The sequence below is a fragment of the Phyllobates terribilis genome, unplaced genomic scaffold (assembly GCF_046119375.1).
Source record: "Phyllobates terribilis strain yellow unplaced genomic scaffold, ASM4611937v1 Scaffold_180__1_contigs__length_3869351, whole genome shotgun sequence".
In the NCBI taxonomy this organism is placed as follows: Eukaryota; Metazoa; Chordata; class Amphibia; order Anura; family Dendrobatidae; genus Phyllobates; species Phyllobates terribilis.
The window spans coordinates 3,690,123-3,834,301 of record NW_027362940.1 but is presented as its reverse complement, the minus strand read 5'-3'; positions in this window follow the sequence as shown (position 1 = coordinate 3,834,301).

Genomic DNA, 144,179 nt, shown 5'->3' with positions numbered 1-144,179 from the left:
CTTGCAGTGCCCCTTACAAGAGCCATGCAGTACAGCATATTACAAACATTATTCCCATTAATGGGGAGTGGGTCTCCCATAGTATTTGCTTATGCCTTCCAAGAAAAAGCAGCCAAAAATTAAGAGGAAATGAAATGCCCGTTCGAAGAGTCGTGGAGGTTAGAGTTAATTAAAAACAACATATCAATGCCCCTTGGAAGAGTTGTGGAGTTCAGAGTGGTTTAACAAGACACTTTTAATGCCCCTCAAAAGAGATGTGGAGGTCCCAGTAGCTTAACAAGACGGTTTTAATGCCCCTCAGAAAAGTGGTGGAGGTCACAGTAGCTTAAGAAGACGCTTTTAATGCCCCTCAGAAGAAACGTGGAGATCCTAGTAGCTTAACAAGATGGTTTTAATGCCCCTTGGAAAAGTGGTGGAGGTCGCAGTAGCTTAACAAGACGGTTTGAATGATCCTTGGAAGAGACGTGGAGGTCACAGTACCTTAACAAGACGGTTTGAATGCCCCTTGGAAGAGACGTGGAGGTCGCAGTAGCTTAACAAGACGCTATTAATGCCCCTCAGAAGAGACGTGGAGGTCCCAGCAGCTTAACAAGACGGTTTTAATGCTCCTCAGAAAAGTGGTGGAGGTCCCAGTAGCTTAACAAGATGATTTTAATGCCCCTCAGAAACGTGGTAGAGGTCCCAGTAGCTTAACAAGACTGTTTGAATGCTCCTTGGAAGAGACGTGGAGGTCCCAGTAGCTTAACTGGCCGGTTTAAATGCCCCTCGGAAAAGTGGTGGAGGTCACAGTAGCTTAACAAGACACTATTAATGCCCCTCAGAAGAGAAGTGGAGGTCCCAGCAGCTTAACAAGACAGTTTGAATGCCCCTTGGAAGAGACGAGGAGGTCCCAGTAGCTTAACAAGACGGTTTTAATGCTCCTCGGAAAAGTGGTGGAGGTCACAGTAGCTTAACAAGACGCTTTTAATGCCCCTCGGAAGAGACGTGGAGGTCCAAGTAGCTTAACAAGACAGTTTGAATGCCCCTTGGAAAAGACGTGGAGGTCCCAGTAGCTTAACAAGACGGTTTGAATGCCCCTTGGAAAAGACGTGGAGGTCCCAGTAGCTTAACAAGATGGTTTGAATGACCCTCGGAAGAGACGTGGAGGTCCCAGTATCTTAGCAAGGTGGTTTTAATGCCCCTCGAAAAAGTGGTGGAGGTCACAGTAGCTTAACAAGACGCTTTTAATGTCCCTCAGAAGAGACGTGGAGGTCCCAGTAGCTTAACAAGACGGTTTGAATGCCCCTTGGAAGAGACGTGGAGGTCCCAGTAGCTTAACAAGACGGTTTTCATGCTCCTCAGAAAAGTGGTGGAGGTCCCAGTAGCTTAACAAGATGCTTTTAATGCCCATCGGAAAAGTGGTGGAGGTCCCAGAAGCTTAACAAGACGGTTTTAATGCCCCTTGGAAAAGTGGTGGAGGTCGCAGTAGCTTAACAAGACGGTTTGAATGCCCCTTGGAAGAGACGTGGAGGTCCCAGTAGCTTAACAAGACGGTTTGAATGCCCCTCGGAAGAGACGTGGAGGTCCCAGTAGCTTAACAAGACGGTTTTATTGCCCCTTGAAAAAGTGGTGGAGGTCACAGCAGCTTAACAAGACACTTTTAGTGCCCCTCAGATAAGTGGTGGAGGTCCCAGTAGCTTAACAAGACGGTTTGAATGCCCCTTGGAAGAGACGTGGAGGTCCCAATAGCTTAACAAGATGGTTTTAATGCCCCTCGGAAAAGTTGTGGAGGTCACAGTAGCTTAACAAGATGCTTTTAATGCCTATCAGAAGAGACGTGGAGGTCCCAGTAGCTTAACAAGATGGTTTGAATGCCCCTTGGAATAGACGTGGAGGTCCCAGTAGCTTAACAAGACGGTTTGAATGCCCCTTGGAAGAGACGTGGAGGTCCCAGTAGCTTAACAAGATGGTTTTAATGCTTCTCGGAAAAGTGGTGGAGGTCCCAGTAGCTTAATAAGACGCTTTTACTGCCCCTCGAAAAAGTGGTGGTCGCAGTAGCTTAACAAGACGGTTTGAATGCCCCTTGGTGGAGACGTGGGGGTCCCAGTAGCTTAACAAGACGGTTTGAATGCCCCTTGGAAGAGACGTGGAGGTCCCAGTAGCTTAACAAGATGGTTTTAATGCCCCTCGGAAAAGTGGTGGAGGTCACAGTAGCTTAACAAGTCGCTTTTAATGCCCCTTGGAAGAGACGTGGAGGTCCCAGTAGCTTAACAAGACGGTTTTAATGCTTCTCAGAAAAGTGCTGGAGGTCCCAGTAGCTTAATAAGACGCTTTTACTGCCCCTCGAAAAAGTGGCGGAGGTCGCAGTAGCTTAACAAGACGGTTTGAATGCCCCTTGGTAGAGACGTGGAGGTCGCAGTAGCTTAACAAAACGGTTTGAATGCCCCTTGGAAGAGACGTGGAGGTCCCAGTAGCTTAACAAGACAGTTTGAATGCCCCTCGGAAGAGACGTGGAGGTCCCAGTAGCTTAACAAGACGGTTTTATTGCCCCTCGAAAAAGTGGTGGAGGTCACAGCAGCTTAACAAGAAGCTTTTAATGCCCCTCAGATAAGTGGTGGAGGTCCCAGTAGCTTAACAAGACGGTTTGAATGCCCCTTGGAAGAGACGTGGAGACGTGACATGCTAATGGTAAAGGTGTGCTCCGGTGGCATGCTAACGGGAATAGTTGTGCTGCGATGTCATGCTAACGGGAATAGGTGTGCCCGGTGGCATACTAACGGGAAAAGGTGTGCTACGGTGGCATGCTAGCGGGAAATGGTGTGCTTCGGGGGCATGATAATGAGAAAAGGGGTACTCCATTGGCACCACAATGGTAAAGGGACTTGGAAATGTCACATATGAAGTCATACTCGCATAGTGTCTGTTGTTGCAGGGATCAAAAGAGCGACCCGGTGGAACAAGATGTGGACACTGTGCGGCAGATGGTGGTTTAAGGACAGCAAACAGCAAAATAAGACCAAGTAACAGCAAGAAAACAATCCAAGAATTACAGCAGCAGACAAGTAAGTGAGTGTGATTCTTTTAAACGGTGATGTATGATCAGATGAAGTGGAATGCAGTAAGTTTAGAAATATGATTAACATGTTAATAAAGTGTCTGAAATGTATGAGCGAGAAAGAGAAAAAGGTGGATTGTTACAGGGGGACAGCTGAGAGTAGGGAGTTGCAGAGAAAGTCCTTGTGACAGGTTTAGGATGTATACGGCTGTTTATTGTCTCCTCCACATACAAAGGCAGGAGATGAGACTATCAAACTATCGAACTTGGAGTTGTCAGTAATGTTGGAGGAGAAATTAATAAAGGAAGTAAAATGGGAAAGAAAATAAGGGGTTATATGTTTGCCTGGTCAGAGGGATGTTTGCCTGGTCAGGGGGATGTTTGCCTGGTCAGGGGGATGTTTGTCTGGTCAGGGGGATGTTTGTCTGGTCAGGGGGATGTTTGCCTGGTCAGGGGGATGTTTGCCTGGTCAGGGGGATGTTTGCCTGGTCAGGGGGATGTTTGTCTGGTCAGGGGGATGTTTGTCTGGTCAGGGGGATGTTTGTCTGGTCAGAGGGATGTTTGCTTCACGTTGGGGAAGAGGGAAAGGACTGAATGATCCGGCACCTGTACTATCCACAGGATGGTCAGCTAGTGACGCCATAGGGAAAGAGCTGACCTAGTGTCACTATCAATCATCAGAGTCTGCAGTACAACTGATTAGGGGTCCAGCAGGGGGGCGCTGATGACACAGGTGGACCTTGAGCGGTTTTCTGGTTGCCGACGCTGCACCTAGAGGGTTTTCTTCATGTAATTATCCTCCTCACATTGCAGACTTGTGAACTTTATAAATATTCTTCATTTGCTTATTTTCTTCCTTCTCTCCCAAACACGTTGCTGAAGTGCTGTCTCACCCCCACTGCCCCCATCCAGAAGCTTCTTGTAGCTGCTGTTCAGCGAGATTTGTCCTCTATATACCAGCAGTCTGTGTATGGGCCTGTCCCTGTCTGATCCTCTCTGCTCTCCACCCCTGCACTCAGACATGGGAAACCCTGTACTCGGATTACTTCACATCTTGGTGAACAACAGCTGAAAGGACCCTATAAAGGAGCCTGTACCAGGCAGGTGACAGCGGTGCAGCATTGTGCTTGTGGGGGCAATCGGGCGGAGGAGTCAGAAATTGGGGAATACTTGGGTGCTCTCTGGACGGACAATATTAGTGCTGCAGTAATTTCCCACAAGTTTTTGCACAGAGCGGCCACTAATATAGAATAAAGTAAAACAATTGTGCTCTGTAAATAATGGCTGTGCTTTGCTACAAATGCTTCATGTTTGCAGGAGGTTTTTTTTTCTTTAATAAATTTTATTTAGTTTATAATTGATTTTTTCTCTTTCTGCTAGATATCAGGACATGATAGAGGCCGTACGGGACTGGTATAAGAAGTTCTTGGCTGAGAAGGAAAGAAGCTTCATTCCTCCATGAGCTGCAGTTCTTTGTGTCCAGTCGGGAGCTCTATTAGTAAGTAGATTTTATCACCGGCGCAGACATTTCCGGGAAGGTTCCAATTGGCCGAATACAAGACGTTCATTAAACTCTTCATTTGAAATAAACGTCTGGTTATCATCCACAATACTTAATACCGATCACTTGTCACAAATTTGTATATTTTTTACCTGTTATAAAATGCTGCTGATCCCTTGAATCTTTTCTTTTTTTTTTGTCATTTTAGACAAAACATTACATATTTCTGACAAGTCCCAGGTCTTTTCACACCACTCGTTTTGCAGGTTCTTTAATACTACAGCACTTACGTTATTGGGGTCATTTTTGTGCAGTTTGCAGTTACATGATTTTTTATACATGTTTTTTTTTAGGTTTGTCTTGTTATTACATCACATTCATCTTTTTGCTCTCTTGCTTTCCTGGACTGAAGGAAACATATCTCCAAGTCACTCTGAGCTGCCGGCAGGAGAGATGGACCCTCAGGAGCCTCCTAGTCTTCAGAATCCACATGAAGGAGAAGTCCAAGAACAAGAAAGGCCTCCGACAGCAGAGCAACCTGTCCGCCAAAAAGTCCCAGAAGAAGAAGCGATGGTCCCGCAGCTCATCTGTGTTTTTCCTAAATGTGGATTATACTTTTACTGATTGTAATTTTCTTGGTCGATACCAGATAAAGTTTTGGATGACAACTGTCTGGACTTGTGTCTTATTTTACATTTCTCCTTTTTTCTTCTTGCTTCCCCTCCTGTGAGATCTGGCTTAGGTGATAAAAGCCTTTCTCTATCCGGCATTTTTTCAGCAGGCTGGAGAAAGACTTTCTGGATGATAACTTGCCTTAGTCTCAGATGCCCATACACTAGTTAGCTTTAGACCGGACGCTTGTCCACACAACACATCCCGACTCCCCCATATACATGAATGTGGTTATATGTGTGGGGGAGATGGCCCCATACACAGCACATGGTCGGCTGCTCCAGCAAAAATCCTTGGGTTTGACCTACCTTCCTGTAATATATATGGGGGGCCATTAGTTGGATGTTTGCAGGACCCCTCTTTGTCCGACAGCTTCCCTCCCCCAAACATAGCAAGCAGTGTACATACAAGCTCCCTTCCCGCACATACAGCATATATAGCATATAAAGAAAAAACCTAGAAGTCTGAACTGAAACATAAATTGATGTGCATGCAAAATGTAAATGCATGTTCACACAAGGCCACTAGACAAAGAAAAACCAAAGACAAGCAAAATACCCAAGTAACCGGAAGTGAATGGGTAAATCGCAAAGTGCAAAAATAATAAATAATGAAGGGTATTTAGTTAACATAATTTTGATAAAAATAATGCAAAAGCTATACCGCCACATCACGGCAACCCTTATGGGACAGTCCTAACTCTAATATTAAAACCTTACCATTTGTCAAGTGACGTACATATGGATAAGGGCAGAGAGACTGACCCCCTAGTAGAAGCATAGACCTGAGGCAGAATAAACATTTCAGCTCAGACAAAGGGCGGCCACACCCTTATATGTACTAAAGCACACTGAACTACAAAGAAAAAACCTAGAAGTCTGAACTGAAACATAAATTGATGTGCATGCAAAATGTAAATGTATGTTCACACAAGGCCACTAGACAAAGAAAAACCAAAGACAAGCAAAATACCCAAGTAACCGGAAGTGAATGGGTAAATCGCAAAGTGCAAAAATAATAAATAATGAAGGGTATTTAGTAGTGAAGAGCGAGCACTAAAATGCTCGGGGGCTCGAAGCTCGGGCCGAGCTCGCCATGATACTCGGTTGCTCGACCTGAGCCACGAGCCCAATGTTAGTCAATGGGAGACCCGAGAATTTTCGCGGCGGCATCCCCGGCTGTCTGTTAAAAGCCTAACAAGTGCCCAAAACGATAGTGACAGTGCTAAAATGACATGGGGACAGCATGGGGATCGCCCCAGGAAGCATTTCTGACCCCCAGGTCACTGCTGTCAACAACGTGGTCAGAGGTATTAAGCCACTTTTAAGGGCTCACAATAAAACGTTCAAAAACTAAACTGAAACTGCTTTCAGTTAAGGAAGTTCCTTTCCAGGGTAAAGACTTGTGTATAAGGTAAAATAAATAACAAAAAAAAAATACTCCTCCACACCTTGGGCTATGTTCACAAGTTGCATTTTTTATGCGTTTTTGCACTTTTGTATTGCTTCAACCGTGACAAATGCATTCACCGGGAAATGTCATTTTAACATTTTACAACCTTATCTGGCCATGTGCTGTGTGACACATGCATACAGTGCTGAAAAGACATGGGGACAGCATGGGGAAGACCCCTGGAAGCATCTCTGACTCCCCGGTCACTGCCTAAAAGTGTGCCCATCAGAAGTCATCCTTGAAGCATCAGAAGATGCAGACTTGCAATTATCCCCGTGCAAGTTCTTGTCCCAGGGCAGGGTTCAATTGTACCTCTCCCATTCCTTGCAATGCAAGCGCAAATATGCAGCCAACCACCCACCCACCCCCAGGCTGCAATACCATACTGCTTGCTTGCACTTGAAATTGGGCCTTTTAGGCATGTGGAGGCGGAATCTGGCCACCATGTCATGGCAGCGTTGGCGGCCTGGTATCCATACTCAGTCCCCAGCCGCCCGGCGGCGGGGTGTCCACACTCGGTCCCCAACCGCCAGGGGGCGGCCGGGTGTCCATACTCGGTCCCCAGCCGCCTGGGGGCAGCCGGGAGTACATAAACGGCCCCCAGCCGCCCCTATTTCTCCTTGAAACATCCCCCCACACACTTTTCTTAGCCCGGCCTGCTTTAGGGCAGCATTGGACGAGCCCACCAGAGAACCAGACTCCTCCGGTGGGCCCTGGCTTCTCCATCAGAGGAGTTGAGAGTGACAAGGTGAGGACCATGATGATGATGATACAAGTTAGCATCTGCTTTGTTTTCTTGGAATGCAAGCAAAGTGTGCAGCCTGCCATCCACCCACCCACCGCCAGGCTGCAATACCATACTGCTTGCTTGCTTGCACTTGAAATTGGACCTTTTTAGGCACGTGGAGGCGGAATCTGACAACCGCGTCAAGGCAGCATTGGCGGCCTGTAATCCATACTCAGTCCCCAGCCGCCCGGCTGCCAGGTGTCCACACTCGGTCCCCAGCCGCCTGGGGGCAGCCGGGTGTCCATAAACGGTCCCCAGTCGCCCCTATTTCTCCTTGGAACATGCCCCCACACACTTTTCTTAGCCTGGCCTGCTTTAGGGCAGCATTGGACGAGCCCACCAGAGAACCAGACTCCTCCGGTGGGCCCTGGCTTCTCCATCAGGGGAGTTGAGAGTGACAAGGTGAGGACCATGATGATAATGATACAAGTTAGCATCTGCTTTGTTTTGTTGGAATGCAAGCGCATGTATGTAGTAGCGGCTAGGCCTGAGGTTGTCAGCGTTTTCGCGCATATCCTACCTCCTCCGAGGATTGCTGGATGTTTTCCTGCTACTATCCCAGTTCTATGACTCCCGTTAAAACAAAGCTTCAGGTGATGAATGATGGATGAGGTGGTGGCAAAGGAGAAAGAGCAGGAGGAACAGGGACCATTCACATCAATATCAGGCCAGTCAACCACATATGTCTTGTAGGATATGTTTCTGTAACAAAAGGAGCAGTTTGGCTACACAGTTATAGGGCATACAGTGAGTGCAATGCCTACCAAAAATTTCGAGGCACTCCAATGTACCTTGGAAATGACATGGAGGTCAGAGGGCCTTAACTAAACCGTTTTTTTCCATTTATAGCAACTGGGTCTCCTGTACACTGTTGGCCTAAGCAGTGAATGGAAGGCTTTCCAAAAATTATGAGGAACTGCAATGCCCCTTGAAACAGACATGGATTACAGCGTACTAAAAACCTTCTACCCTCTATTGGGGAGTGGGTCTCCCTTAGTTTTCGCCTTTGCATTGAAAAGCAAAAGCTGACTAAAATTAGGAGGAAATTGTTAGAACCTTGCTGTTAGGTTTTTTTTCCTTTGCTGGTCACATGACCTTGTTGGCCTATTTAATCCTGCTCCGCCCTTCTGGCTTTGCTGGACTTCATTGTATATCTACTTTCTAGCTAGCCTGTGCTCTGTGTCTTGCTCTGTTAGTTTGCTTGGTTTACTGACCTCTATGTTCTTTATATTTTGTTTGTTCGTCTGTCTGCTACTATTTCTGTTAGGAGGTGTCCCATATTCCTCCCAGTCCTTAGTACTTGTAGGGATTCCTCCCCCACATCTATAGGTCTTCGTACAGACTAGCTTAGGACTTTAGCAGGTCTGATCGCAGGATCAGGTTCCCTGTTACATCGTAGGGATTCAGCTGAGTTATATCGTAGGGACAGATCTCCTCTCTTTCCTTAGCTCTGGTAGCAGAACATAACAGTAAGTCCAGCCAGCAAATTCTCTAAGGAAAGATTTTTCTGTTCCATCATGGTGTCGGTTCAGGATTTGGCTCATCGCCTGCAGGGACTCTCTCTGGAAGTGACCGAGCTCCGTCAGCACGTGAGTAACTGTTCTGGAGCACATTTCTTGGAGCCTAAGGTATGTTTGCCGGATTTATTTTTTGGTGAACATCGAGAATTTTTTTCATTTAAAAATGCTTGCTTATTGTATTTTCGTTTGAGACCCAAGTCCTCTGGGGATGAATCCCAGCGCATAGGGTTCATAATGTCACTTTTGCGCAAAGAGCCTCAGGAGTGGGCCTTTTCTTTGCAACCTAGTGATACATGCTTCAGATCAGTGGATAGTTTTTTTTCTGCTTTAGGACTATTATTATGATCCTGACCGTGTGGCATCAGCTGAGACTGAGTTGAGACGTTTAAAACAAGGATCAGGTAATGTCGAAAAATATTGTACACATTTTCGTCGTTGGTCCACTCAAACAGGGTGGAACGATTCTGCTCTGAAAAGTCTATTTCTTGCTGGGCTCAGTGAAAGGGTTAAAGACCTGCTAATTGCTTATCCTACACCTGAGGATTTGCAACAGGCTATGCAATTAGCTATACGGGTGGATAGAAGACTGCGTGCTAGGGTTAATGAGAGCAAATCCTCTGCTATGTCAGTTTCTGGTTATGATAATGTGTGTACTAACAGTGGTGAACCGATGGAGATTGGATCGGTGGCACCTCGCTCTCAAGAAAAAGACCGTCGTTTTTCGAAAGGCTTGTGTTTCTATTGCGGAAAATCTGGTCATTTGATTAAAGGCTGTGAGCTTCGTATGAAGAAAGAAAAAAAAATGGTCAGTCATGCCCGTATTGCCTGTTTAAATTCCAAGGGTGTATTTTTAGCTGCTTCCACGATTGCTCAGGAAAAATTAATGGAATTTCGGGTGTTTGTTGATTGCGGGTCTACACTGAATGTAATTGATGGGGGATTCGTGGAAAAACTCAATTTAAAACCTGAACCTTTATCATCCCCCATTGCTGTGGTTTCTGTGGATGGCTCCCCTTTGAAGAATATTACTCTCAAGGTCTGTGAATTTCCTCTCACTATTAATGGTGTTCACCATGAGAAATTGGATTTGGTAGTGTTGAATAACTTGCCTTCTCCAGTAATATTGGGATTGCCCTGGTTAAAATTTCACAATCCTGTACTGGATTGGTCTACCAGTGAAATTAAATCCTGGAGCCATAAATGTTATGACAAGTGTTGTAACGGGCGTATTGCAGCTTTGGATAGGGGAGAATTGCCTGTTCCTATTCAGGATTTTTGGAGAGTTTTTTCTGAGAAGGAATCGCAGGTTTTGCCTCCCCATAGAGACTATGATTGTTCTATTGAATTTGTCCCTGGAGCGACTCTTCCTAAAAGTCGTTTATTTAACCTTACTATTCCTGAGAGGAAGGCTTTGGAGGAATACATACAGACAAGTTTGGCCGCCGGTCACATTAGGCCCTCTAAGTCTCCTGTGGCGGTTGGATTTTTTTTTGTAAAAAAAAAGGACGGCGGTTTACGTCCTTGTCTGGATTTTCGTGAGATTAACAAAATTACGGTACGCAATCCTTACCCACTGCCATTGATTCCTGATCTGTTTAACCAGTTATTGGGGGCCAAGTGGTTCTCTAAAATTGACCTTAAGGGGGCATACAATCTGTTGCGCATGAAGGAGGGTGATGAATGGAAGACTGCTTTTAACACTCCTGTGGGTCATTTTGAGAATCTGGTTATGCCTTTTGGTCTTACTAATGCTCCTGCATTTTTTCAGAATCTGATTAATGACATCCTTAGACCTTTGATCGGTAAAAATGTGGTTGTGTATTTGGATGACATTTTGATTTATTCGCCAGATCTGGAGTCTCATTGGCGGAGCGTGCGTGAGGTATTACAGTTATTAATGGACAATTCGCTTTTTGCTAAGCTGGAGAAATGTGAGTTCGCTGTACAGAGAATTAGTTTTTTGGGCTACATTATCTCCAGCAAAGGTTTTGAGATGGATCCGGTTAAGGTTCAGGCTGTGCAGGAATGGCCTAGGCCTATTGGTTTGAAATCGATACAGAGGTTTTTGGGTTTCGCCAATTACTATAGAAAATTCATAAAAAATTTTTCTAGTATTGTCAAACCTCTGACTGATCTCACCAGGAAAGGTGCTGATGCAGTTCAGTGGTCTTCTGAGGCCATTGAAGCTTTTGTGTATCTCAAGGAGAGGTTCACCTCTGCTCCCATCCTTATGCAGCCTGATGTTACTAGGCCGTTTTTGGTTGAGGTTGATGCTTCCTCTGTGGGGGTTGGCGCAGTATTGTCTCAGGATAACGGGGATGGATTACATCCCTGTGCCTTTTTTTCAAAAAAATTTTCGGAGACTGAATTGAATTACGATATTGGTAATCGGGAATTATTGGCTATTAAACTCGCATTTGAACACTGGCGCCACTTCTTGGAAGGTGCGGAATTTCCCATTCAGGTTCTTACGGATCATAAAAATCTGATATATCTTGACGCTGCCAAGCGCCTGAATGATCGTCAGGCTAGGTGGGCACTGTTTTTCTCGCGGTTTAATTTCTCCGTTACTTACATCCCTGGTACTAAGAATGTTAAGGCGGATGCCTTGTCTCGCAGTTTTTCTCCCATAGTCGGTGCTGAGAAAGAGGAAAACATTTTACAAGAAGGTGTTGTGATAGCTGCTTTAGACTCCGTTTTGGAAGATGAGATTCTTAAAGCTCAGGAGAATGCCCCATCTAACACTCCTCATGGGAGGTTGTTTGTGCCTGGGACCTTTAGGAGAGATTTGTTTGTTGAGTGTCACGAATCTCGGTTGGCAGGTCATCCCGGAATCTCTGAGACCAAGAGACTGGTGGGTCGCAGTTTTTGGTGGCCTGGATGGCAGAAGGAAGTCATTAAGTGGGTACGCCAATGTACTGTATGTGCTAGATCTAAGTCCTCACATACTCCTGCTGCGGGGTTGCTTTGTCCTTTGGAGGTCCCCAGTGCTCCTTGGACACATTTGGCTATGGACTTTATAACTGACCTTCCCCCCTCTGAGGGTTTTACTGTCATCTGGGTGGTCGTGGACCGTTTTAGTAAGATGTGTCACTTGGTTCCCTTCATCAAACTGCCCTGCGCTAAAACTCTCGCTAAGGTCTTTGTCAAGGAAATTGTCAGACTTCATGGCGTTCCTACTGACATTGTTTCTGATAGGGGTCCTCAGTTCGTGGCTCGTTTTTGGCGTGCCTTTTGTGACAGGTTGGGAATTCATTTGTCGTTTTCGTCCGGATATCATCCTGAATCTAATGGCCAGACAGAAAGGAAAAACCAGGATGTTGAGCAGTTCTTGCGTTGTTTTGTGGCAGACAATCAAGAGGGGTGGTCTGAGTTTCTGCCACTTGCCGAATTTGCTCTGAACAATCATACATCTTCTTCTGCTGGTTGTTCGCCTTTTTTTTGTTGTTCTGGGAGACATCCGTCGTTTGGGTCGTTCTCCAAGTTGGGATCTGCCGTGCCTGAGGAGGAGAATTTTTCCGGTGATTTGGAAAGAGTTTGGACGGATGTGCGTGGTAATCTTCAGGAGGCCAACAGAAAATCTAAAGACTACTTTGATAGGAAACGACAGGAGGTTTTGTTCGCTGTTGGTGACATGGTTTGGTTGTCCTCTAGGAATCTGCGGTTGAGGATTCCTTCTAAGAAATTGGGTCCCAAGTTTGTAGGGCCCTTTAAGGTGCTTCAGGTTGTCAACCAATCTGCTGTTAGGTTGGAGGTTCCTACCTCCTGGAGAATTAATCCGGTCTTTCATGTCTCTCTGTTAAAAAAAGCTGTTGTGTCGGATGGTGACGCCTCTGCCTCTGTTCCTCCGGTGGTGGAGGACGGGGAATATGAAATTTCTCGCATCCTTGACTCTAGACGGTATAGAGGTAGTTTGCAGTATCTTGTGGCCTGGAAAGGTTTCGGACCCGAGGATAACTCTTGGGTGAGGTCAGATGATGTTTCCGCGTCCAGACTTATCAGAGCGTTTCACAGGAGATTTCCTGATAAGCCTGGTCCTAGGGGATCCGGAGGATCCTCTTAGAAGGGGGGGTACTGTTAGAACCTTGCTGTTAGGTTTTTTTTCCTTTGCTGGTCACATGACCTTGTTGGCCTATTTAATCCTGCTCCGCCCTTCTGGCTTTGCTGGACTTCATTGTATATCTACTTTCTAGCTAGCCTGTGCTCTGTGTCTTGCTCTGTTAGTTTGCTTGGTTTACTGACCTCTATGTTCTTTATATTTTGTTTGTTCGTCTGTCTGCTACTATTTCTGTTAGGAGGTGTCCCATATTCCTCCCAGTCCTTAGTACTTGTAGGGATTCCTCCCCCACATCTATAGGTCTTCGTACAGACTAGCTTAGGACTTTAGCAGGTCTGATCGCAGGATCAGGTTCCCTGTTACATCGTAGGGATTCAGCTGAGTTATATCGTAGGGACAGATCTCCTCTCTTTCCTTAGCTCTGGTAGCAGAACATAACAGAAATGCAATGTCCGTTGGAAGAGTCGTGGAGGTAAGAGGTAATTAAAAACAACATTTCAATGCCCCTAGGAAGAGCTGTGGAGTTCAGAGTGGCTTAAGAAGACTTTTGATGTCCCTTTGAACAGACGTGGAGGTCACAGTAGCTTAACAAGATGGTTTTAATGCCCCTCGGAAAAGACGTGGAGGTCCCAATAGCTTAACCAAACGATTTGAATGCCCCTTCCAAGAGCCATACAGTACAGCATAGTACAAACATTATTCCCATTATTGGGGAGTGGGTCTCCCATAGTATTTGCTTATGCCTTCCAAGCAAAAGCTGCCAAAAATTAGGACGGAGGAACTAGCAATGCCCATTACACGAGCCATGCAGTACAGCATATTACAAACATTATTCCCATTATTGGGAATGTGTCTCCCATAGTCTTTCCTTATGCCTTCCAAGCAAAAGCTGCCAAAAATTAGGACGGAGGAACTTGCAATGCCCCTTACAAGAGCCATGCAGTACAGCATATTACAAACATTATTCCCATTATTGGGGAGTGGGTCTCCCATAGTCTTTGCTTATGCCTTCCAAGCAAAAGATGCCAAAAATTAGGACGGAGGAACTTGCAGTGCCCCTTACAAGAGCCATGCAGTACAGCATATTACAAACATTATATTAAGAGGAAATGCAATGCCCGTTCGAAGAGTCGTGGAGGTTAGAGTTAATTAAAAACAACATATCAATGCCCCTTGGAAGAGCTGTGGAGTTCAGAGTGGTTTAACAAGACACTTTTAATGCCCCTCAAAAGAGATGTGGAGGTCCCAGTAGCTTAACAAGACGGTGTTAATACCCCTTGGTAAAGTGGTGGAGGTCCCAGTAGCTTAACAAGACGGTTTTAATGCCCCTCGGAAAAGTGGTGGAGGTCACAGTAGCTTAAGAAAAAGCTTTTAATGCCCCTCAGAAGAAAAGTGGAGATCCCAGTAGCTTAACAAGACGGTTTTAATGCCCCTTGGAAAAGTGGTGGCGGTCACAGTAGCTCAACAAGACGCTATTAATGCCCCTCAGAAGAGACGTGGAGGTCCCAGTAGCTTAACAAGACGGTTTGAATGCCCCTTGGAAGAGACGTGGAGGTCCCAGTAGCTTAACAAGACGGTTTTAATGCTCCTCAGAAAAGTGGTGGAGGTCCCAGTAGCTTAACAAGACGGTTTTAATGCCCCTCGGAAAAGTGGTGGAGGTCACAGTAGCTTAACAAGACGCTTTTAATGCCCCTCAGAAGAGACGTGGAGGTCCAAGTAGCTTAACAAGACGGTTTGAATGCCCCTCGGAAGAGATGTGGAGGTCCCAGTATCTTAACAAGACGGTTTTAATGCCCCTCGGAAAAGTGGTGGAGGTCACAGTAGCTTAACAAGATGCTTTTAATGCCCCTCAGAAGAGACGTGGAGGTCCCAGTAGCTTAACAAGACGGTTTGAATGCCCCTTGGAAGAGACGTGGAGGTCCCAGTAGCTTAACAAGATGGTTTAAATGCTCCTCAGAAAAGTGGTGGAGGTCCCAGTAGCTTAACAAGATGCTTTCAATGCCCCTCGGAAAAGTGGTGGAGGTCCCAGTAGCTTAACAAGACGGTTTTAATGCCCCTTGGAAAAGTGGTGGAGGTTGCAGTAGCTTAACAAGATGGTTTGAATGCCCCTTGGAAGAGACGTGGAGGTCCCAGTAGCTTAACAAGACGGTTTGAATGCCCCTCGGAAGAGACGTGGAGGTCCCAGTAGCTTAACAAGACGGTTTTAATGCCCCTCGAAAAAGTGGTGGAGGTCACAGTAGCTTAACAAGACGCTTTTAATGCCCCGCAGATAAGTGGTGGAGGTCCCATTAGCTTAACAAGACGGTTTGAATGCCCCTTGGAAGAGACATGGAGGTCCCAGTAGCTTAACAAGACGGTTTTAATGCCCCTCGGAAAAGTGGTAGAGGTCACAGTAGCTTAATAAGACGCTTTTAATGCCTCTCAGAAGAGACGTGGAGGTCCCAGTAGCTTAACAAGATGGTTTGAATGCCCCTTGGAAGAGACGTGGAGGTCCCAGGAGCTTAACAAGACGGCTTGAATGCCCCTTGGAAGAGACGTGGAGGTCCCAGTAGCTTAACAAGACGGTTTTAATGCTTCTCGGAAAAGTGGTGGAGGACCCAGTAGCTTAATAAGATGCTTTTACTGCCCCTTGAAAAAGTGGTGGAGGTCGCAGTAGCTTAACAAGACGGTTTGAATGCCCCTTGGTAGAGACGTGGAGGTCCCAATAGCTTAACCAGACGATTTGAATGCCCCTTCCAAGAGCCATACAGTACAGCATAGTACAAACATTATTCCCATTATTGGGGAGTGGGTCTCCCATAGTATTTGCTTATGCCTTCCAAGCAAAAGCTGCCAAAAATTAGGACGGAGGAACTAGCAATGCCCATTACACGAGCCATGCAGTACAGCATATTACAAACATTATTCCCATTATTGGGAATGTGTCTCCCATAGTCTTTCCTTATGCCTTTCAAGCAAAAGCTGCCAAAAATTAGGACGGAGGAACTTGCAATGCCCCTTACAAGAGCCATGCAGTACAGCATATTACAAACATTATTCCCATTATTGGGGAGTGGGTCTCCCATAGTCTTTGCTTATGCCGTCCAAGCAAAAGATGCCAAAAATTAGGACGGAGGAACTTGCAGTGCCCCTTACAAGAGCCATGCAGTACAGCATATTACAAACATTATATTAAGAGGAAATGCAATGCCCGTTCGAAGAGTCGTGGAGGTTAGAGTTAATTAAAAACAACATATCAATGCCCCTTGGAAGAGCTGTGGAGTTCAGAGTGGTTTAACAAGACACTTTTAATGCCCCTCAAAAGAGATGTGGAGGTCCCAGTAGCTTAACAAGACGGTGTTAATACCCCTTGGTAAAGTGGTGGAGGTCCCAGTAGCTTAACAAGACGGTTTTAATGCCCCTCGGAAAAGTGGTGGAGGTCACAGTAGCTTAAGAAAAAGCTTTTAATGCCCCTCAGAAGAAAAGTGGAGATCCCAGTAGCTTAACAAGACGGTTTTAATGCCCCTTGGAAAAGTGGTGGCGGTCACAGTAGCTCAACAAGACGCTATTAATGCCCCTCAGAAGAGACGTGGAGGTCCCAGTAGCTTAACAAGACGGTTTGAATGCCCCTTGGAAGAGACGTGGAGGTCCCAGTAGCTTAACAAGACGGTTTTAATGCTCCTCAGAAAAGTGGTGGAGGTCCCAGTAGCTTAACAAGACGGTTTTAATGCCCCTCGGAAAAGTGGTGGAGGTCACAGTAGCTTAACAAGACGCTTTTAATGCCCCTCAGAAGAGACGTGGAGGTCCAAGTAGCTTAACAAGACGGTTTGAATGCCCCTCGGAAGAGATGTGGAGGTCCCAGTATCTTAACAAGACGGTTTTAATGCCCCTCGGAAAAGTGGTGGAGGTCACAGTAGCTTAACAAGACGCTTTTAATGCCCCTCAGAAGAGACGTGGAGGTCCCAGTAGCTTAACAAGACGGTTTGAATGCCCCTTGGAAGAGACGTGGAGGTCCCAGTAGCTTAACAAGATGGTTTAAATGCTCCTCAGAAAAGTGGTGGAGGTCCCAGTAGCTTAACAAGATGCTTTCAATGCCCCTCGGAAAAGTGGTGGAGGTCCCAGTAGCTTAACAAGACGGTTTTAATGCCCCTTGGAAAAGTGGTGGAGGTTGCAGTAGCTTAACAAGATGGTTTGAATGCCCCTTGGAAGAGACGTGGAGGTCCCAGTAGCTTAACAAGACGGTTTGAATGCCCCTCGGAAGAGACGTGGAGGTCCCAGTAGCTTAACAAGACGGTTTTAATGCCCCTCGAAAAAGTGGTGGAGGTCACAGTAGCTTAACAAGACGCTTTTAATGCCCCGCAGATAAGTGGTGGAGGTCCCATTAGCTTAACAAGACGGTTTGAATGCCCCTTGGAAGAGACATGGAGGTCCCAGTAGCTTAACAAGACGGTTTTAATGCCCCTCGGAAAAGTGGTAGAGGTCACAGTAGCTTAATAAGACGCTTTTAATGCCTCTCAGAAGAGACGTGGAGGTCCCAGTAGCTTAACAAGATGGTTTGAATGCCCCTTGGAAGAGACGTGGAGGTCCCAGGAGCTTAACAAGACGGCTTGAATGCCCCTTGGAAGAGACGTGGAGGTCCCAGTAGCTTAACAAGACGGTTTTAATGCTTCTCGGAAAAGTGGTGGAGGACCCAGTAGCTTAATAAGATGCTTTTACTGCCCCTTGAAAAAGTGGTGGAGGTCGCAGTAGCTTAACAAGACGGTTTGAATGCCCCTTGGTAGAGACGTGGAGGTCCCAATAGCTTAACCAGACGATTTGAATGCCCCTTCCAAGAGCCATACAGTACAGCATAGTACAAACATTATTCCCATTATTGGGGAGTGGGTCTCCCATAGTATTTGCTTATGCCTTCCAAGCAAAAGCTGCCAAAAATTAGGACGGAGGAACTAGCAATGCCCATTACACGAGCCATGCAGTACAGCATATTACAAACATTATTCCCATTATTGGGAATGTGTCTCCCATAGTCTTTCCTTATGCCTTTCAAGCAAAAGCTGCCAAAAATTAGGACGGAGGAACTTGCAATGCCCCTTACAAGAGCCATGCAGTACAGCATATTACAAACATTATTCCCATTATTGGGGAGTGGGTCTCCCATAGTCTTTGCTTATGCCGTCCAAGCAAAAGATGCCAAAAATTAGGACGGAGGAACTTGCAGTGCCCCTTACAAGAGCCATGCAGTACAGCATATTACAAACATTATATTAAGAGGAAATGCAATGCCCGTTCGAAGAGTCGTGGAGGTTAGAGTTAATTAAAAACAACATATCAATGCCCCTTGGAAGAGCTGTGGAGTTCAGAGTGGTTTAACAAGACACTTTTAATGCCCCTCAAAAGAGATGTGGAGGTCCCAGTAGCTTAACAAGACGGTGTTAATACCCCTTGGTAAAGTGGTGGAGGTCCCAGTAGCTTAACAAGACGGTTTTAATGCCCCTCGGAAAAGTGGTGGAGGTCACAGTAGCTTAAGAAAAAGCTTTTAATGCCCCTCAGAAGAAAAGTGGAGATCCCAGTAGCTTAACAAGACGGTTTTAATGCCCCTTGGAAAAGTGGTGGCGGTCACAGTAGCTCAACAAGACGCTATTAATGCCCCTCAGAAGAGACGTGGAGGTCCCAGTAGCTTAACAAGACGGTTTGAATGCCCCTTGGAAGAGACGTGGAGGTCCCAGTAGCTTAACAAGACGGTTTTAATGCTCCTCAGAAAAGTGGTGGAGGTCCCAGTAGCTTAACAAGACGGTTTTAATGCCCCTCGGAAAAGTGGTGGAGGTCACAGTAGCTTAACAAGACGCTTTTAATGCCCCTCAGAAGAGACGTGGAGGTCCAAGTAGCTTAACAAGACGGTTTGAATGCCCCTCGGAAGAGATGTGGAGGTCCCAGTATCTTAACAAGACGGTTTTAATGCCCCTCGGAAAAGTGGTGGAGGTCACAGTAGCTTAACAAGACGCTTTTAATGCCCCTCAGAAGAGACGTGGAGGTCCCAGTAGCTTAACAAGACGGTTTGAATGCCCCTTGGAAGAGACGTGGAGGTCCCAGTAGCTTAACAAGATGGTTTAAATGCTCCTCAGAAAAGTGGTGGAGGTCCCAGTAGCTTAACAAGATGCTTTCAATGCCCCTCGGAAAAGTGGTGGAGGTCCCAGTAGCTTAACAAGACGGTTTTAATGCCCCTTGGAAAAGTGGTGGAGGTTGCAGTAGCTTAACAAGATGGTTTGAATGCCCCTTGGAAGAGACGTGGAGGTCCCAGTAGCTTAACAAGACGGTTTGAATGCCCCTCGGAAGAGACGTGGAGGTCCCAGTAGCTTAACAAGACGGTTTTAATGCCCCTCGAAAAAGTGGTGGAGGTCACAGTAGCTTAACAAGACGCTTTTAATGCCCCGCAGATAAGTGGTGGAGGTCCCATTAGCTTAACAAGACGGTTTGAATGCCCCTTGGAAGAGACATGGAGGTCCCAGTAGCTTAACAAGACGGTTTTAATGCCCCTCGGAAAAGTGGTAGAGGTCACAGTAGCTTAAAAAGACGCTTTTAATGCCTCTCAGAAGAGACGTGGAGGTCCCAGTAGCTTAACAAGATGGTTTGAATGCCCCTTGGAAGAGACGTGGAGGTCCCAGGAGCTTAACAAGACGGCTTGAATGCCCCTTGGAAGAGACGTGGAGGTCCCAGTAGCTTAACAAGACGGTTTTAATGCTTCTCGGAAAAGTGGTGGAGGACCCAGTAGCTTAATAAGATGCTTTTACTGCCCCTTGAAAAAGTGGTGGAGGTCGCAGTAGCTTAACAAGACGGTTTGAATGCCCCTTGGTAGAGACGTGGAGGTCCCAGTAGCTTAACAAGACGGTTTGAATGCCCCTTGGAAGAGACGTTGAGGTCCCAGTAGCTTAAAAAGACGGTTTTAATGCCCCTCGCAAAAGTGGTGGAGGTCACAGTAGCTTAACACATCGCTTTTAATGCCCCTCAGAAGAGAAGTGGAGGTCCCAGTAGCTTAACAAGACGGTTTGAATGCCCCTTGGAAGAGACGTGGAGGTCCCAGTAGCTTAACAAGACTGTTTTAATGCCCCTAGGAAAAGTGGTGGAGGTCCCAGTAGCTTAACTAGACGGTTTTAATGCCCCTTTGAAAAGTGGTGGAGGTCGCAGTAGCTTAACAAGACGGTTTGAATGCCCCTTGGAAGAGACGTTTAGGTCCCAGTAGCTTAACAAGACGGTTTGAATGCCCCTTTGAAGAGACGTGGAGGTCCCAGTAGCTTAACAAGTCGGTTTTAATGCCCCTCGCCAAAGTAGTGGAGGTCGCAGTAGCTTAGCAAGACGGTCAGAATGCCCCTTGGAAGAGACGTGGAGGTCACAGTAGCTTAACAAGATGGTTTTAATGCTCCTCGGAAAAGTGGTGGAGGTCCCAGTAGCTTAACAAGATGGTTTTAATGCTCCTCGGAAAAGTGGTGGAGGTCCCAGTAGCTTAACAAGATGCTTTTAATGCTCCTCGGAAAAGTGGTGGAGGTCCCAGTAGCTTAACATGACGCTTTGAATGCCCCTTGGAAGAGACGTGGAGGTCCCAGTAGCTTAACAAGACTGTTTGAATGCCCCTTGGAAGAGACGTGGAGGTCCCAGTAGCTTAACAAGACGGTTTGAATGCCCCTCGGAAAAGTGGTGGAGGTCACAGTAGCTTAACAAGACGCTATTAATGTCCTCAGTAGAGACGTGGAGGTCTAAGTAGCTTAACAAGACTGTTTGAATGCCCCTTGGAAGAGACGTGGAGGTCCCAGGAGCTTAACAAGACGGTTTGAATGCCCCTTGAAAGAGACGTGGAGGTCCCAGTAGCTTAATAAGACGGTTTTAATGCTTCTCGGAAATGTGGTGGAGGAGCCAGTAGCTTAATAAGACGCTTTTACTGCCCCTCGAAAAAGTGGTGGAGGTCGCAGTAGCTTAACAAGACGGTTTGAATGCCCCTTGGTAGAGACATGGAGGTCCCAGTAGCTTAACAAGACGGTTTGAATGCCCCTTGGAAGAGACGTTGAGGTCCCAGTAGATTAACAAGACTGTTTTAATGCCCCTCGGAAAAGTGGTGGAGGTCACAGTTGCTTAACACGTCGCTTTTAATGCCCCTCAGAAGTGAAGTGGAGGTCCCAGTAGCTTAACAAGATGGTTTGAATGCCCCTTGGAAGAGACGTGGAGGTCCCAGTAGCTTAACAAGACTGTTTTAATGTCCCTCGGAAAAGTGGTGGAGGTCCCAGTAGCTTAACAAGACGGTTTTAATGCCCCTTTGAATAGTGGTGGAGGTCGCAGTAGCTTAACAAGACGGTTTGAATGCCCCTTGGAAGAGACGTTTAGGTCCCAGTAGCTTAACAAGACGGTTTGAATGCCCCTTTGAAGAGACGTGGAGGTCCCAGTAGCTTAACAAGTCGGTTTTAATGCCCCTCGCCAAAGTGGTGGAGGTCGCAGTAGCTTAGCAAGACGGTCAGAATGCTCCTTGGAAGAGACGTGGAGGTCACAGTAGCTTAACAAGATGGTTTTAATGCTCCTCGGAAAAGTGGTGGAGGTCCCAGTTGCTTAACAAGATGGTTTTAATGCTCCTCGGAAAAGTGGTGGAGGTCCCAGTAGCTTAACAAGATGCTTTTAATGCCCCTCGGAAAAGTGGTGGAGGTCCCAGTAGCTTAACATGATGCTTTGAATGCCCCTTGGAAGAGATGTGGAGGTCCCAGTAGCTTAACAAGACTGTTTGAATGCCCCTTGGAAGAGACGTGGAGGTCCCAGTAGCTTAACAAGACGGTTTGAATGCCCCTCGGAAAAGTGGTGGAGGTCACAGTAGCTTAACAAGACGCTATTAATGTCCTCAGAAGAGACGTGGAGGTCTAAGTAGCTTAACAAGACTGTTTGAATGCCCCTTGGAAGAGACGTGGAGGTCCCAGTAGCCTAACAAGACGGTTTTAATGCTCCTCAGAAAAGTGGTGGAGGTCCCAATAGCTTAAAAAGATGCTTTTAATGCCCCTTGGAAAAGTGGTGGAGTTCGCAGTAGCTTAACAAGACTGTTTGAATGCCCCTTGGAAAAGTGGTGAAGGTCCCAGTAGCTTAACAAGACGGTTTGAATGCCCCTTGGAAGAGACGTGGAGGTACCAGTACCTTAAAAAGACGGTTTTAATGCCCCTCGGAAAAGTGGTGGAGGTCCCAGTAGCTTAACAAGACGCTTTTAATGCCCCTTGGAAGAGACGTGGAGGTCCCAGTAGCTTAGAAAGACGGTTTTAATGCTTCTCGGAAAAGTGGTGGAGGTCCGAGTAGCTTAATAAGACGCTTTTAATGCCCCTCGAAAAATAGGTGGAGGTCGCAGTAGCTTACCAAGACGGTTTGAATGCCCCTTGGAAGAGACGTGGATGTCCCAGTAGCTTAACAAGACAGTTTGAATTCCCCTTGGAAGAGACGTGGAGGTCCAACTAGCTTAACAAGACGTTTTTAATGCCCCTCGGAAAAGTGGTGGAGATCGCAGTAGCTTAACAAGACGGTTTGAATGCCCCTTGGAAGAGACGTGGAAGTCCCAGTAGATTAACAAGACGGTTTTAATGCTCCTCGGAAAAGTGGTGGACGTCCCAGTAGCTTAACAAGACGCTTTTAATGGCCCTCGGAAAAGTGGTGGAGGTCACAGTAGCTTAACAAGACGCTTTTCATGCTCCTCGGAATAGTGGTGGAGGTCGCAGTAGCTTAACAAGACGCTTTTAATGCCCCTTACAAGAGCCATACAGTACAGCATTTTAAATATATTATTCCCATTATTGGGGAGTGGGTCTCCCACAGTCTTTGCTTATGCCTTCCAAGCAAAAGCTGACAAAAATAAGGACTGAGGAACTTTCAATAATGGCAACACGGACCACGGTCACCCTGGTGGTATAGTGGTGGTGGAGGCTGAGGATAAGGAGAAGAACATAAAACAGCCGAAATGAGGAAGCGTATACCCATGTGTGGGTGTGAAGTGGTGCATTTGAATACACCTCCCGAAATAACACAGTGGATTTGACTTTATGTTACTCTGCTGTCATTTGGTGGTGATGAGAAGTCTGGCCCAATCCAGCTCTTGTTCATTTTGATAAGGGTCAGCTTGTCAGCATTGTCAGTTGACAGGCGAGTGCGCTTATCAGTTATAATTACCCCAGCAGCACTAAAAACACGCTCCGATAACACGCTAGCGGCAGGGCAGGCCAGGACCTCCAAGGTGTACAGAGCGATTTCATTCCAAGTGTCCAGCTTGGATACCCAATAATTAAAAGGCACAGAGGAATCACGGAGGACGCTGGTACGGTCGGCAAGGTACTCCCTCACCATCTTTTGAAACTTTCCACTCCTTGTGAGAGTACCCCGCGCCTCAGGGCCTGTAAGCTGGGCAGGTCTCAGAAAACTGTCCCAGAATGTTGACAGTGTTCCCCTGCCTCTGCTGGATTGGAGTTGCCTCTCTCTCGCTTGTACGCCTTGGTTGGTCAACGAACTGTGACCTCTGCCGCTAGTGTCTTCAGATGGAATTTTTTTTTAACAGTTCTGCAGCAAGGGCCTTCTGGTACTGCCCCATTTTTGTAGACCTCTCCACCTCAGGAATAAGAGAGTGAACGTTCTCCTTGTAGCGGGGGTCTAAAAGTGTCACCAACCAGTAATGACTGTCACCCAACATTTTGACAACGCGAGGGTCACGGTTAAGGCAGAGTAACAAAGTCAGCCATGCGCGCCAGACTGGTAACGGGCAAGACTTCCGTGTCCACACCAAGATGACGAATGACCATGCTCTCCTCCTCCTCCTCCCCCCGTCCTCAGGCCACCCACGCTGAACCGACGGTATGACAGTTGTACAGGTACTACCGCCTACAGCGCATGATACAAGCTCCTGTTCTTCCTCCTCCTCCTCTCCCTCATTGTCCCCCAATGCACGTTGGGATGAGATGAGGCTGGGCTGTGTGTAATAGACCGCTACGGCTTCTTGATCCATCTCATCATACTCTGGCTGCAATGCCTCCTCTTTAATTCTCTGCAGAGAGCATTGCAAAAGACAGACAAGTGGAATGCTGACGCTAATGATGGAGTCATCGCCACTCACCATCTTGGTGGACTCCTCAAAGTTGGTCAAGATGGTACATACAGTACAGACCAAAAGTTTGGACACACCTTCTCATTTAAAGATTTTTCTGTATTTTCATGACTATGAAAATTGTACATTCACACTGAAGGCATCAAAACTATGAATTAACACATGTGGAATTATATACTTAACAAAAAAGTGTGAAACAACTGAAAATATGTCTTATATTCTAGATTCTTCAAAGTAGCCACCTTTTGCTTTGATGACTGCTTTGCACACACTTGAGAGACTGCCATAAAGACTGAGAGGAGGGGGCATCTTTGCATGCAGTATGGACAGGGGATTGCCATGCACACACAACAGGTGACACCTGCTGACACTGGTCATGGACCCTGGGGTTCGCCCCACAAAGTCGGGTGCTTTACTGCCATGTGCCTGATCATGCTGGTGGTGGTCAGGCTGGTAGTTTTGTCACCCCTGCTGATGCTGGCATGGCAGGTGGTACAAATGGCCTTTTTGGGGTTATCAGCAGAGTCTTTAAAAAAATTCCAGACTCTGGAAGACCCACAGGTTGTACTAGCAACGTCCCTCGTGTTGGTGTTACGGGGAACTGTTGCCGGCCTTCTGTGTGCGGCCACCACACTGCTTCTTCCTGCCTGTTGGGGTACTCTGTCTCCCTCACCCGGTCTGCTGCTGGCCTTGCTCTGCATGTCCTCCTGCCACGTTGGGTCAGTTACTAGATCATCCACCACCTCCTCCTCTTCCACTTGCGCACCACGATCCTCCTCCTCACTTCTTGGCAATTGTGTTTCGTCATCGTCAACCTCTTGTGACAAATTGCCAGCGTTGACTTCCTGTGGCCGTGGCTGTTCAAATATTTGGGCATCTCTACATGGGATCTCCTCTTCCACCACTTCAAGCAGAGCAGGCGAGGGGCACAAATCTGGAAATGGACCAGTGAACAGCTCTTCAGAGTGTCCAAGTGTGGGATCAGTTGCTGTCTGACGATACTCGGCATGGTGGGAGGAAGGAGCATCAGGGTGAGGAGGAGTATGCGGTCGAGACTCACGGCTACTAAGAGTTGACCGTGTGGAAGACAGACCGGAAGTGGTGGTCTGCTATCCAATTAATAACCTGTTCACACTGATCAGTTCGCAATACTGGTGTTGTTCTGTGCTTCCCTAGTAATTCGGTCAAGAAGTGGGAGCGAGAAGATATGGCTGTTGGTTGTGGCACATTTTCACCTTGGCCACGGCCCCGTCCTCTGCATGTACCATCACCAGAACGTCCACTTCCATGTCCCTTGCCACGCGCCTTGCCCATTGTAAAGTAAGTAAAATAGCTTACACTCGCACTATCAATGGAAAAAGGGTAATAAAGTAGATTAGAACCGTGGAAGAGGAAAATCACAGTTCTATTTCTCTGGCCTACACCCGACTCTTTTAAACAATCTGAACAATCAGGGAGAAACTATTACTGTTTTTCTTTACGGAAAAAATACCAAAAGGTGAATAATAGAGATTTTTACCGTGGAATGGCAAAACCACAGTTATTGTTTACTGGGGTATACCAGAAAATTTTGAATAGATATATTTGCGGCTGAACAATGAGCGACACACTCAAACTGTTTATTTTTAGGTAAAAATGGCCCAAAAGTGGATAATACAAAGATTTGACCCGTGGAATTGCAAAACCACACTTGTATTTCTCGGGCCCACACCAGACTATTTTCAACAGATATATTTATGTCTGAAAAATCAGGGAGACACTATTAGTTTTTTTTTACGGCAAAAAATGCCAAGATCAGGATAATAGAGATTTTTACCGTGGAACAGCAAAACCACAGTTATAATTTAGTGGTGTATACTAGACTATTTTCAACAGATATATTTGTGTCTGAACAATCAGGAGACACTACTACTGTTTTTCTTTGCGGCAAAAAATGCCAAAAGCAGGATAATAGAGATTTTTTACCGTGGAACAGCAAAACCACAGTTATAATTTACTGGTGAATACCAGACTATTTTCAACAGATATATTTGTGTCTGAACAATTAGGAGACACTATTAGTTTTTTTTTTAAGGTGACACATATTACTATAACTTGCAACCATAGTGCAAAAAAAAAAAAAAACCCTAAAAAAACACAATGGGTTCAACCGTACTCAAATTGTTAACTAGGAGCAATGATTATTGTGAATAATATAATATTTTGATTGGAGATGATCCACCCTCTGGTTCCACCACTGATCCTGAGAATGAAGGAATGGGGAACCTATCAGCTTTTTTTTTCCTGCACAGCTGTGCTCCCAACCGCCCACAGTGCAAAAAAAACCCCTAAAAAAACAATAGGTATAACCGTACTCAAATTGATAATTGGGAGCAACGATTAGTGTGAAGGATATAATATTGTGATTGGCGATGTTCCATCCACTGATTCTGAGAATGAGGAAATGGGGAACCTATCAGCTTTTTTTCCTGCACAGTTGTGCTCCCACCCATTGAGCAAAAATACCCTAAAAAAAATACCCTAAAAAAATGCACGTACTCAAATTGTTAATTGTGAGCAATGATGAGTGTGAAGGGATATAATATCTTGATTGGCGATGGTCCGACCTGTGGTTCCGCCACCGATCCCAAGAATGAAGGAATTGAGAACCTGTAAGCTTTTTTTTTCCTGCACAGCTGTGCTCCCAACCACCCACCCATAGTGCAAAAAATAAAAAAAACAATAGATCCAACTGTACTCAAATTGTTAAATTGGGAGCGTGAAAAAAATAATGCATCCACTTCTTTCTAAATTAGGCTGTCAGACCCCCAAGAATGACATCCTAGTAATATGCCATGACTTATACCTCTTTAAATGTATGCAAAGGATAAACCTGGATATCCAGGTATACGTTCTATTGATTGATTTCTATAAGGGCCTATTTACACATGTAAATGTGTATCTGCTACGGACATGAATGATCGGCTGCAGCCCTTCCACTTGGCCAGTCAATGGATCCGCAAATCACAACAAGTAATTCAAGGAAATGGAAAAGTAAAAAAAAAAATTCTAGTAACATTGCATAGCGTACCGGTGATTGCGCTATTTAACTTGCCATCAGTGATTGACGGCATATAAATGGTTAAACAGCAGTGATTGACGCTCCGCTCTGGCCGCTGCTGTTACAGCAAGATGTCAGCTGTGTAGGATGGGGGCTCTGCTCCTGAGCCCACCCGAAACAGCAATCCAATGGACGGTTTCACACACCACATTATCCAGTGGTGTTTAATTTGCTTTCCTATTTAGGAAACAAAACCGTTTTAATAACGTTTTCCTTCTCTGGTATCTAGGAGCCATTTCAGCTATTTGTAAAGGGAATCTGTCAGCAGGTTTTTCTTGGCTATTCTGAGAGCAGCATGATGGGGTGAGCGCCACACTAGGAGTAGGACCACCGAGCCCAGAGCTATTGCAAGACGTGCAGACAATATATACCAGGTATGAATGAATCCAATACAACATTACTGTTACTTAGGAATTAACCTACTTGGATATAATACATCCCTTGATATGTATATACCAAAAGGTCATTATCTTGGGAATGCCTATATTGGCTTTTATTATTTGGGATTATATCCTTTTACTATGTGACCTAGGATATACTATCAGTATGCATTAGCACAATTGGAGCTACTACTATTTAGCCCTGGTGTCTCTGCAATTCAAATATTTACATTATACCTCCTCACTATTATATGGTATTACTATATATATGTGTGTGTGCTCTTTTCTTTCCCGCCATGTACCCAAATTATTATAATAAAGGTCTTTTTTAACACATTTACCCCTTGTCGGATGTACTATATATTGGTTGTTGTTGAGAGCAGCATGATGTAGAGACAAAGACCCTGATTCTAGGGACGTCTCACTTACAGGGCTGCTGGTTGTAGTTTTGATAAAAATCACACTTTTATTAGCAGAAGATTATCACTAGAGGACTAGTAAACCTGCAGCCAGGTAGTCCAACCACGCCCCCCACCACTGATTGGCAGTTTAAATACAGTGTACACAGAAAGCTGCCAATCAGTGGTGTGGGTGGGGTTATTATACAGAGCTCAGCATTCAGAGATCTGCATGAGAAAAAAAAACTGCAATTTTATCAAAATAACACCAAGCAGCCCAGTAAGTGATACATCGTTGGAATCAGGGCCTCGGATTATGCTGCTCTCAAATGGGATAGCAAAAACCTGCTGACATATTCCATTTAAAGGGGCAGCTGCTACTAAATCCAGACATGGTGCAAAATGTAAATTCTGCTGCAGATTTACTGCTGTAGATTTTTAATTCCTAAAAATCCCTGTAGATTCAGAGGATCTCAACCTTTTCAATGCAAATTATTTTCAAGACTTATTCACAGATATTATGAAATATTACAGTAGAAATAAAAAAAAAAAAAGCACAATACCTAAACTCCTTCCTTGGGAAAAATATACGGCAAGTATAAGAAAGACAAAAATTTATTCTGGAGTCATATTGAAGTCTAAATAGAATTGTAACCATACAATGTAAACAGCAGCGAATGTAAGTAGGATCCACTGGATCTATATAAGAGGAACGTTTTCCAAAGCCGATCTTCTGAGCCCACCGCTATGCTGGCTGGACCGGCATTGTGATCGTCAGCACCTGGAATATACGTCACGTTTTACTGCAGCTCATAGAACCAAATGATAAGACACAGAGCAGTGCGAGGCTTGTGACTCGCTATACACAAAATATACGACATGTTTGATGAATGGCATAAAGGAAAGCCGATGCATTCAGATGTCTCTGGGCAACTATATGTTGTGATAGATAAGTTCCTGTCAGGGTGAGGGGCAGCATCCTATCTGCTCACTCATCATGACAGGTTTACAACATGTTGACTCATGGACGTGATCAGTCAGTCAATCAATGACAGATGCACGTTCTTGATTCCGACAGGTAGGTCAGAGAAGTCCGTCTCAAACAGTTTACTTTCACCCATCTAGGATGGATGGCTGCTGACATCGTTGGCCATTATGTCCATACGCAATTATTATCCCCTAATTGTGATGTACAATACAAATTTATATTGTGGTACCGTGTTAGCCAGAAAATTTGATGGAAATAATTTTATGCCCAAAAATGGCAAAATTATTCTCGGAGTGATACCTTTATTGGCTAACCAGAAAAAAATATATATATATGCAAACTTACAGAGCACACAGGCTCCTTCTTCAGGCAGGATTACAAATGTTAAGAATTCATTTGTAATATTGCCTGAAGAAGGAGCCTCTGTGCTCTGAAAGCTTGCATATATATTTTTTTTCTGGTTAGCCAATAAAGGTATCACTCCGAGAATACTTTTGCCATTTTTGGGCATAAAAGTATTCACATAGAATTATTCACTAATTAAAACAATTTATTTTTGCTAAATAAATGTATACATTTTTAAAAATTTTATTATATACATTTTCTCAGAGAACCTCTTTAAGAAGATGATATCAGAATGGGCTATAAGACATGTCCAGCTTTGCTTAATTGTCTCACCTTACTGTCCTTGTTGAACTGAGCTCCACTTTGTTCTTGGATGATATTGTAAGGAATGAAGACGTCTAGATGATACAAATCGGGACGTCTGACTATTCTGTCTTCACCCAAGTCCAACACAAGAGATCTAGCAGAAGACTGTAAAGAGAAGACCAGCGTGGTAACAACGCTTATGTCGCTGAATGCTTCTGTACGGGAAAGAAAGTTGTAACCAACAAGTGCACAAAAATCTAAACTTTTATCTTGATACGTGGCCAACTAGAAGTTACTGTGTAGCTCCACACGTCTCATACATTAAATCTGACACGTGGAGGAACTGCTCACAGAAAATGCTGAAAAATATTTTTTAAGATTCACACTGCATTAAAAGGGGTTGTCCACCACTTTAATACTAATGGAATATCCTTAGGATAGGTCATCAATATTAAAGTGCCAGGCAACCCCTTTAAGTGAGGCACAATGAATGGTACCAGAATTTCACATAATGTAGCCTTCATTAGGCAGAAGGCCCACTCGGTTATATGAAGAAATCTGGGGTCCCCAAAAGCAAACCCAGTAATCACCAGATTCCCGTGTGGTGACTACTTAATCTGCTTTTTGGGAAGACCAGAACTGACCCCTATATTTAACCAAGTGGGTCCCCTCAAGCTACATTATCCTGTCTGATGAAGGCTACATTAGCTGAAACATTCTTAATCTTCATTATGCCTCATTTAACGCAATGTGAATCATGGACATGAGAAAAATCAAATTAAAAAATAAATACATTTAAAGCATTTTCTGTGCGATTCCTCCAAATGTCGCATTAATATAGAAAAAATAAAGAGCGGCGTGTTCTACACTATTGCAACAAGCCTCTTTCATCATTTATATCATCATTATAACATCATTTATATGCACCAGCACCATGGAATCAATGGCACTATATAATTAAATAATAATAATAATATATATATCTTCCCACCAGCTTGTTTTCCCTCTATCTCCTCTCTGGATCTATGAAGCCAGAACTGTCAAAGAAGAGGTGATGGTGGAGATGGAGGGGAAACAAGCAGGGGGGGAGGCTTATATAAATGACTGGTCCCGCCGTGAAGCACTGGGCGTCTGTGCTTGGTTTGAACAGTCGTTCTCTGCTGACAGAGTCGTTTACAGAGATCTTCTTTCCCATTCCAACAGCTTGCAAACAACCCACCATGGTATGAAAAAAAAATTAGATCATCATCATCCAGCAAATGTGTCACAGCTGCCAGCAATTGGCTACTGTGGACACATCAAAGCTGTGATGATAAAAGTTGGCAGAGGAGGACCGGTAGCACGAGGTTGGCACAGACTTTTAATAAGGGAAGACTATTGGAAATCACATGAAATACAAAAAGGTCACAATCCTAAACCACATCTGAGGGTCTCACCACTTTAGGTAAAGAGATTTCAGCCACCAGAAAACTTGGGTGTCCTACAGGAGGTTCCGCCACAATCATGTAATCTGGTTTCACGGGTGAACTGATAAAAAAAGGAAGGAAGCAGTATACTGCAAGGGTACACCATCAATTTATGATCTGTTGGGGTCGATCTCTAATATAATAAAGGGGCACTGATGCTGGTAATGAGGAACAGCCCCTTTCACAGTCATTCCCTGCACATCGGCATCATGGCCTCCACTGTGCAGCGGAACGACAGCATAGATCCAGCAAAGTGAATGGGCTTAGCTGCAGTTCTCCTGCATAGTGAATATCCGGGTAGCTGCCCCACACCAGCATATTCTTTAAAAAGGGCAGCGGGGTTACTTCCAGGCTGCAGCCCCCTTATTCTTGGAGTCCAAGAAGTTGGATATCCTATATCTTTTGTAAGATGGGATTCTAAAAAAAGTAAATGCATGCATTAAACCTCAAAGAAACCCAAACCTTTCAACTTCTGAGATTAGGGACTTGCTTGGAGTTAGCTGGGAGGGTCTGTAGGAAAAAAATAAAGAACATAAAGGCATAATAGTTAAAACAAAAACAAAAAAAAACAATGTCCACATTGTTCTTGCACCATAACAAGCCATTCTGCAGCTTCCCCCATCTGTTGGGTTTAACCCATCACCACGAGGAGTGGGGCTCCCCCATCTGTTGGGTATAACCCATGACCACGAGGAGTGGCACTCCCCCATCTGTTGGGTATAACCCATCACCACGAGGAGTGGCGCTCCCCCATCTGTTGGGTATAACCCATCACCTCAAGGAGTGAAGCTCCCCCATCTGTTGGGTGTAACCCATCACCACAAGGAGTGGAGCTCCCCCATCTGTTGGGTGCAGCCCATCACCACGAGAAGTGGCGCTCCCCCATCTGTTGGGTATAACCCATCACCACGAGGAGTGGCGCTCCCCCATCTGTTGGGTATAACCTATCACCTCAAGGAGTGGCGCTCCCCCATCTGTTGGGTATAACCCATCACCAAGAGGAGTGGAGCTCCCCCATCTGTTGGGTGTAACCCATCACCACGAGGAGTGGCGCTGCCCCATCTGTTGGGTATAACCTATCACCAGGAGGAGTGGCGCTCGTCATACTTTGTGTCCCTAGGGGAAATGTGGTATTATAAGATATCCAATCAATTGAATGACCGACTATGTACTGCATGGATGAGCGAGGAACATCAGAGAAGAAGCCGTCGATGCTCAACAGCACCCTACTCTGTCGTCTTTTACAGACTGTATGCCATAGACTTGTACCTTAGAGTTGGGACTTAACCCTATTATGAATCATCGGTTTTGATTTGGTTCTGATATTCTGTTCAAAAATGGATCCCAGGAACTTCCGATTTTTCAGCATTTTCCACTCTGAAGGGAAACCATAGATGATTAACAGGGTCGGACTGGAACTGAAACTCAGCCCTGGCATGTGAGAGGACGCAGGCCCGCCCGACGCGCGTTGAATGTGAAATATTTTCATGAATGATTTGGGTATATGTCACAATAAAAATTGCTGCAAACTGCACTTTATCATCGATAGACAAAAACTGACATAATGTAAAATATAAACTTCCCTCCAGGAAAATGTTAATTTCTTTCAACTGGAGGGACGGACATATTTGTAATATAGAGCTCCAAGTTCCCAAAAACGCTATGCTTGATAGTACCAGGAAAAGCAGGAAAAGTGAATCCTTGCAGATTTGAAGCAGTTTCATGTCTATTCTTTCAGTATTTTTGCAGCGTTTCTAAAGAAAGGGAAAAAAAAATCTCAAAAAACGCAATATCAAGGGGATTTTCCTGCCGAGCGACACGTTTTTTGTGCAGAAATGTTCTTCCCTTTCTTTTTTGTTTATATTTTGTGTTATACACTAGTGGCCAAAATTGAGGCAACACTTTCAGTTTTTCACCATCACCAATATTTAATGGAGGATTTCACTGACCTACTTACTTGTACACACGCCCTCTTCTGCCATATGTATTCTATGTTGGTTTATAGTGACCTGGGTGTGGGTTGTAAGACAGATATTGTGCGATTAAAATGCGGTTTTTATATTTTAAAGCCAGTTTGTCATCAGAAGGTAAGCAATTACATGTTTTCGTTCTCAAAGTGTGTAAGCGGTTTCAAGAGACTGGTTCGATAAAGAATAAACCAGGTAGAGAAAGGAAGAAGGCTACAAGTCCTCAGACTGATAGAAGAATTGTTAGAATCGCCCTAAATAACAGGAAATAAACGGCTGTTAACATCAACAAGGAGCTTGTCAACACCGGAGTGACAGTGTCTGATCGGACGGTTCGACGACGACTGGTAAACGCGGGGTTAAGAGCCAGAATACCAGGTAAAAAGCCATTTCTGAATGCCTCACAGCGTCAGAAACGTCTGCAGGGGCCAAAGAACATTGTAAATGGACCATTGAACAATGGAGAAATGTTATATGGAGCGATGAGACACGCATATCCATCTTTGGCAGCGACGGTGTCCGCTACGTTCGACGACGACCTGGAGAGGACTGGTTGCCAGAGGGTACAATACCCACCATGAAGCCTCCTCTGAGTGTTATGGTAGGGGGCTGCGTGTCCAGAGATGCAGGTGGTCGGCTGCAGGTAATTGAAGAAAAAGTTAATGCTGAAAAGTACATCAAGGAAGTCCTTCAGCCTAAACTCATTCCTTCGGCACGTGATGTATTTAGTGAAGGGACACCGTTTATTTTTCAGCAAGATGGAGCCCCATGTCATACAGCTAAAAAATGTCTCTCTTGGTTCAAGGACAAAAATGTCCAGCTATTGAATTGGCCAGGAAACAGCCCAGATCTCAATCCTATTGAGAATCTCTGGGCTCGGCTCAAAAGAGCGGTGTCAAAACAGCGGGCTTCACACAAGCAGGAACTCATTGCAGCCATCATCAAATCATGGCTTCATATCATCACACCATCTGATTTACACAAACTGGTAGATAGCATGCCAAGTAGATGCCAGGCAGTCATCAAGGCCGAGGGCTATCCAACTGAGTATTAACATTTAGTGTTAGATATGAAAATAGGACAAATCAATGGCTTTTCTCCCACAGTCATCTGAGTGACAATAGTGTCCAATTTGTTGACAAATGAACAAATTTCCTGCTAATATTGTGTTTCTATATGAGATTTTATTTCTACTTAAAAACTTTACTGTGAAATCAAAAACATTCATGAAATTTGTATTTGTATTGGCAAAATGCTAAAAATTCATAAATCTTTGGGGTGTTGCCTCAATTTTGGCCACTAGTGTATAGAGTTCCTCAGTATATTTATATGTTGTCCCCCATCACCTTTTTCATCTCTCCTTACAAGTATGCCTTGTATCTTAGCTAAAACATGGTAGTAAGTAGCATATGAAACCCTTTTATAATGGGCAGTGTAGAATCGCTGCATATTTCAGGGTTATGCGCTCCTGAGGACTCATTAGTGCTGCCCTCCTCAGGCGAAACCTGGTTGTGACCTTGTATAATATGGGGCTAGCCGGTCTCACCTACCAGTTTGGGTCACAAACCCTTTTTCGCTTGCTTTGATGTTTTACTCATTGTTTATTACGTTTACACCCCAAATCTCTCCTAATCCTGGAGATCAAACCTATGAAAGCAATTTATGAATGATCATAACACCTCTATGAAGGGTAATTATCATCTCCTTCATAAATATACATTTATATGTATAAATACATATGTGGTCAATGCATAGTACTGGCACATGACTTATCACTTTCCAGGACCTTACAAAGCACCAGGAACATTCATAACAAGCGGAGGAGAAGCGATTCTGGCAACTTAATAGGAAAGGATTCTTTACAGTTAGAGCAGTCAGACTGTGGAATGCCAACCACAAGATATAGTAATGGCAGATAGTATAACAGCATTTATAGAAGGGCTGGATACTTTTTTAACAAAACATGACATTGTGGGTTATAAATAATCTAGTAATAGAAAATGTATAACTTTGGAGATAGACCAAGGACATTAAAGTTAAAACTTTTTCAACCTATGTAACTATGCAAGTATGCAGAATGCACATTAGGAAAATGCTTGAAATGCAATTCCCTATAATATTATTTTACAAGTAATTTCCTCTTAATTTTCCGATTTGTAAAGTGCTAGTTATAAGCCCAATCTATGGATCTAAAAAGTGCAAAACACTCCTGAAACACTTGTACGTATGTTCTATAATCTTTATTTCTTATGGTGCCTAAGGGAAGCCGTAATGATAAGACTCCTGCTTGGTAACAAGTGCAGTTATTTGCCTCCATAATGAAAGTGAATTACCAATGATGAAAGGGTTAATACTTGGACCCTGCATCAGTAATAGCCCTTGTAGTAACCATGACAACTATTGTGAGGGCATAAACAAGTGTCATAAAGAAGATTCCATAAAAGAATGCCGCGCTGCCATGATCAGCGCCATTACTGATGATGCGCCTGAGGACCTTGAGCTTGACCACCCCACGTAATGTGCCAATGTTGGTGTAATTTGGAGGTTCTAGCAGGGAAAGGGGTTGTCTTCTTAGACACCCCGGGGGGAAGGGAAGGTAACAGAGGGGGGGTCCCCAAAACAGGATCCCCTTCTGTTACTATGTACAAAGAGCTGCTCTTCTTTGGGAGTTCATAGATGGATCCTTGACTTTAATGGGTGATAAATTGGGAGGGGGAGGGGATACTCATCCTATTAGGGGTTATCCATAATGAGCAAACCCTGTAACCAAGTACCCAACATCTTGAGAGACGGAGCTGGATCTGTAAGGGAGAAGTGGTAGATCCACCTGGGAAATCAGATCAACTAAATTCGTTCCAGCAATAAATGTGGTGACAGATATCGCAGCCAGATCTCTCCCACATCCAGTTTATCACATTAATAGTCTATATTTGTTATGTCGTTCTCTGTAAATATGTAGAAATTCTAAAACTCCGTCATATATCGGCACTAACTCTCTAAGCCCAAGGGAAGGGCAGCCCTCCAGCCATGGTTCCCTAGAGGTTTCCTCCACAGGGGGTTTTCCTCTCCTGAGAGCTGGAGGGTGACTCTTCGTGAGTCGAGGGTTGTGCCATTTTCGGTGTCATGTAAATTTAAATAAAGTTGAGAACGTTTGACACCTAATTGCAATGATTTGTGTATTTATTTTGTATGTGTCTGATTCATTTTTTTTGGGAGTCGGGGTCCATCACACATCACTGAGTCATACGTCTGGACATCTGCCGCCAGAAGTTTTGCTCCAGGGGTTGCCCCTGCTCTGGGGAGTTTGATGGAGCAGAGAAGACAAGAATTACAGAACTCATCCTCAGAATAAGGACTTCTATTACAGTACTACAAGCAGCTTCCTCGTCTCATTCACACAGTGAGTATTTTGGGCACTAATTTACATCAGTATTTGTAAGCTGAAAACCAGAGGGGAACAAACACAGTGAAAAATAGTAACTGAAACACTTTCACCTCTTCTGTTTTGGATCCACTCCTGGCGTCTGCTAACAAATACTGATGCAAAATATCGCCATGGAAGTTTCCTAAATTCTTACTGACTGATTTGACTGTTTGAGTAGCAGTCAAGCAACAGAGGTTGCAAGCGTTAAAGGAGTTTTCTGGTATCAAAAACCCCTGTCCCCCTTGCCATTTTTCTCTATCCTGAACCTGTGCTTCCTGCCCTGATCTCGGACTGTCTGACCTAGTCCTTGTCTTTGCTCTCCTGAGTCTGGTACCCTGGTACCTCCGGAATGCTGCTGCAGTCCCGGGAACTGCACTGAAGTGGTACCTGGTGTCTACCGGAGGCCCAGTCTATCCTCACCACCAGAGGTTCTAGTGGAGACCCAATAGACACCTAGTCACAACCCTCCCGTGGGGCAGTGGGTCCATATCCACCAGGGTTACACCCACATAGCAAATGTGGTACCAATATTCAAGAAGGGGATAACATCTGAGCCTGGAATTTATAGGTCGGTAAGTTTAACTTGTACTGTGGGCAACAACTTTGAGGGTTTTCTAAGAGATACTAACCTGGAGCACCTCAATAAGAATAACCTAAACATATGATTATGAGGGATCTGTCCTGCAAACTAATCTGAAAAGATTCTATGGGGAGGTAAGTTCAGGTTGGACCAGGGAAACTTAGTGGATGTTGTCTATCTGGACTTTTCAAAGGCATTTGATACGGTGCCATACAACAGGTTGGTACATAAAAATGTTCAATATATTATATGGTAAACTTGCTCCACGAAAGAACAAGTCCTTGTGTGGTCGATGGAAAAATCAAGGAAAAGATCAGTGATGCGGTCGTTACCTCTTGACAGCTCCATTTCGTACTTGTTCTCTAGTCCCTCCATGGCCACGGTGATAAAAAATTCCCTGAAAAGCTCATTATTCTAATAAAAAAAATACAAAGTAAGGAGCTGACACAAAGGAGAGCAGACAGCTCGTATGTCGGAATAAGCAATTGCAGTTACCGTAATTTTCTCAAAGACGGTGCCATTAATCACTATGTCGTACGCCGTGCAGCTGCCTCCACCTGTAGGACAAAGTGCACCAGGACTTAGATACTTTGCGGTGCCGACTCAATCCATTGACCTTAGTAGGGCTGCTATGAATAAGTGGTATAAGTTCTTAAAGGGGAATCCAAGTAGTGGACAATCCCTCTAAGTCCCAAATCTAAACCAAAAAAGTTCAAAAGTCAACAACAAGATGTCAAACTTTATTCCGCAGACTGGAAGTGGACCTACCAGAACCTGTGGAGATGGCACCTTTGACCATTGAGGATTAGTAAGTTGTAATACTTGCTATTTTAACCCCTTTAAGGATATCTCTGGACTATCCCTTTAAAAAGAGAAGCGCTGTATTAAAAAAAAACGTACCGTATATTCCGGCGTATAAGACGACCTGGTGTATAAGACGACCCCCCTACTTTCCTGTTAAAATATAGAGTTTAGGATATATTCACCGTATAAGACTACCCCTTTTCCAACGCATACCAAACCCCGCAAAAATTAAAAAAAAACAGATTTGAATTTAACATGGTCCTTTTTTAATTTAAATTCTTATGACATGCAGGTATATAGCAGGAAAACTGTCACTCATAAACATATTAAAATAGGGGGGACCCCACGTCATTTTTTTGGGGGGTCCCCCATTCTAATAGCTAGTAAAGGCTAGGTATTCAGCTGGGGGCTGATATTAGTAGCCTGGGAAGCTCCGTGGGTATTACCCCCTTCCCAGACTTCAAACATCTGCCCCAGCCGTCTGCTTAACCTCCGCTAGAGACTATAATGATGGTGGATCCCACGCCAATTTTCTTTTTAAAAAATCCTTTATTTTAACACTAAATGACAATTGAGGGGTTAATAAAGATGCAGTCCCTAAATTATTATTAATTTTGTAATTAATTTTTCCCAAAAATGTTGACGTGGGCTTCGCCATATTTTTGTGTCCAGCCAGGTACAGCAGGCAGGAACGGGCTGCCCCCAACCACCAGCTGCCTATTTGTACCTGGCCGGACACAACAATATAGGGAAGCCCTTTTTTTTTTAATTATTTCATGAAATAATTAAAAAAAAAAGACGTGGGGCTTCGCCCTATTTTTGTGTCCAGCCAGGTACAACTAGGCAGCTGGGGGCTGGAATCTGCAGCGCAGGGAGACCCAAGCTTTCTGGGCCCCCCCCGCTGCAAATTGCAGTCCGCAGCCACCCCGGAAAATGGCGCGTTCATAGAAGCGCCATCTTCTGGCGCTGTACCCAACTCATCCAGGGCCCTGGTGCGGTGGCTCACTGGGTAATAAAGGGGTTAGGGCCAGCTTGGCATTATCAGCTGGCCGTAAGCCCGAAATTCATGGGGTCACGCCAATATTAGACATGACCACCATGAATTTCTAGTAAAGTAATTAAAAAAAACACAACACCCAGAATAAAGTCCTTTAATTGAAATAAAGACACAATTTTTTAATGTTCTAAATTAAACCATACTTACCATCACGCCCATTCCAGCTGAAGCCAACGATCTCCTGCAATAAAAGTAAAATAATAAAGCAACCTCATCCTTACCTTTCCATGGTTCCCAGGACCGCTCCAGCGCTGCTACATTCACATGACAGGCTGGACCGCAGCAGAACGCTGCCGTTCAGCTTGCCATGCGGCAGACACTGAGAAGCGCAGGCATGCTTGTGCTCCTCAGTGTCTGACTGTGACGGCATCCAGATGAGCCGAGATCATGTCCAATGAACTCGGCTCACCTCATGCACGTCACTGACAGCGTGGGAAAATTCTCCTGCTCCCCGCATGCGCAGTAGAAGTTTCCCACGCTGTCAGTGACGGACGTCCAGGAGGTGAGCTGAGTTCATTGTCGGCTCATCTGGATGCCGTCACAGCCAGACACTGCAGAGCGCAAGCATGCCTGCTCTTCTCAGTGTCTGCGGGATGACAGGCTGGATGGCAGCGTTCTGCTGCGGTCCAGCCTGTCATCTCGATGTAGCAGAGCTGGACCGGTCCTGGGAGCCATGGAAAGGTAAGGATGTTGTTGCTTTATTATTTTTCTTTTATTGCAGGAGATCGTTGGCTTCAGCTGGAATGGGCGTGATGGTAAGTATGGTTTAATTTAGAACAATAAAGAATTGTGTCTTTATTTCAATTAAAGGACTTTATTCTGGGTGTTTGTGTTTTTTTTAACTTTGACTATGGGGTTAGTAATGGGGGTGTCTTATAGACGCCTCTCCATTACTAACCTGGGCTTGATGTCAGCTGGCATTATAAGCTGACATCAACCCCAACCCTATTACCCCCTGCCACCGCACCAGGGCAGCGTGGAAGAGCGAGGCTAAGTGCCAGAATTGGCGCATCCTATGGATGCGCCATTTCTGGGGCGGCTGACGGCTGGTGTTTCTAGCCTGGGAGGGGGCCAATATTCATGGCTCCCTTCCTGGGCTATTAATATCAGCCCCCAGCTGTCTGCCTAGCCTTTGCTAGCTATTAAATTAGGGGGGACCCCACGTCATTTTTTTGGGGGGTCCCCCATTTTAATAGCTAGTAAAGGCTATGTATTCAGCTAGGGGCTGATATTAGTAGCCTGGGAAGCTCCGTGGGTATTACCCCCTTCCCAGGCTTCAAACATCTGCCCCAGCCGTCTGCTTAACCTCCGCTAGAGACTAAAATTAAGGGGGATCCCACGCCAATTTTTTTAATAATAAATCCTTTATTTTAATACTAAATGACAAGTACAGTAACCAACACTATCACTGTACTTCATATATATGTGACTGACATGTTTCTATCTATCTAATCTATGTGTGAAGCTCTATTCTGTCTGTTATAAATTGTCGGGTACCGCTGCTGAATTGCCGGCCGGCTTTTTTAAAGAGACGGTGCATGAAAACACTATTATTTGTTTTAATAAATCCTTTACACTAAATGACAAGTACAGTAAGCAATACTGTCACTGTACTTCATATATATGTGACTGACATGTTTCTATCTATCTAATCTATGTGTGATTCTCTATTCTTTCTATTCTAAATTGTCGGGTGCCGGCTTATGCCGCTGCTGAATTGCCGGCTTTTCATATATTGTCACAGAAGCGATGCGAAATTCCCAGCTCCGGACACAGCGCAGCGCTTCTGTGACAAGTGAAAGCTGTCGGCACAGAAGTCCTGCGCTGTGTCCGGAGCTGGGAATACGCAGCGATGTGTCAGTTTCAGCACAGAAGCGCTGACTGTCTGGACCTACCGCCGCCGTATTTTAACTCCCTCCACCTTATATTAACTCCGACATGGCAGGGATACGGCCACGGCAGCTTATTAACACCCCCAGAGTATCCCCGCATGTCAATTTCTGAAAGTTTAAAAGCATTACCGGCGTATAAGACGACCCCAGACTAGACAGAAGATTTTTCAGTCTTCAAAAGTCGTCTTATACGCCGGAATATACGGTACTATTATCAACTTCAACGTGGGGCTCTCCAAGGCTCATGGGGACTCGATAGCCGGAGGGATCATCAGATTCCAGGATGCTGACTAACTCCTGCTCCGTCAGGTCCGGGGCCGCTGGGATCTGGTTCGACTTGCAGATGTTAATAAAGATTTTGGTATTTTTGGATGTGCGAGTTTTAATGCAGAAACCTAACACAGAAATAAAAACAAAAAGTGAACAAAAACACAATAAAATCGGCAAAAGCCAAGCAGCATTTACATGTAATCAACTGCATAAGAAATTATGTGACCCCCCACGTTGGTTGCATCATGTGACCGTTGCAGTCAATAAGACCCCACTACCCCACTGTGGTATCTGTCACATAATATGCACAAAGTAATCTGGATAATAATCAGAGGATGCCCATCTCACCCGGCTGGGGTCTGATCTCTCTGCTTTCTGGTAAGTTCGGTATTCTGCTCTCCATCTCCTGTTTGGCCTGAAATGAGGCAACAAGTGTGAATCAGTGAGTAACATGAACAGGATGGGTCTGCAAACTGATTTTTCCTGCACCAAAATAGTACAACTGTGAGGGGTCTAAAGCCAACAATACACATTAGGTAAATTTTGGAGACTGCCGCGCTCCCGGCAGCTGACGGAGGAGACATTCACCCGGTGATTGCTGGCCTCTCCAATTCATCTTCGTACCTTCATCAGCATCTGTTCATACAGCGCTTCCTCCATGTTTGTGTTCATTTCTGCAGACAGCAGCGACTTGTCAGAGGCCATTTTTTCGGTCAAAGACAGAAGCTCAGAGATCTTGTTTTATAAGAGAAAACCTGAAAAATGAAAATATGTATTAATCTTCTCCACAGACAACGACAAGGGGAGAGTGCGGGAGCCTGACAGCCGACGACATGAGGGGGTGCGGGAGCCTGACAGCCCTCGACACGAGGGGGTGCGGGAGCCTGGCAGCCCACGACAAGATGGGGTGCGGGAGCCTGGCAGCCCACGACATGAGGGGGTGCGGGAGCCTGACAGCCCACGACACGAAGGGGTGCGGGAGCCTGACAGCCCACGACACGAGGGGGTGCGGGAGCCTGACAGCCCTCGACACGAGGGGGTGCGGGAGCCTGACAGCCCACGACACGAGGGGGTGCGGGAGCCTGACAGCCCACGACACGAGGGGGTGCGGGAGCCTGGCAGCCCACGACACGAGGCGGTGCGGGAGCCTGGCAGCCCACGACACGAGGGGATGCGGGAGCCTGGCAGCCCACGACACGAGGGGGTGCGGGAGCCTGACAGCCCACAGCACGAGGGGATGCGGGAGCCTGGCAGCCCACGACACGAGGGGGTGCGGGAGCCTGACAGCCCACGACACGAGGGGGTGCGGGAGCCTGACAGCCCACGACACGAGGGGGTGCGGGAGCCTGACAGCCCACGACACGAGGGGGTGCGGGAGCCTGACAGCCCACGACACGAGGGGGTGCGAGACCCTGACAATATTGGGAGTGGGATTCTGCACACCTACAGCTAGCTACTTATTGTCCTGAATGTAGTAATCACCTTGGCACATTCCCATCTTCTTACCTGTAGTACAGACGCCAAACACCACTACTCTGACTGCAATCACCCAGCTACAGCGTCACCACGCCTCAGCAGCAGCGGAGCGTCTAGATTGGAGTTGATTTCTTGAGGGGGAGGAGCGAGTTCATGGAATCATGATGTCACCAGAAGGGGCGGGGCCTTCTCAGTCCAGTGGACACTATTCCACCTGCAGCTGCAGCAGTGCGCACATTGTGCCGGGACAGGAGGACTGGTGATGAGGAGCTCATGTTCTGCGTTGTGCTGTGAGGACTGAGGCGGGGAGAACACAATATTAATTATAATAATTTTTTTTAGGTTGTGTGCCCACTATGAGTTTTTTAAGCGTTTCCGCGGTGGCAATTCCGCTGCAGAAACGCTTAAAAACGCTTGATAGAAGGTCGGCCATGTTCCCCAATGATAATCCGCATGTGCTGTGCACATGCTGTGTAAATTTCCGCTGCGAATTATCATTGCGGAAAAATCCGCTGCACTACCAATTATTTTGCGGAAGCACGGCGCTTTCGCCGCCATTGACTTGCATTAGAACACATGGAATCCGCATCACTGGATCTGTACATGCAGAATCCATGCGCTTCAATGTGCGGATGGTACCCGGGTTTGGAGAAGAGGAGACTGTCCTCCGGACCCGGGTACCATAGAACCTGTAAAAAAAGAATAAAATAAAAAATAAATATTATACTTACCTTCTGATGGCCCCCGGTGTCTTTATCCGATGCGTCCTGGCTTGCCAGCAGCTCACGATGGTCTGAAAAGGACCTGCCGTGACGTCATTTAGTCATGTGACGGGTCACGCGACCGCTGACGTCGGCAGGCCATCAGAAGGTAATTATATATTTATTTTTTACCATTCTTTTATGGTCACACTATATAAATCCATGCCGGTTGCATGTATTTATATAGTGTGACCAAGTTGTCAAGCACTTTCCAAGTGATGCTAAAATCGCTTGGAAAGCGCTTGTCAACCCGCATGCGGAAATGCAAGTGAAGAACGCTTCACATCAGCAAGTCCCAGGAAGGAAAAAAGCATGTACAATACGCATGTACAATCCACATGCGTTTTTTCTGCCAGGGAGATGCGGAAACGCTCAAAAAAAATCCCGAGCATTTCTGCATCGTGGGCACATAGCCTTACATTAATTGTATGACTCAATATTGAGCACACGTAACCATCTATACACAGCTGGAGGCCGCACGTAGCCATCTATACACAGCAGGAGGCCGCACGTAGCCATCTATACACAGCGGGAGGCCGCACGTAGCCATCTATACACAGCGGGAGGCCGCACGTAGCCATCTATACACAGCGGGAGGCCGCACTAAGCCATCTATACACAGCGAGAGGCCGCACGTAGCCATCTATACACAGCGGGAGGCCGCACGTAGCCATCTATACACAGCGGGAGGCCGCACGTAGCCATCTATACACAGCGGGAGGCCGCACGGCGCCATCTATACACAGCGGGAGGCCACACGGCGCCACCTATACACAGCGGGAGGCCCACAGCGCCCCCCCAGAGAGAGCAGGAGGCCGCACGGCGCAATCTATACATAGCGGGAGGCCGCACAGCGCCCCCCTCACAGAGACAGCAGGAGGCCGCACGGCGCCATTTATACTCAGCAGGAGGCCGCATGGCGCCCCCGACCCCAAAGACAGCAGGAGGCCGCACGGCGCCATCTATACTCAGCAGGAGGCCGCACGGCGTCACCTATACACAGCGGGAGGCCGCACGGCACCACCTATACACAGCGGGAGGCCGCACGGCGCCACCTATACACAGCGGGAGGCCGCACGGCGCCACCTATACACAGCGGGAGGCAGCACGGCGCCACCTATACACAGCGGGAGGCCGCACGGCGCCACCTATACACAGCGGGAGGCCGCACGGCGCCACCTATGCACAGCGGGCGGCGCCACCTATACACAGCGGGAGGCCGCACGGCGCCACCTATACACAGCGGGAGGCCCCACGGCGCCACCTATAAACAGCGGAAGGCCGCACGATGCCATCTATACACAGGGGGCCGCACAATGCCATCTATACACAGCGGGAGGCCGCACGGCGCAATCTATACACAGCGGGAGGCTGCACGGCGCCATATATACACAGCGGGAGGCTGCACGGCGCCCCCCCCCAAGAGACAGCAGTAGGCCGCACGGTGCCATCTATACACAGCGGGAGGCCGCACGGCGCCCCCCCCAGAGACAGCAGGAGGCCGCACAGCGCCATCTATACACAGCGGGAGGCCGCACGGCGCCCCCCCAGAGACAGCAGGAGGCCGCACGGCGCCATCTATACTCAGCAGGAGGCCGCACGCAGTCACGCACACACAAACATATACATATACATACACGCATAAACACATTTGAAACATAAAAATACATATAAACAGACATCACACAATGACATCTGCCTGCACACACACACACATACATACATATACATACACACACACACACTCACCATCCCCCGACTCGGCTCCAGCTCTTTTCCGGTGCAGCACTGCAGGCCGGGTGCGCACTGCGTGACGACACAGCTAGGAGACACGGCCGCGCACAGGGCCGTGTCTCCTAGCAGTGACGCGGCCGGGCCAGCACAGGGAAGTTAACTGCTGCAGTGCTGGCCCGGCCGAAGAAGAAGAAGCAGCGGCTGTGTGCCGCTGCTGGGGGAGCGATCCTGGGCCCCCCCCCACTGTCTGCCGGTATGTGCCGTGGCGCCGCACATATAATGAGGACAATCTGGCCATAGACACCCCGGAGCCCCCTGGAGGTTCGGGGCCCCGGGCGGTAGCCCAGATCGTCCTCATTATAATCCGCCTATGCTTATATACATGTAACACTCACTACCCCCTATTCCTGTGTATTGCTGTAATATGTAACCTATACTCGTTATCCATCATTATAAATTAAGAAGATTTTCCACTTTATCCGATATATCCACACTCAATCAGTAGATTAGATGTCTGCTGAAGAGGCGATACGCATGAACGTCTCCACATCATCCTCCCCGACTGTGTCTATATGTGCCCCGTGACCCCCGATCAAGTGTCTCCATCACGTGCTCGCAGCATCACAGGTCACATAGTTTCCTCGTAGCGTTGGTGCGCGTTGTGTATCGCGCCACGCCTCCTCAGCACCCATTGGTTGGTGGAGACATACCTCCATCCTGATTGGCTATAGTTGGCCGTTTAACTCTTAGCTCTTTCCGAATGATGCCACCCCCTGACGAAGACAAGAAGCCGAAACATACATCGGGTGGACGCCAATCAGGAGTGGGATCTGCATCTGCTATAGCGTGAGTACAATGCACATGTGGTCACCTTTTTTAAAAATGCTTAAAGTGGATACAAATACATATCTGTCAACAGCACATATGCCCAAGTCAGTGCACTACTCTCTACAGGATTCACACCGACCTCCAAATAATAAGGGACCAGCCCTTGTGTATATACATATACAGGTGCATCTCACTAAATTAGAATATCATCAAAAAGTTACTTTATTTCAGTTCTTCAATACAAAAAAGTGAAACTCGTATAGCCATAATCATCAGCATTAACAGAAATAAACAATAACTGTTTGATGATATTCTAATTTAGTGAGAAACACCTGTATTTGTTCACATATGAGATATATAATTTATGTAGATTTATTCTTTGGAGGCACTTGCACTTTATGTAAAGTTTATGATAATTAAACAATCATATGTACAGATATATCTAGCTAATGATATGTATATATATTTTTATATACTGGATTAATTTGTGGCTTGATTCTCTGTATTATCCCTTTGCTGTTCTAATCATGATCCATTCCCACTGGTGTTAATTGTAATTCCTGTCTCGACGTCCCCTTTGCGTATAGTTTTTAATTCCCCCCTTTTTTTTGCATTTCCTCCTCTTCCACCTGGTTATCAATATAATAATTATGTGCATCACCCACATGCCTGGACTCTTCTGGTCTCTGTCTCCTTTCTGCTATACACTAGAGTGGTATACTATGTGCACAGATACATGGAGTGCCATATACTTCTCAGGAGGTGCGCAGCGTCCACCTCCTCACCGCACAGGCCCACAAGCTCCTCTCCGGCAGGAAGAAGATGCATTCAGGCGGCTCCTACCACTGCAGCAGACGGCAGTGCACAAGGATACAGGGTGCAGTGTGGATGTGTCTGCACCACTGGGATGTGGCCGACCTGCATGTATACATATGCCCCTCTGCAGGGGCGGACTGGCCCACCGGAGGATCGGGAAAACCCCCGGGTCCCGCCCCCTACCCCCCTGGGCCCTGTACAGAGAACAGAGGGCCCCCCCGGTTCGCAGCACTGCCGATATGATTAGTGATGGGCCCTCTGCCTCCTCTGCGCAGCGCGACACTGCCGGCACGTGCGCAGGAGGTCAGTCTCAGGGTGATGACGTCATTGCCCTGGGACTGCTTCCTGTGCGCGCTGTGGAGTACGGACCCTGCGTCTCTCCAGGCAGCGGCTGCAGCTCATCTCGACGCGTCAGTATGAAACGGGGAGGGGGGAGGGGTGACTGGGAGGACCCCTGGCCGAGGCTGGCAGTAAATACTACTGGACAATGGGCATGGTTCTCATCATGCCCATTGCCCAGCATGTCCTGCTGCCAGCCTCTGGTTACTGGTACTATGCCCAGCAGCATGTACTATCACCAGGGGCTGGCAGGACATAGTGGGTGGGCATGATAGTACCAAGGAGGCTGGCAGGACATACTAGGCATGAATCATGCCCAGCATGTCCTGCCAGCCACTGGTGGTACCATCATGCATGCCCATTGCCCAGCCACTGGTGGTGTGGTACTATCATGCTAGTACTAACACCAGTGGCTGGCTGGCAGGACATGCCATGTGAGCTTGAATGCTAATACCACAGAGGCTGGCAGTACATACTGGGCAATGGGCATGATAGTACCACCAGTAGACTGACTAGGCGGTCTCCAGGGCTCCGTCTCCCCTTCTCGCTGCTGTTAGGCTGGGTTAACATTGCGTTTATGCTGTGCGTTACAACGCATCCGTTGTAAATCAGTGCAGACGCAATGTACCGTAGACTTGCATAGCAAAAATAGGCATGTGTTTGAAAGTATGCATTATTTGCAACGCACAGGAAAACATGGTCGGCGGCTGGAGGCCAGCTGAGCACTTCTCTGACAACTGGGTTCTAGTGTCATTCTGTGCCTGCTCATCTCTGCCAGCAGGCATATTTGTCTGATGCCAAAGATGTAGCTGAGCTGGAGACAGAAGATCCGTGGATTACGTCAGAGCGAGGGTTTTGTTTTTTTATTAAAGATGGAGTCCCTACATGTGTTTTGTGTTTTATTTTTATTAAAAAAAAAATTCTGTGTTGTGTTTTTTCTGTTTACTAGAAATTCATGGTGGCCATGTGTAGTTTGGCGTGATGCCATGAATCGCAGGCTTAGTGCCAGCTGATAATACAAAGCTGGTATTAACTCCATTATTACCCAGCGTGCCACCCCCCACCAGGGCCGTTGGAAGAGCCAGATAAAGTGCCTGGAAATGGCGCTGCGATGAATGCGCCAATTCCAGGGGTGGCTGCAGGCTGCCATTTTCAGCGTGGGGGGCCCAGAATGCTTGGGCCTTACCATGCAGAGAATCCCAGCCCCCAGCCCCCCCGATCAAAATATGGCTGGAGCCCACGCATTTTTTTTTTATTATTATTTTTTTAAATAATTTAAAAAAAACATTGGGCTTTCCTGACTTTTGATCGCCAGTCAAGGTAAAACCAGGCAGATAAAGCAGACAGCTACGGGCTGCCACCTCTATCTGCGCTGAGAATCAAAAATTCTGCAGAGCGCTATGTCATTTTTGTTTTATTATTTATTTATTTTCACACTTCTATATGTGACAGTCCCAACAGCTAATCACAGACGCTGACACAGAGAATGGGCGTCTGTGACTGGCTGCTTGAGTAACCTGAAAGCAGCCCATACATAGTACCATACTAGAATGTATGGGCTGATTGTACATTACTCAAACAGCCAATCACAGAAGCCCATCCTCTTTGACAGCATCTGCGATTGACTGTTGGGTCTGTCACATATAAAAGTGTAAAAAGAAAATTGTAAAAATGAATTTTTGATTCTCACCGCAGATAAAGCAGACAGCTACGTACTGCCACCCCCAGCTGCCTGGCTTTACCTTGGCTGGCGATCAAAAGACAGAGAAGCCGAATATTTATTTTAAACTTAACTTTTTTTTTTCCCACCATATGTTGATCGCCAGCCAGATAAAACCAGGCAACTGGGGGCTGGGATTCGCAGCATGGTAAGGCCCAAGCGTTCTTGGCCCTCCACGCTGAAAATCGCAGCCCACAGCCTCCCTTGAAAATGGCGCATTCATCATGGCACCATTTCCAAGTGCTTTACCCGGCTCTTCCAGCGGCCCTGGTGGTGAGTGGCAACCTGGGTAATAATAGGGTTAGTACCAGGCCATCTTTGCCTTATCAGCTGGTACTAAGCCCGAAATTCATGGTTTCACGCCAAATTAGACATAGCCACCATCAATTTCTAGTAAACAGAAAAAAAAAAGACAGAATTTTTTTTTTTTATTATTAAAAATAAAACACATTTAGGGACTCCATCTTTAATAAAGAAAAATCCTCACTCCCAACGTAATCCATAGGTCTTCTCTTCATCTCTCTTAGATCTTTGCCATTAGACAAATATGTCTGCTGACAGATGAGCAGGCACAGAATGACACTGGAGCACTGTTACTATGTAGTGCAGTGCTATGTTTCTTTTTTTGTCATTTCATGCAGTGTAGAAATCTTGGGAAAAGTGTGGATTGTGCTCTGGAAGTGATCAGTTATATCTAACTAGGTTATTTTCTGCAGAAATAAGTCCTGTATAGAAGATGTGATATATCAGTCTGCAGTTAAAGAACTTCACCTAGAGACATCACTGGTGAGTATGTGTATTACCTATACACACACACACTGACACTATATACAGAGCTCCTGTGCATAATGTCACTGGTGATCACTGTATTACCTGTACACTGACACTATATACAGAGCTCCTGTGTATAATGTCACTGGTGATCCCTGTATTTCCTATACACACACACACTGACACTATATACAGAGTGTAGCGTCGGCGTCCCTGCCTCCTGCTAGGCAGGGACGCTGTTCCCCTCACCTCTCCGCTCCGAGCCCGGCGTCCTCCTCCCGCTCTGCTGACAGCGCGCGCTCCTTCCCGGCCACGGTGCTTAGGGCGCGCGCGCTCCCCCCCTCTTAAAGGGGCCGCGCGCGCCGTCCTAAGGAGTCCCCGGCCAATGGCCGGAGGACTTCACCATATATAAGGCACCTCCTCCAAAATGGAGGTGCCCGAGCAATGTTGTTGCACTGTTCACTACTCTGCTTCAGCCCTCAGGTCCCGTTTTCAGTTACCTGCCAGTTACCTGCCAGTTTCCTGCCAGTTTGCTGTCTGATTCCTGCCTGTTATCCGCTTACCTGCTTGCTAGCCTGAGGTCCGACGGTCTGCCTTCCGACATCTGTCAGTCTGTCTATGGACCAGCTTGCCCGCTCACCTGGGAGCGCTCACCTGCTACCTGTCTGCTAGCCTACCTGGAGGCTCCGCCGTCACGTGCTGTGACCACCTGCCAGTCCAGAGACTCTTGCCCGCTCACCTGGGAGCGCTCATCTGCTACCTGCCTGTTAGCCTACCTGGAGGCTCCGCCGTCACGTGCTGTGACCACCTGCCAGTCCAGAGACTCTTGCCCGCTCACCTGGGAGCGCTCATGTGCTACCTGCCTGTTAGCCTACCTGGAGGCTCCGCCGTCACGTGCTGTGACCACCTGCCAGTCCAGAGACTCTGGTCCGCTCACCTGGGAGCGCTCATGTGCTACCTGCCTGTTAACCTACCTGGAGGCTCCGCCGTCACATGCTGTGACCACCTGCTTATCCAGAGACTCTCGCCTGCTCACCTGAGAGCACACATCTGCCATCTGCCTGCTAGCCTACCTGGAGGCTCAGCCGTCACAGGTCGTACCTACCCTTTATCCAGAGACTGTCCCGGTCACTTGCCGTGACCTCCTGCCCGTTTACCCAGAGACTGTCCCGGTCACTTGCCGTGACCTCCTGCCCGTTCACCCAGAGACTGCCCCGGTCACTTGCTGTGACCTCCTGCCCGTTTACCCAGAGACTGTCCCGGTCACTTGCCGTGACCTCCTGCCCGTTTACCCAGAGACTGTCCCGGTCACCTGCTGTGACTACCTGCCTGTCTTCCCTGGTCGCCACCCGCTTCCTTACAAGGACCGCCCCCTTGTATAAGTTGCTCAGAGGTTCCGCCTCCCAGACCCGTTACACAGAGCTGTGCATAATGTCACTGGTGATCCCTGTATTAGAATCATAGAATCATAGAATAGTAGAGTTGGAAGGGACCTCCTGGGTCATCTGGTCCAACCCCCTGCTCAAAGCAGGATTCACTAAATCATCTCAGACAGATGTCTGTCCAGCCTCTGTTTGAAGACGTCCATTGAAGGGGAACTCACCACCTCTCATGGCAGCCTGTTCCACTCATTAATCACCCTAACTGTCAAAAAGTTTTTTCTAATATCTAATCTGTGTCTCCTCTCATTTAGTTTCATCCCATTGCTTCTAGTCTTTCCTTGTGCAAATGAGAACAAAGATGATCCTTCTACAATGTGACAGCCCTTGACATATTTGTAGACAGCTATTAAGTCTCCTCTCAGTCTTCTTTTTTGCAAGCTAAACATTCCCAAATCCTGCAACCGTTCCTCATAGGACATAGTTTGCAGACCAGTCACCATTCTGGTCGCTCTTCTCTGAACTTGCTCCAGTTTGTCTATGTCTTTTTTAAAATGTGGTGCCCAAAACTGTACACAGTATTCCAGATGAGGTCTGACCAAAGAGGAGTAAAGACCGATAATGACTTCACGTGATCTAGACTGTATGCTTCTGTTAATACATCCCAGAATTGTATTTGCCTTTTTTGCTGCGGCATCACACTGTTGACTCATGTTCAGTCTATGATCTATTAGTATACCTAAGTCTTTTTCACATGTACTGTTGCTTAGCTCTATTCCTCCCATTCTGTATATGCTTTTTTCATTTTTATTGCCCAGATGTAGTACTTTGCATTTTTCCCTGTTAAAAACCATTCTGTTGTTTGCTGTCCACTGCTCCAGTTTATTTAGGTCTTTTTGAATCCTCTCTCTCTCTTCTCTAGTATTAGCTATCCCTCCTAGCTTTGTGTCATCAGCAAATTTAATCAGTTTACCCTCAATTCCTTCATCTAAATCATTGATAAAGATGTTGAACAATACAGGTCCCAGGACGGAGCCCTGTGGTACCCCACTTGAGACATTCATCCAGCTGGATGTGAAGCCATTTACAACCACCCTTTGAGTCCGATCACTAAGCCAGTTATGAATCCACCTAACAGTTGCCTGGTCCATTGCATACTTGGTCATTTTTTCAATAAGGATGGTGTGAGATACTTTGTCAAATGCTTTGCTGAAGTCAAGATATACTATATCTACAGCATTTCCCTGATCCACCCAGTCAGTGATTCTGTCATAGAAGGAAATTAAGTTAGTCTGACATGACTTGTTAGTTACAAACCCATGCTGACTCTGGTTAATCACTTCATTCTTATCCATGTACTTACATACATGTTGTTTAATAATTTGTTCAAAGATCTTTCCTGGTATAGAAGTCAGACTCACCGGCCTATAGTTGCCTGAGTCCACCTTCTTCCCCTTTTTGAAGATAGGAACAACATTTGCTGTTCTCCAGTCTTCTGGGACTTCTCCTGTTCTCCAAGAATTTTCAAAGATTATGGAGAGTGGTTCTAAAATTTCTTCTACGATCTCCTTCAGTACTCTGGGGTGTAATTCATCTGGACCTGGAGACTTGAACTCATTTATGTTAGCTAAATATTCCCTCACAATCTTTCTGTTTACAGATAACTTGGATTCTTCTATTCCTTTGAAAGGACAGTGAAGATCAGTTGATGTTACATTTTCTTTCTGAGAGAAAACAGATGCAAAATAGGAATTAAAAAGTTCGGCCTTCTCAACATCCTCTCTTACCATTTCTCCATTTTCATCCTGTAAAAATCCTATAGCATCTTTGACTTTTCTTTTACTTTTGACATACCCCCAAAATTCTTTTTTATTGCTTTTGACATCTCTTGCAAGCCTTAATTCATTGTCAGCTTTAGCTAACCTGATACGTGCCCTGCAGGATCTGCAGACTGCATTATAATCTTCTTTAGATATGCCTCCCTCTTTCCATTTAATAAACATTTCTTTCTTTCTTTTTAGCATGTGTTTAAGTTCTGTGTTCATCCATCCTGGTTTCCTTAAATGCTTCCCATTCTTCCTACTTTTCGGGATTGTTAACGATTGTGCTTTGAGAATCTCATTTTTAAAAATTTCCCATCCTTCCTGGACATTTTTTCCTTAAGGACATCCAGCCATTGGATCCCTCCTATTCTCTTTCTGAGTCTCTTAAAATCTGCCTTTCTAAAATCTAACCTTGAAGTTTGAGTCTTCACATGTCTTCCTCCTCTAGTTATCCAAAATTCTATAATAGCATGATCGCTGCCTCCTAGGGTCCCAGCCACCTTTACCTCCTCAACCATTTCCTCCCTGTTTATAAGGATTAGATCCAAAGTAGCAGATCCCCTTGTTTTCTCCCCTACCTTTTGGAAGATAAAGTTGTCAGCAAGACAGGATAAGAATTTGCTTGACCTGTTAGTTTTACTTGAGAGAGATTCCCAACAAATGTCTGGATAGTTGAAATCTCCCATGACCACTACGTCATATTTTTTGGAGAACTTGGTCATTTGATACATAAAGAGTTCATCCATATCTTCAGCTTGCCCAGGTGGCCTGTAGTAAATGCCTACAATGGTGTCCTTTCCGTTGTTCTCTCCTTGTATTCTTACCCAAACAGTTTCCACAGAACTCCCAGTCTCTGAAGCTTCAGTCTCTGTGCAGATATACGCTTTTCTAACATACAATGCAACACCTCCTCCTCGTTTATCAAGTCTGTTTCTTGCAAATAAGTTGTATCCTTTTAGCCTTTTATTCCAATCATGTGTATCATCCCACCAAGTTTCAGTGATTCCAATGACATCATATTTCTTTTCCTGCATTAGTAGTTCCAATTCTCCTTGTTTGTTGCCCATGCTTTGTGCATTTGTATAAAAACATTTTAGTTTGTGATTGGTTTCTCTTCCTCCCATATTTTTATTATTTAGATTTTTTTGTCTTTGTTCTTCCTTTCCACTTCCAGTAGCAGAGATCTCAATAGTATTTGTCAGCTGAATGGCTTTTTCTGGCCTTTTGCTTCCCTTCCCACATTGTTCTAGTTTAAAGCTTTCCTGATGAGTGTAGCAAGGCGACTTCCAAATACATGTTTTCCAGTCTTCGTAAGGTGCACCCCATCTCTAGCAAGTAGTCCATCGTATAGGTAATTCATTCCGTGATCCAGAAATCCAAATCCTTGTTGACGGCACCATCGACGTAGCCAGTTGTTCACCTGTAGAATCTTATTCCACCTCATTGTTCCATGGCCATCCACTGGGAGGATGGATGAGAAGACCACCTGCGCTCCCAATTCTTTCACTTTCTTGCCTAAGTCTTCAAAGTCACTGCAGATGGTTTCCAGGTCCTTTCTTGCGGTGTCATTTGTCCCCACATGTATTAGCAGGAATGGGTAGTGATCTGTAGGTCTGAAGAGTCTTGATATCCTGTCAGACACATCTTTAATTTTTGCTCCTGGAAGACAGCACATTTCTCTTGAGGTTATGTCTGGTCTGCAGATAGCGGCCTCAGTTCCTCTTAACAGGGACTCCCCCATGACCACCACTCTCCGTTTTTTCTTCACAACATTCTTCTTTCTCCATCCAGGAGGATTCTGAGGGCTTACAAGGTTATTCATTGCTGGCAAAGTCTTATTTTGCTGTATTTCTTCATGGTTCTCCTGCGTGAGAGCCTGGTACTGGTTCCTGAGCAGTATGGGTGCTGACTGCCTCTCGATCCTCCTGCTTCTGTGGGTCACATGCTTCCATTCCTCTGTTTCCTCAGGTGCAGTTCGAATTTCTTCTCTTTCTGAATCATGAAGAGATAATTCTGCTCTGTCTAAGAACTCTTCACCTTCCTTAATGATTTTCAAGGTAGTTAACCTCTCTTCTAGATTTCGCAACTTTTTCTCCAACAGGGACACAAGCTTGCATTTCTGGCATGTGAAGTTTGGCTTTTCCACTGGCAAGTCTGTGAACATGTAGCAGGATATGCAGCTCACCAAATGGCTCCTGGACTCTTCCATGTTCTTACTGTTAATGTTCTGAAAACAGTGAAAAAAGCTTAAAAAAAAAGCTTCAAAACCGGCGCACGGTTTACCGATGTCCTCTTTTCAGCTCCAACAGCCAAAATCCAGTGTTCTTTGAGCTCGCGGAGACTCTTCACTTACCCCAAAATGCAGTGGGAATATGCAAATTATCTCCTCAGGACTCCTCCCCTGGTTTACCGATGTCCTCTTTTCAGCTCCAACAGCCAAAATCCAGTGTTCTTTGAGCTCGCGGAGACTCTTCACTTACCCCAAAATGCAGTGGGAATATGCAAATTATCTCCTGTACACTGACACCATACACAGAGCTCCTGTGTATAATGTCACTGGTGATCACTATATTACCTGTACACTGACACTATATACAGAGCTCCTGTGTATAATGTCACTGGTGATCACTATATTACCTGTACACTGACACTATATACAGAGCTCCTGTGCATAATGTCACTGGTGATCACTATATTACCTGTACACTGACACTATATACAGGGCTCCTATGCATAATGTCACTGGTGATCACTATATTACCTGTACACTGACACTATATACAGAGCTCCTATGCATAATGTCACTGGTGATCACTATATTACCTGTAAACTGACACTATATACAGAGCTCCTGTGTATAATGTCACTGGTGATCCTTGTATTTCCTGTACACTGACACTATATACAGAGCTCCTATGTATAATGTCACTGGTGATCACTGTATTACCTGTACACTGACACTATATACAGAGCTCCTGTGTATAATGTCACTGATGATCACTGTATTACCTCTACACTGACACTATACACAGAGCTCCTGTGTATAATGTCACTGATAATCTCTACATTATCTGTACACTGACTCTATATACAGAGCTCCTGTGTATAATGTCACTGATAATCTCTATATTATCTGTACACTGACTTTATATACAGAGCTTTTTTACATTTTCATTATCAGTCACTATCTGGTGCCATTATGAGCCATGGTCATGGCGTGGCGGTATTTGTCCCTTGTATGTGGTATTATTCAGACAGTCACTATGTTGTGCTAATATGTGGTCTTCTCATGGTGTGGCAGTATATATACCTTGTACTTGGTAGTATTTGATCACTATGTGGTGGTATGTGTTCTGGTCATGGTGTGGCGGTATTTCTCTCTTCTATATGGTATTATTAGTCTAGGTAAAGTGGATAGTTGTCAGTCATTTGTTTTTTCGGATATTAAGAATGGGAACATTCTTTATTTGCAATACATATTAAATACTTGGATGTTTAACCTCTCCCTGTGTTGTGACTACTACACAGCAGCAGAGATTTATTGGTTAATAAAGTTGATTCATTTTGAAAGAGTTTGTGGACTTATGTTATTCCTATATACGGTAACTGCATGGTGCTGGTGGGCCCCAAGATTGATTTTTCCTGGTGGGCCCCAGGTACTCCAGTCCGGCGCTGGTCCCAGACAGTTACCTCCTCATCTGTCCTGCTGCCGGCTGGGAGTCCTGTACAGTGCAGCATGTAGTGTGATGTGAATGCCACACTATGGAGATGCTGCTCCTACTACTGCCAAGTGAGGATCTCACCTCCCCAGTATGGTGCCCTCAGGAGCTCCCACAGGGCATCACAGGCCTTAGTATGAAGCAATTCCACAAGTCTTCTAGTATTGCTTCATACTAAGGCCTGTGATGCCCTGTGAGAGCTCCCTGAGGAGGTGAGAGCCTCACCTCATAGGGCCCCATGATCTCTATGTACGATCCCTGACTGGGCCCCATGATCTCTATGTACGCCGCTGACTGGGCCCCATGATCTCTATGTATGCCGCTGACTGGGCCCCATGATCTCTATGTACACCACTGACTGGGCCCCATGATCTCTATGTACGCCGCTGACTGGGCCCCATGATCTCTATGTACGCCGCTGACTGGGCCCCATGATCTCTATGTACTCCGCTGACTGGGCCCCATGATCTCTATGTACGCCGCTGAGGGGGCCCCATGATCTCTATGTACACCCCTAACCTGATTGGCCCCATGATCTCTATGTACGCCGCTGACTGGGCCCCATGATCTCTATGTACGATCCCTGACTGGGCCCCATAATCTCTATGTACGCCGCTGACTGGGCCCCATGATCTCTATGTACTCCGCTGACTGGGCCCCATGATCTCTATGTATGCCGCTGAGGGGGCCCCATGATCTCTATGTACACCCCTAACCTGATTGGCCCCATGATCTCTATGTACGCCGCTGACTGGGCCCCATGATCTCTATGTACGCCGCTGACTGGGCCCCATGATCTCTATGTACACCCCTAACCTGATTGGCCCCATGATTTCTGTATACTCCCCTGACTGGGCCACATGATTTCTATGTACGATCCCTGACTGGGCTCCATAAACTCTGATCTCTCATGATGTTTTTTTTTTATTAAAGATGGAGTCCCTAAATGTATTTTGTGTTTTATTTTTACTGTGTAGTGCGGCACTATGTTGCATTTTGTCATTTCATGCAGTGTAGAAATCTTGGGAAAAGTGTGGCTTGTGCTCTGGAAGTGATCAGTTATAGCTAACTATGTTATTTTCTGCAGAGATAAGTCCTGCATAGAAGATGTGATATATCGGTCTGCAAATAAAGAACTTCACCTAGAGACATCACTGGTGAGTATGTGTATTACCTATACACACACACACTGACACTATATACAGAGCTCCTGTGCATAATGTCACTGGTGATCACTGTATTACCTGTACACTGACACTATATACAGAGCTCCTGTGTATAATGTCACTGGTGATCACTGTATTACCTGTACACTATATACAGAGCTCCTGTGTATAATATCAATGGTGATCATTGCATTACCTGTACACTGACACTATATACAGAGCTTCTGTGTATAATGTCACTGGTGATGACTGTATAACCTGTACACTATATACAGAGCTCCTGTGCATAATGTCACTGGTGATCACTGTATAACCTGTACACTGACCCAATATACTGAGCTTTTTTACATTTTTATTATTTTAGCATTATTTGTCAATATGTGGTGGCATTATGTGCTTTGGTCATGACATGACGATATTTGTCCCTTCTATGTGGTATTATTCAGTCACTATGTGGTGGTAATATGTGGTCTCATGGTGTGTCAGTATTTATACCTTGTATCTGGTAGCATTTGATCACTATGTGGTGATATTATGTGCTTTGGTCATGGTGTGGCGGTATTTGTGCCTTGTATGTGGCATTATTTGGGCACTATGTGGTGGTAATATGTGATCTGGTCACGGTGTGGTGGTATTTCTGCCTTCTATCTGGTAATATTGGTCTTGGTAGAGTGGATTGTGGTTGGTCATTTGTTTTATCTGATATCAATAAGGGGAAACCTCTTTATTTCCAATAGATATTAAATACTTAGATGTTTAACCCCTCCCTGCCCTGTGACTATTACACAGCAGCAGAGGTGCAGTTACGGAGGTTCACCAGAGAAAGCAAGTTGGCATTTGGTGAGATTTTCACCTCTGTATTTATAAGACAAAACCAGGAGTGGGTGAGAAATGCATAAAACATGACCTCGGATTGCTCCACTCCTGGTTTTGTCTTATAAATACAGAGGTAAAAATCTCACCAAATAGTCAAAGTGCCACAATCTTCTGACAGTGCGGATTCCACCAATAAATAAGTGATCCCCTTCCCAACCTGTGCATCGCTGAGAACTTGTTTTCACCAATAAAAACCCTTTAATGCAAACTACAGTAATTGTACATCGCAGTTCTGGTGAGCGCACAGTGATGGGCAGGAGCCGCCAGTATAATGGGTATAACGGCTAACAGGTATTTGCAAATAGCTGAAGGGTGGGTGGGCCCCTGGAGTCAATGTCCCTGGTGGGCCCCAGACACCCCAGTCCGGCTCTGCCCCCGCCCCAGCCCGCCCCTGATTTGTCACGCACGGACCCGAAGCGACTGTGCACTGCGATACACACATCCTGTTGAAATTTCTGCTGCCGTTTACAAGCCCCAACCCCCCCTGGGCCCGGTCGCAGTGACTGTCACTGCGACCGCGGACATTACGCCCCTGGCTACGTGAATCATATGTCCTATTTTGGTGCTCCTCACCATTTGCATGGCACAGTCATGCATGCTTCTCTATCACCATAGCATGCTGCAAACAATCAGGATGGCTTCTGCTTCATCTCTATATAAAAAGATAGTATATCTGTATTTCTATGATACGTAGAGTGGATGGAAATCATACATCTTGCTAATATTTATTATATTACATTCATCTGATGCTCTGTAGTAACAATGTAAATTAAATTGGCGACTTAGTGCAGTTCTATTACTATTAGTAAATGTGGCACCTTGTGTTCCACAGAATATCTGAATATTACCTGAATATTTAATCTCAGCTAATGTTCATTTATCTCTTAAATATCATTGGTCAGATGCTGATCACATGACCAGTGGTGGTGCATGCATGATGATTCCATATGAAATGCACTGAGTGACAGTTGGAAGTGACAGTTGGAATTGACCAACAACAGTGGAGGAGATGTCGGCTAAATCTAAGCAAAGCAATAATATGGATATAAAAGAGGAGGAGATTGTGGTGAACAGAGAAAGAGTGAAGACACGAAGACCTTCCCATGACACATCTGATGATGAGAGGAAGTCTTCAGTCAACAGGACAAAACCACCAGTCCAGAAGAAAGAAGTAAAGGAGAACGTGGTGAGGAGGGAAGGAGCGAAGAGACTAAGACCTTCCCATGACACATCTGATGATGAGAGGAAGTCTTCAGTCAACAGGACAAAACAACCAGTCCAGAAGAAAGAAGAAGTGGAAGAAAAGGAGAAGGTAGAAAGTCAGAAGATGGGAGCCAAGAAGAGAGGAGCCATCTTCATCTCATCAGGGGACAAAAAGGAGAAGAAAAGAAGAAGGATTACATTAGGACAGAAACCCATGGATCTAAAGCAGAAGGCTGAAGAAGCTGAAGGAAGCAGCGGTGTTCGGCCAACCGGCTCCAAAAGCACAGTCTCTGATACCATCAAGAGGAGATTATTATTCCATCAAGTGCTTGGCCGGGGATGCTATGGAACGGTCCTGCTGGCGGAAGATTCTTCTACCCGCAAACATTTTGCTGTTAAGATCATCGGCAAAAGAGCCCTGCTTGCTGACGGTGATGAGCGTGTGATGGTGGAGCGACGGGTTTTACAGCTGGCATCTGGGAGCCCCTTCCTTGTCCACGCAGACTTTGCATTCCAGACCAAGGTACAGTATTGATTGCTCGATATTAGGAAATGTCACACGTACCACACACTGCTCTGCCTCATGGACCCCACTGATATCATCTTACATTTCAATATAGCATGTCCCAAGGTAACCGCAGACAATAAGATGAATGTGATGACTATACACATGGGATATTGTGGCCCCTACTGTAATCAATAACATTTATGGCGGGGCTTGGTACATTGGGAATCATTTATTAAAACAGCCTTTTTACTTATCCCAGCCAATCACAGAACAGCTTTTACTTTTCCAGGTCAGTTAAAACAACCTTAGCTGAGCTCTAATTGGTTAGGATGGGCAACTAGTTTTCTAGTGAGCAGATTTATTAATGAGGCCCAATGTACCCCGCTCTATAAATGATTGAAAATATTAGATGTCATCATAGAGGTCAATGAACTGTAGAAAATCACTTGCCCGGACCTCATGTGTCTAATTGGGTGACTGGTAATATTTGTATCATTTGCAGCATTCGCTGGGCATTATCTTGTGTGTAGTCATCATCGCCATGTAGTAGTCTCTAGCTCATTTCTTTCACACTGTAGAATTTTACATATTATTATCTTGCATAGACATGGGATTTCAGAATAGATTAAATGTATTTGTTATTCTTTGTTATTTCCTGGATGACATTGTATTTTGTGTATACCATGTGGGGGGACGGGACCCTGTGTACACTATATGTCAGGGCTATTGACTTTTGTGCACTTTATATACAATTTGAGAATGTGTTAATATTTTTGTATACAAGTATTATCTGTATCTTAAAGGCTTTTTTTAATTAATGTTGGGACATTTTTATGCACGTGCATCTACTTGTTTTTCATTGCCATGTTTTCTATGTATAAATATACTGGAATAAAGTACAAAATCCACTGTCTTGGAGTGAAATTTCTTCTAACCTCACCAACTAATGAAAAAGATGGTATCATATTGACCAGGGGCGAGGTGGGCCAGAGGGGCACATGCCCTCCAGGCCGGTGGCCAAGCAGCTGCTTCTTTACAGACTGCAGGGCGGCCCTGTCTCTTTCATTGTGTACATGTGCCAGCTGGGCATCTGCAGCCCAGAACAGCCGGCACAGGCCACGTTCTTATGCCTGCCGGAGAGAAGCTTCAGCCGCTGAGCAGTACGAGAGGGCAGACATCTTTGATTCTTGTAAGGCCACGACCCCACTATCAGTATTTGGTCAGTATTCGGTCAGTATTTTTTCACAGGAGTGGGAGACAAAACCAGGAGTTGGTGATAAATGCAGAATTGGTGACTTGTTTCTATTATACCTTTTCTCTGATTGTTACTGACCTGGTTTTGGCTCCCACTCCTGAGAAAATATACTGACCAAATACTGATAGTGGGGCCGGATAGTGGTCAGGACAGGAGATTTATACTTTTTGTAGAGTGTGGAAGTGGCAGGATGCTGCTCACCTCCTGACAAGTCCAGGGCCAGATCCTGAATGTTATCTATGGTCGCTCTGCTGAGGATCAGAAAGATTTATTGTAGCAGATGGACCCTTCAAGCAGGTTGGGGTCGTGCTGTCAGTGTGAGATCATCGGCTCTCGATCTGTATGAATGTTCAAATCACATCGGACCTGAGATCGAGACACTTCAGACCTTACTATACAGACCCCTGCCCCAGACTGATCCTGCACCAGCTACAGGGCCAGAGCCGGCATAACCACCCATTGCACCAGGGCAAGTGCCAAGGCCCTGGGCAAGAGGGGGGGGGGGCCCACTCACAGTTGGGGACACTGGAACGCTATTGGGCCTGTGAGTTGGGGGGGCCCGGTGTAACCCCCCCCGTGCTTTACGGTGTTTGAAATACTCACCTCTCGTCATACCCTGCTGGCCGCAGGTCCAGTCTCCTCTGCGTCTTCTGACTCTGTGACGTCTCAGTGTTGAAGAGACAGGACTTGTAGCCAGCAGGGTATGAGGAGAGGTGAGTATTTTATTTATTTTTTATGTATGGAGCCCATTCTCTATGGAGCATTATATGGGGCCCATTCTCTATGGAGCATTATATGGGGCCCATTATTCTGCATGGAGTAATATATGGGGTCAATTATGGTGTAATGAGCATTATATGGGGTTCATTATTGTGTATAGAGCATTATATGGGGCCTATTATTCTTTATGGAACATTATATGGGGTCCATTATTCAGTATGGAGCCCATTCTGTATAGAGGACTATGTGGTGCCCATAATACTGTATGGAGTACTATGTAGTGCCCATAATACTGTATGGAGGACTATGTGGTGCCCATAATACTGTATGGAGTACTATGTAGTGCCCATAATACTGTATGGAGGACTATGTGGTGTCCATAATACTGTATGAAGGACTATGTGGTGCCCATAATACTGTATGGAGGACTATAATGTACAGTCTAAAATGAAAACTTTTGAATCCCCCCTTGACACGCCCCATGCACTGTGAGGATTCGCCGGTTTCTGAGCTATTATAGAATTTACAATAGATATCACTCATGTAATGTAAGAAGTACCGTATTTTTCGGACTATAAGATGCACCAGACCATAAGATGCACCTAGGTTTTAGAGGAGGAAAATAAAAAAATAAAAATTTAAGCCAAAAATGTGTTCATGATGCACTTTTAAGGGGGTGGGGGTCTTCTGCTGACACTGGTATAGGGGTAATGTCCCCCAATTCTGACAATATCCCCCATCCTGGTATATATGCCCCCCCCTTCCTTTTATACGTGGTCCCCATCCTGGTATGCATGGAACCCCTCATCTCTATCCCGGTATGCATGGCACCCCTCATCCCTATCCCGGTATGCATGGCACCCCTCATCCCTGTCCCGATATGCATGGCACCCCTCATCTCTGTCCCGGTATGCATGGCACCCCTCATCCTTGTCCTGGTATGCATGGCTCCCCTCATCCCTGTCCCGGTATGCATGGCACCCCTCATTCCTGTCCCAGTATGCATGGCACCCCTCATCCCTGTCCCTGTATGCATGGCACCCCTCATCTCTGTCCCGATATGCATGGCACCCCTCATCCTTATCCTGGTATAGTGGTATGCATGGCACCCCTCATCGCTGTCCTGGTATGTATGGCACCTCTAATCCCCATCATGCTGCACATGGCCCCCTCAGCGTTACCCTGGTATGCATGGCACCCCTCATCCATGTCCCGGTATGCATGGCACCCCTCATCCCTGTCCCTGTATGCATGGCACCCCTCATCCCTGTCCCGGTATGCATGGCACCCCTCATCCCTGTCCCAGTATGCATGGCACCCCTCATCCCTGTCCCGGTATGCATGGCACCCCTCATCCCTGTCCCGGTATGCATGGCACCCCTCATCCTTATCCTGGTATAGTGGTATGCATGGCACCCCTCATCGCTGTCCTGGTATGTATGGCACCTCTAATCCCCATCATGCTGCACATGGCCCCCTCAGCGTTACCCTGGTATGTATGGCCCCCTCAGCGTTACCCTGGTATGTATGGCCCCCTCAGCATTACCCTGGTATGTATGGCCCCCTCAGCGTTAGCCTGGTATGTATGGCCCCCTCAGCGTTACCCTGGTATGTATTGCCCCCTCTTCCTTATCCTGGTATGCATGGTCCCCCTAATCCCCATCATGCTGCACATAAAAGAAAATAAACACTGATACTCATCTTTCTTCTCTCCTCCAGCGCCGCGTCCTGTCTGCCCGCACTGATCCCTCCATGTGAGCCTCGCATGACATCACTGCCATGCGTGGCTCACAAGGAGAGATCAGCTGCCAGAAGTCACTGCTCCCCATGCCGGGACTGTGTTCGCTGGGAGCAGTGACTTCACTCTCCTTCATAGCCGGCACACACCGTAGCCGCGCTGCGGCTCCTGCTACTGCCGGGCTATCGCGTGTGCCCGCTTATTAAAGGGCATGAATATTCACCCCCTCACCATGCCCATGGGCGTGGAGAGAGGTTGAATATTCATGCCCTTTAACAGCGGGCACAGGCGATTCTGGCAGGAGCCACAGCACGGCTACACTGTGTGCTGCTAATAAGGAGCATGAATATTCATTTTCTTTAGCAGCGGGGACAGTGTAGGCTGCAGCGGGCGGCTGCTGCCTCCTGTGCCCCGCTCCTCTACCGCTCCCCCCACACTCCACATATATATACCCCCCGGCAACATTTGGACTATAAAACGCACCCCCCATTTTCCTCCAAAATTTTGGAGGGAAAAAAGTGCGTCTTATAGTCCGAAAAATACTGTAAGTGAAATTTTTGGCATTGTACTATATCTATATTTCTCTGCCTTATCTGTGCATCATGAATTGTGGTATGTGTTAAAGGGGCCACTGAGACTCTTTTGAGCCTACGAAAACCTGGAGCCGGCCCTGTACAGGACGTCACAGATTATATCTATACTGCCATCTATACAATGTGATGTCTGGTAGTCGGTGCAGGATCAGTCCAGGGCATATATGATCTAATGTCAGTGCACAATAAAGTACATACTGTACATTGCTGACATACTGTGACTACAGACATCAGATCTTATACAGTATATATATTGCTGTATGTATATACATGTATATGACTGTAGATACCACCAAAATAAACCAATAGGTGCTTATTGATGCTAAAATAAATATTGCAAAAATTAAAAGACAATTCTACAGAGTATAACAATGGAGGACCCCAAGTCACCAACACATGAGTATCACATATATAGAGACAGTAGTGAATATATATATACTAGATGGTGGCCCGATTCAAACGCATCGGGTATTCTAGAATATGTATGCGGTACACCGGGCGCAATCAGCACAGCGGTGTTTAAATTTGGCGCCAATATCGCTTATTGGTCACGGCCGCGACCAATCAGCGAATTGTATTAGTGAGGACCGGGGAGCGGCGCTGCGGGAGATGACCGGCTGCTCGCAGTAGAAGTATCCCGACCGGTGGCGCCGCTCCCCGGTCCTCCCTTCACACACACTTGCCGTCGGGAGATCAGCGGCCCTAGCCGCTGATCTCCTGACGGTAGCCGCATGGAGGTCAGCGGCGCCGCCGGTCGGGGTACTTCGGCTGCATCGCCGCTGACCTCTGTGAAGAGCTGTGTTTAAATTTGGCGCCAATATCGCTGATTGGTCGCTGCCGACGGCCGCGAACAATCAGCGATATTGTCGCCAAGTTTAAACACCGTTGTGCTGATTGGTCTCGGCCGCCGGCCCCGACCAATCAGCGATATTGGCGCCAATTTAAACACCGCTGTGCTGATTGGCGCAGAGCAGTGTTTAGACTTGGCGCCAATATAGCTGATTGGTCGCGGCCGTCGGGCAGCGATCAATCAGCGTCGTATTAGTGTGGGCCCGGGAGCGGCGCTGCTTATGCGGGTACTTCCGCTGCTAGCAGCTGGGAGATGACCGGCTGCTCGCAGCAGAAGCATCCCGACCGGCGGCGCCGCCGCTCCCCGGTCCTCCCTTCACACTTACTGTCGGGAGATCAGCGGTCCTAGCCGCTGATCTCCCGACGGTAGCCGCATGGAGGTCAGCGGCGCTGCCGGTCAGGGTAGTTCTGCTGGTCATCTCCCGGCTGCATCGCCGCTGACCTTCGTGCGGCAGATGAGCCGCTAACGGCCGCCATCTTTTTTCTGAAATCCCGCGTCGCTGATTGGCCGCGGCCGGACCAATCAGCGACGCGGGATTTTCTAGACAGACAGACAGACGGGATAAGACAATTATATATATTAGATATATGCCTATAACATGGTTGCCAAAAATAATCCTAATGATTGCACGCATATGTAGCACAATGTGAATGTTAATCTATATATATAATCGTCTTATCCCGTCTGTCTGTGTGTCTGTCTGTCCAGGAAATCCCGCGTCGCTCATTGGTCCGCCAGCGGCCAATCAGCGCCGCGGGATTTCTGAATAAAGATGGCGGCCGTTAGCGGCTCATTTGCGGGACGGAGCTCAGCGGCGATGCAGCTGGGAGATGACCGGCGCGAGGCGCTCATCTCCCAGCCGGTACCAGCAGAAGGAACCCGACCGCCGGACCCATCTGCTGGACTGAGATGCATCCGGGAGATGAGCGGCGCGAGGCGCTCATCTCCCGGCCGGTATCAGCGGAAGGACCACCGGCGCCGCTGACCTCCATGCGGAAGGGGTCGGGATACTTCTCCTGCGAGCGCCCGCTATGTCCCGGGTTCTCGCAGCGTAAGTAGCCGCACAGGCAGCGCTGCTTCCCGGTCCTCACCAAGACGATTCGATGATTGGTCGCGGTCTTCGGACCCGACCAATCACTGATCTTAGCGCAAAACTTAAACACCACTGTGCTGATTGGTCGCCGACGCTGCCCGCGACCAATCACCGATTTGGGCGCCAAATTTAAATATCGGCCGCGACCAATCAGCACAGCGGTGTTTAAATGTGGAGCCAAGATCGGTGATTGGTCGCGGCCGATATTTAAATTTGGCGCCAAAATCGGTGATTGGTCGCGGTCAGCGTCCACGACCAATGAGCACAATAGTGTTTAACTTTGGCGCCAAAATCAGTGATTGGTCGCTGGCCAAGATAGCGACCAATCACCGATTTGTGCACCAGATTTAAATAGCGGCCGCGACCAATTGGATGTCAGCGGCGCTGCCTGTGCGGGAACTTCCGCTCCGAGAACCCGGGACATGAGCGGGCGCTCGGAGCAGAAGTATCCGGACCCGCAGCGCCGCTCCCCGGTCCTCCCTTGTCCTCCCTTCACACCCTAGCCGCTGATGTCCCCACAGTATCCGCATGGTGTTACAAAGGTCCGGACATTTGTCTTACAAATCGCTGATTGGTCGCCGACGCTGCCCGCGACCAATCACCGATTTGGGCGCCAAATTTAAATATCGGCCGCGACCAATCAGCACAGCGGTGTTTAAATGTGGAGCCAAGATCGGTGATTGGTCGCGGCCGATATTTAAATTTGGCGCCCAAATCGGTGATTGGTCGCGGTCAGCGTCCGCGACCAATCAGCACAATAGTGTTTAACTTTGGCGCCAAGATCAGTGATTGGTCGCGGGCCAAGACAGCGACCAATCACCGATTTGGGCGGCAGATCTAAATAGGGGCCGCGACCAATTGGATGTCAGCGCCGCTCCCCGGTCCTCCCTTCACACCCTAGCCGCCTGGATGTCAGCGGCGCTGCCTGTGCGGATACTTCCGCTCCGAGAACCGGGGACATGAGCGGGCGCTCGGAGCAGAAGTATCCGGACCCGCAGCGCCGCTCCCCGGTCCTCCCTTCACACCCTAGCCGCTGATGTCCCCACAGTATCCGCATGGTGTTACAAAAGTCCGGACATTTGTGTTAAAAATCACTGATTGGTCGCTGGCGCTGCCCGCGACCAATCACCGATTTGGGCGCCAAATTGAAATATCGGCCGCGACCAATCAGCACAGCGGTGTTTAAATGTGGAGCCAAGATCGGTGATTGGTCGCGGCCGATATTTAAATTTGGCGCCCAAATCGGTGATTGGTCGCGGTCAGCGTCCGCGACCAATCAGCACAATAGTGTTTAACTTTGGCGCCAAGATCAGTGATTGGTCGCGGGCCAAGACAGCGACCAATCACCGATTTGGGCGGCAGATCTAAATAGGGGCCGCGACCAATTGGATGTCAGCGCCGCTCCCCGGTCCTCCCTTCACACCCTAGCCGTCTGGATGTCAGCGGCGCTGCCTGTGCGGATACTTCCGCTCCGAGAACCGGGGACATGAGCGGGCGCTCGGACCAGAAGTATCCGGACCCGCAGCGCCGCTCCCCGGTCCTCCCTTCACACCCTAGCCGCTGATGTCCCCACAGTATCCGCATGGTGTTACAAAAGTCCGGACATTTGTGTTAAAAATCGCTGATTGGTCGCTGGCGCTGCCCGCGACCAATCACCGATTTGGGCGCCAAATTTAAATATCGGCCGCGACCAATCAGCACAGCGGTGTTTAAATGTGGAGCCAAGATCGGTGATTGGTCGCGGCCGATATTTAAATTTGGCGCCCAAATCGGTGATTGGTCGCGGTCAGCGTCCGCGACCAATCAGCACAATAGTGTTTAACTTTGGCGCCAAGATCAGTGATTGGTCGCGGGCCAAGACAGCGACCAATCACCGATTTGGGCGGCAGATCTAAATAGGGGCCGCGACCAATTGGATGTCAGCGCCGCTCCCCGGTCCTCCCTTCACACCCTAGCCGCCTGGATGTCAGCGGCGCTGCCTGTGCGGATACTTCTGCTCCGAGAACCGGGGACATGAGCGGGCGCTCGGAGCAGAAGTATCCGGACCCGCAGCGCCGCTCCCCGGTCCTCCCTTCACACCCTAGCCGCTGATGTCCCCACAGTATCCGCATGGTGTTACAAAAGTCCGGACATTTGTGTTAAAAATCGCTGATTGGTCGCTGGCGCTGCCCGCGACCAATCACCGATTTGGGCGCCAAATTTAAATATCGGCCGCGACCAATCAGCACAGCGGTGTTTAAATGTGGAGCCAAGATCGGTGATTGGTCGCGGCCGATATTTAAATTTGGCGCCCAAATCGGTGATTGGTCGCGGTCAGCGTCCGCGACCAATCAGCACAATAGTGTTTAACTTTGGCGCCAAGATCAGTGATTGGTCGCGGGCCAAGACAGCGACCAATCACCGATTTGGGCGCAGATCTAAATAGGGGCCGCGACCAATTGGATGTCAGCGCCGCTCCCCGGTCCTCCCTTCACACCCTAGCCGCCTGGATGTCAGCGGCGCTGCCTGTGCGGATACTTCCGCTCCGAGAACCGAGGACATGAGCGGGCGCTCGGAGCAGAAGTATCCGGACCCGCAGCGCCGCTCCCCGGTCCTCCCTTCACACCCTAGCCGCTGATGTCCCCACAGTATCCGCATGGTGTTACAAAAGTCCGGACATTTGTGTTAAAAATCGCTGATTGGTCGCGGGCGCTGCCCGCGACCAATCACCGATTTGGGCGCCAAATTTAAATATCGGCCGCGACCAATCAGAACAGCGGTGTTTAAATTTGGCGCCCAAATTGGCTGCCCGCGACCAATCACCGATTTTTAACACAAATGTCCGGATCTTTGTAACACCATGCGGATACTGTGGGGACATCAGCGGCTAGGGTGTGAAGGGAGGACCGGGGAGCGGCGCTGCAGGTCAGGATACTTCTGCTGCGAGCACCCGCTCATGTCCCGGGTTCTCGCAGCGGAAGCATCCGCACAGGCAGCGCCGCTGACATCCATGCGGCTAGGGTGTGAAAGGAGGACCGGGGAGCGGCGCTGACATCCAATTGGTCGCGGCCGCTATTTAAAAGTGCCGCACAAATCGGTGATTGGTCGCTGTCTTGGCCCGCGACCAATCACGGATCTTGCCGCAAAAGTTAAACACTACGGTGCTGATTGGTCGTGGACGCTATTTAAATGTGGCGCCAAAATCGGTGATTGGTCGCGCCCCACGTCGGCAACCAATCAGCACAGCGGTCTTTAAATGTGGAGCCAAGATCGGTGATTGGTCGCGGCCAATATTTAAATTTGGCGCCCAAATCGGTGATTGGTCGCGGGCAGCGCCAGCGACCAATCAGCGATCTTTAACACAAATGTCCGGACCTTTGTAACACCATGCGGATACTGTGGTGACATCAGCGGCTAGGGTGTGAAGGGAGGACCGGGGAGCGGCGCTGCGGGTCGGGATACTTCTGCTGCGAGCAGTCGCTCATGTCCCGGGTTCTCGCAGCGGAAGTACCCGCACAGGCTGCGGCGCTCCCCGGTCCTCACTAATACAATTCCGCTCCCCGCTCCTCACCAATACGATTAGCTGATTGGTCGCGTGCGGAGAGCGCGACCAATCAGTGATCTTGGCGCTAAAGTTAAACACCGCTCTGCTGATTGGTCGCGGCCGCTGCCCGCGACCAATCACCGATTTGTGCGCCACATTTAAATAGCGGCCGCGACCAATCACTGATCTTGCCGCCACATTTAAACACTGCTGTGCTAATTGGTCGCGGGCGCCAGCCGCAACCAATCAGCGACCTTGGCGCCAAATTTAAACAACGCTCTGCTGATTGGTCGCGGATGACGGACGCGTCCAATCAGCGACCTTGGCGCCAAATTTAAACAACGCTCTGCTGATTGGTCGCGGATGACGGACGCGTCCAATCAGCGAGATTGGCGCCAAATTTAAACAACGCTCTGCTGATTGGTCGCGGAGTCCAGCCGCGACCAATCAACGAGATTGGCGCCAAATTTAATCAACGCTCTGCTGATTGATCGCGGTCGCTGGCCGAGATCAATCAGCAGTATTGGCGCAAAATTTAAACACCGCTCTGCTGATTGGTCGCAGTTGTCGGCCGTGACCAGTCAGCAGTATTGGCGCCAAATTTAAACCTCACTCTGCTGATTGGTCGCAACCACCGGCCGCGACCAATCTTAGTTTTTTGTGGCAAATTTAAACAACGCTCTGCTGATTGGTCGCGGTCGCTTGCCGCGACCCATTAGCAGTATTGGGGCCAAATTTAAACCCCGCTCTGCTGATTGGTCGCGGTCGCCGGCCGCGACCCATCAGCATTATTGGTGCCAAATTTAAACCCCGCTCTGCTGATTGGTCGCGGCCGTCAGCCGCGACTAATCAACGATTTTGGCGCCAAATTTAAACACTGCTCTGCTGATTGGACGCGTCCGGCATCCGCGACCAATCAGCAAGATTGGTGCCAAATTTAATCAACGCTCTGCTGATTGATCGCGGTCGCTGGCCGAGATCAATCAGCAGTATTGGCGCAAAATTTAAACACCGCTCTGCTGATTGGTCGCGGTTGTCGGCCGTGACCAGTCAGCAGTATTGGCGCCAAATTTAAACCTCACTCTGCTGATTGGTCGCAGCCACCGGCCGCGACCAATCTTCGTTTTTTGTGCCAAATTTAAACAACGCTCTGCTGATTGGTCGCGGTCGCTTGCCGCGACCAATTAGCAGTGTTGGGGCCAAATTTAAACACCTCTTTGCTGATTGGTCGCGGTCGCGACTAATCAGCGATTTTGGCGCCAAATTTCAACCCCTCTCTGCATCGCTCTGCTGATTGGTCTCGGTCGCCGGCCGCGACCAATCAGCAGTATTGTCGCCAAATTTAAACACCTCTTTGCTGATTGGTCGCGGTCGCGACTAATCAGCGATTTTGGTGCCAAATTTAAACACGCTCTCCAGTCCTCACTACCACGGTTCGCCGATTGGTCGCGACCGCCACCCGCGACCAATCAGCGCTTTTGGCCCAAAATTTAAACACCGCTTTGCTGATTGGTTGCGGCCGCCAGCCGCGACCAATCAGCGAGATTGGTGCCAAATTTAAACACCGCTCTGCTGATTGGTCGCGGCCGCCATCCGCGACCAATCAGCGATTTTGGCGCCAAATTTAAACAACGCTCTGCATCGCTCTGCTGATTGGTCGCGGTCGGCGGTCGCGACCAATCAGCAGTATTGGCGCCAAATTTAAAAACCGCTCTGCTGATTGGTCGCGACTAATCAGCGATTTTGGTGCCAAATTTAAACACGCTCTCCAGTTCTCACTAACACGGTTTGCTGATTGGTCGCGGCCGCCGCCCGTGACCAATCTCCGATATTGCCGCCAAATTTAAACACCGCTTTGCTAATTGCGCCCGGTCGGCCGCATACATATTCTAGAATACCCGATGCGTTAGAATCGGGCCACCATCTAGTCTATATATAGTTGACAATAACCAAGGGGAAATGTAAGTGTTTTTAGAACTACTAAGAAGATAGCTTCTTACACTCACAAGCCCAAGTGAGTACACATATATAGTATATAATATTAAGCTCTATAAAGAATCTCCTATAAAATAATACATTCAAAATGGAGGAGCAGTAGTTACAAGGCAACTTAAATGTCCAAGTGAGTAAATGTGGGATGTGGTCCTATGTGCACCAATGTACCTTTCGTCCTTGCTTCATCAGGGGCCCCCAAAACATCCATTTTGGATGTTTTATTTTATAGGAGATTCCTTATAGAGCTTAATATTATATACTATATATGTGTACCCACTTGGGCTTGTGAGTCTATTGTGGTATAGCGACAAGCTCGGCTGTATGCGTAGGTAAAACACAAGATACTGTCTCTTTAAATTCTCAGGTTACCGTATATTCCGGCGTATAAGACGACCTGGTGTATAAGACGACCCCCCTACTTTCCTGTTAAAATATAGAGTTTAGGATATATTCACCGTATAAGACTACCCCTTTTCCAACGCATACCAAACACCGGTAAAAATTAAAAAAAAACAGATTTGAATTTAACATGGTCCTTTTTTAATTTAAATTCTTATGACATGCAGGTATATAGCAGGAAAACTGTCACTCATAAACATATTAAAATAGGGGGGACCCCACGTCATTTTTTTGGGGGGGTCCCCCATTCTAATAGCTAGTAAAGGCTAGGTATTCAGCTGGGGGCTGATATTAGTAGCCTGGGAAGCTCCGTGGGTATTACCCCCTTCCCAGACTTCAAACATCTGCCCCAGCCGTCTGCTTAACCTCCGCTAGAGACTATAATGATGGGGGATCCCACGCCAATTTTCTTTTTAAAAAATCCTTTATTTTAACACTAAATGACAATTGAGGGGTTAATAAAGATGCAGTCCCTAAATTATTAATTTTGTAATTAATTTTTCCCAAAAATGTTGACGTGGGGCTTCGCCATATTTTTGTGTCCAGCCAGGTACAGCAGGCAGGAACGGGCTGCCCCCAACCACCAGCTGCCTATTTGTACCTGGCCGGAGACAACAATATAGGGAAGCCCTTTTTTTCTTAATTATTCCATGAATTTCATGAAATAATTTAAAAAAAAAAGACGTGGGGCTTCGCCCTATTTTTGTGTCCAGCCAGGTACAACTAGGCAGCTGGGGGCTGGAATCTGCAGCGCAGGGAGACCCAAGCTTTCTGCCCCCCCCCGCTGCAAATTGCAGTCCGCAGCCACCCCGGAAAATGGCGCGTTCATAGAAGCGCCATCTTCTGGCGCTGTACCCAACTCATCCAGGGCCCTGGTGCGGTGGCTCACTGGGTAATAAAGGGGTTAGGGCCAGCTTGGCATTATCAGCTGGCCCTAAGCCCGAAATTCATGGGGTCACGCCAATATTAGACATGACCACCATGAATTTCTAGGAAAGTAATTAAAAAAAACACAACACCCAGAATAAAGTCCTTTAATTGAAATAAAGACACAATTTTTTAATGTTCTAAATTAAACCATACTTACAGTCACACCCATTCCAGCTGAAGCCAACGATCTCCTGCAATAAAAGTAAAATAATAAAGCAACCTCATCCTTACCTCTCCATGGTTCCCAGGACCGGTCCAGCTCTGCTACATTCACATGACAGGCTGCACCACAGCAGAACGCTGCCGTTCAGCTTGCCATGCGGCAGACACTGAGAAGCGCAGGCATGCTTGTGCTCCTCAGTGTCTGACTGTGACGGCATCCAGATGAGCCGAGATCATGTCCAATGAACTCGGCTCACCTCATGCACATCACTGACAGCGTGGGAAAATTCTCCTGCTCCCCGCATGCGCAGTAGAAGTTTCCCACGCTGTCAGTGACGGACGTCCAGGAGGTGAGCTGAGTTCATTGTCGGCTCATCTGGATGCCGTCACAGCGAGACACTGAGGAGCGCAAGCATGCCTGCTCTTCTCAGTGTCTGCGGGATGAGAGGCTGGATGGCAGCGTTCTGCTGCGGTCCAGCCTGTCATCTCGATGTAGCAGAGCTGAAGCTGTCCTGGGAACCATGGAAAGGTAAGGATGAGGTTGCTTTATTATTTTACTTTTATTGCAGGAGATCGTTGGCTTCAGCTGGAATGGGCGTGATGGTAAGTATGGTTTAATTTAGAACAATAAAGAATTGTGTGTTTATTTCAATTAAAGGACTTTATTCTGGGTGTTTGTGTTTTTTTTAACTTTTACTATGGGGTTAGTAATGGGGGTGTCTTATAGACGCCTCTCCATTACTAACCTGGGCTTGATGTCAGCTGGCATTATAAGCTGACATCAACCCCAGCCCTATTACCCCACTGCCACCGCTACAGGGCAGTGGGAAGAGCGAGGCTAAGTGCCAGAATTGGCGCATCCTATGAATGCGCCATTTCTGGGGCGGCTGACGACTGGTGTTTCTAGCCTGGGAGGGGGCCAATATTCATGGCACCCTTCCTGGGCTATTAATATCAGCCTCCAGCTGTCTGCCTAGCCTTTGCTAGCTATTAAAATAGGGGGGACCCCACGTCATTTTTTTGGGATCCCCCATTTTAATAGCTAGTAAAGGCTAGGTATTCAGCTGGGGGCTGATATTAGTAGCCTGGGAAGCTCCGTGGGTATTACCCCCTTCCCAGGCTTCAAACATCTGCCCCAGCCGTCGGCTTAACCTCCGCTAGAGACTAAAATTAAGGGGAACCCCACGCCAATTTTTTTTTAAATAAATCCGTTATTTTAACACTAGATGACAAGTACAGTAACCAGCACTGTCACTGTACTTCATATATATGTGACTGACATGTTTCTATCTATCTAATCTATGTGTGATGCTCCATCTTTCTGTTATAAATTGTCGGGTACAGATGCTGAATTGCCGGCCGGCTTTCTTAAAGAGACGGTGCATGAAAACACTAATATTTGTTTTAATAAATCCTTTACACTAAATGACAAGTACAGTAAGCAATACTGTCACTGTACTTCATATATATGTGACTGACATGTTTCTATCTATCTAATCTATGTGTGATGCTCTATTCTTTCTATTCTAAATTGTCGGGTGCTGAATTGCCGGCTTTTCATATATTGTCACAGAAGCGATGCGAACTTCCCTGCTCCGGACACAGCGCAGCGCTTCTGTGACAAGTGAAAGCTGTCGGCACAGAAGCCCTGCGCTGTGTCCGGAGCTGGGAATACGCAGCGATGTGTCAGTTTCAGCACAGAAGCGCTGACTGTCTGGACCTACCGCCGCCGTATTTTAACTCCCTCCACCTTATATTAACTCCGACATGGCAGGGATACGGCCACGGCAGCTTATTAACACCCCCAGAGTATCCCCGCATGTCAATTTCTGAAAGTTCAAAAGCATTACCGGCGTATAAGACGACCCCAGACTAGACAGAAGATTTTTCAGTCTTCAAAAGTCGTCTTATACGCCGGAATATACGGTAGTTTATTTAGCAGTCATAAACTACCCTTGAGTCCATAAATAAAAACACAGCCCATTCAGCTAAAGAGACAAAACAAAATGCAAAACTTTCAGAACTTTCAGCAGAGTCCTTATCTCGGCCAAGGTCTGGCCACTCACAATTAGCTACACACAGGTTCATCACAACATGTGCTAGCTCCTTCCTGGAACAAAGTTTCCCCAGGTACTGAACACACCTGAGTGTCAGGGCTGACTATTTAAAGCCCAGACACTCCCCTGATTGGAAGGATGGTGGATAACGTTCCTCCCTACACTTTCATTATCCACTGAAAACATTCCCTTGTAAATATCGTTCTATTAACTCTCTCTGCACCTACTTGTGCATGAGAACTTGTATGTTTTCACATCACTGAGTCTAAGAGTCTCAGCGACACATACCTCCCTTCTGACACACTACCAGAGACTTTGTCACACTATGAAGATATCCTTTTAGTAGTTCTACAGATGCTTACATTTCCCCTTAGTTAATGTCAATTATATAGATTAACATTCACATTGTGCTACGTATCTGTGCAATCATTAGGATTTTTTATTTTTGGCAACCATATTATAAATATATATATAATATATATATATACAGTACAGACCAAAAGTTTGGACACACCTTCTCATTTAAAGATTTTCTGTATTTTCATGACTATGAAAATTGTACATTCACACTGAAGGCTTCAAAACTATGAATTAACACGTGTGGAATTATATACTTAACAAAAAAAGTGTGAAACAACTGAAAATATGTCTTATATTCTAGGTTCTTCAAAGTAGCCACCTTTTGCTTTGATGACTGCTTTGCACACTCCTGGCATTCTCTTGATGAGCTTCAAGAGGTAGTCACCGGAAATGGTCTTCCAACAATCTTGAAGGAGTTCCCAGAGATGCATAGCACTTGTTGGCCCTTTTGCCTTCACTCTGCGGTCCAGCTCACCCCAAACCATCTCGATTGGGTTCAGGTCTGGTGACTGTGGAGGCCAGGTCATCTGGCGTATCACCCCATCACTCTCCATCTTGGTCAAATAGCCCTTACACAGCCTGGAGGTGTGTTTGGGGTCATTGTCCTGTTGAAAAGTAAATGATGGTCCAACTAAACCCAAACCGGATGGAATAGCATGCCGCTGCAAGATGCTGTGGTAGCCATGCTGGTTCAGTATGCCTTCAATTTTGAATAAATCCCGAACAGTGTCAACAGCAAAGCACCTCCACACCATCACACCTCCTCCTCCATGCTTCACGGTGGGAACCAGGCATGTAGAGTCCATCAGTTCACCTTTTCTGTGTCGCACAAAGACACGGTGGTTGGAACCAAAGATCTCAAATTTGAACTCATCAGACCAAAGCACAGATTTCCACTGGTCTAATGTCCATTCCTTGTGTTCTTTAGCCCAAACAAGTCTCTTCTGCTTGTTGCCTGTCCTTAGCAGTGTCCTAGCAGCTATTTTACCATGAAGGCCTGCTGCACAAAGTCTCCTCTTAACAGTTATTGTAGAGATGTGTCTGCTGCTAGAACTCTGTGTGCCATTGACCTGGTCTCTAATCTGAGCTGCTGTTACCTGCGATTTCTGAGGCTGGTGACTCAGATAAACTTATCCTCAGAAGCATAGGTGACTCTTGGTCTTCCTTTCCTGGGGCTTTCCTCATGTGAGCCAGTTTCTTTGTAGCGCTTGATGGTTTTTGCAACTGCACTTGGGGACACATTCAAAGTTTGCCCAATTTTTCGGACTGACTGACCTTCATTTCTTAAAATAATGATGTCCACTCGTTTTTCTTTACTTAGCTGCTTTTTTCTTGCCATAATACAAATTCTAACAGTCTACTCAGTAGGACTATAAGCAGTGTATCCACCTGACTTCTGCACAACACAACTGATGGTCCCAACCCCATTTATAAGGCAAGAAATCCCACTTATTGAACCTGACAGGGCACACCTGTGTAGTGAAAACCATTTCCGGTGACTACCTCTTGAAGCTCATCAAGAGAATGCCAAGAGTGTGCAAAGCAGTCATCAAAGCAAATGGAGGCTACTTTAAAGAACCTAGAATATAAGACATATTTTCAGTTGTTTCACACTTTTTTGTTAAGTATATAATTCCACATGTGTTAATTCATAGTTTTGATGCCTTCAGTTTGAATGTACAATTTTCAAAGTCATGAAAATACAGAAAAATCTTTAAATGAGAAGGTGTGTCCAAACTTTTGGTCTGTACTGTATGTGCTCATTTCTACAGTGGGGAAAATAAGTATTTGATACTTTGCCGATTTTGCAAATTTTCCCACCTACAAAGAATGGAGAGGTCTGTAATTTTTATCGTAGGTCACTTCACTTGTGAGAGACAGAATCTAAAAGTAATCCAGAAAATTACTTTGTATGATTTTAACATAATTCATTTGTATATTATTGCATGAAATAAGTATTTTTATACAATAGAAAAACAGAACTTAATATTTGGTACAGAAACCTTTGTTACAATTACAGAGGTCAGACGTTTCCTGTAGTTCTTGACCAGGTTTGCACGCACTGCAGCAGGGATTTTGGCCCCTTCCCCCATACAGATCTTCCCCAGATCTTTCAGGTTTCGGGGCTGTCACTGGGCAGCATTGAGTTTCAACTCCCTCCAAAGATTTTCTATTGGGTTCAGGTCTGGAGACTGGCTAGGCCACTCCAGGACCTTGAAATGCTTCTTACGGAGCCACACCTTAGTTGCCTGGCTGTATATTTCGGGTCATTGTCCTGCTGAAAGACCCATTCTTGACCTTTCTCAGAATTATCTCATGAGGCGAGATCTTGCATGGAGCCCCAGATTAAGGAAGATTGACAGTCATCAATCTATATAGCTATAATATATGACGCGCCTCCTGGGCCGTGGGGTGGTCGGTGCAGGGGAGATGTCACAGTGGCGGTGACCCGGTCCGTGACCCAGGGCGGTCAATAAAAGGAGATATTTACAGGGGATATATAGTTTTTATATACAGTTCGTGACGCCACCTGTGGTATGTGGCTATATGGAGCCGCCGCTGCGGAGCAGGTCCTCTGGAGCTGGTGTAAATGCAGCACAGTTGGTTTACCCCTCCACAGGTAGAGCTTAGCTCCAGGGCTGTGCTGAGATGTTATGGATGTTGCTGTTGCAGTTGTAGTGCAGGGGGTGATGGCGCGGCCAGAATAATTCACAGAGACAGTGGGGTGCAGTCTTCAGGGTTTACTCACAGTTGTTTAGTTCCTCAGGTTACACTTTCTGGACTACGACCTCCCACGTCGCGCTGTTTTCACCAGGCAGGGGTGCAGCAAACTCCCAGGTGTTTCAAGAGTGCCTGACAGGACCCCGTTCTATATGACCTTCTCAGCCGTCTTTCTGCGCTGGCCCTCACCCTTCTTGCCCTGTGCCTCGCCAAACAATGTCCCTAGTCGGTATCCTCGGATCTTTCTGGGCAACCTGGAGTTCCCCGGATCCTATGTGGTTACCTTTTTGGCGACTTGAGTGCGGATGTGGCAACTGCACCCTGAAAGTACAGAAGCCTCCGGTTCCTAGTTGAACTTTGTAATTCTCACTAGTTAGGGGCCGGTCCCCTCTGCGGCTTGATCCCTCCACCGCCTGGCAGATTCGGGCATACAGGTGGCCTCCAGCACTGCCCGTACCCCTGGGATTCCTTCCACGCTCCTGGAGCGTTTCTCCTGCTCCTCTCTCTCTCTCTTCAGTCTTGGGCCTCTCTGGCTAGGCCCACCTCCTGAGCAGAGCTCCTACAGAGCTCCTGCTCCCAACTCTTCCTCTCACTGAAGAACCCTTCTAGATTGTTCCACCTTCTTTTTATATCACTTCTTACTGAGCTCCCCTGATTTACTTCCTCCACCCACACCCACTACATGGTTCCCCCTATTTTGGTTCCCCCCACTCCAGCCAGGGACAGGGCTCAGAAGGGAAGCGACGCATCTTGCCCCTCCTGCTGGTCTGGAGTAGTGTAGTGTTGGATGCAGGTGTTAGGGTCCCGGGCATCACTCTATCCTTACCTGAGAGTGAGATACCACACCTCTGGGTGAGATGCAGTACCTCTGTGGCGACTGAACCCACAGGGGCGCAACATATACACACATGTATAATTCTAGACAATCGTGTTAAAAATGATGGTCGGCTTCCAGAAAAAAAGAGATCTCCCAGACAAGTAAGCAAATGTCCCGGGCACAGCCAAAGTCTACTGAAACCTCTTGAAAAGCTGCTTTTCTAATACTTCTTGTATGAGAACCTGAGATGCTACTTTAACCACTTCGCGCCAGAGCCTGTTTTTGCCTTCGTGACCGGGCCATTACTCTGGAGCGCTTCAACGGATTCCCCTGATTGTTTTTTCGTGACATATTGTACTTCTTGATAGTGGTAAAATTTCTTCGATATCACTTGCGTTTATTTGTGAAAAAATCGGAAATTTGGCGGAAATTTTGAAAATTTTGCAATTTTCAAACTTTGAATTTTCATGCCCTTAAATCAGAGAGATATGTCACACAAAATAGTTAATAAATAACATTTCCCACATGTCTACTTCACATCAGCACAATTTTGGAACCAAATTTTTTTTTTGTTAGGAAGCTATAAGGGTTAAAAGTTGACCAGCGATTTCTCATTTTTACAACAAAATTTACAAAAACATTTTTTTAGGGACCACATCTTATTTGAAGTCACTTTGAGGGGCCTTTATGACAGAAAATACCCAAAAGTGATACCATTCTAAAAACTGCACCCCTCAAGGTGCTCAAAACCACATTCAAGAAGTTTATTAACCCTTCAGGTGCTTCACGGGAATTTTTGGAATGTGGAAGAAAACAATGAACATTTAACTTTTTTTCACAAAAAATTACCTTAGACCCAATATTTTTTAATTTTCGCAAGGGTAACAGGAAAAAATGGACTCCAAAATGTGTTGTGGAATTTCTCCTGAGTACGCTGATACCCCATGTTGCATTTGGAGAGCCCCTGAGGTGCCTAAACAGAGGAAACCCCCAACAAGTGACCCCATTTTGGAAACTAGACCCCTCAAGGAACTTATCTAGATGTGTGGTGAGCACCTTGAACCCCCAGGGACTTCACAGAATTTTATAATGTTGAAGTGTGAAAATAAAAAAACACATTTTTAACACAAAACTGCTACTTTAGCCTCAAATTTTTAATTTTCACAAGGGCAGCCAGAAAAATGGACCCCAAAATGTGTTGTGCACTTTCTCCTGAGCACGCTGATACCCCATATGTGGTGCAAAACCACTGTTTGGGCGCACGGCATGGCTTGGAAGGTAAGGAGCGCCATTTGACTTTTGGAATGGAAATTTGGCTGGAATGGATAGCGGACGCCATGTTGCATTTCGAGAGCCCCTGAGGTGCCTAAACAGAGGAAACCCCCAACAAGTGACCTAATTTTACAATCTACTCCTCTGTATAAATTAATCTAGTGGTGGGAAAATAAGTAGATAGGTAAATGGTCACTAATCCCATAGATGAATTCCCAGAGAGGTGTCATTTCCAAAATGGGGTCACTTCAGGGGGGATTCTGCTGTTCTGGCACTTTTCAGAGGCGCTAGGTACCAGAACTAAAGAATCCCCCCTGAAGTGACCCCATTTTGGAAATGACACCCCTCTGGGAATTCATGTATGGGTTTAGTGACCATTTTAACTCAATGGATGATTTCCAGAAACAAGCACACAATGGAAGGTTTAGATTCTGGAGAACCCCCCACCCCTGGAAATGAAGTGAGCTCTACTCGAATGTGTCATTCACTAAATGAACCAAATGTTTGAATGACAAAATGGGATACATTTTTACAGTTTAAAAACGTGGTTCTGTGTGGAAGATTTTAAAGCAGTCAGTGATGCATAAGGCTGGCAATGATGGGCATTGTGGGCAATAGTAGCGGGTATCACTCCTCATTCCTCTATTAGTACATACACGACATCTTTTCTGGGGGTTCCTTCTCGTTTCCGTTGCTGGAATAAGTGCAATAAAATGTCGCTCAGTGAGTCTTTTCACATCCTCAGATTCTAATGGATGAGCGGGGCTAACACTTTCAAAAACAAGATTTTCAATTACCTTTTCTTGATAATCAAGAAAAGGATCGGAATTTCCTGCTTTCTTGTACAACACAAAAGGATTGTATGTGGCCACCTGAAACAAATAAATAACCAACTTTTTATACCAGGTATAGGACTTTCTTGATACCTGGCATGGCTGTAGAACCTGGTCTGCAAGGTCCACACCCCCCATGTGTTTGTTGTAGTCAATGACTGACACAGGTTTTTGCTTCGGAGTGGTGGATCCTAGTTCTACAGTGGTCCTTGTGGCATCTGTGTGGATCGAGCTGAGGACAAAAATATCCCTCTGATCCCTATACTTCAGGGCAAGCAGCTCTCTGTTGCGTACAGCCCCTGACTGCCCCTTTTGGTTGACCAATGGTTGTGGAAACCCCTGATGGTTTTTACGAATGGTCCCACAAGCTCCGATGTTGTGTTCAACCAGACTTTTAAATAGGGGTATGTTGGTGTAATAATTGTCCACATATAGATTGTAGCCTTTTTGAAAAAATGGACTTATCAGCTCCCAAACAATTTTTCCAGATGTCCCCAGATAAGTAGGGCATCCTGGTGGGTTTAGTTGGCTATCTTTCCCCTCATATATGCGAAAAGCGGATGTGTATCCGGTTGAACTTTTGCACATTTTATAGAGCTTTATTCCAAACCTTGCCCTTTTAGATGTTATAAATTGCTTGAGGTGCAGTCTTCCTTTGAATTTTACAAGGGACTCATCTATAGAAATATTTTGTGTTGGGGTGTAGAGCCTTCAGAATTTTTCTGACAAATTTTCAATGATGGGTCTAATTTTATATAGCCTGTCATGTTCTGGGGCATTTCTGGGCAGGCATTGACTATTGTCGTTAAAATGCCAAAACCGCATGAGCATTTCATAACGGGTCCTAGGAAGAACGACTGAAAACATAGGGGTGGCTTGAACAGGGTGGTTGGACCAGTAGGATCGAATGCTCGGTTTTTTAACAATCCCCATGGCAAATGTAAGTCCTAAATTTTTTTATTTCCGGGACATTAGTTGGTGTCCATAAATTTGCCCTAGCATAGTAACATCGGGGATTCTGGCTTATGAATTGGGATGCGTATAAATTTGTTTGCACGACAATATGCTCTAGCAAGCTGTCTGTAAAAAACAAATTAAAAAAATGAATTGGTCCAAAATCTTCCACCTCCACATTTATACCAGGAATGGCGTTGAAATCAGGGCTGAATGGAGCAGCCGAATCCGAAGCCCCCCATCTGGGAAATGCTATATCACGTGGCAAAGCCCCTTGTACACTGGCGTGCGCCAATTCACTAGTAGCAGGGACAGCGCTTGTACTGGGCAGTGTTCCCTGATTTGGAGACGTTTCTCCAGTAGCGCTATTTGCCCTATTGTTGTACTGGTCCTTGGGCTTGAGGATGGAACAGAATCACTGCTCATTTCTGAGCTCTCAGTGTCGCCGCTACTAAAGCCCTCAAAATCCACATCTCCATCTGAGATTGCACTGTCATCAGTGTCAGAACATAGCAGGGCATACACCTCCTCTGTGGTATAAGTCTGACGAGCCATTTTATTTGTTTTTATATTTTTTGACTGGACAGGACTGACGGGACTGACCTGCCAGGACTGACTGACCCGACAGGACTGACTGACTGACAGGACTGACTGACTGACAGGACTGACTAACCCTAACCTAACTCTTACTTTCTTTTTTTTTTTTTACTTTCACAGTGGCAAGGCTGACACAGCTCTTGTCACACTGTTTCTCCTCTGCTCTCTCACTGAGATCGGAGGGGAAACAGTGTATTTATCAGGTAGATCGCCTGGGAAAGTTTGTTGCTAAAACAAACTTCCCTAGTGATCTCTCTGGTGTGACGCTGACATCATCGAGACCTGAGACAATCAAGTCTCGATGAGGTCAGAGGTCACAGCACCGGGATCCCCTCGCTGCTAAGGTATGTGGGGGTCCCGATCACTGACTGTCACTATCTTTTAAACGCCTCGATCGCTATGGATCGCGGCATCTAGAAGATAGGAGCAGGTTAGCATCATGGGGACCTGATCCAATCAGGTCCCCATGATGTCACATATCAGAGCTATCTCTCTGCACCGGAACCGCATCGCTTGCAGGACCCTGGGGGTCCTGAGCGCTGCGGGACCACCCACCTTTTTTAAACGTCGGCGTTGCACAGAGCCCAGGCAGCGCCGACGTTTATGTACAGTGGGCGGTCCTGAACCGGTTAACAGATGGAGCATCATGTCCTTCAGACCACCACTTTTATGGCCTGGTATTATTGTAGCTTGGATTAGGGTATACAACAACCATGCTTTGTGCACTGCAGTCTACACTCGTCCAGTCCAGTCGGGCCTCCCTGACTGTTGGTCAGTAAGATATGTGTAAGTATTTTCTGTATGATATATTATTCTGCTGATACAACTAGTGAGAACTCCGGGCACAAAGATTTCATTCTTTTGTCTGAGTTAAATGCTTTGAAAAACATGATTCAATCCGAGCACCATATCTAAGGAGTCTCGCCACGTGAAGCTAGTTTCATGAAAACATGCCTCCATTTTTTACTTATTAAAGTGTTGTACAAGGTCTGACCTCGTGTTTTTACCATAAACCAGAATCATTTTATAATAAATCTGCCAGATGCTGCGGGGGAAGAGATACTGGCACCATGCCTGCCCTGTGCATCAGTAATCACAGGACACCCCTATAAATATCTGACATAAAAGGACATTGAACATTAACTGAACAAAATGTACAGCAATTCTTTCTATCTCTGTATGCCCCTGAAGAAAATCATTCTACATATCCGCATATTTAAGTGACCCTCCACAGGAGCATCATTATGAACCCTAAGGTGTCATTACAGGGGTCTCATGGTCATCAGCTAGAACATTGAAACAAATGATGGGACATGTGAAATGTAATCCTTCTTACATGGGACATGTAGACCACCTTCCATTTATCCTGCGGCCTATAGTTATACGGAGCTATTCTGTAGTAGGTGTGTAGATATTGTGATCTTTTGGCCACTTTACCTGCATACAAATCTACTTCTGTATTTCTGTGCTCCAGCTCTGTGTGCTGCTTGGTCTGGAATACGTGAGCTGCGGGGACTTTAACACCTTCCTTCTGGAGAAGGGGCGGCTTGACATCCCCAGCGCAAGGTACATTTTATGTTACCTACAAACCTGATCATAACTGTATAGAAATGTCTAGCATTGATCCGTTCACTTCCCTGCTGTATTATCTGCCTTTGGGTTCTGGTGTTTTTAATATAAAAAATATTGTAGGTTGCAGCGAAATTAACCCGAACGTTGACAGAAATCTGAGTGGCCTCATTATTCTTCAGTGGGATCTGGCAGGATTTGTTGTATGTTCTGCATATGGTCATCTTGTTCTAATCGTCTAGTCAATGTAGATAATATTGGCTGGAAGCAATATCTTTGTGTTTCTTGTCTTCTCCTCGGAAAGTTACACTCATTCATGTCTTTCTGTCAGATTCTATGCCGCTGAACTGGTCTGTGGAATCCAGTACCTCCACTCCAAGGGCGTCATCCACAGAGACCTCAAGCCCGAGAACATCTTGGTGGCTGAAACGGGCCATATTAAGATCACAGATTTCGGTCTCGCAATTGACAACATGCATGGAGACCGAACAGCCACCGAATACGCTGGGACTGCAGGTTACATGGCTCCTGAGGTGGGATAATAGTGCTTTCCTATTTAGTTTTCACTAAAATTACAGTCCATGGGAATGTTAATATTTTGACCTTTTTGTTCTTACTTCCATGATAGATTTTTGCTGGCGAGGAGTATAACGCCGGAGTAGACTGGTATTCTCTTGGTGTCATCTTAAAAGATATGGTTACCAGTGAGTGTACGTTCCATCTGACACTCGATGAGGCATCCTCCGGCATTGATGACATCATTAAACAGGTCAGTATAGTTCCAAGTTATTAGTACTATGGGTTGTACAATATTCATTTAAATGGTGAAGTTGTGAGAATGTTTTATTGCCTCTACCGCTTACCTTCATGGGTTTTACTTTATTGTTTTTAGCTCCTACAGAAAGATCCAGCCAGACGCTTAGGAGTCCATGGTAACATCCGAGAGCAGGTGTTTTTCCAGTGTATTGATTGGGTCTCTGTGGAAGCCCTGAAAGTGCCTCCACCTCACATCCCTGTAGTAAGTATCTGACCAGATCACATTGCACCTCTGCTAAGTATTAGTTAGCGCTGACACTTAGGCTATGTGCCCATGATGCAGAAATGCTCAGGATTTTTTTCCTGAGCGTTTCTGCATCTCCCTGGCAGAAAAAAACGCATGCGGATTGTACATGCGGATCGTACATGCGGATCGTACATGCTAATTGTACATGCTAATTGTACATGCGTTTTTCCTGCCGGGGACATGCGGAAATGGAGCGTTATTCACTGACATTTCCGCATGCGGATCGTACATGCGGATTGTACATGCGGATCGTACATGCGGATTGTACATGCGGATCGTACATGCGGATTGTACATGCGGATTATACATGCGGATTGTACATGCGGATCGTACATGCGGATTGTACATGCGGATCGTACATGCGGATTGTACGTGCGGATCATACATGCGGATTGTACATGCGGATTGTACATGCGTTTTTCCTGCCAGAGACATGCGGATGTCAAGCTTTCTTCACTTGCATTTCCGCATGCGGATTGACAAGTGCTTTCCCAGCGATTTTAGCATCATTTGGAAAGTGCTTGTCACAACTTGGTCACACTATATAAATCCATGCAAACTGCATGGATTTATATAGTGTGACCCGAGAGAGTGGTTAAAAATAAAAAAAACAAATGTATACTTACCCTCCGATGGCCCGCGCTGGCTTGCTTCGCTCGGTGCCGGCACTTTGCAGTGGATTGAAAGACCTGCCGATGTCAGCGTCGCATGACCCGTCACATGTCTCTGACGTCAGCGCAGGTCCTTCAATCCACTGCAAAGTGCCGGGAAGCAAGTAGGAGTGCAGCGCGGGCCGCCGGAAGGTAAATATACATTTATTTTTTATTTTATTCTTTTTTTACAGATTTTTTAATGGTGCCTGGGTCTGGAGGAGAGTCTCCTCTCCTCTAGTCCTGGGTACCATCCGCACATTAGAACGCACCAATTACGCAAGTACAGATGCAGTCTTGCGGAATTGGCGCGTTCTAATGCAAGTCAATGGCGGCGATAAACGCAGCATTTCCGCAAAATAATTGGTAGTGCTGCGTTTTTTTCCGTAATGATAATCCACAGCGGATATTTTCGCAGCATGTGCACAGCACATGCGGATTATCATTGCTGCCCTTCTACCATGCGTTTTTAATGCGTTTCCGCAGCTGCAAAAATGCTGCAGAAATGCATTAAAAACGCATCGTGGGCACACAGCCTAACATTGGAAAATCAACATCATCCAGAGCTGCTGGTCCTGGTCTGATGGTCCAGATCATTTCATATCATCCTTCTCCAGAACGTTTGAGATTTTGGTAATAATTATTTTTTTGTTTGTTTTATAGCCATCTAAAGCTCATCACAGTTCTCGACCACACCATCTGGAGAAATTAGAAGCAGCAGAGGCCAAAAAGTCACCTCTATCAGCAAAGGACCAGGCCATGTTCAAGGGATTTTCTTTTGTCAACTTGGAAACCCTTGACAAGACACCAGCTCCATAGTCATCAGAGCCAGCTGTCTTCCTCAGCCTCCAGTAGACCTTGAAGAACTGAAGATTGGACATCACTTTGATGATCATCTGAAAGCACTGCTGGAATGAAGATGACCATGGATACGACACTGAGGGACCCAAAACACAGACCCCAAAGATGAAGAAGCCAGACAATGTAATCATGCGCTGGCAGTAAGTATAAGCGCCACAACATCTGCGCTTCACTATACTCATAGGCATGTGCAGAACATTTTACACTAACCGGTAATTGTATTTCCTCTTGCTCATGACAGCTCCATCTTTCGGTGCTGTCTTGGGTAAGAAGAAATAACATGGTGTGCGATGGCCGGCTATTAAGGGGAGGAAGGAGGCCGGATTTTTTTTTAAAACAAACATCATTGCACATGTCTATGATCATTTTTATCATTACCGGTAGTAAGATTTCCTTACACTCATGAAAGCGCTGTCATGGGTGTCGGGAAGAGGTGTGTGATGGCCGGCTATTAAGGGGAGGAAGGAGGCCGGATTTTTTTTTTTTTTTTAATTACAGGTGAGCATAAAGATGACAGCAGATCCCAGTGGAGACATAGAAGATAGAGATGCCAGCAGATCTACTCCTATTCTGGCAGTAAGTATAAGCGCCACAACATCTGCGCTTCATGATACTCATAGGCATGTGCAGAACATTTTACCTTAACTGGTAATTGGATTTCCTCTTGCTCATAACAGCTCCAGTCTTTGGTGCTGTCTTGGGCTAAGAAGAAATAACATGGTGTGCGATGGCCGGCTATTAAGGGGAGGAGGAGGCCAGATTTTTTTTTAACCAACATTGCACATGTCTATGATCATTTTTACCATTAACAGTAGTAAGATGACTTCTGAGACCCAGCAACAAAATTTCCCCAAAAAGTCCCATGTAATAACGACAACATACAGAATTTAACCAAAACTCCTTTTAATGGTTAGAGGTCGGTCACAGCCAAAAAGGACGTGCTCAGCGCGTAACTGGTATAAAACCCGGTTAAGGCACTATTGGCCAGCTGAAACGGGTACAAATCCATATGCCCCTGCCGGACTCCCGGCGCATATCATACTTCGTACTGGAGAAAAACATCAAGATAGAGAAAATGACTGCTGCTGTGACTTAAATACAGAACAACCAAATAATACCAACAAAACACACTGTACATGGGAAAAAAGGGGAGGGGTGGTGGGAAACGCAGACTGCGGGTCCCATGCTTGTGTGGAGAGAGGCAGGAAGAGGCAGGGTCTGGACTTATAAAGAGGGGAAGAGGGAGGAAGAAGAGGATTATTGGGTGAAAGCCAGGAGGAGAGGAGAAAAAGAACATGGGACACACAATTTAACCCCTTCAGCAGGGCACAGCAGTCAAGGGGCATTCAATTAAACATTGGCGTGCCCTGCAGACTGCTGAGACCCAACAACAATATTTCCTCAAAAAGTCCCATGGAATAACGACAACACACAGATCTTAACCAAAACTCCTTTTAATGGGTAGAAGTCGGTCACAGCCAAAAAGGATTTGCTCAGTACGTAACTGGCATAAAACTCGGTTAAGGCACTATTAGCCAGCTGAAACAGGTGCGAATCCATATGCCACAGCTGGACTCCCGGAGCAAGTCAGACTTCATACCGGAAAAAAACATCAAGATGGAGCAAATGACCGCCAAGGAGGAGCGGAGTATTTATACTGCGCTCCGACCCCCACCCATTTGGTACAAAGCCTGTTCTATGCTATCCTGGAGACCGGAGAGAAAAATATCCAGCCCTATTTCCGTCAGATGGACACCATCGGGTAGCATAAGACTGGAATTGTCTCCCTCAAGTTGGTGATGCCTCATGACCACTCCGGCCTTAAAACGGATAAAGCGGGACAAGCGGGCATTAAGCGTGCGCCGAGAACGTTCAACTGCCGCCGCATCTCTCGCGCCCTACCATGCAACACGTGACATGACCTCTGACCAAATCAGAGTAAGCTCTGGAAAAAGTCTGTGGAATTTATCCACGTCGGAGTGCATGATTGTGAGGAGTTCCGCTAGGTGAAAGGAGCAGAGATCATTCCCTCCCGCATGCAGAACTAGAATTAAGGGAGAGGAAGCAGTCTGAGCTATCCACACCACCTCGGGAAGAACCTGAGGCCAGGTCAAGCCTCTTATTCCTCTCCAAAAAACGTTGATGCCGTGGAACCCAAGACCTCTGTCACCTGGTCGACGTTCTGCTCTTTGGGATGCCCAGAAGATGTAGGAGTGGCCCAGTATCCACACTGTGTGTTTTACACCACCTATGAAGAGATAATAAAGTTAGTGAAGCAATAAATTTGGTCTGATATATCTTGAAAAACAGGAGGAACGCCATCTACCAATGCGCTGGATCTCGGAGTTAGGCAAACCAGCACGGGCTGCTTCGGTAGCAGCTCCTATCCTAAAGGAGTACGTACCAAATACCCTAAGAGGAAGGCCTACGAAAGCTAAACATTTCCGAAAAAGGGATTGAAATTGAAAAACCGTAAGAGGAGACCCATCCTCATGTGAGAAAAAGGAGTCACCAGATCGCCAGAACGATAAGTAATTATTAACAAGGGTTAAAGGACAAATAGGACCGGGGATGGCTAGAATGGGAACCCATAAACAAATACCGGACGGGTCAATTTTCGATTTCCGAAAGCGGATACGGAGACCTCGGTCACAGGGAGTGATACCATCATACTGGAGTCCTCCTGAAGTGCGCTTGGATGGGGACACCAATTCACTAATGCGCAAAGCACCAAAAAACGCGAGTCAAAAAGCGGCATAGAGTAGAGCAGACTTGAAAGGAGAAGAGAAGACAGCGGGAGTGGAGTTGATTAGGCGGGTAAGTAAACTGAAAGAAATGGGCCGTCTGTTCTCCTGACGAGTGTGCTCCCTCCTCCAACCCCTAATAGCCTGCCGAATGATGAAAACCTTAGTAGCATCGTTCCAACCCAAGAGGCAAAAATAAAAACCGAGACCAGATAGGCGGTTCTGTGCAACGGCTCCTGAAACACCCATGCTGCGCAAGTAAAGTAAATATTCGATTGTGACCTCCAGACGGGCAGCGTCGGATGCTGCTGCTGATCTATCCCCAAATAGGTTATGCCACTCATTCCATGCCTTACCGTAAGAACGCCATGTAGACAAGGCCACTGAAGATCTCACCAACTCCATCAATCCTTCTCTACCACCTCCCACATGAGGGATGGGCATGGATGTCCCTCCTCTTTGGCCGCGGGGAAACATTCCCGGAATTTCTGCCAATCGAAACGAGAAAGAGAATCAGCAATGACATTATTTGTACCCGGAACATTGCGGGCTTAAACCAGATGTTTAAACTTAAGCATTTTAATACCAGGAATCTGAGTAATTTGATAACCAGAGGAGATGAGGATGACAAGTGATTTATGGCGTGTACAATACTCATATTGTCAGTCCAATAACAGATCCGTTTATCCCTGAGGGATGGGCCCCATAAAGAAATGGCTGTGATGATAGGAAATAACTCTACCCGAGTAAGGTTTTTAACCCAGCCCTCAGTGCACCAAGATTCTGGCCAAGGTTCGGCACAACATTGGTCTCCAAAAATGACACTGAAACCAGTAGATCCAGCGGCATCGGAAAAAAGGGAGACATCCTCATTAGTCAATTCCGATGACTAAAAGCATGTATATCCATTATAGGACAAGAGGAACTCCTTCCCAACCAGCAAGTCTGCTTTCAAAGGAGGTTTTATCTGAATTCTATGATGGGGAAGCTTGATGCTTTTGGTCGAGAGGGATAAACGTCTGGAAAAAATTCTCCCCATAGGCATTACTGTGCAAGCAAAGTTAAGGAGGCCTAGCATGGACTGCATTTGACATAGTGTTACTTTGAGGACAGAACAGAATCCTTCAATCTGGGACAGCAATTTTGACCTTTTTTCTGAGGGAAGGTGAAAAACCATGGCAACGGAATCAATCTCAATTCCTAAAAAGGATAGCGAAGTAGTAGCAAAAGTTTTTTCACTGGATAAGGGAACGCCAAAATGCGTCGCGAAAAAAATAAAATTGTCCAGCAAAAATTGACAGGACCTGGAATCTGGTGGTCCCACAAAAAGAAAATTGTCAAGATAATGGATTATAGCGGAGGAACCTGTTTCATACTTAACCACCCATTCTAGGAAAGAACCAAATAATTCAAAATAATAGCAAGAGATGGAACAACCCATGGGAAGGCAGGTAGATCTCACATCACCGTTACTTTCTGAGTAGCAACGTCTTCGGAAAGTTTATGAAGCTACATTTACAGAAAACATGGGTCCACTGGCTTTACTAAACAACATCTACAAATTCGAGCTTCAAGATTTGGAGAGGTGTGTATTGTAAGAATTTTTATCACCCAACCACTTTGAGTAGCAGAAGGAGAGATAGCATTAGCAAACTCTCAAGAACTATCTGCATTCTACAATGACGGAACAACGGTTAAACAGCCGAGCCCTTCTGTCAATTGAGCATGAGCTCGCCAGACACCTGAATATTAAAGACCTGATTAAGGATTTTTCTAACCAGCAGGTAAAACGACTGCCTGTTCCATACATGTAAATTTGCATCTTCACATCTTCTACATTGCAGCCAGTTTTACATTAGTGTGTTATTGCCATGTATGTTCCCCTGTATTATGGATGAGTGTCCTAGCCTGACTGCGGGATTACTGACCCAAAGTCCTAGCATTAGACAGATGTAACTGATCGGATAGTGATGTTTCAGTTCTGAGACCTGCACCTGACTGACCCTGCGATGCACTATCCGTACCCCAGATGGGAATACCCATTTAATATTAGGGCTCAGTTTTTAGGATAGAGCGCACTATTGTTTGTTGTTCTTGAATTTATGGAAATACGTCTTTATTATTATGGTTCATTTCCTTAGATCGTGTGCAAAACTGTTTGTGGTTTTAATATGTTTTCTGACCTCACAAAATGACCTTATTTTCATTGTATTAATTGGTTATACGTTTTGTCTTTGTTTTGTTACATTATAATTTTGCACTTTACATAATTGACCAAAGGATTTAACTAAATGACTCTTATGAAAAATAGATTTAATTAGCGAAATGTTTAGTGGGAATGTTTTACAAAACTTTTATGTTAAGGGCATTGACCATGCTCTGGTTATTCTTAACCAATGTGTGTGTGAGATGAATAAAAGGCCCTTAATGCAGAAATTCAGCATAGAAATATAGTCTATTTCCCATATTTCGTATTTAGTGCCGAAGTTCAAGAAAGACCATAATACTAAGTGCCTTATCATCATCTCAAACACATTGGTCAAGAATAACCAGAAAATTGCCAATCCTTTTAATCATAGTTTAACGTTTTGGAAGAATTTACTTTAAAGTTTGTCACCCCTTATATCATAAATAATAAATAAACAGAAATTGCTTTTCTAATAGAATAACACGTCCAGAAGAGATTCCTTTTCAGCAGTCACCTCATTATCATAGCCAGCAGGATTACAATGAGAGATAACAGAATCCACCATTCACATTAGGTCGTGTCACAGCTCACCTCTTCCCCTTTCCTGCACAATGACATCTGCATGTCACTAAACATGAGAACATGTATAGAAAACTCTCCCTAGGAATTAGACTCCCCTATTTTGTCTTGTGATATATATACATCCATATGTCTATTGTTCATATCTCCAAACAGGCAAGACAGCAGATTGCCATAAATGTACAGAAAACAGGATACAATAATCTGAAGTCAGAAATACAGATTATAAAAAAATTATCGCAATCTGGTTTCAATTAGTTTAAAAAATGTACGTCACTCATTCCCTTAAAGAAAAATAAGCAAAATATACCTAAAAAGAATATTGGATAGTTTAAGAAATGTTTAATAGGTTAGAGTAGAGTAGGGCCCTGCCAAAAGAGTCTACCTTGTCGTGGTGGCAGGCTTAAAAAATCTTTTGGCCAAAACAAAAGCTGATGGCTGTGTATGTGATATGGTGTTCGATGGGAACTGTTTATGTGTGATTGGTGAAACCGAGGTGCAGAAGCAGAGTTTTTCCAAGAGTGGGAGGTGGGACGGTGGAAAGTTTGAGGGGTGGAGGCGGGGCTGGTGTGGAGTCTTAAGGGTGCCCGGAAATGTTGCCAGTATGGGGTGCTGAAATTCCTGGTGGCAGCCCTGCTTCAGTATGTAGCAAAAATCACAGTCTCCTACTCTCCACAGGCATGTGTTCAAAGGAGTATGTTACGGATTCGGGTGGTGGAACCTCTGTGCTGCGGTGCAAGGAGGGACCAGAGGGGCGTAAGTAGCTGTCAACTCGGACTGACCAAGGTCATACGGCGGCTCAATCGACTCCGTGACCAGGGAAGGACCGAGCAGAGAGACCAGGTGCTACTCTGGGACCGAACTTGTATGAGAGCAGGTGACTTCCACGGGTCAGAAGGCAGGGACTGTCCGGTACAGCAGATGAGCACGGCAGGCAGGCTGACGGGTGATCCGGGTAGGCGGACTGGCAGACACAGCAGGTAACAAGCAGGAGCCTCCAGATAGGCTGGCTGGTAGGCACGGCAGGTAACAGGCAGGTGCTTCCAGGTAAGCAGGCGGGCAAGGCCCATAGACAGACTGGCGGACTTGACTGTAGACAGACTGTCGGGCTGGAGAGTAGACAAGCTGGCGGACTGGACTAATAGTCAGGCTGGCGGGCTGGACTTGTAGTCAGGCTGGCGGGCTGGACTTGTAGTCAGGCTGGCGGGCTGGACTTGTAGTTAGGCTGGCGGGATGGACTTGTAGTCAGGCTGGCGGGCTGGACTTGTAGTCAGGCTGGCGGGCTGGACTTGTAGTCAAGCTGGCGGGCTGGACTGGTAGTCAGGCTGGCAGCAGTACCTGAGGGCTGAAGCAGAGTTTAACACACAAAGCTACAACCTTGCATGGGCACCTCCATCTTGGAGGAGGTGCCTTTTATATGAGAGGTCCTCCGGTCATTGGCCGGGGACTCCTTAGGACGGCGTGCGCGGCCCCTTTAAGAGGGCGCCCTAAGCACAATGCCCGGGAAGCTGCGCGCCGGCAGAAGCAGGAGCGCCGGAGGAAGCCGGGCGGGGAGCGAAGCGGTAAGAGGGACGGCGTCTCTGCCTGTGAAAGCGCAGAGACACCGATACTACAGAGTATTGTCATGACAAGCACTGGGGTGTTCAGAAAACCTCAAGCTGTCATGACAACCCTTTGGCACCCCACAATCATGATGCAGGGACAGTTAGAACAGTGTGCCCCACCTGGACCAGTCACTGTAAATTCTGCCATCACAGATTGTTAGCGGCATATAACAGGTTAACGGCCGCTTCCCTCCACTCGCAACTGTTAGAGGCAGATGATGGCTGAATAACGTAGCCATCATTTGTCGGCTCAGTTCCCAAGTCCACATCAAAGAACGGGACCTGGGATTTGTGTTATTTGTTTCTATAAACCGTTTTGTTTTTTACTTTTTTTACTTTAGTCCCTTTACAGAACGTGAACCTGGTTGAGCTTTATTGCACGATGCTGCGAGGCATGATTTACAATTGCAGCTGTGGGGGCCATTGTGTAGAGTTGGTTGACTAAAAGAGCCCCCTACCTTTATTTGACAACCTAGATGCCACTGATACTATAGGTTGCGGCATCAAAGGCGTTAATTAAAGATAACAGCTAGGATCACAGACATTGACTTCCCAGTTCCTGCGGGAGCCCCTCAGTGATCCAGCTGGAATGGTGCCAGCACCGGAGGTGAGTATAGCTCCTATTATTTTACTTTGTGGAAACATAGTGATTGAGAAGGGTTGGTCCTAGTAGTGAACATCAGAGAGAGACTTGCGGCCTAGCCGGAAAACCCAGTGATCTCTGCTAGGGCCAGAGCTTCATAGAGAACTTACATGGAAACTCACACGACTGGGCACACCACCTTTGTGAAGAGAACATTAACGTTAAATAGTGAAAGACTTTCTCTGCTATCCCAAGCTTACTGATATTAGTTCTACTGTTGATTTGCCTTGTTACTAACACTTTATAGAGTATAAAGTATATACTCGAGGATAAGCCAACTGTTTCAGCACACTGAACTCATCATCTTTCCTTCATCTCGCATATCTTCCCCACCTGATCTTTCTATCACAATAAATGACATCACACTTTCCCCTGTCCCCGGAGTAACCCCTGACTCTGCCCTGTCCTTCAAACCCCACATCCAAGCTCTTGCCACCTCCTGTGGCCTCCAGCTCAAAAGTATTCCCAGAATCCATCCTTTCCTCAACCCTCAATCTATTAAACTGCTTGTTCATGCCCTCATCATCTCCCGCCTCGACTACTGCAACACCCTCCTCTGTGGCCTACCTGCTAACACTCTCGCACCCCTCCAGTCCATCCTCAACTCTGCTGCTCGACTGGTTCATCTCTCGCCTCACTATTCCTCTGCTACCCCCCTTTGCAAATACCTTCACATGCTAATAATAATAATAATAAAAAGTAATTTTTCATATAACTTTGCATGAAGCCCTATGGGTTATACAAAATTTCTGAATACGGTTTTGAATATTTTGAGGAGTATACATGACATATAGATCCCTCAAAATCTTTTCAAATGTGTAGATGGTCCTGAAAAACTGAGGGATGGGACATTTCATTGGCATACAAAATTCAAAGTTCAAAAATTAGACTTTTTCTAAATATTTGTCAAATTTCCGATATTTTTTATATAAATGTCTATCATATTGACCTAAATTTACCACGAACATAAACTACAATGTGTTAAAAAAAAAATTATTACCACATAAAATGGCACATATTAGTTTAAAAAATTTGGCTTGGTCAGGAAAGTAAAAACTACCTTAAGTGGGAAGGGGTTAAAGAGTTATTCCCAATATATGTAATAACTCTGAAGTGGAGCAGACTCCACAATACAAACTGTTTATTTTATTAAAATAAATACATTTCTTAGACCTGATGAGGCTTGTTTGGTTGCATTAAAAATCCACTTGCTTTTGAGCCGAAACATTGGCACCTGTTCACACGGGCCAATAAATACACCATTTTTTATGTAATTTTCTATTAAGTGCTACCATCTTTTTTGCTTACTTATATGCCGACACTGGGGTATCGTGTGCCAAGACCCTTGGAGCTCTCACAGCCATAAAACCTGAACGGCCGTGCAGTCCCTCCGCCTCTTATTGGACGTGCTGGTGAAGGTGCGTACGCAATGACATCATCGCGTACGCGTCTGCATAGAGGGCCAAGATGCCAGTACGGAAGTGCAGCTGCAGGGGATTATATGAGAGGTAAGTATCAATTTATTTATTTTTAATAGAATTAATTAAATGGTCTTGGGGGAGAGCACATGATGAACTGGGAGTGGAGGTTGGGGAAAGCACTTAGAGAATAGGGAGTGGGGGAACGGGAGAGCACATGATGAATTGGGAGTGGGGGGGAAGAGAGCACATGGTGAATTGGGGGTGGGGAGAGCAAATGATGATTTTGGAGTGGGGGTGGGGAGAGCTCATGATGAACTGAGAGTCGGGGGTGGGGAGAGCACATGGAGAATTGGAAGTGGGGGGTGAGGAGAGCACATGGTGAACTGGAATTAAGGGGTGGGGAGAGCACATGGTGAACTGGGAGTGGGGGGTGGGGAGAGCACATGGTGAATTGGGAGTGAGGAGTGGATAGAGCACATTATTAATTGGGGGTGGGGAGAGCACATGGTGGGTGGGGAGAGCAAATTATGAATTGAAGGTGGGGGGTGGAGAGAGCAAATAGTGAATTGCGAGTGGGGGGGTGGGGAGAGCACATGGTGAATTGGGGGTGGGGAGAGCAGATAACGATCTGTGGGGTGGGGAGAGTACATGGTGAATTGGAAGTGAGGGGGTGGGGAGAGCATATGCTGAATGGGGGGGTGAGGAGAGCAAATGATGAATTGGGAGTGGTTGGGGAGAGCAAATGATGAATTGGGAGTGGGTGGGGAGAGCAAATGATTAATTGAGAGAGGTGAGTGGGGAGAGCAAATTGTGAATTGGGAGTGTGGAGAGCACATAGTGAATTGGGGGTGGGGAGAGCAAATGATGAAGTTGGGGTGGGGAGAGCAAATGGTGAATTGGGGGTGGGGAGAGCAAATGGTGAATTGGGAGTGGGGGGTGGGGAGAGCAAATGGTGCATTGGGAGTGGGGGTGGGGAGAGCTAATGGTAAATTGGGAGTGGGGAGAGCAAATTGTCAATTGGGAGGGAGCGGTAGTGAGAGCTAATGGTGAATTGGGAGTGTGGAGAGCACATGATGAATTGGGGGTGGGAAGAGCAAATGGTGAATTGGGAAAAGGGGGTGGGGAGAACTAATGGTGAATGGAGCAAATAGTGAGTGGGGGGTGGGGAGAGCAAACATTGAATTGGAAGTGGGGGGTAGAGAGCAGATGGTGAATTAGGAGTGCGGGTGGGGAGAGCAAATGGTGAATTGGGAGTGGAGGGTGGGGAGAACAAATGGTGAATTGGGAGTGGGGAGAACAAATGAGTTGGGAGTGGGGAGAGCAAATGGTGAATGGGGAGTGGGGATGGGGGGAGCAAAAGGTGAATTGGGAGTGGGGGGTGAGGAGAGCTAGTGGTGAATTTGGAGTCGGGAGAGCAAATGTTGAATAGGGGGTGGGGAGAGCTAATGGTGAATTGGGAGTGGGGGAGAGCAAATAATGAATTGGGAGTGGGGGAGAATAAATGATTATGAATACAGGTTGGGAGAGTGCACGAACATGACATAATGAATTGGAGTGGAGGGGTTCATGTAAATATAATGAATTGGGGGAGCGGGAGGTACAGAGTGGGGGGTGTTGAGGATGCAGGAGTGTGACTGGTAATGAATTGGGAAAGAGTACAGGTGCTATTTAATTTATATATTTATTGGGTGGAGAAAGTGGCTATTTACAGTTAGTGGGGGGGCCGTGGTGGATTACAATTTGTATTTGGAATGGTGGGTTGCATAATAACTAATTATATATTAATGGTGGGTGCACATCTGTATTCAGCTGCGTAATGTAGAAATTGGGGAATGAGCTCTAGATAACTATGTGCTATTTTATGCAGAGACGAGTCCTGGCTGGAAGAAGTGAGGTCGGTCTGCGCTGGATGAAAGTGAAAAAAAGCAAAGATGAAGGACTTCTAGAGACGTCACTTGTGAGTCAGTGTGTTCTCTGTACAATGACGCTATATACTAATGTACAGAGCTCCTGTGTATGTCACTGGTGATCACTGTATTACCTGTACACTATACACTATATGCAGAGCTCCGGTGTATAATGTCACTGGTGATCACTGTATTACCTGTACACTATATACACAGCTCCTATGTATAATGTCACTGGTGATCACTGTATTACCTGTACACTGACACTATATACAGAGCTCCTGTGTATAATGTCACTGGTGATCACTGTACACCATCTACTATGTAGAGAGCTCCTGTGTATAATGGCACTTATGGTAATATTAGTATTTTTTTTTTTTTATTAATGATCAGTATTGTATTATTTGGTCACTATGTGGTGGTAATATGTGGTCCGGTCATGGTGTGGCGGTATTTGTCCCTTACACTGTGTGCAGAATTATTAGGCAAGTTGTATTTTAGAGGATTATTTTTATTATTGATCAACAACTATGTTCTCAATCAACTCAAAAGACTCATAAATATCCAAGCTTAATATTTTTGGAAGTTGGAGTGGTTTTTTTTAGATTTGGCTATCTTAGGAGGATATCTGTGTGTGCAGGTAACTGTTACTGTGCAGAATTATTAGGCAACTTAATAAAAACCAAATATAATTCTATCTCACTTGTTTATTTTCACCAGGTAAACCAATATCAGTGCACAAAATTTAGAAATAAACATTTCTGACATGCAAAAACAAAAACCAAAAAAATTAGTGATCATTATAGCCACCTTTCTTTATGATGACACTCAACAGCCTTCCATCCATAGATTCTGTCAGTTGCTTGATCTGTTTTCGATCAACATTGCGTGCAGCAGCCACCACAGCCTCCCAGACACTATTCCGAGAGGTGTACTGTTTTCACTCCCTGTAGATCTCACATTTTATGATGGACCACAGGTTCTCTATGGGGTTCAGATCAGATGAACAAGGGGGCCATGTCATTATTTTTTCTTCTTTTAGACCTTTACTGGCCAGCCACGCTGTGGAGTAGTTGGATGCATGTGATGGAGCATTGTCCTGCATTTAAATCATGTTTTTTTTTAACGATACCGACTTCTTCTTGTACAACTGCTTGAAGAAGTTGTCTTCCTGAAACTGGCAGTAGGTCTGGGAGTTGAGCTTCACTCTATCCTCAACCCGAAAAGGTCCCATAAGTTCATCTTTGATTATACCAGCCCATACCAGTACCCCACCTCCACCTTGCTGGCGTGAGTCGAAGTGGAGCTCTCTGCCCTTTACTGATCCAGCCTCTGGCCCATCCATCTGGCCCATCAAGAGTCACTCTCATTTCATCAGTCCATAAAACCTTTGAAAAATCAGTCTTAAGATATTTCTTGGCCCATTCTTGACATTTTATCTTATGTTTCTTGTTCAAAGGTGGTCGTTTTTCAGCCTTCCTTACCTTGGCCATGTCCCTGAGTATCGCACACCTTGTGCTTTTTGATACTCGAGTAATGTTGCAGCTCTGAAATATGGCAAAGCTGGTGGCGAATGGCATCTTGGCAGCTTCACGCTTGATTTTCCTCAATTCATGGGCAGTTATTTTGCGCCTTTTTTGGCCAACACGCTTCTTGCGACCATGTTGGCTATTTGCCATGAAATGCTTGATTGTTCGGTGATCACGCTTCAAAAGTTTGGAAATTTCAAGATTGCTGCATCCCTCTGCAAAACATCTCACAATTTTGGACTTTTCAGAGCCCGTCAAATCTCTCTTCTGACCCATTTTGCCAAAGGAAAGGAAGTTGCCTACTAATTAAGCACACCTTATATAGGGTGTTGATGTCATTAGTCAACACCTCTCCTCATTACAGAGATGCACATCACCAGATTTACTTAATTGGTAGTTGGCTCTCAAACTTATGCAGCTTGGAATAGGACAACATGTATAAAAAGTATCATGTGATCAAAATACTTATTTGCCTAATAATTCTGCACACAGTGTATATGTGGTATTATTTGGTGACCATTTGGTGGTAATATGTGGTCTGGTCATGGTGTGGTGGTATTTGTTCCTTGCTTGTGGTATTATTCGGTCACTATGTGGTGGTAATATGTGGTCTGGCCATGGTGTGGCGGTATTTTTTCCTTGTATGTGGTATTATTTGATCACTATGTGGTAGTAATATGTGGTCTGGTCATGGTGTGGCAGTATACCTTGTATGTGGTATTATTTGGTGACTATGTGATGGTAAATTGTGGTCCGGCTATGGTGTGATGGTTTTTGTTCCTTGAATGTGATATTATTAGTCATTTTAAAAAATTTATGTGACACATTCCTTTAAAGAAAAAGAAATAAAAATATACCTAAAAAGAGTATTGGATATTTTAAGAAAGGTTTAATAGGTTAGAGTAAAGTAGGGCCCAGCCAAAAGAGTCTAACTTGTCGTGGTGGTTGATTGAAAAAATCTTTTGGCCAAAACAAAAGTTGCTGGCTATGTATATGATATATGGTTGAGTGGAAACTGTAAATCTGTGATTGGTGAGGGCGTGGTGCAGAAGTGGAGTTTTTCCAAGATTGGGTGGTGGGACTGTGGAAGTTTCGAGGGGTGGAGGTGGAGCTGGGGTGGAGCCTGGGCGGAGTCTCAAGGGAGCTTGAAAATGTTGCCAATATTGGGCCCTGAAATTCCTGGTGGCAGCCCTCTATCTATCTATCTATCTGTCTATCCAAATAACAAAGTAAGGCTATGTGTGTTGTGATCTGCAAGAAGAAATAAGGAAAGATAGGGGAAAGCTGTCCCTACAGTAAGACTAAGCTGAATCCCTATGATGTAGCGGGCTGCCTGTTCCTAGTGAACAGACCCACCTTTTTCTTCGGCTAGTCTGAACGAAGACCTATAGAATTAAGGAAGGACTCCTAAAGAACTAAGGACTGGGACAAAAATGGGACACTTCCTAAACAGAAATTGTTGTAGAACACAAAAGACAAATTGACAAAAAGTACTAGAGGTCCAAGAGGACCAAGCAAACTGACAGAGCTAGGCACCGAAGCACCAGGCTAGCAAAACAGTCAAACAACACTGAAGTCCAGCAAAGCCAGAAGGGCAGAGCTGGAATATATAGGCAGATGGTCACGTGACCGCAAAACACAAGATAGCAAAAACAAACAGGAGGGTTCTAACAGTTCCCCCTCTTCTATGAGGATCCTCCGGATCCTCCAGGCCCAGGCCTATCAGGAAAGCTCCTGTGGAAAGCTTTAACAAGCCTAGGAGCAGAGACATCATCCGTCTTTACCCAGGCGTAGTCTTTGGGACCGAAACCCTTCCAGGAGACAAGATACTGTAATTTCCCTCTATGCCATCTAGAATTCAAAATACGAGAAATTTCATATTCGCCGTCTTCCACCACAGGAGGAACTGTGATAGTGGCGTCCCTATTAGATACGTCAGCCTTTTTCAAGAAGGAAATATGAAACACAGGATTAATCTTCCAGGAAGTAGGGACATCCAACCTAACAGCAGACGGGTTAACAACCTGAAGCACTTTAAATGGACCCACAAACTTAGGACCCAGTTTTTTAGAGGGAATCCTCAAACGCAGGTTCTTCAAGGACAATCAAACCATGTCACCCACAGTAAACAAAACCTCTTTACGTTTCCTGTCAAAATACTTCTTGGACTTTTTGTTAGCCTCTTGAAGGTTACAACGTACATTAGTCCAAACTCTCTCTAAATCACTGGAAAAATTCTCCTCCTCCGGCACCGCCGACCCCAATTTGGAGAAAGAACCAAAACACGGATGTCTCCCAGTACAACAAAAAAAAAGGAGAACACCCAGCAGAGGAGGATGTATGACTGTTAAGAGCAAATTCTGCGAGAGGCAGAAACTCCGACCACACCTCTTGATTGTCCGCCACAAAGCAACGCAAAAACTGTTCAACATCCTGGTTCTTTCTTTCAGTCTGTCCATTAGACTCAGGATGATAACCAGACGAAAATGACAAATGGACTCCCAACCTGTCACAAAAAGCACGCCAAAAGCGAGCCACAAACTGAGGTCGTCTATCAGAAACAATATCCGTGGGAACGCCATGGAGCTTGACAATCTCCTTAACAAATGCCTTAGCGAGAGTCTTGGCGCAGGGCAACTTAATGAATGGAACCAAATGACACATCTTACTAAAACGGTCCACGACCACCCAGATGACAGTAAAACCCTCGGACACAGGAAGATCAGTAATAAAATCCATAGTGAGATGCGTCCAAGGCACACTAGCAACCTCCAGAAGGCAAAGCAACCCCGCAGCAGGAGTATGTGAAGCCTTTGACCTAGCGCACACAGTACACTGACGCACCCACTTGATGACTTCCTTCTGCCATCCAGGCCACCAAAAACTGCGACTGATCAGTCTCTTAGTCTCCGAAATTCCTGGATGACCTGCCAACAGAGACTCATGACACTCCACAAACAAATCTCTCCTAAAGGCTCCAGGCACGAACAACCTGGAGTGTTAGATGGAGCATCTTCTTGAGCTTTCAGAATCCCATTCTCCAAAACGGAGTCCAAAGCCGCCACCACAATCCCTTTCTGTAAAATGCTCTCCTCCTCCTCGGCACCGACCGTAGGAGAGAAGCTGCGAGATAAAACATTGGCTTTAACATTCTTAGTACCAGGGAAATAGGTAACAGAAAAATGAAACCGAGAAAAAAAAAGTGCCCACCTAGCTTGACGGGCATTCAAGCGCTTGGCAGCATCCAGATAAATCAAATTCTTATGATCTGTGAAAACCTGAATAGGAAATCTAGCGCCTTCCAAAAAATGACGCCAATGTTCAAACGCGAGTTTAATAGCCAGCAACTCCCGATTTCCAACATCATAATTCAGTTCGTTTTCCGAAAATTTTTTCGAAAAGAAGGCACAAGGATGTACTCCACCCTTGTTCTCCTGAGACAAAACTGCTCCGACCCCCACCGATGAAGCATCGACCTCGACCAAAAAAGGCTTGGTCACATCAGGCTGCATAAGGATAGGGGCAGAACTGAACCTCTCTTTGAGATACTCAAATACTTCAATGGCCTCAGTAGTCCACTGGGCCGTATTCGCACCTTTCCTGGTGAGATCGGTTAGAGGTTTAACAATTACAGAAAAATTCTTAATGAATTTCCTGTAATAATTGGCAAAACCCAAAAATCTCTGTATAGATTTCAAACCAATAGGCCTAGGCCATTCCTGCACAGCCTGAACCTTCACAGGGTCCATCTCAAAGCCATCGCTGGAGACAATGTAGCCCAAAAAACTCATTTTCTGCACAGCGAACTAACATTTCTCCAGATTAGCAAAGAGTGAAATATCACCCAATAACTGCAAAACTTCACGTACACTCTGCTAATGGGACTCCAGATCTGGTGAATAAATCAAAATGTCATCCAAATACACAACCACATTCTTACCAATCAGAGGTCTCAGGATGTCATTAATAGGGTTCTGAAAAAATGCAGGTGCATTGGTAAGACCAAAAGGCATCACCAGATTCTCAAAATGACCTACCGGAGTGTTAAAAGCAGTTTTCCATTCATCACCCTCCTTCACATGTAACAAATTGTATGCCCCCCGGAGATCAATTTTGGAGAACCACTTGTCTCCCACTAACTGGTTAAACAAGTCAGGAATTAACGGTAATGGGTAGGAATTGCGTACGGTAATCTTATTAATTTCACGAAAATCCAGACATGGACATAAACCGCCGTCCTTTTTTTTAACAAAGAAGAATCCGACTGCCACAGGCGACTTAGAAGGTCTAATGTGACCAGCAACCAGGCTAGTCTCTTTGTACTCCTCCAAGGCCTTTCTTTCAGGGATAGTCAGATTAAACAAGCGACTTTTGGGAAGAGTAGTTCCAGGAACAAACTCAATGGTGCAATCATAATCCCTATGAGGAGGTAAAACTTGTGATTCCTCAAATAAAAGCCTCCAAAAATCTTGAATAGGTACAGGTAATTCCACTTTTTCCACAGCCGCAGAGCGACCATTACAACATTTATCATAGCACTTCGGACTCCAAAACTTAATCACATTAGTAGACCAGTCCAATAAAGGATTGTGCAGTTTTAACCAAGGCAATCCTAGAACAACTGGAGAGGGTAAATTATCCAAAACAACCAAGTCCAAAATTTCTTGGTGAACTCCATTGATAGTGAGAGAAAATGCAGCAACCTTGTGAGTAATACATTTCAAAGGAGTGTTATCAATTGCAACCACAGAAATAAGTGATGACAAAGGTTTGGATTTCAATTTAAGGTTTTCCAAAAACCCTTTATCAATCACATTAAGTGCTGAACCACAATCCACAAATACCTGAAATTCAATCAAATCTCCCTGCAGAGTAGTACTCCCAGAAAGAAATACTCCTGCAGAGCATAAACAAGCTATACGGGCCTAACTGACCTTTTTTTTTTCTTTACTTAAACGACGCTCACAATACTTAATCAAATGGTCACCTTTACCACAATAAAGACACAATCCCTCGGCGAATCTCCGGTCTTTTTCCTGAGAGTGGAGTGACATCTCCCCAACCTCCATCGGTTCCCCGCCGTCAGTGCAGATTTTCTGGGGACTAGGACCTGACATTACAGGAGTCTTTACGTCATTGAGCCTGCACCTCAGTCTCCTGTCTATACGAACAGCTTACTGCATAGCCCCCTGCAGAGTCTCAGGTGCAAGGAATGCAATTAGCAAATCCTTAACCCTTTCACTCAGACCAGCAAGAAATAAACATCTAAGCGCCGAATCATTCCACTTAACTTCTGAAGCCCATCTCCTGATGTGTGTGCAATAATTTTCAACATCATCAGACCCCTGATTCAAACGTCTAAGTTCTGATTCAGCAGATGAGCTTCGATCAGGATCGTCATATAATAGCCCCATAGCAGAAAAAAATTCTTCAACAGAACTTAAACATGGATCATTAGGCTGGAGAGAAAAGGCCCAACCCTGTGGTTCTTTGCGCAAAAGTGACATAATAAAACCAATGCGCTGTGATTCATTCCCAGAGGATCTTGGTCTCAAACGAAAATATAACAAATAAGCATTTTTAAAGGAAAAAAATCTTGCTGTTTACCATGAAAAACATCAGGCAGTCCTACCTTCGGTTCCACAAAATGCGCTCCAGGACAGCAACTCACGTGTTGCTGAAGCTCGGCCACCTCCAGAGACCATCCTTGCAGGCGTTGAGCCAACTCCTGGACAGAAACCATACTGATCCCTGAATTTCTTTCCTTTTAGTTTTTTTTTGGGGCTGGACTTACTGTTGTGATCTGCAACAAGAACTAAGGAAAGATAGGGGAAAGCTGTCCCTACAGTAAGACTAAGCTGAATCCCTACGATGTAGCAGGCTGCCTGTTCCTAGTGAACAGACCCACCTTCGTCCTCGGCTAGTCTGAACGAAGACCTATAGAATTAAGGGAGGGGTCCCTAAAGCACTAAGGGCTGGGACAAAAATGGGACACCTCCTAAACAGAAATTGTTGTAGAACACAAAAGACAAACTGACAAAAAGTACTAGACGTCCAAGAGTAAAATGACAGAGATAGGCACCGAAGCACCAGGCTAGCAAAACAGTCAAACAACACTGAAGTCCAGCAAAGCCAGAAGGGCGGAGCTGGAATATATAGGCAGATCGTCACGTGACCGCAAAACACTAGATAGCAAAAACTAACAGGAGGGTTCTAACAATGTGCCCACGATGCAGAAATGCTCCGGATTTTTCCTGAGCATTTCTGCATCTCCCCTGGAGAAAAAACGCATGCGGATTGTACATGTGGATTGTCCATGCGGATTGTACATGCGTTTTTCCTGCCAGGGACATGCGGATGTGAAGCGTTCTTCACATGCATTTCCGCATGCGGGTTGACAAGTCCTTTCCAAGCGATTTTAGCATCACTTGGAAAGTGCTTGACAACTTGGTCACACTATATAAATCCATGCAAACAGCATGGATTTATATAGTGTGACCCAAGAGAATGTCAAAAAATAAATATATACTTACCTTCCGATGGCCCCCGGTGTCTAGCTTCACCGTCCCGGCTGCCGGCAGATCATGTTACACTGAAGGACCTGCCGACGTCAGTGTCGCGTGACCCGTCACATGACTATGACGTCAGCGCAGGTCCTTCAGTCCATCGAACTGCCGGCATGAGAGGAGGAGCGCATCGGGGGCCACCAGAAGGTAAAAAATAAATATATACTTATTTTATTCATTTTTTTTTACAGTTTTCTATGGTACCCGGGTCCGGAGGAGAGTCTCCTCTTCTCTAGACCTGGGTACGATCCACACATTAGAACGCATGGAATGCGCATCTACATATACAGTGATGCGTAAATCCATGCGATCTAATGCAAGTAAATGGCGGCGAAAACGCAGCACTTCCGCAAAATAATTGGTAGTGCTGCGTTTTTTTCCGCAATGATAATCCGCAGCGGAAATTTCCGCAGCATGTGCACAGCACATGCGGATTATCATTGGGGAACATGGCAGGCCTTCTACCATGCGTTTTTTAAGCGTTTCTGCAGCGTTTTTTCCGCAGCGGAAAAGTTTAAAAATGCATCGTGGGCACACATCCTTATGGAGACCAATCTCTGTGATGGGGGAAGGGCACTAAAATAGTGTATGTCCTACACAACAAACTACCTGCTTGAAGACTGAAGACCGGGACACAGAGCCACCAAATACAAGAGACACAAGCAGTGTCTGACTGGTGCCAGAGACCCCCACTGTCCAACTTTAGGGCCCCACTTCTCAACTACATGCAAATGTGACATTATCCTCAATCACAAATTTATATAACAATGAACTGGGTAGATTGGTAAATGAATAAGATGCTACCTTTGTCTGCACATAGTGAGTAAAGTTTATTGTGCCAAGTACTGCTCATATAAGAGGGTGGTGGCCACTCTGCACAGGGGCCCACTGGAGGATTCTCCTGTTCTCCTGTCGGCCAGTCCAAGCCTGAGCACAGAGCTGGCACAAAAATGCTCCCATCCCATCCAAAGTTCTGGCCAGAATTGGTCTTCAAGGAAGAATTGTAATCAAAAACAATATCTTAGTCATAGAAACAAGAGTGCAGAAAAATGTCAGCCTTGGCTATGGACTAATGAGCAAAAATGTGAAATATTTGCCGTTCACAGAAGACAGTTAGTTTGTCAAAGGGCTGGAGAGTGGAACAATATAGAGGGTCTGCAAGCAACAATGAAGTATGGTGAAGGTGTAAGGGACGAGACAAGGGGCTCCTCGTTGTGTGCACATATTACTGATTCAGCTGATGGCACATTCAGACTATGTTCTGCCACAGTTGGTGAGACACTGGGACTCTTTAACTCCGCAAAGAAGAAGACAGACATGTTTACGAAAATAAAGTCATTTACTAGGTCTGGAAAAAATGTACAATGGGTAGCAGGAATAATGCTTTAAACTTTCATCTGTATAGTATGACAGAGGTTCACACTTGATGGTTGAGGACGGTGGCGCAATACTTGTGTAGAACACTGCAAATGAACAACAAGCTCCACCGAGGGCCTTCATATTCCCAGTACAGGGCTACATGGGTCGATGTATTGCGCTGTGACCATTGTACCAGCCTGGCTGATCCCATATTTTTTCACAAAGACCTCCAGGTCTGGCTAACACTGAGACTAGCTTTAAATTGATTTATTTTTCAGTGGGTGCCCCAACTTGCCTTTGGTATGGAGTACTGCTGCCACTGTTACTTGAATGCTGAAATGTATTCCCTAGTATGTCTGCTCTTCACACACAAAATTATGGCTAGATCCGATTGAAGTTGTCCTTTCTTCTCTGCAGCTCTACTCAGACTCTCTATTAAAACAGGAACTAACTCCTGGTGCCCACTTACTCCTCCCCAAACTATGGGCTGGCCCTACAGTTAACCATGTCCACCCCTGTACAGAGGAAAACTGGAGCCTACATAAGGATAAAACACATAAAACCACAGGTCACACTAACTATACAGTCAGGAGTCGTCAGAGAGGGTGTTCAGACATCTTCTACACCATTACAGAGGGACCTAGCATATTTGGAACTCCAGTTCAACAAATGGAGTTGGGGATTTGGTCATCATGAATGGTGTCTTCAATGCAGAGAAATATAGCAGATAATTATTAGTGTTGAGCGAGTATGTCCTGTTAACACTTTTGGCGAGTATGACAACTTTAATACATGTGAGGAATGTGTAATAAATAGACATTCCTTACATGTACTAAAGCTGTCAAACAGTCGCAAATCATGCACACGGGAGTGATTCAAACATAACACCGAGCAGCTGTAACTACTCGGTGCTCGGCCCAAGCATACTCGCCGAAAGGGTTAACAGAACATACTCGCTCAACACTAATAATTATCCATCATGCAATACCATCAGTTAAGCATCTGACTGGCTCTAAATTTATTATTCAGCAGTGTAATGCACTAATGCAGAAAGACCCAGCAAGACTGGCACCAAACCAGCAAATCCGCAAGGACAGACGCACTTGGCGCAAGCTGCCCAGCTAGGTGAGCTCTTTAGGACCGGGAACACTTTTTACTCAGCTCCCAGTGATGGAAGGGGGACTTTGGCAGAGCCTTCCCAGGCCCACTGTCGCCAGCCAGCTGGCGTCTGGTGACATGGCCGGTGCCTAGTCAAGAACCAGGTGGCTACCTCTGTAAGAACACCTAGGAAAAATTAAAAGGGAAAGAGAAGACTCCTAAGACAAAACGCTGGAAAGATAACAACTAATAATGATAGCACCCCTCACCACCACAGCACATTGAAACTGTAATAAACAGCAAAGGACTGAGCAGGGAACAGGGTTAAATAGCCCACCTAATGATCAGGTGTTGAATACCTCTCAATCATCCCAAGACAACCACTCCCTGCTAACTTGCACAGCAGCTTGGACCCAATCCCACCACTGCCTAGTGCCAGACACAGCAGTATCGTGTGTTGCCTGGAAACCAGGGGAACACAGCATCCCATGTTAACCGGGCATTATATCAGTGGGAGATACGGCGTCCCGCATCCTCACAAATCCTACTACTCCAGAGCGCGATGCTCCATAAGATTGAGACGGTTTTCCTGCATGCGTAGTAGCTTTGCCTGCAGTCAGGACAATGGTGGCCCCTGCGACCGGAGTAGCGTAGCACTGGACTTGATCCATTCCCAGGTGGGAGCACAGAACCACAATACCTAACAAGTAGGACAATGACCCTAAACATAAATCCAATTTGACTAAGTACTATCAGTATAAAAAAGAACAACGAACCTGGAAGTGATGATATGGCCCGAACAGAACACTGATCTCGAAATCATCAAGTCTATCTTGGATTACATAGAGAGACAAAAGTATTTTTGTCAAAGCCTACATCCACAGAAGATCTGTGGTTATTTTTTAGTGAGCCAAGATATTGGGAACAGTCTCCTTGTTGAGGTCCTTCACAAAACTGTATGCAAGTGTACCTGATGCTTTGATGCTGTTTTGCAGCATTTTTCCATACCTGTTTAAAAATATTGCACAGTACTGTATGTACCCATTTGACTGACTGGTTATAGCTGCATGTAGTGGCGTAACTAGAGTCTTATGGGCCCAAGTGCAAGATCTGGACCGGGTCCCCCTTCCATCTTGAATAAATTATTATATTATATTATATTATATATATATGTATATATATGCGCGTCCTCCATCCTGGTATATACCGTATATCACTCATTCTGGTATATATGTCCCTCATCCTGGCCCCATCCTGGTATTTATATCTCCCATTCTGGTATATGTCCCTTATCCCGGGCCCATTCTGGTATATACAGTATATCCCTCATCCTGGTATATTTTTCCCATTCTGCTACTGTTCTTTAATGTATAGAAGAAAATAAACTATGCTCATAAGGGGCGTACGTAAAAGTCACGGGGCTCCATAAAAGAAGTATAATGGACATCTCATAGTCCTTTATATTGTATAATGCATCCCATAGTCCTCCATATTATACACTGCACAGCCCATAGTCATCCATATTAGCATAATACACAGCCCATATCCTTCATATAATATAATACACAGGCATTAGTTCTCCATAAAGTATAATGTACAGCCCATAGTCATCCATGTAGTATAGTGCACCCCATAGTCATCCATAAATTATAATGCACAATCCATAGTCATTCATAACGTATAATGCACAGCCCATAGTCATCCATGTACTAAAATGCACCCCCATAGTCATCCATAAAATATAATGCACCCCATAGTCATCCATAAAACATAATGCACCCTATAGTCATCCATAAATTATAATGCACAGCCCATAATCATCCATGTACTATAATGCAGCCCCATAGTCATCCATAAAGTATTATGCATCTCCATAGTCATACATGTAGTAGTGTGGCGCCCCTGAGGGTTCGGTAGCCACAGAGGTACTGCACCTCACCCAGAGGTGTGGTGTCTCCCTTCTCTTAGGTAAGGAGGGAGTGCTGCACGGAACCTCAACACCTACATCCAACACTACACTACCCCAGGCCAGCAGGAGGGGCAAGAGGCAATGTCGTTTTCTGCTGAGCCCTGACCCTGGCTGGGGTGGGGGGAACCCAAAGTTAGGGGGAACCAGTAGTGGGTGTGGGTGGAGGAAGTAGTTTATGGGAGCACTCATACAGTAGATATATAAAAAGGTAGACATCTTAACAAGAGCAGGGAGTTGAGGAGTGTGGTTCAGAGGAACAGTCTGGGAGCAGAGTCTCTGTAGGTGCTCTGCTCCACTACAAGGGCCCAGGACTGAGGCCCAGGAGGGGAGCAGGGAGTAAGCTCTGTTCTGTAGAAGGGATCCTAGGGGAGTACGGCGATTGCAGGCGGCACCCGTACACCACGAACCTGCCAAGTGTCAGGAGGATCTAGGCCGCAAGAAGGGGACCGACCCCTGGCCCAGTCGTGCAGCTACAGGCCTCGGCTGGAAAAACCAGAGGCTTCTGACTTCTATAGCCAGGAGCCAAACCCCCACTTCAATCCAAGTAAGGTCAAGCAGGTCTGTGCAACTCCGACAGACAGAGGGGACCTCGCAGCCACCCGAACAGGATTCACAGTGGGAAGCGCAGGGCAGGAGGAAGTAAGACCCAGCGTGAAGTCGGTCTAGAGAGGTACATAAGAAAGTGGGGTTCTGCCAGGTACACCCGAACTGCCTGAGGAAGGATGGAACCCCTGCCCGGTGAACGTGGCGCAACGCGGGAGGCTTGTACCAGTACAGTGCACCTGTGGACTGTCTAAGAACTTTGAGTAAATCTTGGATGACTGCACTGAGCTGCCTCTGCTCCTTTCTTTCGCCGGTGCCATTTCCCTCCCTGCACTACAATGCCCAGCGCACCTCCATTTATTCTACACTGCCCTGAGGCCTGCTCCACCTGTGGGGAGCCATTCCATCTCAAGCAGCCCCATCATCTGCCTCAGAGGACTGTCGCAGCGCTGGTCATCCTCACCAGACACCACAGGTGGCGTCACGACAAATCCCCTATAAATATCCCCTTTTTGCACTGACCGCCCTGGGTCACGGCAACGGGCCAGCCACCGTGATCTCTCCCCCGAAAGCAGCCATAAGGCCCGGCTGCCGAGTACCCCACGGCCCTGGGGGCGAGTCACTAGCATGACCACTGATTTAAAATAAATAAATACTCACCTGCCCCTCGCTTTCCCGCCGTGCAGCGTCCTCTTGTAAAGCCGGCAGCTGACTTTGGCAGGTGACAGGAGTGTATGACGTCACTGCCATGCTCGCCTTCACATGCATGCCGACGTCAGCTGCTGGCCTCTGATAGGCCATCAGCATGTATTGTCGCCAAGGGCTCTCTGGCACAAAGAATTGGCCCATGATTGGCAATCTATATTGGCTCTGATTCATTAACCCCTTTACAGCCCATGACGTACTAATACGCGTCTGTGCCCTGGGCTTTAAGAGCCTGACCCGTATTAGTACATCATGGCGATCACGCGCGCACACAGGCTGGGCGGGCGTGATCGCCGCCGGGTGTCAGCTGATTGTCACAGCTGACACCCGGTACTATGTGCAGGGAGCGGTCCCGCACCTCTCCCGGCACATTAACCCCCGCAATGCTGCGATCGATCGCAGCATTGCGGTGGCAAGGGGAGGTGATCGCAATACTCACCTCCTCTTCCGGCCTCCAGCGCTGTCTGCCGGGGCTTCTCGGGTGTTGCCATGACGACTCGATGTCATGACAACATCCGGGTCACCATGCAGCAGGAACATTGTTTGGTCATGCGCAGTGCACGACCAAACAATCTCACTATGCAGCGCTGACTGCCTGCATGGCACAGGGATGGTGCTCCATCCCTATGCTATGCAGGCGATCAGAATAAAAAAAGTGAAAGTCCCACAGTGGGACAAAGTAAAAAAGTGTAAAAACTGTCAGAAAGTGAAAAAAAAAATTGTAAAAATATTTAAAAAAAATAATCCACCAAAAATAAAAATATAATGTACCCATCAATAAATATTATTATGAAAAAAAAGCAAACAAACAATAAAAGTACACATATTTGGTATCGCCGCGTCCAGAATGACCTGACCTATAAAACTGTCCCACTAGTTAACCCCTTCAGTGAACACGGTAAAAATAATAAATAAAAAACGAAGCAAAAAACAATGCTTTATCTTCATACTGCCAAACAAAAAATGGAAAAACACGCAATCAAAAAGATGAATATAAATAAAAATGGTACCACTGAAAACGTCATCTTGTCCTGCAAAAAACAAGCTGCCATACAGCTCCATCATCCGAAAAATCAAAAAGTTATAGCTCTCAGAATAAAGCGATGCAAAAAAATAATTTTTTCTATAAAATATCTTTTATTGTGTAAAAGCGCCAAAACATAGAAAAACGATATAAATGTGGTACCGCTGTAAACGTACTGACCCAAAGAATAAAGCTGCCTTATCAATTTTACCACACGCGGAACAGAATAAAAAAAAAAAAATTCCTGAATTGGTGGTTTTTGTTTATTCTGCCTCCCAAAAATCGGAATGGAAAGCGATCAAAAAATGGCACGTGCCTGAAAAATGGCACCAATAAAAACGTCAACTTGTCCCGCAAAAAACAAGCCATCACATGACTCTATCAGCCAAAATATGGAAAAATTATAGCTCTCAAAATATGGCGATGAAAAAATAGATTTTACAAAAAATGCGTCTTTTAGTGTGTGACAGCTGTCCATCATAAAAACCCCATATGATTCTGGTATCGCTGTAATACCACCGACCCAAAGAATAAAGTCATCTAATCACTTATACCGCACAAGGGACGGCGTAAAAAATAAACTCTCGGGTTAAGGTTGTGCTAGGGTTAGGGTTGTGCTAGGGTTAGGGCTGGGGTTGGGGTTAGGGTTGAGTTTAGGGTTGTGATGGGGTTGGGATTTTTTTCAAAAGTAAGAAAAAAAGATGACGATATGGCGACTAGTGTTGAGCGCAAGTGCTCGCTATTTGAGTTTGCATCGGGTGCTCTGGTATGCATTGAGTATCATGGGTATTTGAGTGACATGCTCGAGTCTCCGCCCCATATGCTTCGCGGCCAAAAAAACTTTGCGGGGATTGCCTGCCATGCACGAGCGATCCCCGCATGTTTTTTTTGGGGTGTCTAATAACTGTGAAACATGCGGGGCAGGGACTCGAGCATGTCACTCGAGCACATGCAGTACATGGTGCATACCTGAGTACCCGATGCAGACTCAAGTAGCGAGCAATTGCGCTCAAGACTGACAACTTATTCAATATGATGACCTAATGTTATCAAATTCTGTGTCGTACCTCTGGGTTCAAAATGTTCACTATACCCCTTGATAAAATCCTTGAGGGGTCTAGTTTCCAAAATGGGGTCACTTGTGGGGGGTTTTCACTGTTTAGGCACAAAGCGGCTCTCCAAACGCGACATGGTGTCCGCTAACAAATTGAATGGAAAATCGGCTCAAATTGTTAGCGGACACCATGTTGCGTTTGGAGAGCCCCTGTGTGCCTAAACATTGGAGCTCCCCCACAAGTGACCCCATTTTGGAAACTAGACCCCCCAAGGCACCTATCTAGATGGATAGTGAGCACTTGGAAACCCCAGGTGCTTCACAAATTGAGTCGTAAAAATGAAAAAGTGGAAAAAAAAATACTTTTTCATGTTTAGACACACAGGGGCTCTCCAAACGCGACATGGTTCCAATTTGTTAGCGGACACCATGTCGCATTTGGAGATATAAGATATATGTATTAAAGGGGTTTTCACACAACCAAAAGTAATTTTAATGAATGGCTGTGTCTGATGGTGTACAGAACATGGTCTGATCATACCACGTCTCCTGAGCAGGGGAGGAAGCAAAGGAGTATACAGACATTACAGCAGGGAATAACAGAGGATTCATTTTGTGAGGAAAAATATAGTTTAAATCAGGCAGTGAAATGTTTTACCTCAGAAAATGAGTTCTCTTCGATCCCCTGCTGTAATGTCTGTATTGTCTTTTGCTTCCTCCCCTGCCCAGGAGCTGTGGTATGTTCCGTACAGGGTCAGACACAGACAATGATTCAAATGAACTTTTGTTTGTGGGAAAACCCCTTTAATAATGACTTAGTATTTATTCCCCCTTTTTCTCCAACTATTATAATGGTTATTTTTAGTCTAATTCATTATTCTTTGTATTGTATATGGGGACTAATATCCGTATAATATACAGTATATATTTAATATTTATTTATCACCTGATCACACATAATAATTTATGATATTCTTTATATTCTTATATACAGTACATGTAACACTCACTACCCCCTATTCCTGTGTATTGCTGTAATATATAACCTATACTCGTTATCCATCATTATAAATTAAGAAGATTTTCCACTTTATCCGATATATCCACACTCAATCAGTAGATTAGATGTCTGCTGAAGAGGCGATACGCATGAACGTCTCCACATCATCCTCCCCGACTGTATCTATATGTGCCCCGTGACCCCCGATCATGTGTCTCCATCACGAGCTCGCAGCATCACAGGTCACATGTCGCCGTAGTTTCCTCGTAGCGTTGGTGCGCGTTGTGTATCGCGCCACGCCTCCTCAGCACCCATTGGTTGGTGGAGACATACCTCCATCCTGATTGGCTATAGTTGGCCGTTTAACTCTTAGCTCTTTCCGAATGATGCCACCCCCTGACGAAGACAAGAAGCCGAAACATACGTCGGGTGGACGCCATTCAGGAGTGGGATCTGCATCTGCTATAGCGTGAGTACAATGCACATGTGGTCACCTTTTTTTAAAAACGCTTAAAGTGGATACAAATACATATCTGTCAACAGCACATATGCCCAAGTCAGTGCACTACTCTCTACAGGATTCACACCGACATCCAAATAATAAGGGACCAGCCCTTGTATATATACATATACAGGTGCATCTCACTAAAATAGAATATCATCAAAAAGTTACTTTATTTCAGTTCTTCAATACAAAAAGTGAAACTCGTATAGCCATAATCATCAGCATTAACAGAAATAAACAATAACTTTTTGATGATATTCTAATTTAGTGAGAAACACCTGTATTTGTTCACATATGAGATATATAATTTATGTATATTAATACTTTGGAGGCCTTGCACTTTATGTAAAGTTTATGATAATTAAACAATCATATGTACAGATATATCTAACTAATGATATGTATATATATTTTTATATACTGGATTAATTTGTGGCTTTATTCTCTGTATTACCCATTTGCTGTTCTAATCATGATCCATTCCCACTGGTTTTAATTGTAATTCCTGTCTCGACGTCCCCTTTGCGTATAGTTTTTAATTTTCCCCCCTTTTTTGCATTTCCTCCTCTTCCACCTGGTTATCAATAAAATAATTCTTTGCATCACCCACATGCCTGGACTCTTTTGGTCGATGTTTCCTTTCTGCTATATACTAGAGTGGTATACTATGTGCAGAGATATATGGAGTGCTATATACTTATCAGGAGGTAAGCAGCGTCCACCTCCTCACCGCACAGGCCCACAAGCTCCTCTCCGGCAGGAAGAAGATGCATTCAGGCGGCTCCTACCACTGCAGCAGACGGCAGTGCACAAGTATACAGGGTGCAGTGTGGATGTGTCTGCACCACTGGGATGTGGCCGACCTGCATATATACATATGCCCCTCTGCAGGGGGGACTGGCCCACCGGAGGATCGGGAAAACCCCCTGTGGGCCGCGATGGCCACTCCCCCAAGCCCCGCCCCTCTACACCCCCTGGGCCCTGTACAGAGAACAGAGGGCCCCCCCGGTTCGCAGCACTGCCGATATGATTAGTGATGGGCCCTCTGCAGCAGCAAAGCAGGCAGAACGGTCTCCCTGCTCTGCCTGCTGCCGCAGTGCCCCTCTGCCTCCTCTGCGCAGCGCGACACTGCCGGCGCGTGCGCAGGAGGTCAGTCTCAGGGTGATGACGTCATCGCCCTGGGACTGCTTCCTGTGCGCGCTGTGGAGTACGGACACGGCATCGCTCCAGGCAGCGGCTGCAGGCCTGCAGCTCATCTCCACGCGTGAGTATGAAAAGCAGGGGCCGGGAGGGGAGGAAGGGATAGGGGGGAGGGGTGACTGGGAGGACCCCTGGCCGAGGCTGGCAGTAAATACTACTGGGCAATGGGCATCATGAATCGTGGTATGTGTTAAAAGGGGCCCACTGAGACTCTTTCGCCCGAGGCCCAGAAAAACCTGGAGCCGGCCCTTTGTGGTACTATCATGCTAGTACTACTACCACCAGTGGCTGGCTGGCAGGACATGCCGGGTGGGCATGATAGTACCACAGAGGCTGGCAAGACATACAAGGCATGAATCATGCCCAGCATGTCCTGCCAGCCACTGGTGGTACCATCATGCATGCCCATTGCCCAGCCACTGGTGGTGTGGTACTATCATGCTAGTATTAACACCAGTGGCTGGCTGGCAGGACATGCCATGTGAGCTTGAATGCTAGTACCACAGAGGCTGACAGTACATACTGGGCAATGGGCATGATAGTACCACCAGTAGACTGACTAGGCGGTCTCCAGGGCTCCGTCTCCCCTTCTCGCTGCTGTTAGGCTGGGTTAACATTGCGTTTATGCTGTGCGTTACAACGCATCCGTTGTAAATCAGCGCAGACTCAATGTACCGTAGACTTGCATTGCAAAAATAGGCATGTGTTTGAAAGTATGCATTATTTGCAACATACAGGAAAACATGGTCGGCGGCTGGAGGCCAGCTGAGCACTTCTCTGACAACTGGGTTCTAGTGTCATTCTGTGCCTGCTCATCTCTGTCAGCCGGCATATTTGTCTGATGGCAAAGATGTAGCAGAGCTGGAGACAGAAGATCCGTAGATTACGTCAGAGCGAGGATTTTGTTTTTTATTAAAGATGGAGTCCCTACATGTGTTTTGTGTTTTATTTTTATTAAAAAAAAAATTCTGTGTTGTGTTTTTCTTTTTTTCTGTTTACTAGAAATTCATGGTGGCCATGTCTAGTTTGGCGTGACGCCATGAATTTCAGGCTTAGTGCCAGCTGATAATACAAAGCTGGTACTAACCCCATTATTACCCAGCGTGCCACCCCCCACCAGGGCCGTTGGAAGAGCCGGATAAAGTGCCTGGAAATGGCGCTACGATGAATGTACCAATTCCAGGGGTGGCTGCGGGCTGTCGTTTTCAGCGTGGGGGGCCCAGAATGCTGAGAATCCCAGCCCCCAGCCCCCCCCGATCAAAATATGGCGGGAGCCCACGCATTTTTTTTTTAATTATTTTTTTAAATACTTAAAAAAAAACATTGGGCTTTCCTGACTTTTGATCGCCAGCCAAGGTAAAACCAGGCAGATAAAGCAGACAGCTGCGTACTGCCACCCCCAGCTGCCTGGCTTTACCTTGGCTGGCGACCAAAAGACAGAGAAGCCGAATATTTGTTTTAAACTTAACTTTTTTTTTTTCCCGCCATATGTTGATCGCCAGCCAGATAAAACAAGACAGCTGGGGGCTGGGATTCGCAGCTTGGTAAGGAGCAAGCGTTCTTGGCCCCCCACGCTGAAAATCGCAGCCCACAGCCACCTCTGAAAATGGCGCATTCATCATGGCACCATTTCCAGGTGCTTTACCCGGCTCTTCCAGCGGCCCTGGTGGTGAGTGGCAACCTGGGTAATAATAGGGTTAGTACCAGGCCATCTTTGCCTTATCAGCTGGTACTAAGCCCGAAATTCATGGTTTCACGCCAAATTAGTCATAGCCACCATCAATTTCTAGTAAACAGAAAAAAAAAAGACAGAATTTTTTTTTTATTATTATTAAAAATTAAACACATTTAGGGACTCCATCTTTAATAAAGAATCCTCACTCCAACGTAATCCATAGGTCTTCTGTCTTCAGCTCTGCTACATCTTTGCCATCAAACAAATATGTCTGCTGACAGATGAGCAGGCACAGAATGACACTGGAGCACTGTTACTGTGTAGTGCAGTGCTATGTTTCTTTTTTTGTCATTTCATGTAGTGTAGAAATCTTGGGAAAAGTGTGGATTGTGCTCTGGAAGTGATCAGTTATAGCTAACTATGTTATTTTCTGCAGAGATAAGTCCTGTATAGAAGATGTGATATATCGGTCTGCGGCAGATAAAGAACTTGTGAGTATGTGTATTACCTATACACGCACACTGACACTATATACAGAGCTCCTGTGTATAATAGCAATGGTGATCATTGCATTACCTGTACACTGGCACTATATACAGAGCTTCTGTGTATAATATAAATGGTGATCATTGCATTACCTGTACACTGACACTATATACAGAGCTCCTGACTATAATGTCACTGGTGATGACTGTATAACCTGTACACTATATACAGAGCTCCTGTGTATAATGTCACTGGTGATCACTGTATAACCTGTACACTGACCCAATATACAGAGCTTTTTTACATTTTTATTATGTTAGTATTATTTGTCAGTATGTGGTGGCATTATGTGCTTTGGTCATGACATGACGATATTTGTCCCTTGTATGTGGTATTATTCGGTCATTATGTGGTGGTAATATGTGGTCTCATGGTGTGTCAGTATTTATACCTTGTATCTGGTAGCATTTGATCACTATGTGGTGGTATTATGTGCTTTGGTCATGGTGTGGCGGTATTTGTGCCTTGTATGTGGCATTATTTGGGCACTATGTGGTGGTAATATGTGATCTGGTCACGGTGTGGTGGTATTTCTGCCTTCTATCTGGTAATATTGGTCTTGGTAGAGTGGATTGTGGTTGGTCATTTGTTTTATCTGATATCAATAAGGGGAAACCTCTTTATTTCCAATAGATATTAAATACTTGGATGTGTCTGTGACCCAGGGCGGTCAGCAAAAAGGGGAAATATATAGGGGATTTGGAAAGTTCGTGGAACGCGGCAAAAGGGTGCCGCCGCTGCGGAGCAGGCCTCTGGAGCTGGTGTTACGGCAGCAGGGATGGTGTGGCTCTCCACAGGTAGAGCTAGCTCCAGGGCAGTGTAGGTAGTGTAAGTTGCGCTGGGCGTTGTAGTGCAGGGAGGGAAAGATGGCGCAGATGAAAGGAATGGACGGAGGCAGTGCGGTGCTGTCATCCGAGTCTTTAGTCACAGTTCTTATGACAGTTCCACTCGTGCACTGTACAGGTGTCAGCCTCCCACGTCGCGCTGCATTCACCAGGCAGGGGTTCAGCACTTCCTCAGGCAGATTAGTAGTACCTGACAGAACCCCACTTTCTTGTGTTCCTAGCTAGACCGTCTTCACGCTGGGTCTTTCTCCCTCCTGCCCTGCGCTTCCCACTCTCAATCCCGCTCGGGTGCTCTGAAGTCCCTCCTGTCTCGTCGGAGTTCCCGGACCTGCTTGACCCTCACGGGGATTAGAATGAGGCTTCGGCAACTGACTATATAAGCCAGAAGCCTCCGGTTTTCCCAGCCGAGACTTAGAGTAACACGGCTGGACCAGGGACCGGTCCCCTTCTTGCGGCCTACGATCCCTCTGTCTTCTGGCAGATTCGGGGCGTACGGGTGCCGTCCTGCACTCGCCGTACCCCCTGGGATCCCTTCCTTAGAATGGAGCCTTCTCCCCTGCTCCCCACCTGGGCCTCTAGGACTGGGCCCTACTTGTGGAGCAGAGCTCCTAAAGAGCCTCTGCTCCCAGACTGTTCTCACTCACTCACTCCTCTTACTCCACTGCCACCCTAAGATGGCTTCCCTTTATATACCTACTGTCAAAGTGCTCACTCTAACTACTTCCTCCACCCACACCCACTACTGGTTTCCCCTACCTTTAGGTTCCCCCCACTCCAGCCAGGGACAGGGCTCAGCAGGAAAACACATTGCATCTTGCCCTTTCAGCCGGCCTGGAGTAGTGTAGTGTTGGATGCAGGTTTTGGGGTTCCGGGCAGCACTCCCTCCTTACCTGAGAGAAGGGGATACCACACCTCTGGGTGAGGTACCTCTGTGGCGACTGAACCCTCAGGGGCGCCACATAATCTCTTTACCAATTACTCACATGTACCAGGGTCTGCTCTGCAGGGGCATCTGATCGACCAGAATCCAAAAGGAGGAGACAGTTAAGCAAAAGGCATCAATAGGTGGGAAATACAGCTGGGAAGAGCGGAGGCATTGGAAGTGCTTCCACACACCCAAAGTACTTCAGCCTCGTTTGCTTATCCATTCAAATGAAGCTTTCTCTGTAACGGAGGAATAGACTCTAGCAAAAGGAATGACGGTACTTGTATTTGCAAGAGTTACATGTGCATATAAATAGTTTTAGGCGTGTAATCCTTCTGACAGATTCCTTTTAAAGGGTACCTGTCCTTTCAGGTGACTAGTCAGAACAGGCTGTCACTATTTCTGGTTATTATATGACTTTAATCGTGTGTTTTCATCAGTTTCCCCTCTGCAGGCTCTATCTCTGATTTTCAGTCCTCTCTGAGCTAGTGGGTGGAGATTAGCTACTATGATGTCTATACCGTACACGGACATGATGGATTCTTGCTGCTCTTGCTCTAAGCACAAAGACAGTAGCAACAGAAGCAATGTGGACATTATACAGCATTACTGTGCTGTGGCTGTAAATCCATCAAAGAGAAATACATTACCTATAAGCTGTGGCTCCATCCACCTGTGTCTTTTTGTCTCTGCCCCCTCCTCTCCCTTCCCTCTCCTTGCAGTATAAATGCAGGTGTAACCTGACACCTCACTGTTCTGGCAGTCTATCTTGTTTTGTCCAAGACAGATTTGAGTTTGTTTTTATTCCTGAGCAGGGCAGTATTAGCCGCTAGGCACTGGAGGGCGGGTGCCTAGGGTGGCAGGTTGCTGGGGCGCACTAATCAGCTTCTTGTCCAAATGGAAGAAAACACATCTGAGTAGTAAGGGGTGTGGGATAAAGGGGTGCAGGGTGTGTGGTATAGTAGGTCGACTCACTCAGCTTCTTAGAGGTAGATACAGGAACATTTTCTGTTTAAGTTTTCAACTGATTTATTAAAATTGTACTGCATAAACCAGTCCAAAATTAGGAAAACAAACACGGCCCTTCTGGCTCAATGGAAAACAAAAATAGGTTCAGTTCTTTTTAACATGAGCACAGCTCTGGTGCTCTCATCTCCAGACACACCAAACACTGAATGAGTCCAAAAGCTTCATATTTACCTTCTGGCCCATACCCTGGGGTGGAGATATGGTGAACAACCCACTCTTTAGCTGTTCACTAAACCCAGCCCTTAGCATGGTCGATTAACCCCTCTCAGCACTTAGTATGCTGGAGCATTTTTCCGGGTTCATATCACTGATGGTAACATCCTGATTGACACATAATTCCCCTCCAGTATTTTACCAGTGACCTTCGCACAGTTGATAAGTGTGCATGGATGTGCAGGGTGTGTGGGATAGAGGGATGCAAGGGGGTGCTGTGTGCGTGAGCTAGCGGGGTGCGAGGCGGTGCAGGTTGCTTGAGTTAGTGAGCGAGAGCGGTGCAGACTTTGAGAGGGATGCTCTGCCAATATATATGACGCGCCCCCTGGGCCGTGGGGTACCCGGTGCCGGGCCGGTAGATGCTGGGGGATGTCACAGTGGCGGTGACCCGGTTCGTGATCCAGGGCGGTCAATAAAAGGGGATATATTTACAGGGGATTTTTATAGTTTATGTTAAAGTTTGTGATGCCACCTGTGGAATGCGGCTAAAGGGAGCGGCCGCTGTGGAGCCGTCCTCTGAAGCTGATGTTACTGCAGCAGGGATGGTGTGGCTCTCCACAGGAAGAGCTAGCTCCAGGGCAGTGTAGATGTTGTTGTAGGTTGCGCTGGGCGTTGTAGTGCAGGGAGTGATGGCGCTGCAAGAAACACAGACAAGGTGGTGCAGTCCTCTGGATCTTTACTCACGGTTATTGCAGTCCAAGTTACAGACGTCAAGGTAACTTCCCGTGCCGTGCTGCATTTATTCAGTGAAGGGTTCAGTCCACCCCCAGGTAACTCCGGAGTACATAGCAGGACCCCCTTCTGTGTCCTCTTTCTGGCTGTCTCCCTGAACCTCATACCAAGTGTCCCAGTCCAGTACCTGCGGGCCTTGGCGGGCGACGTCTGTTCCGTCCCCTGGGTCCTATATAGCTACCTTCCTGGTGAGACTGGTATGGAATGTTGGCTACTGGACATGAAATACTGCAGCCTCCGGTTCCTAGTTAAGACGTGCAATCTTCTGCTAGTTGAGGGACCAGTTCCCTGTATGCAGCCTGACCCCTCCACCTCCCGGCAGATTCGGGCGTACGGGTGGCCTCTCGCACTGCCTGTACCCCTGGGATCCTTTCTTCTGGTTCCTGGAGCCTTCCTGCTCCCTCTCCTCTCCTTCTCTTCTTCCTCTCAGCCTTGGGCCTCACTGGCTAGGCCCGCCTCTGGAAATGAGCTCCTACAGAGCCTCTGCTCCTGGCACTTTCCTCCTCAGACTAATCTGTCTTTCTAAGATGGTTTCTCTTTTTATATCTTCCTTCTATGTGCTCCCCTTAACTACGTCCTCCACCCACACCCCTTTACTAGGTTCCCCCCACTCCAGCCAGGGACCAGGGATTGTGCTCTCCCGTAGGAGCAATCTCGCCCCACCCTCTGAAGTGTGGTGTAATGAATGCAGGTGTTGGGGTCCTGAGCTGTACTCCTCCCTTACCTGAGAGTGAGATACCACAGCTCTGGGTGAGATGCAGTACCTCTGTGGTGACCGAACCCTCAGGGGCGCCACATATATATGTGTGTGTGTATATAATATAATGTGTGTATGTATATAATGTGTGTGTGTATATATCTATATATATCTATATATACACAGCTCATTTTCATTTTCTCTGATTTTTCTCTTTATAGGTCTATTTTTGAGTAAAATGTACATTGTTGTTTTATTCTATAAGCTACTGACAACTTGTCTCCGAAATTCAAAGCTAAAAATTTTGTATTTATTTGCAGCAAATGAGAAATCGTCAAAATAATGAAAAAGAAACAGAGAAACAGAGAACCAGTGCTGTCAGACCTCAAATACTGCAAAGAAAACAAGTTCTTATTCATTTAGAAACAACAATACTCATGTTTTAACTCAGGAAGAGTTCAGAAATCAATATTTGGTGGAATAACCATGATTTTTAATCCCAGCTTTCATGCGTCTTGGCTGCTTTCCACCAGTCTTTCACACTGCTTTTGGGTGACCTTACGCCACTCCTGGCACAAAAATGTAAGCAGTTCTTCTTTGTTTGACGGCTTGTAACTATCCATCTTCCTCTTGATTACATTCCAGAGGTTTTCAATAGGGTTCAGGTCTGGAGATTGGGCTGGCCATGACAGGGTCTTGATGTGGAGCTCCTTCATCCACACATTGATTGACCTAGCTGTGTGGCATGGGGCATTGTCCTGCTGGAAAAACCAGTCCTCAGAGTTGGGGAACATTGCCTGAGCAGAAGGAAGCAAGTGTTTTTTCAAGGATAACCTTGTATGCGGCTTGATTCATACGTCCTTCGCAAAGATTAACCTGCCCAATTCCAGCCTTGCTGAAGCATCCCCAGATCATCACCGATCCTCCACCAAATTTCACAGTGGGTGCAAGACACTGTGGCTTGTATGCCTCTCCAGGTCTCCGTCTAACCATTAGAAGACCAGGTGTTGGGCAAAGCTGAAAATTAGACTCATCAGAGAAGATTACCTTACTCCAGTCCTCTATGGCCCAATCCTTATTGTCTTTGGCAAACTTCAGCCTGGCTCTCCTTTGCTTCTCATTGATGAAAGGCTTCTTTCTAGCTTTACATGACTTGAGGTCTCTAGGAGCCCGTTATGAACTGTTCTTGCCGTGCACTTCACCTCAGCTGCCATCTGCCATTCCTTCTGTAGGTCACTTGATGTCATCCTGCGGTTGCTGAGTGACATTAGAATAAGATGACGGTCATCCCGGTCAGTGGAGAGTCGCTTTCGCCCTCTGCCGGTCGGTAGCTTTGTTGTCCCCAATGTCTGCTGCTTGACCTTGTTGTAATGGACTGCCGTCTTTGAAATTTTAAGGATGGAGGCAACATGACGCTCACTGTATCCCTCTGCTAGAGAAGCCAGAATTGAGCCATTCTTTTCCTCACTCAAGACTTTTCTTTTCAACTCCTTTGGCATGGTTAAAAGTTAGTTTTTCATTCAAATTACTTTTGGGCTATTCCTAGCACTTGTTTTGCCATCCAGCTTGTCCTATTGCAAGAGGATTGTGAAGCCCACAGCAGTGTTTTTTATCCTTTCCCTGGTTACATAAGATTTGGTTCAGGTGATCACCTAATCAGAAGCACATTAAGTAGAATGAGGTGGACTGTGGTTGGAATTCAGCTGACGCTGGAATGGAATGGCTGTCAGACATGTAGAGATGGGGATTTTTTTCCATTGATTTGAACAAAGGCAAATTGAGCCTAAAGTATGAATCTTTAGGCTCCATTTGCTCTGCTTTCAGATGTCTCATTTCAGACAGCACAATCCTGAATTTCAGGGATTCAGTTGTAAGCCTTGTGTAAAGACCTGAATGCAGCGCTGAATGTAGTGTGAATAGGTCCTTACATCCTACACCACCTCAGGGGATTGTTGTTATGGAGTATTGCCCCTGGGTGGCCGCAGTTATGACATCCACCAGGGCTCGCGGTCACCCACCCTAGCTTTGGTATTCTGGGGAGCTGGTATAATGAATATCTGAGAAGAGCCCTAGAGAAGCAAGAACATTGGACAACCAAGATGTGGTGGCCTCAAGTCAGGTGTAGTGTTCAACAGGGCAAGACTTTCTACCTTGTATCTATTGTGTATGGGTATCGTGGTTGTGGGGGACTTCATGTGTCCAGTAACCATAGTGGATGCCCATTCCTAAACTAATCAAGGATTCCTGTGGACCTATTGAGCTAATAGAACCAGCAGTCAAATTAATGTCCCAAATGATCCCCACAAATTAATAACTAATAGGGAATTAGGTAATGCACACGGAGCATGATGCTTCGCACTTGTCTTTGGTTTGCTGCGGATTGCAGGAGGTTTATGGACTAGTTGATGTGCGGCCCCACAACTTGTCTATAGTAGATACCAGCCCCATCATCTTTTTTTCAACCTTTGTATGTGAGGACCCTGCACACGACTGGTCCCATTTCCATACTTTTTCCATTAATAGCCGGTCATAATAGAGTAAACCAGAGATGTGGGTCATCCATTTCAGGTGTTGTAGGTGTTCTCAGTCTTCTGAATTCCCTTTAAAGAGAACCTGTCACTTTCCATAACGATGTAATTTTTTACCTGGTGTAAATGCCCCTGTTCTGAATACGGCGTTGCTTTTCTTGTGTTCCTGCCCCTCTGTCCCTCTTCCCTGGATGTAAATCATCTTTTTAGCCAAGTGGACTAAGAGTGGGATATATCAACCAATTCATCTCCACCCACGTGTCAGACAGATATGTTACATCTCCTCAGATGGATGCCAGCTCTGCAGGTAATTATTTGACATAAAGAGGTTGTCCGGCACCACTCACATCTGCATTGGTGGTGAGCGACACTGATGACATTGCTCTGGGAGATACAAAACAGGACATGTACTTTATTAAAGGGAATCTGTCAGCAGATTTTTGCTACTTAATCTGAGAGCAGCATGATGTAGAGCAAGACATCCTGATTCCAGGGATGTGTCACTTATTAGGCTGTGTGTTGTAGTTTCAATACAATCCATGTTTTATCAACAGGATATGATCACTGCCTGACTAGGTCTCAGGTACAGGCCAGTCAGGCTAATCTGTGTAACCCCGCCCTCACCACTGATTTGCAGTTTGTACACAGGAATCTGCCAGCGTGGGCGGGGTTACACAGGGCTTAACATTCTGAGCACTGCTTCATTTACAACAGAGAAAACAGGGATTCTATCAAAACTGCACCAAGCAGTCTAGTAAGTGATACATCGCTGGAATCAGGCTCTCTGCCCCTACATCATGCTGATCTCGGATTACGTAGCAAAACCTTCTGACAGATTCCCTTTAACTGGAATTGTGTATCTATCCTATCCTATTGCAATAACTAAAGATGCAAGTCAAACGCATTTGCGGTTAAACATTATTCTGATTAGGATCGTGACCTATGGTGATGTTTTTATATATTTTTTGCAACAAATAAACTCACAAGATTTTTAACCCTATCCTGACCCTGTAACACTATTTTCTTCGTTCTAATAAATAGGTGGAAAATTTGGCACAAATCCCTCCAAGTATCTGCTTTCCTACCTATAGCCAGCCTTGGTAAATGGGCTACTGTGGTCATTTCTGAGTGAGGTCCTAGTTTTGTCTTGGGGCCCATGGCTACTTATTGCACCCTGTGACACCTATTTAGCCATTTTCCTGGGTTTCCTGCATTCTGCTTTGCTGTGATCTGGTCATCAGTCTTTCAGGTAGTGTGTTTTATAGGACCAATACAATATAAGTGCCCCCATCACAGAGACAGACCCCCAAAACACTGGTGATGTAACTTGGGCTGGAGTTATATGTGACCTGCTCTATGTACAGGTGCATCTCACAAATCTAGAATATCATCAAAAAGTTACTTTATTTCAGTTCCTCAATACAAAAAGTGAAACTCCTATATTATATAGAGTCATTACACACAGAGTGATCTATTTCACGTGTTTATTTCTGTTAATGTTGATGATTATGGCTTACAGCCTATGAAAACACAACAGTCATTATCTCAGTAAATTAGAATACTTTATAACAGCTTGAAAAATTATTTTAAAATCTAAAATATTGGCCTATTGAAATGTATATTCAGTAAATGCCCTCAATACCTGGTCGGGGCTCCTTTTGCATCAATTACTGCATCAATGCGGTGTGGCATGGAGGCGATCAGCCTGTGGCCCTGCTGAGGTGTTATGGAAGCCCAGGTGGCTTTGATAGCAGCCTTCAGCTCGTCTACATTGTTGTGTCTGGGGTCTCTCATCTTCCTCTTGACAATACCCCATAGATTCTCTATAATAGATTCTCTATGGGGTTAAGGTCAGGCAAGTTTGCTGCCAATCAAGCACAGTGATACTGTTGTGTGTAAACCAGGTATTGGTACTTTTGGCCGTGGGGACAGGGGCCAAGTCCTGCTGGAGAATGACATTTCCATCTCCAAAAGTTTGTCTGCAGAGGGAAGCATGAAGTGCTCTAAAATTTCCTGGTAGGCGGCTGCGCTGACTTTGGTCTTGATAAAACACAGTGGACCTACACCAGCAGATGACATGGCTCCCCAAACCATCACTGATGGTGGAAACTTCACACTAGACCTCCAGCAGCTAAACAAATGAAATGAAACAAATTAAAATTGGAAGTCTGGGACCTTGTGGAGTGTCAATGACTGCCTTCTGGACATCTGTCAAGTCAACAGTCTTCCCCATGATTGTGGAGCCTACTGAAACAGACTAAGGGACCTTTTAAATGCTTAGGAAGCCTTTGCAGGTGTTTTTTGTTAATTATTTAAGTTTACTGAGATAATGACTGTTGTGTTTTCATTGGCTGTAAGCCATAACCATCAACATTAACAGAAATAAACACTTGAAATAGATCACTCTGTTTGTAATGACTCTATATAATATATGACTTTGACTTCTTATATTGAAGAACTGAAATTAACTTTTTGATGATATTCTAATTTTGTGAGATGCTCCTGTATGTAGCACCCTCTATACTCCCTGGTCCTGCAGCAGCTGCCATCATGTATACAGCAGATGAGACAGACACTTTATTATATGCCGGATGAGCCAAGTCTGGTTCTAGTTCTGGAATATTGAGCGTCAGCGTTCACTCTCATCATTGTTTCTGTAGGGTGAAGTCCACACAAATAAAACACACAACACAATATATTATTATTAATTTTTTTATTGGAATAGCAATAAGCCACATTGTGATAAAAATATTACTGGCCCTTTAATAAATTAAAGTTCACAATGACTCTCAGGTCAGGCCCGATAGAGACTACAGAACTTGCTGCGGATAGTGCAGACCTGATGAGAGCCACTGGAACCAAAGATCCAGAGGAAGGCGAAGAAAACCCCCTAGGGGGGAAAAAAATTCCTTCCTGACCCCAGTTCTGGCGATCGGATATCTCCCTGGATCTTGTCTCTCCTGCTGCATATTGCTGTATATCTGTACGTCAGGGGCGGACACAGCCAGAAGAGGGCCCCTCTATCAGAACAGTATATCTAGCCCCGTGTCTGAACTGTTGGGCGGGCCGCCTCGGGCATGGCCCCGTGTCTGGACTGTTGGGCCGCCCACCTCGGGCCTGGCTTCGTGTCTGGACTGTGGGACTTCCCGCCTTGAGTCTGGACTGTTGGACCTCCCACTTCGGGTCTGGACAGTTGGGCCGCCCGCCTCGGGTCTGGACAGTTCCCCTCTATCAGTATATTGGCATAGCTCATCATAATGCACAATTCACCTGATTAGGAGGTGGTGGTGGCCCCTTTACATCTTGGGTCCCTGTGGAACTGCACATGTTGCACCAATTGGCCACCCTCCTCGGGTCTGGCCCCATGTCTGGACTGTTGGGCCGCCCGACTCGGGTCTGGACTGTTGGGCCGCCCGCCCTGGGTCTGGACTGTTGGGCCGCCCGCCCTGGGTCTGGACTGTTGGGCCGCCTGCCCTGGGTCTGGACTGTTGGGCCGCCTGCCCTGGGTCTGGACTGTTGGGCCGCCCGCCCTGGGTCTGGACTGTTGGGGCCCGTCCGCCCTGTGTCTGGACTTTGGGGCCTCCTGCCCTGGGTCTAACCCCAGGTCTGGACTGTGGGGCCGCCTGCCCCGGGACTATCCCCGTGTCTGGACTGTGGGGCCCGTCCGCCCCGAGCCTGGAGTTTGGGGCCCGTCTGCCCCGAGCCTGGACTGTGGGGCCCGAGCGTGGACTGTGGGGCCCGACCGCCTCGAGCGTGAAATGTGGGGCCCATCCGCCCCGAGCGTGGACTGTGGGGCCAGAACGTGGACTGTGGGGCCCGTCCGCCCCGAGCCTGGACGGTGGGGCCCATCCGCCCCGAGCCTGGACTGTGGGGCCCGTCCGCCCTCTGTCCGTACTGTGGCCGCCCCATGTCCGGACTGTGAGGTCGCCTGCCCCGGGTCTAGCCCCAGGTCTGGACTGTGGGGCATGCCCACCCCGTGTCAGGACTGTGGGGCCCGTCCGCCCCTTGTCCTAACTATGGGCCCGCCCGCCCCGTGTCCTGACTGTGAGGCCCGCCCACCCCGTATCCAGACTGTTGGGCCTGCCCGCCCAGTGTCCTGACTGTGGAGCCCGCCCGCCCCGTGTCCTGACTTTGGGGCTTGCCCGCCCCAAATCCAGACTGTGGGGCCCATCCGCCCCGAGTCCGGACTTTGGGGCCGCCTGCCCCGGGTCTAGCCCCAGGTCTGGACTGTGGGGCCACCAGTCCCGGGACTAGCCCCGTGTCCGGACTGTGGGGCACGAGCGCCCCGAGCCTGGACTGTGGGGCACGCCCGACCCGAGCGGGAAAGGGGAGCCCGTCCGCCCCGAGCCTGGACTGTGGGGACCATCCGCCCCGAGCCTGGACTGTGGGGCCCGTCCACCCCGAGATTGGACTGTGGGGCCCGAGCGTGTACTGTGGGGCCTGTCCGCCCCGAGCCTGGACTGTGGGGCCCCCCGTCTGCCCAGGGTCTGGACTGTGGGGCCGGCTGCCCCCGGGTCTAGCCCCGAGCCTAGACTGTGGGGCCCGCCGGCCCTATGTCCGTACTGTGGCCGCCCCGTGTCTGGACTGTGGGGCTGCCTGCCCCGGGTCTAGTTCCAGGTCTGGACTGTGGGGCATGCCCACCCCGTGTTAGGACTGTGGGGCCCGTCCGCCCCGTGTCCGGACTGTGGGGCCGCCTGCCCCGGGACAAGCCCAGTCCCCGGACTGTGGGGCCCGCCCCATGTCCTAACTATGGGCCCGCCCACACTGTGTCCTGACTGTGGGGCCCGTCCTCCCCGAGCCTGGACTGTGGGGCCGGTTGCCCCCGGGTCTAGCCCCGAGCCTGGACTGTGGGGACCGCCCGCCCTATGTCCGGACTGTGGCCGCCTCGTGTCCGTACTGTGGGGCTGCCTGCCCTGGGTCTAGCCCCAACTCTGGACTGTGGGGCATGCCCGCCCCGTGTCAGGACTGTGGGGCCCGTCCGACCCGTGTCCGGACTTTGCGGCCGCCAGCCCCGGGTCTAGCCGCAGGTCTGGACTGTTGGGCCGCCTGCCCCAGGACTAGCACCGTGTCCTAACTATGGGCCCGCCCACCCCGGGCCCGCCCACCCCGTGTCCTGACTGTGGGGCCCGTTCGCCCCGTGTCCTTACTGTGGGGCTCGCCCGCAGAGTGTCCCGACTGTGGGGCCAGCCCGCCGTGTGTCCTGACTGTGGGGCCCACCGCCCCGGGTCTGAACTGTGGGGCCGACTGCCCCCGGGTCTAGCCCCGAGCCTGGACTGTGGGGCCCGCCCTCTTTATGTCCGGACTGTGGTCCCCCCCCCCGTGTCCGGACTGTGGGACCGTCCACCCCGTGTCCGGACTGTGGGCCGCCTGCTCCGGGTCTAGCCCCAGGTTTGGACTGTGGGGAATGCCCGCCCCGTGTCCGGACTGTGGGGCCCGTCCACCCCGTGTCCGGACAGTGGGCCGCCTGCCCGGACTGTGGGCCGCCTGCCCCGGGTCTAGCCCCAGGTCTAGACTGTGGGGCCGCCTGCCCCGGGATTAGCTCCGTGTCCGGACTGTGGGGCCCGCCCGCCCCGTGTCCTGACTGTGGAGCCCGCCCGTCCCGTGTCCTGACTGTGGGCACCGCACGCCCCGAGCCTGGACTGTGTGGCACGCCCGCCCCGAGCGGGAAAGGGGGGCCCGTCCGCCCCGAGCCTGGACTGAGGGGCCCGTCCGCCCCGAGCCTGGACTGAGGGGCCCGTCCGCCCCGAGCTTGGACTGAGGGGCCCGTCCGCCCCGAGCCTGGACTGAGGGGCCCGTCCGCCCCGAGCCTGGACTGTGGGGCCCGTCCGCCCCGAGCCTGGACTGTGGGGCCCGCCCTATGTACGGACTGTGGCCGCACTGCATCTGGACTGTGGGGCCCGTCCACCCCGTGTCCGGACTGTGGGGCCGCCTGCATCGGGTCTAGCCCCTGGACTGGACTGTGGGGCCCCCCTCCCCAGGTCCGGATGGTGGGGCCCCCCGCCCGCCCCGAGTCTAGCCCCAGGTCTGGACTGTGGGCCCCCGCGTCAGCCCCGGGCACGGACTGTGGGGCCCCCCACCCGCCCCGGGTCTGAACTGTGGGGCCGGCTGCCCCGGGTCTAGCCCCGAGCCTGGACTGTGGGGCCCACCCTATGTCCGGACTGTGGCCGCCCCGTGTCCGGACTGTGGGGCTCGTCCACCCCGTGTCCGGACTTTGGGGCTGCCTGCCCCGGGTCTAGCTCGAGGTCTGGACTGTGGGGCATGTCAAGCCCGTGTCAGGACTGTGGGGCCCATCCTCCCCGTGTCTGGACTGTGGGGCCACCTGCCCCTGGTCTAGCCTCAGGTCTGGACTGTAGGGCCGCCAGCCCTGGTACTAGCACCGTGTCCGGACTGTGGGGCCCGTCAGCTCCGAGCCTGGACTGTGGTGCCCGTCCGCTCCGAGCCTAGACTGCGGGGCCCGTCCGCTCCGAGCCTGGATTGTGGGGCCCGCCTGTCCCGGGTCTAGCCCCGAGCCTGGACTGTGGGGCCCGCCCTATATCCGGACTGCGGCCGCCCCGTGTCCGGACTGTGGGGCCGGTTGCCCCGGGTCTAGCCGCGAACCTGGAATGTGCGGCCCGCCCACCCTGTGTCCGGACTGTGGCCGCCCCGTGTCCGGACTGTGGGGCCCGTCCGCCCCGAGCCCGGACTGTGGGGCCCGTCCGCCCCGAGCCCGGACTGTGGGGCCCGTCCGCCCCGAGCCCGGACTGTGGGGCCCGTCCGCCCCGAGCCCGGACTGTGGGGCCCGTCCGCCCCGAGCCCGGACTGTGGGGCCCGTCCGCCCCGAGCCCGGACTGTGGGGCCCGTCCGCCCCGAGCCCGGACTGTGGGGCCCGTCCGCCCCGAGCCCGGACTGTGGGGCCCGTCCGCCCCGAGCCCGGACTGTGGGGCCCGTCCGCCCCGAGCCCGGACTGTGGGGCCCGTCCGCCCCGAGCCCGGACTGTGGGGCCCGTCCGCCCCGAGCCCGGACTGTGGGGCCCGTCCGCCCCGAGCCCGGACTGTGGGGCCCCTTCGCCCCGAGCCTGGACTGTGGGGCCCCTCCGCCCCGAGCCTGGACTGTGGGGCCCCTCCGCCCCGAGCCTGGACTGTGGGGCCCCTCCGCCCCGAGCCTGGACTGTGGGGCCCCTCTGCCCCGAGCCTGGACTGTGGGGCCCCTCCGCCCCGAGCCTTGACTGTGGGGCCCATCCGCTCCGAGCCTTGACTGTGGGGCCCGTCCGACCTGAGCCTGGACTGCGGGGCCCGTCCGCAGCGAGGATGGACTGTGGGGCCTGTCCGCCCTGTGCCTGGACTGTGGGGCCCATCCGTCCCGGGTCTAGCCCCGAGCCTGGACTGTGGGGCCCGCCCTATATCCGACTGCGGCCGCCCCGTGTCCGGACTGTGGGGCCGCCTGCCCCGGGTCTAGCCCCAGGTCCGGACTGTGGGGCCCCCCGCCCCGATTCCAGACTGTGGGGCCCCTCGCCCGCCCCGGGTCCAGACTGTGGGATCCCCCGCTTGCCCCTGGTCTGGACTGTGGGGCCAACTGCCCCCGGGTCTAGCCCCGAGCCTGGACTGTGGGGCCCGCCAACCTTAGGTCCGGACTGTGCCCCCCCGTGTCTGGAATGTGGGGACCGTCCACCCCGTGTCCGGACTGTGGGCCGCCTGCTCCGGGTCTAGCCCTAGGTCTGGACTGTGGGGCATGCCCGCCCCGCATCCGGACTGTGGGGCCCGTCCACCCCTTGTCCGGACTGTGGGCCGCCTGCCCCGGGTCTAGCCCCAGGTCTGGACTGTGAAGCCGCCTGTCCCGGGATTAGCCCCGTGTCCGGCCTGTGGGTGTCTTGACTGTGGGGTGTCCTGACTGTAGGGCTCGCCCGCCCCGAGTCCAGACTGTGGGGCCCATCCGCCCCGTGTACTGACTTGGGGCCACCTGCCCCGGGTCTAGCCCCAGGTCTCGACTGTGGGGCCACCTGCCCCGGGACTAGCCCCGAGCCTGGACTGTGGGGCACGCCCGCCCCGAGCGTTAAAGGGAGGCCCATCCGCTCCGAGCCTGGACTGTGGGGCCCGTCCGCCCCGAGCCTGGACTGTGGGGCCAGTCCACCCCGAGCATGGACTGTGGGGCCCGAGAGTGGACTGTGGGGCCCGCCCGCCCCGAGCCTGGACTGTGGGGCCCGCCCGCCCCGAGCCTGGACTGTGGAGCCCGCCCGCCCCGAGCCTGGACTGTGGGGCCCGTCCGCCCCAAGCCTGGACTGTGGGGCCCGTCCGCCCCAAGACTGGACTGTGGGGCCCGTCCGCCCCAAGACTGGACTGTGGGGCCCGTCCATCCAGAGCATGGACAGTGGGGCCCGAGCGTGGACTGTGGGGCCCATCCGCCCCAAGCCTGGACTGTGGGGCCCGTCCGCCCCAAGCCTGGACTGTGTGGCTCCCCGCCCCAGGTCAGAAATGTGGGGCCGGCTACCCCGGGTCTAGCCCCGAGCCTGGACTGTGGCCTTCCCGTGTCCGGACTGTGGGGCTCGTCCACCCCGTGTCCGGACTTTGGGGCTGCCAACCCCGGGTCTAGCCCCAGGTCTGGACTGTGGGGCCTGTCCACCCCGTATCTGGACTGTGGGGCCCGTCCGCCCCGAGCCTGGGCTGTGGGGACCGTCCGCCCCGAGCCTGGGCTGTGGGGACCGTCCGCCCCGAGCCTGGGCTGTGGGGCCCGTCCGCCCCGAGCCTGGGCTGTGGGGCCCGTCCGCCCTGGGTCTAGCCCCGAGCCTGGACTGTGCGGCCCGTCCGCCCTATATCCGGACTGCGGCCGCCCCATGTCTGGAGTGTGGGCCCGTCCGCCCCGTGTACGGACTGTGGGGCCGTCTGCTTCGGATCTAGCCCCAGGTCTGGACAGTGGGGCCGCCCGCCCCGAGTCTAGCCACAGGTCTGGACTGTGGAGCCCCCCGCCAGCCCCGGGTACGGACTGTGGGCCCCGCCCGCCCCGTGTACGGACTGTGGGGCCCCCCGCCCGCCTCGAGTCTGGACTGTGGGGCCGGTTGCCCCGGGTCTGGCCCCGAGCCTGAACTGTGCGGCCTGCACACCCTATGTCCGGACTGCGGCTGCCCCGTGTCCGGACTGTAGGGCTCGTCCACCCTGTGTCCGGACTGTGGGGCCGCCTTCCCCGGGTCTGGACTGTGGGGCATATCCGCCCCATGTCAGGACTGTGGGGCCGCCTGCCCCGGGACTAGCTCCGTGTCCGGACTGTGGGGCCCGTCCGCCCCGAGCCTGGACTGTGGGGCCCGTCCGCCCCGAGCCTGGACTGTGGGGCCCCCCGCCCCTGGTCTAAAATGTGGGGCCGGCTGCCCCGGGTCTAGCCCCGAGCCTGGACTGTGGGCCTCGCCCTATATCCGGACTGCGGCCGCCCCGTGTCCGGACTGTGGGGCCGCCTGCCCCGGGTCTAGCCCCAGGCCCGGACTGTGGGGCCCGACGCCCACCCCGATTCCAGACTGTGGGGCCCCTCGCCCGCCCCTGGTCCGGACTGTGGGATCCTCTGCTTGCCCCGGGTCCGGACTGTGGGGCCCGCTGCCTTATGTCCGGACTGTGGCCCCCCCGTGTCCGGACTGTGGGGACCGTCCACCCCGTGTCCGGACTGTGGGCCACCTGCTCCGGGTCTAGCCCCAGGTCTGGACTGTGGGCCGCCTGCTCCGGGTCTAGCCCCAGGTCTGGACTGTGGGGCATGCCCGCCCCGTGTCCGAACTGTGGGGCCCATCCACCCCGTGTCCGGACTGTGGGCCGCCTGCCCCGGGTCTAGCCTCAGGTCTGAACTGTGGGGCCGCCTGCCCCGGGTCTAGCCCCAGGTCTGGACTATGGGGCATGCCCGCCCCGCGTCCGGACTGTGGGGCCCGTCCACACCGTGTCTGGACTGTGGGCCGCCTGCCCCTGGTCTAGCCCCAGGTCTGGACTGTGGGGCCACCTGCCCCGGGATTAGCCCCGTGTCCGGACTGTGGGGCCCGCCCGCCCCATGTCCTGACTGTGGGGCCCGCCCGCCCTGGGGCCCGCCCGCCCTGTGTCCTGACTGTGGGGCCCGCCCGCCCTGTGTCCTGACTGTGGGGCCCGCCCGGGGCCCGCCCGCCCTGTGTCCTGACTTTGGGGCCAGCCCCGCCTGTGTCCTGACTTTGGGGCCCGCCCGCCCTGTGTCCTGACTTTGGGGCCCGCCCGCCCTGTGTCCTGACTTTGGGGCCCGCCCGCCCTGTGTCCTGACTTTGGGGCCCGCCAGCCCTGTGTCCTGACTGTGGGGCTCACCCACCTCCAGCCCTGTGTCCTGACTGTGGGGCCCACCCACCCCGTGTCCGGACTGTGGGCCGCCTGCCCCGGGTCTAGCCTCAGGTCTGAACTGTGGGGCCGCCTGCCCCGGGTCTAGCCCCAGGTCTGGACTATGGGGCATGCCCGCCCCGCGTCCGGACTGTGGGGCCCGTCCACCCCGTGTCTGGACTGTGGGCCGCCTGCCCCTGGTCTAGCCCCAGGTCTGGACTGTGGGGCCACCTGCCCCGGGATTAGCCACGTGTCCGGACTGTGGGGCCCGCCCTGTGTCCTGACTGTGGGGCCCGCCCACCCTGTGTCCTGACTTTGGGGCCCGCCCGCCCTGTGTCCTGACTTTGGGGCCCGCCCGCCCTGTGTCCTGACTTTGGGGCCCGCCAGCTCTGGACTGTGGGACCCCCCGCCAGCCCCGGGTACGGACTGTGGGGCCCCCCGCCCGCCCCGAGTCTGGACTGTGGGGCCGGTTGCCCCGGGTCTGGCCCAGGGTCTGGCCCCGAGCCTGGACTGTGCGGCCCGCCCACCCTATGTCCGGACTGCGGACACCCCGTGTCCGGACTGTGGGGCCGCCTGCCCCGTGTCTGGACTGTGGGGCATGTCCGCCCCATGTCAGGACTGTGGGGCATGTCCGCCCCATGTCAGGACTGTGGGGCTCGTCCACCCCGTGTCTGGACTGTGGGGCCGCCTGCCCCGAGTCGAGCCTCAGGTCTGGACTGTGGGGCCGCCTGCTCCGGGACTAGCCCCATGTCCGGACTGTGGGGCCCGTCCGCCCCGAGCCTGGACTGTGGGGCCCGTCCGCCCCGAGCCTGGACTGTGGGGCCCGTCCGCCCCGGGTCTGAAATGTGGGGCCGGCTTCCCCGGGTCTAGCCCCGAGCCTGGACTGTGTGTTCCCCCCGCCCCGGGTCTAGCCCTGAGCCTGGACTGTGGGGACTGTGGGCACCCGGGGGGCCCGCCCACCGGGGGGCCCGCCCACCCTATGTCTGGACTGTGGCCACCCCGAGTCCAGACTGTGGGGCTCGCCCTATATCCGGACTGCGGCCGCCACGTGTCCGGACTGTGGGGCCGCCTGCCCCGGGTCTAGCCCCAGGTCCGGACTGTGGGGCCCCCCGCCCGCCCTGATTCCAGACTGTGGGGCCCCTCGCCCACCCCGGGTCCGGACTGTGGGAACCCCCGCTTGCCCCGGGTCCGGACAGTGGGGCCCCCCGCCCCGGGTCTGGACTGTGGGGCCGACTGCCCCCGGGTCTAGCCCCGAGCCTGGACTGTGGGGCCCGCCCGCCTTATGTCCCCACTGTGGCCCCCCCCGTGTCCGGACTGTGGGGACCGTCCACCCCGTGTCCAGACTGTGGGCCGCCTGCTCCGGGTCTAGCCCCAGGTCTGGACTGTGGGGCATGCCCGCCCCGTGTCCGGACTGTGGGCCGCCTGCCCCAGGTCTAGCCTCAGGTCTGGACTGTGAAGCCGCCTGCCCCGGGATTAGCTCAGTGTCCGTACTATGGCCACCCCGTGTCCGGACTGTGGGGCCCGTCCACCCCGTGTCCGGACTGTGGGGCCGCCTGCCCCGGCTCTAGCCCCAGGTCAGGACTGTGGGGCATGCCCGCCCCATGTCAGAACTGTGGGGCCCGTCCGCCCCGTGTCCGGACTGTGGGGCCGCCTGCCCCGGGACTAGCCCCGTGTACGGACTGTGGGGCCCGCCCCGAGCCTGGACTGTGGGGCCCGTCCGCCCCGAGTCTGGACTGTGGGGCCCGTCCGCTCCAAGCGTGGACTGTGGGGCCCGTCCGCCCCGAGCGTGGACTGTGGGGCCAGAGCATGGACTGTGGGGCCCGTTCGCTCCGAGCCAATACTGTGGGGCCCATGCGCCCCGAGTCTGGACTGTGGGGCCCATCCGCCCCGAGACTGGACTGTGTGGCCGCCTGCCCCGGGCCGAGCCTCAGGTCTGGACTGTGGAGCCCGTCCGCCCCGAACCTTGACTGTGGGGCCCGTTCGCCCCGAGCCAATACTGTGGGGCCCATCCGCCCCGAGCCTGGACTGTGGGGCCCATCCGCCCCAAGCCTGGACTGTGTGGCTCCCCGCCCCGGGTCTGAAATGTGGGGCCGGCTTCCCCGGGTTTAGCCCCGAGCCTGGACTGTGGGGCCCGCCCACCCTATGTCTGGGCTGTGGCCGCCCCGTGTCCGGACTGTGGGGCTCGTACATCCCGTGTCCGGACTTTGGGGCAGCCTACCCCGGGTCTAGCCCCAGGTCTGGACTGTGGGGCCGCCAGCCCCGGGTTTAGCCCCAGGTCTTGACTATGGGGCATGCCCGCCCCGTATCCGGACTGTGGGACCCGTCCACCCCGTGTCTGGACTGTGGGCCGCCTGTCCCGGGTCTAGCCCCAGGTCTGGACTGTGGGGCCACCCGCCCCGTTTCCTGACTGTGGGTCCCGCCCGCCCAATGTCCTGACTGTGGGTCCCGCCCGCCCCGTGTCCTGACTGTGGGGCTCGCCCGCCCCGTGCCCAGATTGTGGGGCTCGCCAGCCCCGTGCCCAGACTGTGGGGCTCGCCCGCCCCGTGCCCAGACTGTGGGGCTCGCCCGCCCCGTGTCCAGACTGTGGGGCTCGCCCGCCCCGTGTCCAGACTGTGGGGCTCGCCCGCCCCGTGTCCAGACTGTGGGGCTCGCCCGCCCCGTGTCCAGACTGTGGGGCTCGCCCGCCCCGTGTCCAGACTGTAGGGCTTGCCCGCCCCGTGTCCAGACTGTGGGGCTCATCCGCCCCGTGTCCGGACTTTGGGGCCGCCTGCCCCGGGACTAGCCCCGTGTCCAGACTGTGAGGCCCGTCCGCCCCGAGCCTGGACTGTGGAGCCCGTCCGCCCCGTGTCCGGACTGTGGGGCCCGTCCGCCCCGTGTCCGGACTGTGGGGCCCGTCCGCCCCGTGTCCGGACTGTGGGGCCCGTCCGCCCCGTGTCCGGACTGTGGGGCCCGTCCGCCCCGTGTCCGGACTGTGGGGCCCGCCCGCCCCGTGTCCAGACTGTGGGGCTCGCCCGCCCCGTGTCCAGACTGTGGGGCTCGCCCGCCCCGTGTCCAGACTGTGGGGCTCGCCCGCCCCGTGTCCAGACTGTAGGGCTTGCCCGCCCCGTGTCCAGACTGTGGGGCTCATCCGCCCCGTGTCCGGACTTTGGGGCCGCCTGCCCCGGGACTAGCCCCGTGTCCAGACTGTGAGGCCCGTCCGCCCCGAGCCTGGACTGTGGAGCCCGTCCGCCCCGTGTCCGGACTGTGGGGCCCGTCCGCCCCGTGTCCGGACTGTGGGGCCCGTCCGCCCCGTGTCCGGACTGTGGGGCCCGTCCGCCCCGTGTCCAGACTGTGGGGCTCGCCCGCCCCGTGTCCAGACTGTGGGGCTCGCCCGCCCCGTGTCCAGACTGTGGGGCTCGCCCGCCCCGTGTCCAGACTGTGGGGCTCGCCCGCCCCGTGTCCAGACTGTGGGGCTCGCCCGCCCCGTGTCCAGACTGTGGGGCTCGCCCGCCCCGTGTCCAGACTGTGGGGCTCGCCCGCCCCGTGTCCAGACTGTGGGGCTCGCCCGCCCCGTGTCCAGACTGTGGGGCTCGCCCGCCCCGTGTCCAGACTGTGGGGCTCGCCCGCCCCGTGTCCAGACTGTGGGGCTCGCCCGCCCCGTGTCCAGACTGTGGGGCTCATCCGCCCCGTGTCCGGACTGTGGGGCTCATCCGCCCCGTGTCCGGACTGTGGGGCTCATCCGCCCCGTGTCCGGACTTTGGGGCCGCCTGCCCCGGGACTAACCCCGTGTCCAGACTGTGAGGCCCGTCCGCCCCGAGCCTGGACTGTGGAGCCCGTCCGCCCCGTGTCCGGACTGTGGGGCCCGTGCGCCCCGTGTCCGGACTGTGGGGCCCGTGCGCCCCGTGTCCGGACTGTGGGGCCCGTCCGCCCCGTGTCCGGACTGTGGGGCCCGTCCGCCCCGTGTCCGGACTGTGGGGCTCATCCGCCCCGTGTCCGGACTGTGGGGCTCATCCGCCCCGTGTCCGGACTTTGGGGCCGCCTGCCCCGGGACTAACCCCGTGTCCAGACTGTGAGGCCCGTCCGCCCCGAGCCTGGACTGTGGAGCCCGTCCGCCCCGTGTCCGGACTGTGGGGCCCGTGCGCCCCGTGTCCGGACTGTGGGGCCCGTCCGCCCCGTGTCCGGACTGTGGGGCCCGTCCGCCCCGTGTCCGGACTGTGGGGCCCGTCCGCCCCGTGTCCGGACTGTGGGGCCCGTCCGCCCCGTGTCCGGACTGTGGGGCCCGTCCGCCCCGTGTCCGGACTGTGGGGCCCGTCCGCCCCGTGTCCGGACTGTGGGGCCCGTCCGCCCCGTGTCCGGACTGTGGGGCCCGTCCGCCCCGTGTCCGGACTGTGGGGCCCGTCCGCCCCGTGTCCGGACTGTGGGGCCCGTCCGCCCCGTGTCCGGACTGTGGGGCCCGTCCGCCCCGTGTCCGGACTGTGGGGCTCGCCCGCCCCGTGTCCGGACTGTGGGGCTCGCCCGCCCCGTGTCCAGACTGTGGGGCTCGCCCGCCCCGTGTCCGGACTGTGGGGCTCGCCCGCCCCGTGTCCAGACTGTGGGGCTCGCCCGCCTCGTGCCCAGACTGTGGGGCTCGCACGCCCCGTGCCCAGACTGTGGGGCTCATCCGCCCCGTGTCCGGACTGTGGGGCTCATCCGCCCCGTGTCCGGACTTTGGGGCCGCCTGCCCCGAGACTAGCCCAGTGTCCAGACTGTGGGGCCCGTCTGCCCCCGTGTCCGGACTGTGGGGCTCGCCCGCCCCGTGTCCGGACTGTGGGGCTCGCCCGCCCCGTGTCCAGACTGTGGGGCTCGCCCGCCCCGTGTCCAGACTGTGGGGCTCGCCCGCCTCGTGCCCAGACTGTGGGGCTCGCACGCCCCGTGCCCAGACTGTGGGGCTCGCCCGCCCCGTGCCCAGACTGTGGGGCTCATCCGCCCCGTGTCCGGACTTTGGGGCCGCCTGCCCCGAGACTAGCCCAGTGTCCAGACTGTGGGGCCCGTCTGCCCCCGTGTCCGGACTGTGGGGCTCGCCCGCCCCGTGTCCGGACTGTGGGGCTCGCCCGCCCCGTGTCCGGACTGTGGGGCTCGCCCGCCCCGTGTCCAGACTGTGGGGCTCGCCCGCCCCGTGCCCAGACTGTGGGGCTCGCCCGCCTCGTGCCCAGACTGTGGGGCTCGCACGCCCCGTGCCCAGACTGTGGGGCTCGCCCGCCCCGTGCCCGGACTGTGGGGCTCATCCGCCCCGTGTCCGGACTTTGGGGCCGCCTGCCCCGAGACTAGCCCAGTGTCCAGACTGTGGGGCCCGTCTGCCCCCGTGTCCGGACTGTGGGGCCCGTCCGCCCCGTGTCCGGACTGTGGGGCCCGTCCGCCCCGTGTCCGGACTGTGGGGCCCGTCCGCCCCGTGTCCGGACTGTGGGGCCCGCCCGCCCCGTGTCCGGACTGTGGGGCCCGCCCGCCCTATGTCCGGACTGTGGGGCCCGTCCACCCCGTGTCTGGACTGTGGGGCCCGTCCACCCCGTGTCTGGACTGTGGGGCCCGTCCACCCCGTGTCTGGACTGTGGGGCCCGTCCACCCCGTGTCTGGACTGTGGGGCCGCCTGCCCCGGCTCTAGCCCCAGGTCAGGACTGTGGGGCATGCCCGCCCCGTGTCAGGACTGTGGGGCCCGTCCGCCCCGTGTCCGGATTGTGGGGCCGCCTGCCCTGGGACTAGCCCCGTGTCGTAACTATGGGCCCGCCCGCCCCGAGCCTGGACTGTGGGGCCCGTCCGCCCCGAGCCTGGACTGTGGGGCCCGTCCGCCCCGAGCGTGGACTGTGGGGCCCGTCCATCCAGAGCATGGACAGTGGGGCCCGAGCGTGGACTGTGGGGCCCGTTCGCCCCGAGCCAGTACTGTGGGGCCCATCCACCCCGAGCCTGGACTGTGGGGCCCGTCCGCTCCAAGCCTGGACTGTGTGGCTCCCCGCCCCAGGTCAGAAATGTGGGGCCGGCTACCCCGGGTCTAGCCCCGAGCCTGGACTGGTGGGCCCGCCCACCCTATGTCTGGACTGTGGCCTTCCCGTGTCCGGACTGTGGGGCTCGTCCACCCCGTGTCCGGACTTTGGGGCTGCCAACCCCGGGTCTAGCCCCAGGTCTGGACTGTGGGGCCTGTCCACCCCGTATCTGGACTGTGGGGCCCGTCCGCCCCGAGCCTGGGCTGTGGGGCCCGTCCGCCCCGAGCCTGGGCTGTGGGGCCCGTCCGCCCCGAGCCTGGGCTGTAGGGCCCGTCCGCCCTGGGTCTAGCCCCGAGCCTGGACTGTGCGGCCCGTCCGCCCTATATCCGGACTGCGGCCGCCCCATGTCTGGAGTGTGGGCCCCTCCGCCCCGTGTACGGACTGTGGGGCCGTCTGCTTCGGATCTAGCCCCAGGTCTGGACAGTGGGGCCGCCCGCCCCGAGTCTAGCCCCAGGTCTGGACTGTGGAGCCCCCCGCCAGCCCCGGGTACGGACTGTGGGGCCCGCCCGCCCCGTGTACGGACTGTGGGGCCCCCCGCCCGCCCCGAGTCTGGACTGTGGGGCCGGTTGCCCCGGGTCTGGCCCCGAGCCTGAACTGTGCAGCCTGCACACCCTATGTCCGGACTGCGGCTGCCCCGCGTCCGGACTGTAGGGCTCGTCCACCCTGTGTCCGGACTGTGGGGCCGCCTTCCCCGGGTCTGGACTGTGGGGCATATCCGCCCCATGTCAGGACTGTGGGGCCGCCTGCCCCGGGACTAGCCCCGTGTCCGGACTGTGGGGCCCGTCCGCCCCGAGCCTGGACTGTGGGGCCCGTCCGCCCCGAGCCTGGACTGTGGGGCCCGTCCGCCCCTGGTCTGAAATGTGGGGCCGGCTGCCCCGGGTCTAGCCCCGAGCCTGGACTGTGGGGCCCGCCCACCCTATGTCTGGACTGTGGCCGCCCCGAGTCCAGACTGTGGGCCTCGCCCTATATCCGGACTGCGGGGCCCGACGCCCACCCCGATTCCAGACTGTGGGGCCCCTCGCCCGCCCCTGGTCCGGACTGTGGGATCCTCTGCTTGCCCCGGGTCCGGACTGTGGGGCCCGCTGCCTTATGTCCGGACTGTGGCCCCCCCCCGTGTCCGGACTGTGGGGACCGTCCACCCCGTGTCCGGACTGTGGGCCACCTGCTCCGGGTCTAGCCCCAGGTCTGGACTGTGGGCCGCCTGCTCCGGGTCTAGCCCCAGGTCTGGACTGTGGGGCATGCCCGCCCCGTGTCCGAACTGTGGGGCCCATCCACCCCGTGTCCGGACTGTGGGCCGCCTGCCCCGGGTCTAGCCTCAGGTCTGAACTGTGGGGCCGCCTGCCCCGGGTCTAGCCCTAGGTCTGGACTATGGGGCATGCCCGCCCCGCATCCAGACTGTGGGGCCCGCCCGCCCCATGTCCTGACTGTGGGGCCCGCCCGCCCTGTGTCCTGACTTTGGGGCCCGCCCGCCCTGTGTCCTGACTTTGGAGCCAGCCCCGCCTGTGTCCTGACTTTGGGGCCCGCCCGCCCTGTGTCCTGACTTTGGGGCCCGCCAGCCCTGTGTCCTGACTTTGGGGCTCACCCACCGCCAGCCCTGTGTCCTGACTGTGGGGCCGCCTGCCCCGGGTCTAGCCCCAGGTCTGGACTATAGGGCATGCCCGCCCCGCGTCCGGACTGTGGGGCCCGTCCACCCCGTGTCTGGACTGTGGGCTGCCTGCCCCTGGTCTAGCCCCAGGTCTGGACTGTGGGGCCACCTTCCCCGGGATTAGCCACGTGTCCTGACTGTGGGGCCCGCCCACCCTGTGTCCTGACTTTGGGGCCCGCCCGCCCTGTGTCCTAACTTTGGGGCCCGCCCGCCCTGTGT